The sequence below is a fragment of the Rhodnius prolixus genome, unplaced genomic scaffold (genome assembly GCF_049639745.1).
Source record: "Rhodnius prolixus isolate KJV_2025 unplaced genomic scaffold, Rpr scaffold_22, whole genome shotgun sequence".
Taxonomy (NCBI): domain Eukaryota; kingdom Metazoa; phylum Arthropoda; class Insecta; order Hemiptera; family Reduviidae; genus Rhodnius; species Rhodnius prolixus.
The window spans coordinates 1,391,225-1,513,120 of NW_027411617.1; the positions used below are offsets into that span (position 1 = coordinate 1,391,225).

General features: G+C 34.7%; 3 protein-coding genes across 12 annotated transcripts; 2 read left to right on the top strand and 1 right to left on the bottom strand.

Annotated features, from left to right (window-relative positions):
- Positions 1–18,818: 18,818 nt before the first annotated feature.
- nompC (no mechanoreceptor potential C) lies at positions 18,819–86,456 on the bottom strand. Its single transcript, XM_074134723.1, has 31 exons — positions 86,131–86,456; positions 80,411–80,586; positions 74,009–74,110; positions 64,736–64,837; positions 64,301–64,417; positions 44,325–44,525; positions 41,012–41,117; positions 40,658–40,854; positions 40,378–40,476; positions 40,167–40,260; positions 39,585–39,793; positions 38,716–38,811; positions 38,428–38,595; positions 37,516–37,779; positions 36,592–36,698; positions 35,919–36,165; positions 35,637–35,843; positions 34,955–35,099; positions 31,732–31,931; positions 31,460–31,657; positions 29,324–29,530; positions 29,109–29,240; positions 28,377–28,583; positions 26,840–27,081; positions 25,990–26,438; positions 24,707–24,796; positions 21,325–21,536; positions 21,040–21,175; positions 20,437–20,565; positions 20,050–20,346; positions 18,819–19,408 (listed from the first exon to the last, which is right to left on the bottom strand). Exons 1-30 carry the CDS (start codon positions 86,249–86,251, stop codon positions 20,135–20,137), a joined length of 5,172 nt encoding a protein of 1,723 aa, XP_073990824.1. The 5' UTR covers positions 86,252–86,456; the 3' UTR covers positions 18,819–19,408; positions 20,050–20,134.
- Acsf2 (Acyl-CoA synthetase family member 2) lies at positions 82,816–102,820 on the top strand. Of its 2 annotated transcripts, none has more exons than XM_074134735.1 (12): positions 82,816–82,915; positions 92,300–92,474; positions 93,646–93,774; positions 94,214–94,437; positions 98,097–98,208; positions 98,311–98,406; positions 99,075–99,223; positions 99,305–99,491; positions 99,957–100,064; positions 100,158–100,448; positions 101,565–101,675; positions 102,552–102,820. In XM_074134735.1, the coding sequence occupies exons 1-12, from the start codon at positions 82,908–82,910 to the stop codon at positions 102,678–102,680; spliced, it is 1,719 nt and encodes a 572-aa protein (XP_073990836.1). In that variant the 5' UTR covers positions 82,816–82,907; the 3' UTR covers positions 102,681–102,820. The 2 variants fall into 2 exon arrangements, with proteins under 2 accessions (XP_073990836.1, XP_073990835.1); XM_074134734.1 differs by lacking the exon at positions 82,816–82,915 and adding an exon at positions 90,652–90,813.
- Positions 102,821–104,229: 1,409 nt separating this feature from the next.
- LOC141457565 (E3 ubiquitin-protein ligase RNF14-like) lies at positions 104,230–120,040 on the top strand. 9 transcript variants are annotated; one of them, XM_074134726.1, is made up of 11 exons: positions 104,230–104,423; positions 108,452–108,615; positions 108,967–109,152; positions 109,704–109,834; positions 109,937–110,076; positions 110,684–111,128; positions 112,051–112,209; positions 113,083–113,311; positions 114,317–114,489; positions 114,701–114,969; positions 119,055–120,040. In XM_074134726.1, exons 3-11 carry the CDS (start codon positions 108,990–108,992, stop codon positions 119,161–119,163), a joined length of 1,818 nt encoding a protein of 605 aa, XP_073990827.1. In that variant the 5' UTR covers positions 104,230–104,423; positions 108,452–108,615; positions 108,967–108,989; the 3' UTR covers positions 119,164–120,040. The 9 variants fall into 9 exon arrangements, with proteins under 9 accessions (XP_073990827.1, XP_073990828.1, XP_073990826.1 ...); XM_074134727.1 differs by having other exon boundaries at positions 108,970–109,152; XM_074134728.1 differs by lacking the exon at positions 104,230–104,423 and adding an exon at positions 108,081–108,192.
- Positions 120,041–121,896: the final 1,856 nt, after the last annotated feature.

Consider the following 121,896-nt stretch of genomic DNA (forward strand, 5'->3'; position numbering starts at 1 on the left):
AAGGTTGACATTTAACCGTTCGGTTAGTAAAAATATGTACTGTTTAGCTTCGTGTGCAGATTGTGTCAGGAAGAAGAGGATACGGCCTCTCAATTTCTGTTTGATTGTTCTTTGAGGCCAAAGGAGATAGTAGCGCAAAAAGAACTGGTAGGGTAAGTCCTCAACCTCTTTAGAAGGGGAGGTTTCGTCTAGTAGATGCAAAGTGGAGCCTCTTGTGTCTGCGATGCCGTGGGGCGTAGGTCCCATACCGCTTTAGTAATTTTAATCTTAGCTTCGCACTGTTCCAAACTCTGCGCTATTTTGCTCAATTGATAGTAATATCTCTTCAAACATCATCACTAGCACTGATGCTAGTCTACTAGTCTACTACTCAAAAATCATTTTTTTTACTCAATAATAACTCAGTAATTAATAACTCAATGTCAGAAAATTTACTAGACTTAAGGAAAAAAGTACGAACATTAATAAAGAAGCAAATTTTAGTTTAATCAAGAATTGGGACCCCGAGAGGCTGCAGTGGTAATCTCAGGAGATAGGGAGTATCAGAAGAGATCCAGAAACTCTGGACAAACTTGTTAGCAGTGCTTTGGCGGAACTAATAAGAACTACAGGGGATGGTGCAACGCCCTCCTTAAATAAGTTAAAAGTAATTGGTAGAAAAAGAGATTACGGCGTAAAGTTTGCAGTCCAGGCTGGCGTGGTGCAGTGCAAAGGAAACTAGCGGAACTTCAGTCAATGCAGAGAAGCTTAAGGAGGAGCCGCAAGATACAGAAGGCGCCTCCAGCGTCAATTAGCTCACCCTGCCGCTCAAGTAACCGTCAATGGAAGTCACTGGTAACTGTCACTAAAGTGTCATAGTACGAATTTGTGATTGGTTATCGCTATTTGTTTCTGAAAGTGCAACATACAAAGTTTTGCCTATTTTTGCAGGCTGACTTTACGTCCAACTACCAAATTAGGTGTCGTGGACGGAGGCGACTAGCAAACATACTTTACTGTAAATTTCTCATATTAACCATTCAATAAAATCTAAGGTTTAGACCTCGGAATCGAACCCAGTATCTCAACAAGTCTTAGCTTTGCAGAGCTCGCTTCTAGCTGCTCGACTGCAGTGACGCCTTAGTGGAACTTACTGACTGATTCTTAACGCAATGAACTTGTTTGCTACAATAACAGGAAGTGTGGAGTTACAACTCCCAAAACCTACGAAATCAATATTCCGGAAGAAGCAGTTTTTAACTGAAGTGATAGTCCTAACACAGGTATGTGACGTCCACGTTCAGATGAACCAGTTTAACCGACATTTTAAAGGAGCACTTAATTCGCCTCTCAAATATACTCTTTCTTGGTTAAGAGATCTAAAAATAGAAATCTCCTTTGAGCACTCAAAATAGAAAATCAAGAAATTCCTTTTACGTAACTGAGAGCAAATAGTTTGAGAAACCATGGTCTCTACTTCATAGTTCGACATCTGAAGTAAGAAGTTTGGATTAGATGAAAGTTCTGGTCTCAATACTAGTTGCGGCAAAGTTGTGAGCTCAGCGCGGCTAAGGACGGCATTAATGAACAGGAAATAGTCCGAGAGTACACAACGCCTTCAAGGTTTACAGTTCAGGTGTGGGAGAGCGCGCTTTAACTTCCTCTCGCGTCCGCCTTTACACACACACACACACACACACGCACTATTAACTAACAATCATTAGCAGAGGAATAATAATTAACAACTTCACGTTGATGGGGGTTAAATCGTCTGAGAAAATGTTATTTCCCCGCTATCCTGCACCAGGCCAGTCGCCTTATTTTCCACGCTGCAATCCCACAACCCTCGGCACCATTCGCTGCTACAGCCACGATGAGCAGGTTCTTGGCCCACTTCCTAGTCGCCTTTCTAATGAGATTATAAATGCCGCAACTGGATTTACGGCAAATGTTTCAGTAACCTCTAACTACCATGCAAATCTAGCGGCTGCAAAGTCAGCCAGATACTGCTACAATATGTTACCTCTAATTGTCTCAAACAATTGTAAAGTTGAAAATGTTTGGAAATTCAGTAATGTTTTGGAAAAAGTGGGTGCAGAACTTTAGGAACTCTGAAAGCCATAATTAGTCGGCAAGTGTTTATTAAGGGCCGCACTGCCTCGTCCACCAATGTCCCTATGCAAGTCTATTCCTCTTCAGATCATTTACTTGTGTATTGAAGTTTTTGCACCACCGCTCCTTCTGCGTTCAAGACCAAGGACTGTGGTAATGACTTCGCTATTGATTTAAAATCCAACATCCTTCAGCAACATTCCTTGGTCTTATTGTATTTCCGTTTTAATTTATCCCATACGTTTCGGCTCACAATAGTTTAAAATGTTTTTATAGTGTGGTACACCAACCTACAGATATTTACAACCTGTATTTAATTACACAATAACTATTATACCTACTTATATTTTTATATTATTCAATATTATTGAAGCACTATAGTTCCATTAATTCCCATTTATTTTATTACTAGTATTGTTTGTTTATTTTCAGAGTTGTTAATTTTCATAATTCTTTCAGACTGAGCAGACTAAGTGGCACACTAAAAATCCAAGTACACAATTATGAAGATGGTAATATACAGTTGGTGAATTCTGAAGAAATAAACAGTAATTCAAGAGAACAACATTTAAGACAAGCATCTGATAGAGTGATTTATTAAATGTTATTTCTTATATTTAATTAATCATTCCTAGCACATGTTTCAAAACCCGAAGGCGCTAATTGCCTGCTACTCGAACACAGATAGATTAGAATAAGATGGTATCGCATCATGTAAAAACTAAAACTCCAGTGACAAAAATGTATAGTTTGCAGATTTCATCTAACAACTATTGCAATCCGATAGAAGAGGGTCTGTGGGCGTGGTCCGATAGCAGGGTCTGGGAGGGTCTGTGGGCGTGGTCGTCATGAAAGTTCCAGTTTCTGATTGGCCGATACAACCGCCTTTATTTTACACCTCTACCTCTGCATGGAGATTGGTTATTCATTCAACACTGATTATTTCATAGAAAAAAGAGCTTAGAATTTTTTTTACTAATTTTTCCCCCGTAGGTATTTCATAAATTATCGGATTAGGCAATAAAAATTTTATGAGAAAATATTTATTAAACCGTTATCATATTTATTGCTTTACCTTGTTTAATGCTAAAGGGGAGGGGAATTAATTAGATTTCTAGGATTTGAAGGGAAAAAGAAGGAAAAACCAAAATCTACTCAGGTGAAGGTCAGAAGAAGTAAGACCTCCATGTTGTGTTGTTAATGTGGCAGTTTGGGTATTATTAAATATATTGAAAGATTCGTATATTATGGGGGAGCACCCTCAAATCTTCAATAAAAAGAGTGGATTCTTTTACTTGACCTTGATCTTCTTACATCCTGTTCCTTCTCACAATCTTTACAGAAAATGTTTGGTTTGAGCTCCATTATGTGAAGTGTCTTAAAAAACTTCAAGTACCCAGGTTGATATCCAACCAGGAATATGAGGGATGTTTTCGTAAGTAACCTTATGTTTATGATACGCCGGAGATACCCGGCTTCATAATTGTAAAACTACAATTCAGGAAGTCGTTTGAGTGTTCACCTGAGTTGTTACTGTTTGTTGCAAAGAGTAGTGTTGCTAAATGCGAGAAATTCCTGATAGTATTTTATTTAGTGATTGTACACAACAGGGTTTATGCCTAGGGGAGATAGATTACAAGAACGGTGCTCTTTATAATCGCGCTAGAACTCTGTGGGTAAACGATCTCTGCAATAAATAAAATTTTCAAATAAAAGCAAATACTCTTTTAACTTCCAAGCGATATTGTTTCCAATTGTTCTTTTACTCTACACAGACGTCCTCTTGCTGTAGAACAATTCATCACATATAATATATTCGTTAATCTTACAGACGGACCGACAGCTGAACAAATCAACACCGCAAACTCCGGCCTGGTAACAATACTGGCCGATCTAGTGGACTGTCAGGTAACCACTCTGATTTATTTATGTATTTTATTCTAATAAAAACCCAAGTTTTATCTCCTACTTTGTGTTACATTGGTTCTGTAGTTGTACTTCACCTTATTTTACTTTCATTTTGAACACAGAGTATCGCTTTTAGCGATTGAAAGTTACTCTTAAAACTAAATGCTATCTTTTGATCAAAGTATATCGATGTTATCATCGATGTTTTCGATGTATTATATCGATGTTTACATGACGCCCGCATTAAAAGTTTTTCTGCTGAAAAAGTGTAAACAAGCGTTTTTCATCCCGCTTACTGCGATCTCGGCTGGTTTAAATATTCTCAATGTCGACCCAAGGACCGCAATCAACCCGTAATCAACAAGTTTTCGTTCTTCTTCTAGTCTGGGAGTTCCAAAAAGTACACAGTGAGTTGTAGTTCCTAAAAAGAAAATAATCTAAGGACAACACCTGGATTCAAACGCGGAATTTCCACGTGGCAATCCAATACGTTATCCACTTAAGCTAATCCCATTCCTAGAAATAATTATAATTATTATTATTATAATTTTCTTTTCTTTTTTTTGTTTTTGCTACAATGATTTTAGCTGGAGATAAATGTTTTGCGATCCATTATGTGTAAAATATATTAAAATAATTGTCTGTAGTAAAGGTGTAGTACGAGAATGGCTCATTGCTCACCTCGAAATTAAATCTGTGATTATCTTTTTGTATAAGTTTAATTTCACAATAGTCATGAACGACGAATCGTTCATAAATACAAACACAAATGTAATTGGTATGAATATGTAATTGTGACGGTCCCTTCATCTACTATTGCTTAAAAACATCACATTCAAATTTCATTATTTTCCATTTTAAAATACACATATTTCCATCTATTTCCCTGGGGATTTAGCTTTAGATTTATTAAAAAAATAACAGATTTTTTCAGAGTATTTAAAATTAAAATTAAGAATACTTTAACAAATTAATGATTTAGTTTAAACAATTCTATAGGTTAGGTTGCTAGTAAACAACCCAAGTGTTAGCCTCCATGCAACTAAACAAATTAAAATTAAGTTGAGAAATATCATCATCAAACTTTGTTTAACTTAAACATAAAATTTAATTTTAATATTACAATAATATGATGATAAAAAAAATAATAATAACACTTGTATTAAAATCAATTTAAAAGTACATAATATCGATTACTGATACAGAAATAACCAAACATAAATTCCAAAAAGCGTACCAGTACGGTAACCACTAAAGCTAATCATTACCTTCATTTAAAGTAATTATTTCATTTTAAAAATTATAATGTAACAATATTCTAGATTATTAGTTTTAATTTTATGCCAGTAAATCATTGGAATTCTTGAAGAAGTGGCACAACAATGGAACCGTTAAATTCTCTGTTCTATGTTAATTGGAGTTGTATTGTTCTGAAGAATATTGGGTTAAAACTTCTTAAGGCGAGATCTTCTTGGGTTCGATCCCAGGACTCTTCGATTGTATTTAATGCTTAATATGAGTATTAAAAATATGTTTGCTAGTCGCTTCCGTCCAAGACACTTAATTTGGACGTTAAGCCGACCAGAAAAATATAAAGTCCCTTATTTCACTTTACTAAATCTTCTTAAGGGATTCAGATCAAGTTGTTGCTGTCGATCTATTTATTATCTTGTAAACTTCAAAAATAAGAACTAACTTTAGAAATCTTCGTAAGTATTATTGGATGTCATACAGCAGAATCTGGGAGGCACTAATCGTTCAGAACGAAGGAGGATTTAATTATTGCAATTGGTTTCTTTTCCAAGAGAGAGCTTATTGTTGACAATTCATTGCGCAGCTCAGAGAAATTTTTTGTTTCTTTGGTGCCCCAAGTGTTTGTTGATAAGATTTCCAAAAGGGATTGACTCAAGATATGTTCTATCCAACACATTTAAATTACAGAGAGATCACAGAGATTCAGTGTTTTGCGCGTGAACTTTGGTAAACTATACTTTAATTAACTCTTCACTAAACACTGTTAATTGGCCGGCTAAACTCAGCATGTCAATAGCGCAGGTATGCTTGGAATAGTCCAGCGGCATACCCGGAGCTCGTTAAACAGAACGAGCAGGAGTTGATTGCTTTCTGTATCTACAAGCTAAATACGTGTTTTCCTATCCGTTTGGTGTGGCTCTTCGGACGGATTTCTAGTTAGTACAATAAATTAAATCATGTTCGAAAACTGACGTAGCAGGGTGTACTTTTGTCTGTACTCCTTTGCTTCATGCTAGTTTTTGGAGAGCAATTAAATAATCTTTTGGCACCTTGTTCGCTCCCTTGGCAGGTGTTTTATATTTCATGCCACTAAAGCTAGTCCTTTCCTTATGCCAGTAAATCATTGGAATTCTTGAAGAAGTGGCACAACAATGGAACCGTTAATAATGGAATAATACATTCAGTCATAGTTCCTAAAATTCTGAACTGGCTGTATTTCCGGAAAACTGAAGATGGAAGATCGAGAGTACTCACAGATTTGTTTTAAATTTTCCTCTGAAATAATTTCTTTTAAAGAAAAACGTTTAATTATGAAGATTTCCCAAGTTGTAATGACTAAATTATAAATTAAACCTTTTAAAACAAAGCCCTAGCAAAACTTGTAGAACAAGTTTCTGTTGAATGTAAAATGAAAAGGTGTTAAACAATGAATGCAGAGCAGCGCTTTTAATAGAACTGCATGAATGTAAGCATTGAATAAACTATTACCGGCCAGAGTTTGATCGACATTTGGTCGGCCGGGCCGGATACTCTGTTGGAGGAGGTCTGTGTTTCTTGATTCGGACTGAATTAATGGTAACACGATGTATTAGTGTAGCTGTTACTTCAGCCCCCGTGCTCGGACTTTTGGCCCGTGGCAAACCTCGCAACAAAACAATCACTAAATAATTCATTGAACTGCCAAGCGGGTGCCGCCTCCAAGAAGAGAATGCGCCCCACCAAATCCCTCCTAATACTTAGCACACTCTGCCCGCCCTTGAATAATTTAAATTCCAACAGCAGCAGCATTCTTTCACTTTCCCCGCTCACCCCTCCTCCATATAAATTAAACAATAGCTGAACGAAATGCTGCTAAGTGTTTCTCTGCCCCTTGTCTTTGTTTCTAAGAGTGTATACTCGCCATCTTTCTTTTAATCATCCTTCGGTTATTTTTTAAGTAGATTTCTCTGTCTGTTAAACAAACATAAAGGGTGCTTTTGTTCCATTCAACGGATTGGATTAATGTTAGGAATTAATGTCTCGTGTTGCTGGTTCTCAAACTGATAGATCACGATATTCTACAGCTGGATCAGGGCGTACTACAGTTTTGGCCCCTCCAACTTGCTCCTCGACACTCGACTTTATCATCGAGTTAAGCATACAGTAATGGAAGTATTAAGCGATTGGAGTTACGTGTGTTGCGAAGAGGTGTATGGCATTGACAGCGAGCGCTCAACAAGGTATGCTGATACATTTGTTGCGCTCAAAAAAAGATATGAGCACCAAGCCATCACCTTACACCTCCAAAAGAAGTTGATCTATGAGTAGTGAATTCCCTCCTACCAGGAAGTGAAGTACCGAGTGCAGCCTGCGCTATCTCTGGACCAACGGTCGTACTAAACAAAAGAATTTGCCTGATTACAATTTATTGTGATAATTATTCCAGATCAGTGTCAATTCTATTGATTGGTGTTTCAGCAACTCGATCAAGTTGAGCAGCTTCACCGACAGAGTGGGTTCTTCCTCCGGGCAAACTCAGTCATTTCTATGCCGGCCTTCTAGCTCTAGAAACGAAAAGGTTTACTTTTCGCTCCATACTGCAACTTTGAAATAGCTGCCACTGTGGCGGTTGCGGGCACCCTAGAAGTGTTTGGTGCGGATGATCCTCTGAATAAAACTGGGTAGTATTCCGGACTTGTGCTACTTCGCCCTGAAAAACAATGACTCAAGTTAAAGTGATGCTATATAACATATACTTTTCGCCTGCACTAAATAAGTGCCGATTTAATGATTTCGATGAGCCTCAATTTTGAAGCTGATTTGAAAGTGTAGAATGTAATTCGTAGTGGCGAAAAATGGCGCCTCAATAGGTGAAATTCAATAAAAAGATATTTACATTTGTTTAATATCTACCGTATAAAAAAGAAGCACGTGTTACAACGGCTTAATGTATCCAAATCCCAAGGAGGCTGTGGATAGCCGTCAGTGTTGATGGCAAGATATTGGAGGAATACGAAAAGTAATTCGTATCGACGCACCTGTGCCTCCTAACTCGATTGATAGCTAACGCTGCGACATTTCAATTTCTAAATCACATTTTGCTCGGCAAGTGCTGTTATTACATTTTACTACACCACGGACAGTCTGACTTGTCAAGAGACCAGGTGTAACTAGTTCCACATCGCTTCTAGCAAATTTAGATTTTATTATTATTACATCAGTTATATTAAGTGGGAGCGTGAACAACCTTATATTTTCAATGATGCAAAATATAGATGTACCATATTGATACATACTATACAAGAGTCAATATAAATTGTAATAATCATAAAAACTCGCTTTAAAATTAAATACCCATTACATGGAGGAACCTGTATAAAATATCCTGCTCACCTCCGTATTATATCAGCCATTAAATCTCCATTAGATCAGTGACTAGACGATAATTGTAGACTCCTTCTACACTCTCATGCACAGTCCAAATTTCAGAACATAATGTATTTCTTCACATATTTGATTAACCTAAATAATAACAAGGCAAATTTACAATTTTCTCAGTGACTTGAGTAAATAATTTTAAAGGAGGAGATTTCTAACGTAGTTTGAGAGAACAATTGCATGTAACAAACACATTACACTTGATTATAAACAAACAAAAAGGTTTCTTTAACCAAACTAATGCTACCAACTGAAACATAACTTTGGGTTCCCCTCTCCAATAGCAACAGAAAATGTAATTGGCTTGAAGGGCAGACGGTCAGATTCACTATCAATAAAGCTCTGGGCACTTTTGGTTTGGTTTGAACTTTCCACCTTAAACGATTATTTATACAATCTTGTCGTTGTACCTTTTCGTTGTTGTAGTTTGTTATCACCGCTTATTTCTGAGGAACGTTATTGTTGTTATAGAAAGCTGTTTGAGCTTTTAGATTAGGTTGCACAAACTGATGGTTTCCGCCAGGGAAGGGATAGGCCAATAATGTCCACTTTTTTCATACACCCCTCACCCCCTAAACAGATACCAAAATAGATCAAGAAGAATTGTCCAGTCGAAAAATGCCGTATGATGTAAACTTTTTGGTTACCAAAAGTTCTGCATTGTCACATTTCCGGTAGACATATTTAATTTCTGGTAATATTGTGCTAATGGTGGTAATATTATGGTCACAGTGGTACATTACACTGGAATGACACGTTAGAGTAAAGCCTCAATCCTTTCCACCTCAAAAAGTGCCTTATAAATTTTTCTTGTGAAGGTATTCAAGAAAACAGCAGATAATTCTAATATATTCACGCCTGTCAGGTGTTCACAGGTTTCCACTACGTTTTCTGACATAAAGTTGTCTTTGGAATAAATTTGAAAAGTGATGATGAGTTTGAAAAGCATTAAGCTGCTCTGGTGACGTAACACTTGGAGAGATTTTACAGCTTAATGCTGGATTTCACTTTCATTTTGGTAAGCCTGTATCGATCGATTATTGAGATGAACAGGTCAACATTTTGTCTAACGTTACTCCTTGTAGAAAAACAAAAGTGTTTTTTCAAAAAGAAAAGGGTGAAGGATAATATATTTTGCAACAATTAAAACAGTTGGAAGAAAACTAAACGATATAAAGAGGCAGTAGACTAGAGAAATGGTTTCTAGAAGAAGAAAAGAGAGATGGAGTATAAGGTACTTCTGGTACTTCTAAGAGGCCAATTAGCAACTCCATCCAGGAGGAAACGAAAGAGAACTTTAGGTAGCGCCGGAAATTGGTGTATGGATGATATGGTGTGTGAGTGTAGGTGACGGAGACCCAGAGTGCCGGCAGCAGGCACCTGAGAGAAAGGCTGCTCTGGTGGTAAGTGATTAAAACTTGTTCAAATCCCCGCCTCCAGTTGGCTGTAAGTGGAGGACGACTCCACAGTCTGCAGGCCTGCTCCGCTCTTGGTTCTCTTTACTTCATCTTAAGTTCGCACTAAATCTCGCTCTCCACTCTCCCAGGGCTCCGCTGACGGGCCCACGCTTGAGCACATAATTCTCTGACTCCATGCTGCCGTGAACCTTTTCTTACAAACATAACCTACACACTACTCGTACCAGTATGTGAACGCCATCTTTGCCGTAAATAACCTTAACAAAAAACTCAAGCGTAAAACAATTCCAGAGTTTCTCTTACTTCACAGTTCCCAAAATAAGTGACGAACCTTTTTCCCCTGTCCTGTAAGGAGGAACCTTCTCCGATGGCTTCCCGGCAGTTTGAAGCGATCACTATTAACATTGTCCTGCACCTATTTCCTCATCATCAAGTCATCCTACATGAATGGTTTTACCAAGCTCTTAAGGGACTTCCTTTTCTTTGAAATTCCCTGAGAAGTAGGAATTCAGCAGGGAAGTATTCTTAGACGTAATTTGTGCACAAGTTACACAGCTGATCTTCCTTTGCATTCTTGTACAGCAACGGCAACCTTTGCTAATAATACTGCTATCCTCTCTTCTTAGCCCGAACTTATCTCTGTCACTAGACTCTTCAACAACATCTTGATAGAAGAGTGGTGTTCAAAATGGAAGAAGTAGGTGAACGAACAGAAATGTATTCAAACCAATTACACACTCCGCCACTCCCTCTGTGCTGGTGTTAAATTAAACAGAACGTTGTTTCCTACTTCCGACAGAGTTTGCTATCTTGGGATACATACGGCAGACGACTAACTTGGCAATTCCCACACCAGACTGAAAAGAAGGGAAACCCAAAGTTTCGCTTCCTCCTTAACAAACGATTGAAACTTATTACTAAACGAACTTTGTACTAAACTTTGCTTTAACTATATGGATCTAAGGATTAGAGGTGGCGCTAAGCTTTTTAATCGTTACCAGATCCAATCCTTACCAAAATCTCTCGGAAAATCACAAAATGCTAGTTATTATGTTTCCAATAAAACCCTACATTTCCCTATCTACTGATACCACTGAAGTATCTCTTCAACGCTTCTCATGTCCTTTTTACTCTGATTTTCTTTTAATTCTACTTTTGAAAATAAATAAATAGATGAATTAAAAAAGCTTTTTTGAAAACTCGAAATATGAAAAGTAAATATAAAGTATTTATTAAATAATAAGGGAACTATTCAGAGATGGCATGTAGAAGGAATGCTAATTTCTATTAAATGTAATTTAGATATAATTTCTATTATATCTAAAAACTACTTCAAATTGTAAACAATCACAACTAATTACTATTTCAATATGGTGGAAAGTAAAACTAACCCTATGCAACATTAACATAACTAAACATAACAGTAGTTGCATAATTTAACAGTCATAACACTAATTTAACATGCCTAACGTTTACTAAACAATGAGCTGTAGTTTTCGATAGTTATAAACATAGATACTGCTTATTGTATTCTAGAAGCTGACGCTGTCGTCTTACATTAGTGTAAGATTTCGGCATTATTTGATTACAAAAAAACCAGTCAATGAGATGAAAAACATATAATACAGTCAAAGACGTTCTATAAAAAACTATTATCAGTTGTTTCATAGTTCATTTAATCATTATAAAGTTCATAACAATACTTTCGTTCTCTAAATTTTAGAAGCACAATTAAGTAATAAACACGAACTACTTAATTTATCTTTGCTAAAGTGAATATTTTGTTTTTTAATGAAGTATTGTATTATTGAAGTAATGTATCTACATAAAAAAAAATAATCAATTCACAGTGAACTCCCAAAAATTAATCAGTTCAACCTGTGAGATCAGGAATAGCGGGAAGCTGTGTTTCATAATCGATTTTTTGCCGAGGAAAATAGTGAATTAGTTTAAGATATAAGATAAGATTTTGGAACGTGGCTTTCCTGGCTCGCGGCGAGTAATTAGCGAGATTGCCTTGGGCTGGCCACCCGATTGAGAATGTGCCGGAAGTCATTAATATGTAAACCAGGTAACCAGCTCATTACCTCTCTAGATTTATGTAAGATTTGCAATGTTAGTAGACCTGCCCACCGCTCGCAGAGCCTCACTTGCTCTCCCATATTCATGAGAACAACAATATTTAAATGGAACGTTGTTATGTAAGCTGGTAACACTGTTTAACTTGTTATATATAACCCTCTACGAACAAATCCCAGCTGGTAGTAATACGGCCTTCTATATCGAGGACTTAGCTTGTGAATGGCGGCACCATTGCCTCCTAGACACCCCTGCTACAAGCTCCACTCCAATTTCCATCAAATTGACCATCCAATACAATTAAATTATAATTGGAAGGATGTACTACCCTGTTATTAATAGGCTGGTCCAGTATACACGTAGTTACATGCACAGATTAGGCTGTGTGCATGTTACACGGTATTGTATTACATGTTATTATTTCGAGTATATATCTCTAGTAATGTATATACATAAACCCATGAAATTATTATTACATATATCTAAGGGCTTGTATATAAGTATATTTTACGTTGAGCCTAGCGACTTACTTGCACTATTCCGTTATAGCACATAACTCAATGCCTCAAACACAAACTCATAACTGGCTTCTTAAGTATAAACAAAAACTCTACCACTTCTAGACGGGACAAGAAGGGGTAGTGAGTGGGAATAAATGAGATTATTGGAGCAAGGTAGTGTGCGTACTGGGGGAGTGTTGGCAGTCTATGCGGAAGTAAGAGAGTTTTCTGCTGCTATGCGGGTCTTTCAAGCCTCTGCCAAAGTGGGGGTTGGTGGTAAGTGGTACCCTGTATAAGACGCTGGACAACTGGTTGTATCACTGGTAGGTTTGGTAAGCAGGCCCGAAGAACTCTTGAGAGTCATTAAGGTAGGGCCCTGTAGGTCCAGAAGATTCTGAAGGACGCTGAGAATGTGACGCTTGAAGAGCCCTGCCGTTGCCATAGTGATCACGGATATCTCAGGCTCTAAAAACGTCACTTTAAAATAAAATTTATATTTATCTGTTTTAGGTTTTGATAAAAAACAGTATTAGCCCTTTATATTCTCTGTACCTTCTTCATTATACATCTGTTAGACTGAACTTTGGGTTGCCTGTGGGATCACTAAACGCAAGTAGCAATCCAGATCACTGCAGACCCTGGCTAATTCCACTTCTCTTTAAGGTTAACCAAACGGAATGTTGGAAACCTTGTAATCTTCTCCTGACACAGTCCGCACGAGCTCTGAGGAATCTCGTGTATGTCCCTTCCACCCTGAGCAAATGTTTTTCACTCCTAATAAAAAGGTTTAAAGAAAATTTAAGTCGTAAAGGTACTCATACAAATTTTCCGAAATTCAGAGATCAACCACGATCTATTGTTTATTTTCCCCTTTTTCCCGATTGTTGATAATGGAAAAATGATTTTGTTGTGATAGAAGTGCGTTAGAACAATAGGTTGGCCACACTGGTAATAGAGAGTTGATAGAAGTGGTTGGTTTGAGGTCTGCCCCGGGCAGGGTGTGGCTATAGTGAGATGAATGGAACGGAATTGGCAAGTAACCCTTAGGTACAGTCCTAGAACAATGGCTAACGTTTCTATAGTAGGGGCAGCAAGCTTGTAATGAATATGTCTAGCTGGTGGCGAGCAATAATCTGGCCCTGCTCCAAACTACCTTTAACTCAAAACCTGTATTTACTCACGGCCGTACCCCTGTAACAGGGAGCGTATACTAACAGTTCAACTCTATTGTCAATGATTATATTTTAGGAAATAAACACCCTTCCACCAGCGCTACAGTTGGTAGGACTGCTTAATGAAATATACACAAAGTTCGGCCAGCTTACAATAGGTAAAGCACTACTTAATTACTTAGTTCTGAACTTTGTTCAGCGCCATTACATGTAAACTACAGCGCACAATCACCGAGTAACGCCCCAACCCTGCCAGTCAAGTTTTATGCATACTTTACATAAATATGCGTGAGATCCTCTTCCGGATCCTCTTTTATTTTTCCGTTCTCTTTAATGGGAATTGTCTTTTTTCACTGTAAATAAATATTTTATATTCTGAGGTTTAATGGTAACCCGACCAGCTACTACAGAAATAGAAAAAAGTGGAAGAAGCTCAGCGGTAACCGTTTAAGGGGTTTAATATGCCGCTTCACCCAGAAATTTCTAAAATAAATTTTAAACCAAAATAAGGTTATTCACTTAACTTCATTTCCACAGCTGGTAAGAAGAAGTGTGCTTCTCTGATCAAAACACCCCTCTTTATAAGTTTCATTCTTCCCCCAACCCCGCTCCTTTGGCTTTCAATGTCGAGCTCCAACACTGTTCTACGCCGCATTGATACTGAGAGGTGGGAATCTTCTCCTTACTTCCTCTCTCTGTACCTAGGTCATGTGTGTTGAACGAGGGTGAAGACCAAAAAGTGCAAACCTAGTGATTTGCCTAAAGTACGTCATTTCAAAGCTCAAATGAAACCGCCCAGGGGACAGACTAAATGACTTTCGTCTAATTCCAAATTTTGTAGCAGAACATTTTGTGCTCAAATGTTTTACAAGTATTAGAACCTTACAATATACTAGGGGTTAATAATTATTATCTGTTAAACAAGTTTTGCAAAATTTACTTCAAACATAATACTTGCAGCCCTAAGGGTCTCTGAGATGAATTTCCTGGAGATTAATCAGTTAAATGCAGCATCCATCGTTCGTATGTCAATAATAAATATTAAAACGCAAACAGAAACCTCTTCCGATAACCTTTAATTTGATTGCTACTCTCTAGTTTTGCAACCTAATATATTTTACCAGTTGAATAAGGAAACAGTTTTTTTTATAAATATTTTCAGTATTTACATCTGTCTCTATATTTACATCCTTCTGTTTGTAAATGTTTGCATAAAATGAAAAATTTGTTGAATGAAATCCCGTACGAGGACCCCCGAGGTAAATAATAAAACCTTTATTCCAGCGAAATGCTTTTCCTGTTATTTTAGTTCATGTACCATCGGAGCGATTCATTTTAGTAAGGGGTATTTTAGCCGTAAGCTAAGAAACTGTAAATATGTGTTATGTACGATGAATCTAGCCGTGCTATTGGTAACACTGTTTTTTTTTTTCAGGTTTGGTGTATACCAACGTTTACTTCATCAAAATTACCTCCCTATTAATTCTTCATGACTCCATTTATTTACAATAATAGGTGCAACGATAGCTGAGTGGTTAGAGGCGCGGATCACAAGGCTAAGATCATCCCGGTTTGGTCCATGGATTTTTATTGAATGTGTTAAATTAGAAAGTTAATCTGTCTGCGACACCTGATCGGCAGGCCTGAAATATTAGGCAAAAACACTAATTACAAAATAGTATTTAAGCTACGTGAGTTCAGAAGAACACTTGAACTTCCACACTTGTACTTATAATAAGTAACTAAATTAGATTTTTGTCCAGTTTTAGCTTGCTACCAGATAGTGATGTTATGACGCGTCCAAAGTTTTAAAAAAATGGGTCATTAGAAATTGATCTGTATAAATACCATATCATCACTCACAACGTTTACTCTCGCTAAATTTGCAAATTGAGAATATCCTGTAATATTCAGCAATAAAATAGTGACCCTGAAGCTGTGACAATTAAATATTCACGAAGCCATTATATGAAAAATCTGTAGTGGATCGACCGGCAGTTCAGAAATAGTTCACATTAATTATTGAGGCCAAGTTGGAGAAACCAGGCTAGATAATTATCGCCTGCACCGATAACGGAACCATCATACATCAACCCTCAGAGCTGCCAACTGTCATCACTTGACAGCGCCACCCTTGCAGTTATTCATAACTGCACACAACATTAATCATTTTTTACTCCAGTTTTTTACCCGCCAAAAGAAAGTAAAGGTTTCCAATTTCGTATTTATACCGGAAATATACATTTTGGTCTCTCAGTAGGACATACAGGTTGTTGTTTTTTTTTGCCATTTAAGGAGGCGTCAATATGTGAGGTCATTGGCGGCGGGGGCTCTTTTCAATTCACTGCCAGGTTACAATCTCGTTACAATCAACACTGTTAATCACCGGGAAGTTAGCTGTAAGAAGCTCCTGGAAAGAGGAAGTCTGACGGCCAGCAGCTGGATTCGAACCCGAGAAGGATAAATAGTTTTTTTTTTACAAATTTGTCTCTTCTTTCTCTCACACTCGGTGAGTTTATTAATGCAATATTCCATAATTTCTGTAACGAGGCTTAAAACTATTCCAACCTATACAATAATTCACAAATGTAGAATAATAAGTGATTTCTGTCCCAACTTGATGAAAAGTAAATATAACACACTTGTGACTTATATTAAAACCATATTTCAAAAGTTGTGTGTGACAGAAACATAGTGGAAGTCAAATTCTCTAAATGAAATTGATAGATCAACCACCAATTAAAATCCTAACTTACAGAAACATTAAAAACAAATGTTCTTGTTTTGCTGGATTAAGATCAACGATATTGAAATCATGTCAAATTTCGGAAATCGATTTTGCTCCAGAAATATTCTTTTTGAGATCTCTGAGTTTTTAGAAAGTAGTGTGCGTTTGGACAAAATATCTCGAAAACGGAAAGTCGCAGGAAGTGGAAACTTCATTTCCGATTTGGTTCCACCTGAGGATCCGACTGCAACTTTCACATAAACACACAATCTGTCCATCAAACGTTTTAGTCAGAATGAGTCTAGATGCCCAAACTTACATGGAACGGTTAAAAGTTTAGGTTATGCACGATAAGTTTGTAAGCGTTCTAATTATGATTTTTTTCTAGAAAGTAATAACGTACTCTGAACAGCCAATCATTCTACGTGCATTCTTTGCAAATACCCAAATATTTTTAACAACAAATTTCCCTTTGGAAAATTAAGCCCTTTACAGGAGCTTGTTGCGCCCTCTTTAAAATCCGTCTGTGCATTTCAGTACATTGTCCAAGTTCTACAGAATGTGCAAATTTATTAACAACCGTATATGTTTCAGAAAATTGGAAGTTGGAAAGAAAAGTAAGCGTAATCACAACGAGAAAGAGAGAAAAATTCAAGTGAGTCATATTGCAGACAAATATCTTACAGCTTTAAAAGTATCTCAAGTGAAATCTCTAAAATTGAAAATCAGCATTCCTTATAAAAAGCCGCCAAAGAAAATAAAAATCTGAAGAAAAAAACACATTTGCTTTTTTTTTTTGGCGGTTCAAAAAAAAATTAAGAATTAGTTTCAAGTGCACAATTACAAGTTTTAGCGGGATAAAAGTTGGAACTGGATTAGTTCTCTGGAATGCATACAGAATGCATTACCTACTAGAGCGGCTCTCACAACCATTAGTTAACAAAACATCCGCTTGACTGGACAAATCATTGTGAAAATATCTAGCTGGCAGTGATCTATTACATTTACTTTTTTCTTTCTTCATTTCACTTTTACTCTAAGACAGCCAATGTACAATTTTAAAATTAAAGTTTCCTCAGCAATGTTGGTTTTGAAAAACGAAGAAAGCTCAAATTCTATATTTGGTTTAGGTACCAGCACAGAGCGTGACAAGCTTTCAGGCAAAATATCTGCCATCCATAAAAGTGACCTTTAGTTGAGAGCTTCCATCTTTCTTATTTTCGTCTCCACGTGGGAATCCAGTGTGCTAACCACAGAAATAATCTCTTCCCTGATAACTATTATTAATTTGATTTGATCAGTATTGTGGGGCGAACAATTAACAACCCTCTTCCTCCAGTGAACTAGTAGAGCTGCCTGACGATACTTCAATCTAAGGAGCACAATATTTTGGTTGACAGTTTATAGCTGTTAAAATACATGGCGAAGTCTCAGCACTAACCTGTCTCCTACTACAGAATTAGGTCACTAAACGAAGTAAGAACCCTTATTAGTTCAAAAAGGTGACACTAGAAATCAGGACATTACTTCACTCACCTTAGTACGAAATGTTGACAGTAGATGTCACATGCAGATTGATTTTTTTACGCAAATTCCACGATTATCTTCCATCATTTTAAGCAAACCTAGACCAACATCTTTATTGAGATAAGTTTCTTTTTACCATTACAATTCATCCATTGTATTTCAGCAATTCAAACAAAAATTAAAAAAAAATACCAAGCACACGCTTAGTCAACATTGCAATTAAATTTTTTATACCATATTTTTAGAGAACTAAAATTTTTCGTATTACTGTGGTGGTAGAGGTTCAACCCTAAACACGTTGTATGTTCTGCTCCACACTTAGCAGATCATTCTATCTCTTAATTTAGTTCCATTCCCAATAAATTAAAATTTATTCAATGGCTCCCAAATTATTTGGCTAGATTTCCTCAAAATGCGAGATAATCTTTCGCCTCGCGAGTTAACTCCTTCCTGGTAATCAACTGGACCACTTAGCCATCCCCTATTTAGGTCGACAATCCTCACGATCCCTTTACAATTTCTTTCCCCAATTTTTCTAAAAAAAGGTTTGTTTAAAATAAAAAAAAAAAGAAAAGAAATAATATGATTAAGTCCATTCACATAAATATGAAATACCTAATTTATCCAAATATCTCATATATTTTCTATATGCACATAATCTTACAACTTACAATAATTAAATGCCTTAAAACCTATTAATTTACACCAAATATTATAAAATATAAAGAAATTTATGAGGTATAATTTTTTTTTTTAGAAAATATTTAAATTTGTTTTTACTTTCTCGAGTTTCTGAGAGTAAAATTTAGCTTCTTTTTTTTAATAAAAATGTTTGGCATATTATTTTGGAAATATTTTGTCCAGATATCAGGAAATATTCGTACAAAACTATTACAATATTACTACTTTTATACAGTAACTATTTACATATTTAATAAAATATCAGTTTAGGTAACATTTTTTTTAAACAATTTCCTATTATAGATTCCAAAAAGAATTACTTTACTATTGATATGAGAGTAAGAAAAAGTTTTACTTGGAAGGCACCATGTAGAAATCAATACAAATGCGAGTATATAAAAAACGATGGCACAGATTGCATTGAATTTCTTCTTTTGTTACATCAAGTATTTACATCAAGCACTTTATTTTTATAAATATTGGTAAAAAGTTTATTTCAATAGTAAATATAAATATTCTGGTATAACTTTAAGTAGTTTTAGGACAATCTAGCACAATTATCCCACAAAATGGAACTGAAGGTACTAGTGGTAACCATAAATAAGTGTGAATCCTCTCTTCGCCGGTGAATTACTAAAACAGATAAAGAAGAACTGTTTAATAAGTGATTAATCGATTATTTCATTCTTTCAAAGTACATAAAGGACACAGTCAAATCATGTCAAAATTGTCAAAAGATTTGATAAGTTTATTGCTTTCTAGTGGCATAACTTAAATTTTGTCCCAAGGCGTACAATCAAATATTTTACAATATGTGCGATTAAGAAGTCTTCAACAGTTTTTAAAGATATTAAAACTTACTTATGCAATAATTTCATTGCTTAAGGGGAAAAAAAGAAATATGTGATGATATATCTTATAATCAATTCGATGTAGTTAAATTTATTTATAAAAGTTAATAAAACCGTTTAGCGTAATGCCAGTAATAATTACATGCCTTTGGGCAAAACTGAAGAGACGACAGTGGGTGAAGATGTTGAACTATAGTTATACAATTACAGGGATGGAGAGCTCAGCTCACTTTCTCGGCGCAAATAGAAAGTGATCCGGATCTCCTAGCAAGGGATTTTGCTTAATATTGTTCATTTAGGAATAACCAGTTACAGCTCATATTTTTCACTGATATTAATTCTTTTTAAACCATTTAATATTTTAGATTTTAATTTTTTAAAAAAAGATGTTTTAAAACCTATTACAAAAGTAAATTTATTAACCATTCTTAAGTAGAACATAATGTAAAATCCTTCATTTCCACGCAGATCTAAAATTGGCACAGCAATAACTTTACTATAGTTGGCCTCAATGAGCTGTGAGAGTGGTTTCGGACGATGAAATGGTGTTGGCTGTGTCCGCCACTATTGGCTCGTGCTGGTCGGATTGTTCGCCGATCAGGGCGCGATACTTCTTGGCGATACCTTCCCAGTCGGCTATGGTCTCTATCCGATTGGCATTGTTGAAGCTCACCTGCGATCCAAGCGGGCTCAGGTGGACCACAGACAGCGCTACCGATTCTAAACGTTAAAATAATAGACCATTTAAAAGATTCCTTCAAATCTCAAGCTAGGGGTGATCACGATTAAAATGAAAAACAAATCACTTACCTTTAGGAGCCACTTGCCCTTTTTTAACCTTGGCCAACCATTTGGCGCCCATTTTAGTTCTTGCGCTCACTCTCGATCGAGACTGCAGCCCCATCATCTGCACTAAACTTGGTCTTTTCCTTTGAGCCACTGAAATTTTAATTTTTATTAAATTTTGTTGCCATTAATTGAATTTTTACCAACAAAACTTGAGCAAGGTCCCAAAATTCTAAAATCTCATCTGTCCAATCGTCCCTTTAATGCAGAGATACATTAGGCTGCATCAATATTGAAGTTGACATTATAATTTTTCGTTTTTAGAGAAGCCCTTGGCTTGAATATCAGGATATTCTCCTGTATCCATATTCATTCAGATAACCAGGACTTAAACCACCTTAGATTTCAACAAATTTATATAGTATCAAAAACCGAACAATAGCCTCAAGAGCAGTGATTCGTCAGAGTATTGAGATAAACTCTAATTTATTCGCTATAAAGGAGACCGACTGTAATCCGATCAGTACTACTCTTCTCTTCCTCGCGAGGCCACAAGTCTTTTCTGGCTTGACAGTCATAAATATTCCAAACCACAAAGTAATAAATACCAGATATTAGCGGACTTACTCTTCTGTTTGCACAAATGTAAGAAATAAACCAGCCAAGTGGTGACCAAATTCAAAGGTGAAGGCGTGGTAGTTGTACGGTGCATATTTCTAATGAGCTTAGCTAGACCATATTTCCATTCAATGTCCGATTGAGCCTGCAAAGAAAGAACTAGTTTAATTTAAGCTAACGAGAACTTGTCTATTGGAGTTCTTCAGGCCTTTATTTTGGCATAATCTGACCTTGTCAAACGAGGATTTATTGAAAGGTGATTTTAGATGGCTTGCAGAACAAAGAATAAGGTACCTGAATCCTCTGATAAGTGTCGCTCATCATAGCAATCAGCAAGTTGATGAGTACAACTACTGAGACCAACATGTAGATTCCAAACACTACTTTGAACAGTATTATAGTCCATGGAGGTTGTAAAGGGGTTTTTATGCGCAGACTTTCCGGCGTTGTCTGGCCGAAGACGGCGAAGAACAACAGCTCCAGCGCTTCCAAAGGATTCATCCTCACTGTTTAAAGGAAAACCTATTAAATGTTTATTTCACAAAATTAAATAGTTACATTTGTTTCATCAAAAGAGACTCCCGAGTGTGAAGGAATTCTTAGATTTTCTCTTATCCCGCTAATCAGTGTATTGCATGATTTACCCATCTCTGTATTCAGTCTCATGGTTCCATAAATTGGATTAAATCGGGTAGGTTCGACAACCTACAGTCTCGCGATCTAGAGATCGCGATAAAGGTATGTTGCGGCCCCTTATACATTTCATTGCAATGCCTGGGACGCAAGATAAAGTGAATTTAATGTGAGTTTAATGAAGGATTTGATAAAAACATCCTCATTAATATAATTTCATGGAGAATATGACAATCCACTTGCTTGTGTTTTAGAATTCTCTTTGCTAAGTACAATTTAGCCTCCAAATTCCAGTTTTTCATAAAGATTCTTTATGGACCAGAAAACAGTATGACAAACTCTTCAACTTCGACACAGAAGACACAGAGCTTTCTGAAGCCTTCTGTCAGGATGGTGCCAAAGCGCTTGCATTAAGATGCCCGAATATGAACAGAATACGAGAATAAGAATAGGGAAGAGTGACAAAGCAGCAAGCAAACGTGGCGACCCAAATCTTGCTAAAGAACTTCTGCATAAAATCCTGCAATAGACTGTTATTGTCCTAGAGGAGGCTAAGGATAAGAGAAAGTCGTGTGAGTGTGCTCCTTAGACCAGATTCACTTTACACATTCTGAACATGTTACACAAAATACAAACACAGAAAATAATATTTACACAAAGTAAATTACAGGAAGCAAGTTTTATCAAACTACTGAAAGCAAGTTCTTAAATTTAGTCAATTTTTACAAAATTTATACAGTGTACAACTGGTGTGTGAACAACAATGTTTTTAATTAAGAAGCGTCCACGTGTAATGATTGATGACCGGGAGGTTTTCAGTGCTCTGCCAGCCTTGATACAGATTCTCCCTCACTGGAGAGTTAGCTACAGAGATGCCCAAGAACGGCAAGAAACATTAAACACAGGATCTCCGACTTGCAGCAATTTCACAGAGCAAGTGGCTCGGCTGCCACAGAGCCCATTCTTTTTTCCCCAGAAGCATTCAATGGAAATCGTTTTAACAAAAAAATATAGATGGATATCTTGAACTTTTTAACTGTTGAACACAATAAGTTTCCCACAAAATATTGTGGCAAGTGTTGCCAAGTTATTAATGTTTAGGAAATTCTTATAAGTTGCCGCAAGTTTTTGACTAAATTAGGAAGATTTTTGTTGGGTTAAAACCTTCAAAGAAATTTTATGCAAGTTTTAATGTTTGCCGATGCCAATACTGACGTTTAACTGCAAAGCTACTGATCAAAGTACAGATATAAAAGCAGCTCAAAAGATAACCTCAAACTAACAACATTATTTACCAAAACTTCTCGACTAGCTATTAGAATATATCGATTATAAAAAATAAAATAATAGTCTATAAAAAATACTTATATACAGAGTTATAATATACATTAATAAAATAAAAGGCACAATCAAAGACAGAACGTTTATCTACACAATAAGGCGCAACTTTTCACAGCGAGAGATTACATAAAAATTATAGTGATTACGTAAATAATTATTTATTTTTACACTTATAAAAAAAAAAACAAATGTATTCGAAAACAAAATATTTAAGCAATACTTGTACCAAACAACATTAAGTAACAACCAGGCGAATTTATTAATTGTCAACATTGATACAGCGTGTGACAAGATCCATAACTTTGTAATTAAACTGGGCTTTACCGGACGCTGCTGTTTCCTTTAAAATTTTTGGAAGATTGATTCCAAAATAAATATACATACATAAATGCAAAAAAAAAACTCTTTGTTTTGATTTTTGTAATTCTAAAATCAGTAAACCTACTATCAGGTCTCTTGTACCATCAATAATAAGGACAATACTTTCTTACAATAATTGCCAGTACCAAGATCATCAACCCTACTTTAAGGCAAGGTTTCGCAGAATATTGTTCAAATTGAAAATTAATTTATTTTAAAGTAAAGTAAAAATACTGAATTACAAATAAAAAGCATAATATTTTGCATACTGATATTTTATGTGATTCACTAAACATTATGTGTACTTGTAAAGCTCAAGTAATTCATTTAATGGAAGAAAAATTAAATCCTAATTATGAATAATAAAATCCTGATTAGATTCTGATAAGATTTCACTTTCCTCATTCGATTTTTCGAATTAAGGTAATTCTGAGTTGAAGGTTGTCGAATTAGTAACTATTTCAAGTAGTGATACAGTGTAATGAATCCCTTTTAACAATTCTCTCCAGTTGTCAGCTCATATCTAGTAGACCTTCTCATAACTAAGCGAAAGGTCCACGAGAATCCCATTGGACCAGAAGTGTCCTTCAACATTAGGAAATGATAACCCTATTACTTAAATCATAACTCTACTCCTTTTTGGTTTAGGATGGCGACTGGTTTAGACATCTTATTACTGATCTTTTAAATCATTAATCTCAAGTTAACTAAATCATTCATCTACTATTCCTATCGCTTCTAGTTCTGCTAAGTCCTCGAAACCTTTTCCAAGCGTAGAATGCGAAAAAACTCAGTTTATCACAGAGAGATTGGCCCACTCTCCTAGTTCCTAGGTTATTGACTCCAGTGCATAAAAAGAGTAAATTCTGTCTAGTAAGGACGGATTCTGGAATGGTAGACAATCTGTTCTTTTCATAAATTCTAATTCTATTGGTTTTTGGATTCAATGCCAGGGCTTCAATATTCAACAATATTTAGGCCGGCATATCCGGTATTTAACTTCTGCGCATTTCCAAGGCGTTGGCCATCCAATAGTCTTCCAAGCCAATACATCTTAGCACCTGAAAAAGTTAGCTCCCATAGGAAGTAAGTTTTCAAATATTCTTGGCTCAAGAATTAGTGTTTGATTTAAATATGATCATTAATAAAGATAGATCAGGCTGCAATACATTGATGGATTATTGAAGGTACCCTTACGAAATATTGTCATTATTAAAGACAGTGCAGAGCCTTTATGAGAAAAATAGATTTGAGAATGCTTAGAATTGTATTTTTGATAATAAAGTTTGGAATACTGGATGCAATACAGCGGCGTTCCGGGAAGCCTCAGAGAGTAACTTACTGCTGAGATTGTCTGGGCGAATGCAGCCACGCTTTTTAGAGTAGGCGCCACAAAAATGTACGGGCTCAGCCAACGACCCATTCACACTACCTACGTCATACATTCGCTTCAACTGATTTTTCATGTATTAATCACCAGTGTACATAAATATTTAAAGAGTTAATTTTATCTAGCTCTACGCTGAAAATCTGCAGTCAGATAATTTTTACCGATGATTTTTAATAACTGAGAGAACAGGTTTTAAATTTTAATAAAAAGGTCTACCATGTTTTACTTTATTTGCCTCGACCACACCTACATACAAACCGAATTTAAACATATTTGACTTATTCACAACTTTAATGCTGTTTTTTATACACATTCCTTTTATTTTTATTTATTTATTTTTTTTTTTTTTTAGATGTTCGCGGGAAATGTAGGTGCAGACAAGCCTTTTGAATTCAATAAAAGTGCACAATTTTATTCATAATCTAGCGAATCAAAGTTCTCCGTAATCATTGAAATCATCAATCTTTAAAAAACGCACTATCGTTAAAACCCGTCGTTTCCACAAACTACATTTTTAACAAATCACAAAAAGGGCAATCAATCAATAAAAGCTATGGAACATTAATGGAAGAAATAAAAATAGTTTGATTCCAAAATGGGACAAATGAGTTCTTATTTTGAGATCATCTATGAGTTGAAGTTTGTCATTAAATGTTTATAAAAAATAGAAAGAATAGTATTAAAGCATTTTTTTTTTAATTGGTTTCGATTTCTGGAAACCAAAGCCACAAGAAACACTACAATTACCTTTGGCTCAAAATTAATAATAGATATCCACCGAGGTAATGAAATCAAAAATGAAATTTCTCCTGTTCCGGGAAGCACCGAGCCTAATAACATTGACCACACAGTGTCGAATTACTCAGCTGTGGCTAACGTTCGTCAAGGAACAAATTGGCTCACACACAAATACATGCTCACCAATTGGTAAAACCTATTTTTTAGACTTGAGGAACTTCAAACCGGATATTTCCTGGGAAAACACATTTTTGAAAATTTACAATTGCAACACTTCCTGCTAATAGCGTGGTAACAGAAAGAAAAAGATCCAGCAGGAACTTTCAAAGTTGCTGTTCAATAAAAACGATCTTCAGAATTGTAGTGTTTCTTGTAGAGCCAGGGAATCCCTGAAATGTAACCAAACTTAAATAACTATTCAATTACAAATATTTGTAAATAAATCTTAACAATAAACTATTTCATTGACATGCAATGTTCATGCAACTTAGCCTTACCTTCGGTGAAGATTCCAGAATATGGTAAAGGCTTCACGCCTTTCCGTACTTCATCGGGCGTTTGATTCTTAAATGGTTGATTCATCGCCACAATTTGCATGGAAAATCCAAAAACAAATATACCCAAAACGGCCAAGAATCTGGCTAGATCTTTCATTAAATTGCCAATAATAATGGCCCACGGTCCAAACAGATAATGAAATGATAGGAAATCTAAGATTTGTACACAAGCCAGGAGAAATGACAGTCCAAACAGTTGATTCCTCAGGTAGAACAATGTTGGCCAATATGGTCGCTCTATGACCAGGCCAAGAACGTGCAGAGCTACTCCCGCGGCACCAAATAACAGAACAGCAAGCTTGATCCATCCTAGGCCAGACTTATCGGATGGGTTTGTTAGTTCTGTGAGTAGAAGACCCGACAGCCACACTAGTAACGCCCATTCATACCTGCAATAAGTAACCCTACTGTAATTTCATTGACTTTCTAAAGATCGAGAATTTTTTCCTTTGTCAGATTAAAATTGAAAGAACTCAAGGCCAGGGAAAAATCTTTAGCACATCGTTATGGCCCTCTGAAGCAGCAAACCATATCGGCGCTGAGCCTTTGTTGGTTTCAGATTTGGGCGATGCGCCTGATTCAACCAGCAGTTTGACCACATCAAAACAACCGGCTCTGGCTGCGTAATGTAGGGGAGTCCAACCATTCTGGTTATTATAAAAAGAAAAACACGATTGGTTCTAATTAAATTTTCCAGTATCTAATTTATACATTTGTTTTAATTCATCATAAATATTAATAGCTAAATATCTGTGGTTATACGAAATTCTAGTAAAGCTAATTCACTCACCAATACGGCAAAATTGTAGATCTTACTACCGGGTGTATGGGCGTGATGCCCGTCAAACAACAGAACATCATTAGTTGAATGTGTGACGTCAGATAGGACATGAACTTTATTATGGGGATTTTAAAGTACTTATGTCCAAGTGGCAGTGTGAAGTATACCCATACCGGTGGGCAGACGATGAAGGTGAAGAACAGAAGCATGGTCTTCCAGCCGGCCCACTGTAAGCTACCTTGCCATAGTTCCTGGAAATATATTAATTGAGAAATTAGTTGAGTTGAAGCAAAATTAGAGAAAAGACTTTCTGTAAAAGCGAGTTAAATTTTGAAGAACCAACCCGTCAAAAAGGTGATATTACTGACATATAATAATCATAACGGAAGTTCGTTCTATTAAATACTCTCCTAGAACTCGGCTTGACTACGATACCCTAAGGTAGGCACTAATGCAGTATTAGGTAGTCCCTGGCTCGCCAGGCCTTGAGTTCTTTCAATTTTAATCTGACAAAGACTAACATACGACTTTAGGATGCTTGCCATTGGACATGGAGGTGGTTAGGGCCGCGGTGAGATATGGTTTGCGAAGGGGCATAGAGGTGCGTGTCCCCATGTTAAGAGCCTTACGATTGTCGGTGGCTGATATAACCGAAGATTACCGGTTATGGTTTAGGGAAAGAATGTACGGCGAAGTGGAAGAGGAATTGAATCGGGAATGGAGGAATAGGTGGCGAGCGTCAACTAAGGGAAGAACAACCTTTAGTTTCGTCCCCGACGCTGCCGGAGGTAGGCGGCTGGTTTCCACTGAGATGCCATATGCAGTTGCACGATTGGTCACGGGACACGGTATGTTGCGCGCCAAAATGTTCGAAATGGGCTTAGCAACGGACCCATATTGCGCTTGTGGAGATCCAGAGACAGCGGAGCACATTATTATGGAATGTGATCTTTATAATGATTTGCGCTGTATTATGTGGCGGAGAGTGGGATTTCCGTTCTGCTTGGCTGGAGACGTTTTCCCCTTGTTACTGGAGAACGCGTCTGCGTATGTGGCTTTCCGCGAATTCGCGCAGGCGGCCTTTGAGAGGCGGATGACCTCGGTGGTTGGTAGATGAAGTAGATCTGGTTGGTTGGTTGAAGGGTGTTGTTGGGAGTTTGATTTGGTGCGTATTTTTCGAGTTTGTGTTGGGTGTGTGCGAGTGTGTGTGTGATTTTATTTGTTTTATTTATTTGTAATTGTGTGATTGTTGTTGATGATTTGTTATTGTTGTTGTTGTTGTTGTTGTGTTGTGTTGTGTTGTTGTTGTTGTTGAGATTCTCTGTGCCTGTTGGCTTTGTTGCTTTGTTGGCCGGGACTTGTGAGTGTTGAGAGCTCATTTTGTGGTGTATACGTGGGGCGGGTATGAGCTAGCGCTCGGGGACCGCCCCTTTAAAAAAAAAAAAAAAAAAAAAAAAAAAAAAAAAAAAAAAAAAAAACATACGACTTTAAATGTTTAAATATTTCTATCTATGAACGGAAATAAAAAAAAATTAGCAAGACAAACCTGAAGATATCTTTGAACTACTGTATGCGCAATAACTTCCTTTTGTTCGTTCTCTATGAGTACATCCAGGAACTCAATGTTTCTCCTGTCAGTGGCAGTAAGAATGCGACCGGCAGAGTCTGCACCTGCGGCCAGTGCCAACAGATCGGTGGCCATTCCTTCGCACATCTTTCCGGCTGCTATTAAATCTTTAGCTCGTTCTTTCTCCTAAAATATAAGCACGTTAGGTTGCAATTATTTAGTTTATGTTAAATCAAATAGATTGATTTTTTTTTTAGGAAATCAACAAACATTTTTGTAAATATTAGTAGCATGAATAAAATTTGATAATTTTAGAAAATGTGCGAAAATTCGCGTCATACTTTCAAGTTTCATATTTTAATTTTATGTTCATATTTTAATTTTAATACCTTCATATTTTTTATTTAGTTGCATTCCAGTTTTAGTTCTTAACAGTGAGAACAGAGTAGCATTTTGGTCGGTATGGGAATTATTTAAAGTTCGCCCAAAGTTGTAAACTACACATACTCGTATAACACAATTCACAGATACTATCTAACTGTAGTTATTTAATGTAATTCAGTTGTCAGCATCAGAGAAAGGTTTTTATGCTCTGGAATGCCCGCCGAGAAGCCAAGATCCCTGATGAAATGGCTGGTACACTTCCCATCCGGGCTACTTTACGTTGAGGCATTTAATTAAAAATGGTTACTTACAAACGGAGTGACTTACCTTATTGGACAGGTTGACGTAAATACTGGAAAGTTTAGCTGCCAAATCAACCGGCGCTGGAGAAACTAATATGAACTCTTGCATCGGCCGGTCATTATGTTTCTTGCTGCAGACCATCAAATTGTAGACAAACTGGTCGGAAATTAAAGGTGAGTTTGAATACAGTCTTTTAAAATTGAAATTAAGGTGAAATCCATAAATGCAAGCAATATTACCCTTCGATCTTCCATTAGCGTATAGCTGTCATGTTCTTTCGTCATCAGATATTCTAGCACATCGTTATGGCCCTCTGAAGCAGCAAACCATATCGGCGCTGAGCCTTTGTTGGTTTCAGATTTGGGCGATGCGCCTGATTCAACCAGCAGTTTGACCACATCAAAACAACCGGCTCTGGCTGCGTAATGTAGGGGAGTCCAACCATTCTGGTTATTATAAAAAGAAAAACACGATTGGTTCTAATTAAATTTTCCAGTATCTAATTTATACATTTGTTTTAAACTTTTAGCAGTTCATTTAATTCTCGTATATATTGAATATATTATAAAAATAATTTAATATTACATATTACATATTATATCAAAGAAGAAAAGTGAAGAGGAAAGTCTACCGCTCCTTCAGAACATATACTGAAAAGAGATTTCCGACAAAATACATGGATGTGATGTGAATATATTGAGAAAGTCGTACCTCTTCTTCAAAACAATCCCCCCCCCCCCCAAGGATATAATCCATTTAGACAAATTAATACATACACTGCTCCACAAAAAAAGTGGCGCACTTTAAAAATGCGTTATTTTTTTTTCTCTGTAACTTTTTTGTTCTACATTTTATTTTAGTTAGCAAATATAAGAAGTATAAAGTTACGGGAGGGCTAAAATAAAATAAAAAATGATCTAAAAGAAATAAAAACCTTTAATTTAACAAAAAAGTACTTCTCGGCAAAAAATGAGTTTAGAAAAAAAATGTATTTCTTCCGATTAAAAAAGGAGAAAAAGAATTTTAGTGACGTGTATTGCTCGGCTTACTGCATCCAATCTCCTCGGCATACTCCTTATTAAATTTCTCACGAAATGTGTTAATTCCTCCCATATCTCCACCAGAGCACCTCGCAACTCTTCTAAGCTCCTGGGAGGATTATTTCTCCATCTTAATCGCCTACCCAGCTCATCCCAAAGATGTTCAATTGGATTTAAATCCGGGCTGCGTGCTGGCCACCTCAAAACACGAATGCTAATGTCCTGTAGATATTGAACAACACAGGCGGCAGTGTGTGGTCGGGCATTATCTCGCATAAAAATAAAATTCTCCCCAATAAATGGTGCATAGGGTATCACATATAGCTGCAAAATTTCCCTCACATACAAATCTGCATTCAAGATTGCCCTGTTGAACACGTGGAGCTCAGTCTTAGCCTCCATAGAAATCCCAGCCATCACCAGCACTGAACCACCTCCGAATGGTAGTCTACCAGAAATATTGCACGGAGCGTAGCGCTCCCCAGGCCTTCGGTAAACTGGGTAAACCCATCAGGTGCATAGAGAGCAAAACGGGACTCGTCTGAAGTGAGAAAAATTCTCCAATCGTTCTCAGACCTGTTGCGGTGTTCCCTAGCGAACTCTAGACGGGTTCTCCGATGGTCTACGGTGAGCAATGGTCCCGTGGCTTGCTTCCTAGAGCGTAAATTCATTTCATCAAACCTTCTTCATACGGTTTCGGCACTGAGTGAAACTCCACGAACAGTAAGCAGTGTTTGAGCTGTTTCAGAAGCAGTTGATGTACGATTTCTTAGAGTGTGAATTCTGATAAATCGGTCATTAAGTGCTTCTGTGGCTCTTGCTCGACCCGAACCTTGTCTGCGAGTGCAGAGGCCTGTCTCCTGGTAACAATAGATGGCTCTACGGACGGTGGTCTCAGGCAACCCTAACGTTCGAGCTGCGTACCGCTGACTCCGTCTATCCTCAACTAATGCAATAATACGGGCCACTTGCTCTGCTGTAATTCAGAGTTTGCAATGCTTTCAGCTTGAAAAAAGTCGAAACGCAACTGTAGAGGTCAATAAATTTATTTACTGTTGAGGTAAATGTTCATGTTTACACAAAAAGACTGAAGGGGATTAAACGAGGAATTGCTTCTCTATTTATGTGAAACTTAGGACCTTGATTCGATTAATTGTTCCCTGACAGTTTATGAAAATAATTAAAACTAATAATCTTTGCCCAAAATGTGATAAAACAAAAAATAAACGCTTTTTTCAAAGTGCGCCACTTTTTTTGTGGAGCAGTTTATATAAGGTCTAAAGGTCAATGAAATGTAGTAATTTCCTGCAGAGTAGACGCACTTCACAAATTTACCTTATCTGTAGCATTTATTTCCGCCCCTTGGCCCAGCAGAACTTCAACCATCTGGTAGTGCCCATGAGTTGCAGCTATATGCAGTCCAGTTTTGCCATATCTATCTTGACTCTGCAGTAAGTCTGCTGCTCTGCTTAGCAGAAGACCTACCACGGCTATGTGTCCGCCGAAACAGGCCAGGTGTAGAGGATTGTAGCCCTAGAATAAGAATTAAATCTACTGTAACACATCAGCACCCATCTTAATCGATCAATTACCTGCACTCAACTTACATTCTCCGTAGTAGCTGTATCTACTTGGACTCCGGCAGAGTTCAACAACAATCTGACCACATTCTCATTGCCAGAGTAAGCTGCCAGATGTAGTGGTGTCATTCCTGATTCATTCCCTAGTTCTCCAACTAGACTGGCACCTTGTGGTGGATCTGATTTCACTACCGCGGGAACATTGGCCAACAATTCTCGAACTGTGTCTGTTAAACAGATTTAGAATCATTCGACTTAAAAAACAGTAACAAAATTCAGAACATTCCGCCATAGTTACTCAAAAAACCTTTTAACTCTAACTCTTCGTAAATTACCCCATGGAATCCAACAATATTCCAAAAACTAAGGACCTAGATTCTAAACTGCAGAACCTAAGGATAGGCTTCTCTACCAACACAAACTCAGTAATTATACTTTCCCAACTTAAAGATCCGATTAAAAAAGTTTGAACGCACTAAACCGAAATATCACTTGCGCATACTTTTTATGGAAATTTTACTCGAAGAATTGAACAACTTGAGCTAACATCCTTTCGCTAACTAACATTCCATCACTAACAACTATTCCTTCATTATTAGCGATCCTTCCCTTCAACTACAAACCTTGACCTTTTCAAACGTCTCTTATCAGAATTTCATCAACTTTAAAAGAAACAAAGCAATTACTATTTGTACTCTTAACACCACTTTCTGGACTTCAAAACTAAAATAAACTTCAACATTACTTATTTGAATTCGAACTTTCCCACATTTCTATCCATTCTTCTTTTAGATCTCACCGAATAATCTACTTGACTTTAAATAATCTGCCACTGTAATCTACTTCGTACAGTTATATTGTAATAATAATAATAATAATAATAAAAATAATAAAAATTAATAGGGTAGGGATTAGCTGTGCGGTTAGCGTACTGGATTCCCACGCGGAGGTCCCGGGTTCGAATCCAGCTGCTGACCTTTAGATTTTCTCTTCCTAGGAGCTTCTTACAGCTCACTGTTCGGTGATGGACAGTGTTGTCTATAACGAGAGAACACTGTCCGGAGGCCGGCAGTGCACTGAAAAAAGCTCCGGGCGCCAAGAACCTTAGATGTTGATGCGCCTTAAATCATTAAAAAAAAAAAAATAATAATAATAGTAATAATAATGATAATAATAATAATTTTTTTTTTTTCCGAGGGGGAAAAATGCCACAGGCACCTTCCAGATTAAGTCTGGGTGTGTGGGGCTCCACCCACTAAAAAAAACCCTCCTCTTCAGGCATAACGTCCACCCCGGAACCGCCATAAGCATTACTTCAGGGTGGTGCCTCATATTGAATTTCTACTATCTTAATTTATCTCATTGTCTAGACCGTAGTTCCTATTGACGGTCTAGCTCGTTCTTACTTTTTAGCACAGACCTAACGAAGTACGAAACTTCCTCCCATTGGTCTGGGCTAACCAGCATAGTTGCAGCTATATTATGCGGTGAAAGCGGACCAGTTCTTGCTAGCAGTTTCGCTCTTTCTTCCGCCCATCTTTTACATCCGAAGAACGTATGATGCGCATCATCATAGGCAGAATTCCCGAATATACAATTTTGCGTGGCCATTTTACCCATTTTGCCAAGATACGAGGAGAAGTATCCATGGCCGGTCAAAAACTGGGTTAGGTAGTAGTCTACCTCGCCGTGTCTTCTATCCACCCAAGCTGCAGGATCTCCGATGAGACTAGCTGTCCATTGACCCCGAGGGTCAGCCAACCATCGTTCGCGCCAAGCCCGTTTTACATACTCTCTTGCTTGCGCCTTAGCCACGCATTTCCCCAGGGCATCCTTCTGCTGGTAGATTAACCTTCTAGCCTGAGCGAGCAGATCTATAGGTGTCACTCCAGCCACCACTAAAACCGCCGGTTCAGACACCGCTCTATATGCACTAGCGATTCTAAGTGCACCCCTTTTTTGTACAACAACCAACCGCTTACGGTACTTTTCTTTGCTGAGTGCATCAGCCCAGATCTCGCTACCGTACAGCAAGATGGCATTGACAGTAGACGTCAGTAGGCGTCGTCTGCTAGCAATAGGTCCTCCAGTGTTCGCCATCAACCCGCTCAATGCGGAAGTGACTTTAGCGGCTTTCATTGCTGCATGTTTAAGCTGGGCACCAAACGTGAGCTTTGTGTCTAAACGTACACCAAGATACTTGACTTCGCTCTTCGTTTCCACGGCCAAGGCCCCTACCTGTACACGAACATTTGTGGGAATATGCCTTCTGGTTATCATTAAAACTTCAGTTTTTTCTGTAGCCAGCTCCAGTCCATGATCTTCTAGCCAGGAGTGGGTGCGCCTCATCACCTGATTCAATCTTAACTGCGCATCCTCCACATCTCTCGCAACAATAACGGCGGCAATGTCGTCCACATAGCCAACCAAGAAAGAATCCGGGGGCATTTCCATGCACAGAATCCCATTGTACATCACATTCCACAAATCAGGTCCCAATATAGAACCCTGGGCGGCACCACCTGTAATTTCCTTCCGCTGAGGTCCCTCTACCGTGTCATATCTCAGCTCTCTATTACTTAGGTAGCTATCGATCACCCGCAGCAAATAACCAGGTACACGGAAAACCCTGTCTAAGGCAAATAATAATAATAATAATAATAATAAGGGAAGGGATTAGCTATGAGGTTAGCATACTGGACTCCCACGCGGAGGTCCCGGGTTCGAATCCAGCAGCTGACCCTTAGATTTTCTCTTCCTAGGAGCTTCTTACAGCTCACTGTCCGGTGATGGACAGTGTTGTCTGTAACGAGAGAACACTGTCCGGAGGCCGGCAGTGCACTGGAAAAAGCTCCGGGCGCTAATGACCTCAGCTGTTGATGCGCCATAATAATAATACTTTATTTACAGAAACACAATGATAAATAAATAAAAAAATGAAAAAAACAACAGTATTAAACGGCATGGAAATATTCCGTCTGCCGGAGTAGGTTATGCATACAGTTATATTGTATTCGGTTCATTAATCACCAACCGTACCTAAACTTACTGAATATTGCATTTTAACAATAATTATTACTTAACTTACCTTTAAAAAATGTGTTTTCAATTATCTTTCCCTAATGTTTTCAAACTATCAATTCCCTAATTTATGTCTTGTGAAGGTTGCTTTTTTAAATACCTTTACCTTAAAGTGAATTAAACCTCTATACTGAAAGGGTTGGCCCTTACTAGAACAGAAATAAATTACCTGCTTGGCCGAAATAAGCCGCCACATGCAAAGCCGTGACTCCTAACTTTTTACTGGATATCCTGAGTGATTGAGAAGATTTCATCACCTCCAGTACGGCTCCGTGACCATTTTGCGCTGCCAGATGGACGGCAGTGAATCCAGCCTTTCGAACACAATGTATTAACTTTAGATAAACATCACTTAGGTATTTATTTAATCAATATACTTTTTTGGGGTTTTGAGAAAACAAATTGAACATATACGTACTGTCATACGACTTTTTCTAACCGCACTTAACTTTATTTAATTAAAACTTAGAATTTTAACAAAAAATTTAGTTTGCCTACAAACATTTATATTTTAATAAAATCACACTTTGACGAATATGTAACGCCAAAAAGGCGGAAACGCACTCTATTATTCCTTAAGAGAAAGCTCCAGTCCAAAGCTTTGGGTGTAATATCTGTTTCCAACCAAGTTTAAATGAAAACTCTAGGCAATGCCCAGAATATCATAGAGAAAAACCGTGAACATCCGTTGGACTGACATTCTTGCAATACGAAATTTCGGTTAGGCTTTTCATATCATAAATATTATAAATCAGGTGTTAGAAACAAACAATGTACTACATTGGCACTTTAGAGGAGAACTTATCAACAATTTTTAAGGAATGTTTGAGAAACTTTTAAGAATGTTTAACCTTGTTTTCATCCGTACAAGATGCGCCAGCTCTCACTAAAACTTTTACCACATCCGCATGCCCGCCTTCGGCAGCCAGTTGCAGTGGGGTTGCTTCTGTAATTTTGTTCCTGGCTGAAATAACACCAGCTCGGTCAAATTTCATCAGTTCTTCAATCACCCTGACCGAACCTTGCATTGCAGCGATGTGCGCACAAGTGTTGCCATCCTATGGAAATTAATTAAGAATAAATGATGCATGAAAGATGAAGTAGAAACACTTGAAACAGATTATAAAACTTACTTTTGTACAAGCCAATACTAGCGAATGCTGCTGTTGCAGAAACAGCTGGGCAACTTCAGGATAGTTGTTTTGTGCGGCCACGTGTATTGGTTTCTGGCCTTGATCGTCTGTAGCGTCTATCGATGCACCCAACTCTGACAGCAGTTTACACACTTCTAATTGTCCTTCAGCCGCGGCTAAATGCAACGGGGTCTGCTTTCTTAGCGTCAACACTTCTATCACAGCATTGTGGTCAGTCACAAGGAACCTGGATTATATATGAATTTTGAAATGGTTCAAATTAATTTTATGTAGTGATAATAAGGTGTACGGTTAAAGCCCTAACAGCAATGTATTCAGAAGTGAAGTAGAAAATTAAATTTAGCGATGTTAAAGAAGCGCTGTGATGAAGTAGCACAAGAGGTTTGGAGTCTTTCCAGAATAAAAGAGAAATCCCGATTCCATTTAGAACAGGTGGTTTCCAAAGAATGTAGAAAGGTTTGTAAAAGTAAGTTTATTGACAAAGACGTGAAGAAGAAGTCTCAACAAGAGTCTCAAGAACATCCAAACCTACTTTTCTGGAAGCATTTACAGTATGAGCTCCTAGTATTTTCAGTTTTATCTCTATGCATAAATCATTGGTAATTACTTTCTAATCAGCAAATTGCACAAATACCCTAAGCAGAGTACTCACTTGCAAAGGTTTGCAAAGCCTTTCATTGCAGCCAAATGAAGCGCCGTCCTGCCTACTCTTGATTTGCTGTTTATGAAGGCCTTATGAGTCAGCAGGGCATCGCACACCTGTTATAACAAAGTTAGTGGAACGGTAGATCATATCTATGAAGTTTAATTTTGAATGTGATTCTGAATAACACGCAAGTCAGTAGACAAAACAAGTTATTTCGCTGTAGATGTGAAATAACCAATTAGAAGTGGAAAATTTATTACACAACTTCAACCCGTTGTTTCAAGATGTTCTTGATACTTTTCGTTCGATGTTGAGAGTGAGAAATTGATTCAAAACAAGAAGACCCTTAACCCCACCGTTTCAAACTATATTTAGAACATCAGAGCTGCGAAACAGAAAAAGAGAGATCTGGGTTGTTACAACTATAAAAATAACAGTACCGAAATTGTGAAACATAATAAAAAATATAAATAAATGAATTTGAACAAAAATTAAAAACTTATGTTTCAAACATAGATTTTTAAATATACATAGATAACGGTGAACTTAACTTAAACGTAGTTCTAAAAAATATAATTTTACTTAATCATAATGTCTGAAGTAACAAGTCAATAATTTTCATTTTATAAATTTATTCCTCATCCATATTTAGTTTGTAATGACATTAGATAAAATCAATGTTTTTTTCTGCTTTTTATATCCAGATCTTTCATTGTTTGATTCTCAGATGAACTAAATATTGTTCGAATTGTTGGCGTACAGTTTTCTTTCTCTGAATCACTCACTAATTACCCTTAATTTCACCGAATAAAAATCATTTATGAAACTAATAACATTGTGTCTTAAGTTTGACAATCATTGTTAACATCAAATTGACTGTGTCTGAGGCGTTCAAAATCTAATTCTGATATCCATAAGATACACTCTTACCTCGAGATATCCTCTTTCAGCAGCCAGATGAAGAGCCGATCTACCTTCATTGTCGAACACATCTACCCTAGCATGATTGGATAGTAAATTGGAGACCATAATCATATGACCGTAATGACAAGCGATCAGCAACGGTGTCCATCCAATTGCTGTCTGTCGATTTAACGCCTTCTGTACATCTGTTGTGGACATAGCTGAGATCATTTCCGTTAATATATCATTGTTTCCTACCATTGCGCAGTAATGGAAGACTGATTCTAGGTTCTGCAATATAAATGTAATCAAATTTTACTGGCCAGAATATAGGAAACATTTTTATTATAAAATAAAGAGACGTGAAACCTTAATAAAATTAAAAGTTTAAAATATCAACGGGTTTTAAAATAGTATCATAGTTAAAACTGTCCGGTGGAACAGTTGTGTAAAGATTTCTTTTAAGGTATTTAACCTTCTTTGGTGAGGAGAAAAACGAGGTTTTAGTCAATGTAAACAAGCGTCAATCATACTGTAAATTATCAGACATTAAGCTTACCGTTTTATGGACTTAAATTCATCAAATGTTAAAACGCCCTGTCAAGCACTTAAAATTCTTAATCTTTTTAAACTCGATGTGGGCTTTTACTAATTTCTTTTAAAAATTTGTGAGAGCAGAAACTTCCATCTTCTACTGCCGATTGATTGGGTGGAGAGTCTTTAGAAGTAACAAGATAACGATGGAGGAGTCTAGGCTGTTTTAACATTAACATTAAGAAAAGATGTGTCATTCAATTTAAATTAAACTGGCCGCAATACAGCTTTGAAGAATATCCTAAAGCTGAAGCTCCTTCTTGTTGAAGACTTCCGTCCGCCATCTAATGAAAATAGAAAACTCAACTTGTGAACGAAATCAATTTTCAATTTAGAAATATTTACCTGTTTCGTAACGAGATCCATATTGGCACCACCGTCTATTAAGAGTTTAATAACTTCTTTATCTTCTAAAGGACGATCAGAAGGAACTTCAGTTTTGGCAATTTGTCCGGCGTAATGTAACGCTGTGGCCCCTTCTTCGGTCAATGAATTGACATACGCAGTAGAAACCTAGAGTTAAGTTACTAATCAGTATATTTTCTTAGAAAGAAAATAACTAACCATCTTTTTCTAAACAATTTCTTATTTAAAAGAAAGTATTTTTTTAAGAAAAAAAAAATGTATAATTACATCTTTTCCTCTGGTCTCTCTTACAAATGTTATTAGATGTCGCACCACGTTAGCGTTGCAACCGCGACTTGCTAAGTGCAGAGGAGTCTCTCCATTCTGTAAAGAGAGAAGTTGGTATTAAACAACCTCTTAAGGGAAGTGGGCTAACCATTTCTTCAAGGAACCTGCGCACACCTACTCTAACAAGATCACATTTACCCCGGCAGTCCCTACTACACTCATGTTGGGACTGAACATGTCATTGATGTATCCCACAATATTCGTTTAGTGTACAGGCAATCACCAGCTCTCAAGGGCCCATTCTCACTACTCAAGCACACATTGTACTTTTTCCTTGCCTACTTTTAATGGCAGCCACAACAGATTAATTAAGGTTGCAGTTGCTTTCGCTTTCAAGGTTAGGGTTGGCCACCAAGTTGGCCTAGTGGAAACCTAGTTCACTTTTAGAAGATTCCTGTCATAAAATATCACTCTGGAAGTTCTGCAAAAATACTCACGTTCCACAGCCATGGCTGTTTCAATAAGGACTTCTTCAAGTCCCTCAGTTTTCCAAATGATGAAGCATATTAATAGCAAGGTATTTTCCCCTATTAAAACATTTTTGGCTTTTGTAATCTAGGCCACATAGCACGAATGTTTTCACAGTTAATTCAGAAGACACTTGGAATATCGTATCGTCAGTAATGGATTCTTTTTTTGCAATATAATCAATTACAAATATCGTTTTACATTCCAGAAAACTCTGGAAATGGCCTTTCATACACTTGAAATTAAATTCTTCTTTGATGCGGAGCCAACGTATTCTTTTCATTGCTTTGACTGCTAAATCGTTTCTGGTGTGTAGAACAAGATCTCTAATAATTATTTACTTTTGATTTGTAGAGTGGATCTCCATTATCTTCTAAAAGTAGTAACAGAGTCGCTAAGTTCCCGTGTTTAGCAGCAACATGTACTGGTGTCTGGCCGTCCGATGTGCACAGATTGGGTCCAGCTCCAGATTTTAACAGCATCAGGGCACATCTGTCTCCATCTTTGACCCGGGCAGCAATGTGCAAAGGCGTCTCCAGTTGGATTCCGCCTGCAATTACAGAATTTCATTGTTACTAACTTATTTACCATGGTTTTAATAAGTGCATCTCTCTCTCTTATTGCATGAAAGATGCAACAAACATGCAATTTAAAAATTAGAAAAAACAAATTCATAAGATCAAGATGTTCTATCTCTGCTGGCCTCCACATAGTGTTCTTTTACACTTTACAAAATAAACTCTAATGAGCTCTTAGTATTAATGTTAGATAGAGAAAGCGTTCAAACAGTAATAACCAGTGATATTTGACAAGAATGCAGCTAGAGTGTACATAGTCGGACGTTTTGTTCCACTGCTCAGTCTATCACAAACCAGAAAAGATTGTTTGCTCCAAACTTATATATCATAATAACAACAGCGTACCCTTGACATGAACATCTGCACCATAACCCAAAAGGGTTTCCACCACGGCAGGTTTGGCCGATTCCACAGCTATATGCAGAGGGGTATAGTTGTCCTGATGAGCAGCATTAACATAAAATCAGGTTATCAAACTTATAACCTAAATTTTAGGAAATTGAAGAAATAAATATAAAATAATATGTTAAGTAGAACCGTTCAACATGCTACTTACACTTGTGGTGACATCCACTTGTTCTCCCTTCTGGAGTAGCGTGTTGATAATGCCAACATGTCCATATCTGGCAGCTGTATGAATACTTCTGGCTCCTCTCTACAAAAAAAAACTCAATTATAATTCTCGAGTGAAACAAAAATATTTTGCAAAGAAAATTATTTTATATTTGCCGGAAAAACGAGTAGTAGCACAGCAATGACCCTGCGGTAGGGCTTCAACTTAATATCAGCACAGACTGAAAGGGCTGGAGATTAGGAAGAAACTAAAAGTTCCCTACCTTGTTCGGCATGTGCAGGTAGACTCCTTTCTTGAACAGCATCATGGCACACTCAGCGTGACCATTCAACGAGGCTATGTGCATCAACGTGCTGCCATCTTTTGTTCTTTCAAAAATGGACGCTTTAAATTTATCAGCCAGCAGTTCTATGACAGTAGCGTGCCCATATTCAGCTGCCAAATGCATCGGCGTGCGATCTGTGTTTTCAGCAAAGATTTTCAGTAAAGAACTATTACCGCTTAAACACATAAACTAAATGACCAAGTACAATAGTAAAATGGGTTTTACTAAAGTTCAATTAACTCATCCTCTAACAAGAATGGTTTTACTAGAAAACTGATTAAAAATACCAACCTTGATTGTCAGTTATAGAAGCGTTCGCTCTCACACCGTAGAAATATTTTACCAACGTTTCATCACCTTCAGCTGAAGCAATATGAAGTGCTGTCTGACCTTCGCCCTGAGCCAAAGGAAAAACACAAGGTTAACAGTACAGAAAGTTAGATTTATTATGCTCAATAAATTATTTCTCCAAAAAGATTTCGGTGACATTATGATGATAATGGAATTATTGAACCCCATACAAAGAAATACTAAATAAACCATAGCACTAGGTTTTTACTTTTGTATGGGAAAGAAATGGCTAAAGTTAGGAAAGATAATTTGCTAAACTTTTCTTTCCTTTTACAAAGAGTTTTATGTTTCATGTAATGGTTCTCGAACAATTTTCTACATCCTACAGTTACGAAATTTATTTTTAGTTATTATATACCTATGTACAAACATTAAAACAGTAATAAATAGCTATGGTGTAATACAATTACTCGTATTTCACCAATTTAGAGAATCGCTAGAGTACATGACTGAGGATAAAGTAAAGTAAAGTAAAGTAATCGCCTATTTTTTCAGGCGGGGCTTAACGTCCAACTACCAATTAGGAGTCGTGGACGGAGGCGACTAGCAGACATACTTTACTGTAAATTTCTTTTATTAACCATTAAATAAAATCCAAGGCCTAAGACCGGGAATCGAACCCAGTACCACAATACATATCAGCTTCGCAGGTCTCGCCTCTAACCGCTCGGCTACATGACTCAGGATAATGAGGAGGGCCGGGGACACAGAGGCTTACAAATAAAACAAACCAGATTTTTTTTTTTTTAATTAGTTACAAAAACCATAATGCAGCTATTAAAAAATGCATCAAATCATCACAAAGATACATAATGTCTGACTGGAGAAGTCTGAACAGTCTTATCCAGTGAAGAAGTCCACCATAGTTTCTTACTCAGCTCAGAAAAAAAATCTCACCTTTTCAGATTTGAGAATTAAAGCTGAAAGTTTCGAAATAGGATCTGGTTTTAGCAGTAAATGGGCCCATAAAAAGGCGAAACCCTGTTTCATCTCCTTCACGATTGGAAGGGCATTATTCTTGCAAATATTTTTAAACTTTAAGATAATTTGACGCTGAAATTAGGGACGGAATAAACTTCCTCTAATGCTACAATCTCTCAAGGTACCCTTTGAGATCTTTAACTAAGGAAGAAAAATTTTATCAGAGAAAAGCATTCGAAAAATAAATTAAAAGTTTTTGTTGTTCATTATTTTTGGTGACTGATTCATAGTTTTAATAGGAAGAAAAAATAATTGCCATTTCAGTCGTGATACATTTATTCTGCCGAGCTTTCGACCTAGGGACTTAGGTCATCTTCAGGGCTGTGGAACATGTTTACAGATTGTTAACAATGATTCTATTAAAATGAATATGTATAATATAATGAAATTTAAAAAAATTATTTACCTAGTTTAGAAAGTAAAATTTTTACAATACAGGGTTGGTGTGTCTTCTGTCTTGTCTGTTCATAGACTTTAAAAATATTACTTTGTCAACTAGCCCTGAAGATGAACTAGTTCCTAGGTCGAAAGCTCGGAAAATAAATGTATCACGACTGAAATGGCAATTATTTTTTCATCCTATTAAAAGTTTTTAATTTATACTTGGAACCAAAGTGACAATTTAAAAAATATTATTTTTATTCACTTGTAACTGAGAATAGAGAACGATTAGAGGTAATGATTTCAATATTATAAAGGTTCCCTTGTCTCGGGTTACAACGAAGATTAAGTCACGCACTCTGGGGAAAATAGATATAAAATAGATCTCTCTAACAACGACCTTTAGTCGAATTGTGCAACTATTGGCCAACCTACAAAATTATACTTTGCTATTCGTTACATCCTATGAGCAAAAACTGAGAACTATGGGAGCTACAATAGGTCTTTTAAGTGGTAAAAGATAATGCAATGTAGCTCCTTCTAAATCGCATCTAGCGCTACGGTAGATTCGACCGTATGAAAGAGCCTGGGATTTCAATAACAAGGAGGTTTCCTGTAGGTAAGCTGGCTGGTCCCCTAATCTCTTCAGACATATTGATCTGTCAAAGAATCCTGGGAAGGGAATTTTGTAGTTTTACTCTTCAAATACACGGTTTTCATTTACAGGGTTGCCAGAATGATACAGTGGTCCACTAGGGATGCAAATTTCGAAATATCACAATTTTCAAACTTTAAACCCACTAACGATAAAAACCTACCAGGATGGAAATCAATTAACTGAAGCTAATATATGACGCTGGCGACTTATTAAATAACTCAAAAGAAATATTTATTTGTATAAGGAGATAATAGTGTTGATCTGCAATGCGCCTTACACACTTTGTGAAAGTCGCTTTTACCATCTGTCTTTCTGTATAATATATTGTAGTCTATGAATTATAGGGCAAGATCACGTCATTCTATTTGGGCCACACATGTTAGAAGGTTCACTTTTGAATGTTTTTATTGCTTGAAGATAAAGATAAGCATGCGCACTCTATGCTACAACCTTGAACGGTATTATTGTTTTACTTAGGATAAAATAAAATGTAATATAAGCACAATTCATAATAATAGGTGTAGTTTTATTTAATAACAAGTTACTCTGAGGGAGGGAATATGTCGTTGGCGATAATATTGAGTTAATTATTGTCGATGAAGCGATTATACAGAGGAAGTGGATTCGGTCGTTATTATTTTAGTTCAATAAAAGCACTTGTGGTGACATGTGACTCTAGCTCACTGCATAACTAATCAAAGAAGGTGAATATTATTTCAATGTTAGACAATGTTTTACTACATTTTTTTTAAGAGACTAATAAGTCGAAAAGAAGATTATCATCAAAGATTCGTAGCTTATCACCCCGGCAAAGAATGGGTGCTCCAATAAACTGGGCTAAACCAAGCCGTACCGATTAGCAGTCAGATTCTTCAAGTAGAATTCTGAAGGAGGAGCGAACCAAGATAATACTGTTAGAGAAACAGAGGGATTTGAATTATCACCTGAGGGTTCCTGTCTCTTGGTAGACACCAGATCCACGTGATCGGAGTGAAAACACCCAAAACCACAAATAAAACCAATACGTAAAATAAAACAAAAATAAAAAGTAAACAAATAGCTAAAAATAAAGTTCAGGATAATTTGAAAAGATCCTTCTTTAAGAAAGATTCCACTTCAGTTAGCTTGATTCTCAGTGGACCTTGAGCCAAGGATTGATGACAAGAAGGATTGGATGAACTTACAATTAAAAAAGTCAAGAAACAATTAAATAAATAAGAAAACCAAACTTACATTCTGTCCATCAATGGCGGCTCCATAGTCCACAAGAATGCGAACCATGTCAATATCGCGGCGCCTGACCGCCAAGTGAAGTGCCGTGTCTCCGTTATCAGTGGTTGCTTTCAGTTGGTCCACCGTGCTCTGCGACAGTAGCTCTCGACACATAGATTGGTTACCAGCTTCCACGGCCAACAGCAACGGTATCTTGCCTCTCTGAAATTCCGACAGAGATTTAGTCAGTTTTTCTTTCCATTTTTTCCCAAAAGGCGTCCCAGCTTTTAATCGATTTTTGAGTATGAAATCCGTCTGTACGGCCAGTGAACCCGAGCCGGACAGGTAAGTGTCACACCATACTTGGGTCGCTTGTATCGTACTGGAGGAACTCAACGTAGGCGATCCAGGTGGTGATGATCCCGTGGAAGTCATTGTCAACAGAGGTGAGTAAAGGTACTGATGAGTATTGTCAATATGATTGACGAATTGTGGTCCCATAACCACATCGCTCGGTCCGCCCAGCAAGGCGTCACAGATAGTACTAAAGGCGGCACTAAATGCTCCGTCTGCCCCGTGCCTTGAACTGACAGACTTTAGTTTCACATGCAATCTCCGATTGTGGAGGCACCTTTCCGTTGGTGCCAACACTAAAGCTATCTAGTCAGGTTCGTCCCCTTCTACCCAACACACTTCTGAACAAAAAAAAAATAAATGTCAATCTGTCGCTCTTTCTCTCTTCTACACAGTTTTGGTCTTTTAGAGCAGCATGAGCGACCCACATACTTCCTTCCTCCATTGCTATTTCCGCTTTGAATTCTTTTCAAATATCCTGGCATGTGTGGTTTACATCTGAGGTAAATCAATTAAAAACCAATCTGCTGCGAATATTCTCCCAACTTTCTTTTGCCGCGAATAATAAAAAGACAGGCGACTTTAAAAAGATGGCATGTTCAGCTGCTTCACTACAATAAAATGTCGCTATTGAAGGAAACATGAACATCAGTTCGACGGATACCCTTAGAAATAGTTTGAATCTAAAGAGTCAGGTCTAGCATAAGTTTAATCTAACTTCAAATATAACCCGATCAATCATCCCCGAAAATACATACATATATAAAACATACACATTGCACTACTTTTCGTCGCATTGTTCTAGAACTTTTTGCAGTTAGAAGGCACAATTACATTTAGAAACAACTGTAAACAAAAAGAAAAGGTGCAAATTTAAATTTATGAATTTATTATGTAATATAGGAAGAGTTGGGCAAAAATTTAATCAATTAAAAAACAATTGAATTAAACCGAAATTTAATTTTAATCATGATTAAAATTAAAAAATTTAATCGGCCAAAATTAGTTGATTAAAATTAAATTCACTTTTAATTTAATCGGAATTTAATCAATTAAAATTTTTAATCATAACTCAAAATTAAGATTAAAATTAAAATTAAATAATCATAATTTTAATTGATTGAATTAAATTCCAAATTTACTTTTAATCACTTTGGACGATTAAATTTTTTAATTTAATCAAAATATGAGAGATTAAATTTTTAAAACCAAACATTGCCAATGGTTAAACCAGAATCGGACCAATGCATCTTTATTCCGTCTAGCTGGTGCCTCTTCTCTATCAATATTATCACCTTTCCCAAACTTGGCACCTTCATTCTACCAGTCTGGTGTCTCATCTATACCATGTTGGTGACTCTCAAGACTTACATAGGACCACCTTACACTCACATTTAACCATGTTTACCACTCACTAGACTTAGATAGGACCACCTTACACTTACATTTAACCATGTTTACCACTCACTATACTTAGATAGGACCACCTTACACTCACATTTAACCATGTTGGCGACTCACTAGACTTAGATAGGACCACCTTACTTTCACATTTAACCATGTTTACCACTCACTAGACTTAGATAGGACCACCTTACACTCACATTTAACCATGTTTACCACTCACTATAGTTAAATAGGACCACCTTACTCTCACATTTAACCAAGTTTACCACTCACTATACTTAGATAGGACTACCTTACACTCACATTTAACCTAGTTAGCGACTCAATAGACTTATGAACAGGGTGACCAGAGTTATGTGTTCCACCCACTTTTTTTTAAACGGCGGGAAATTTCAAAAAATAGAAAACACGTATTTAATCAAATCTAGTTTTTTTCAGTAATTGACCCATTATTTAAACCCTAATTTCCCCAGATACAGTATCGTAAGTTTTTTTCAAATGGAACAAACCAGATCTAGGCAGGCTAGAGCTATTCGATATTCCGGATCTTCGATTGAAGCCAAGGGATTAAGGTTACTGTACACTTTATTTTTTAGATATCCCCTCTGAAAATAGTCTATTGGGGTTAAATCCGTAGTTCGAGGTCAAAATCGAGCTCTTCTTGAACCGGATGATAACTGGGGATGAAAATTAGATTACCTACGAAAACATCGTGAGGAAAAGGACATATTGTGAACCCGGAAAACCTAGCCCTTCCACCTGTAAACCTAATTTCACTCTGAATAAGAGAATGTTGTGTATATAGTGGGACATTCGAGGACCTACACATTATGAGCTTTTAAAACCGAACGAACAGCTAAATTCGGAGAAGTATTGTTAGCAAATGCATAATTTAAAGACAGCAGTCCAAGAAAAAACGCCGGCGATGTTCAATAGGAAGAACAACATACTGCATCATGATAATGCCATGCCAAATGCTGCTTTAAAGACTCGTCTAAAAATTGCAGAACAAGGCTGGAAAATTCTGTCGCATCCACCATATTCCCCGAACTTAGCACCCTCCGACTATCACTTGTTTTTGTCCTTACAAAATTTGTTGAAGGGCGGAACATTTAAAAATGAAGTAGATAACAAACAAGTACTGGTTCAATTTCTCGCATCAAAAAATAATACATTTTTCAAAAATGAAATACATAAATTGCGCCTACGCTGGCGAGATATCATTAATAATAATAGCAATTATATTATTTAATAAAGTTTAATTATAAAGTTTATTGGCAAGAAAAATTTGTATTTTGTTTTATTCCAAAAACGGACAGAACTTTCCGATAGACCGTATATAAGTCTAGTGAGTGGTAAACATGGTTAAATGTGAGAGTAAGGTGGTCCTATTTAACTATAGTGAATGGTAAACATGGTTAAATGTGAGTGTAAGGTGGTCCTATCTAAGTCTAGTGAGTGGCAAACATGGTTAAATGTGAATGTAAGGTGGTCCTATATACGTCTAGAGCAGTGGTTCTTACCTGGTGTTCCGCGCAACACTGGTGTTCCGCGAATATGGTCCAAGTGATCCGCTAAATTTCAATTTTAAATGTATTGAAATTTAGAAACTTAGGAAAGATACGAAAACAAAAATTTGTTCCTTTTTTTTTTAATTTGAATTTAATTTTAAGTTCTTGCTAAATACCGAATTTCAAATTATTTAATGTTAGTGTTCCACAAGAAAAATATATACATATAATTGTGTTCCGCGTCTATGAAAAGGTTAAGAACCACTGATGTAAAAGGTTGAAATTTTTTTGGGTCATGAAATTCTGTAAAATTATAGCCGTTCTACTCGTATATCTCCACTGTGAACCACGTATTGATATGGAATTTTTTTCTCTTATACACTTTGTTTTTCTCAATTATAAACTATAGTTATTTTGTGCACAGATCTATAAATATAGAAGATATAAAGGGTTGAAAATTTTTTGGGTCATGAAATTCTGTAAAATTATGGCCGTTCTATATCTCCCACCGTGAACCACGTATTCGTATGAAATTTTGTTCTCTTGTACACTTTGTTTTTCTCAATTATAAACTATAGTCATTTTGTGCACAAATCTAAAAAGGTAGAAAATACAAAGGGTTGAAAATTATTTGGGTCATGAAATTCTGTAAAATTATGGCCGTTCTATATCTCCCACCGTGAACCACGTATTCGTATGGAATTTTGTTCTCTTGTACACTTTGTTTTTCTCAATTATAAACTATAGTTATTTTGTGCACAGATCTATAAATATATAAGATATAAAGGGTTGAAAATTTTTTGGGTCATGAAATTCTGTCAAATTATGGCCGTTCTATATCTTCCACTGTGAACCACGTATTCGTATGAAATTTAGTTCTCTTGTATACTTTGTTTTTCTCAATTATAAACTATAGTTATTTTGTGCACAGATCTAAAAAGGTAGAAGATATAAAGGGTTGAAAAATTTTTGGGTCATGAAATTCTGTAAAATTATGGCCGTTCTATATCTCCCACCGTGAACTACGTATTCGTATGAAATTTAGTTCTCTTGTACACTTTGTTTTTCTCAATTATAAACTATAGTCATTTTGTGCACAGATCTAAAAAGGTAGAAAATACAAAGGGTTGAAAATTTTTTGGGTCATGAAATTCTGTAAAATTATGGCCGTTCTATATCTTCCACTGTGAAATACGTATTGATATGAAATTTAGTTCTTTTGTACACTTTGTTTTTCTCAATTATAAACTATAGTCATTTTGTGCACAGATCTAAATAGGTAGAAGATATAAAGGGTTGAAAATTTTTTGGGTCATGAAATTCTGTAAAATTATGGCCGTTCTATATCTTCCACAGTGAACCACGTATTGATATGGAATTTTGTTCTCTTATTAAAACTGTCCGGTAGGACAGTTGTATAAGGGTTGACCATCAAAAACTGCACGAAAAAGCGTAACGTTGAAAAACACCCAACTTTGACAATTTTTTTCTCTTTTTCTATAAAAGATAAAATTCCCAAATTTTCTTTAAATCTTACTCCAAACCCTCCTTCATAACTGTAATTTTTTTGCAACCACCCAGATCTAATAGGTTTCGAGAAAAAAGTTGCCGAAAATGAGCAAAAACCGCTTTTTCAAAAAATGTTCTTGTTCTTGTTCTTCTTCTTCTTCTTGTTGTTCTTGTTCTTGTTGTTACCTTTTTTGTAAACAACGTAGCGCCTAAACGCGTGAACCGATTTTCATGAATGAGGTGTCATTGGATTCGGAATTTTATGTAGATGTGCCTTTTGGGGGTCTCGATCCTGTACATCGAATGGGAGAGGAGTTAGCCCCCTTAATGTAAGGCCCCCTCCAAAATTATTATTACTAATTACTCTGTAAATCTTGGCCCGATTTTGATAAAATTTGGTAGGATGATAGGGTTAGGGCTCCCCTACGTAACATTAAAGCGGCGATCAGCTCTTACACTTGTTAAGGGGAAGTATAGCAATCGTTTCAAATTATCGACACGTGAACCGACCGAAGTGTCATTCGAATCGAAATTTTGTACAGATTTGCACTTTAAAAGTCTCGACGCCGTGCCTCATAAGGAGGGGAGTTCGCCCCACCCAAATAAGGCCCTTTCTAAAACTATTATTACCAATATTTCTATAACGCTTAGTACGATTTTGATAAAATTCAGCTCGAATAAGTGGTTAAAGCTCCTCTACGTTGCTGATGCTCTTGCACCTACTAAGAGGAAGTACTGCAATCGTTTAAATAATCAATGAGTGAACCGATTTAAATCAATGAATTGTCGTTCGATTAAAAAATCTTTGCCTTTTAGGGAGAAGTACTGCAATCGTAGTTTATTTTTCTTACTCCTCTTAAAAGGAAGTACTGAAATCGCAGTTTAATTTTGATATTCACGTACAAATACCTTCCTACGCTTTTTCAAAAACATTGTTATTGGGGATGGTTTGGGGGACCGCAACTATAATCATTCTTTAAAAAGATCTCTCCAGTGGTAGTTACGGTTCCGACTTAACACCTTATCAGGTTATAATTATAGAATTGCTTATTCCAAATTTTAAAAAAATCTGTAAAGCAGATATGTAACTTTGTAAAATAGACAAAAAGGAAAATCTATCCAAAAGGTACAAAAATCTCCTTAACAAAAACTTACAGTTTAAAATGTTAAGTATAAGGGTTGATTAAACGCCAAAAGGTACACAAATCAGCAAGTACCCAACATTTCATTAATACTTCATTAATATTTAAGTAATTCTACTGCATTAATTTTCATTAATAAGTTATTTTTTAGAATTTATTAGATGTCACAGACCCTTATGCTGGCCACTTCATTTATAATATTTTTTTGTTATAATTATGATAAATCACATAAATATGTACATGCATGTTAAAGTAGAAAAATACAAAGTTAGAGTCGGCTACTGTCTTGAATTCGTCTTACCGAAATATTCGTGAGCACAAATAACACACAGTTATAACAAGTAGATTATTCAACAACAATTATTGATTTCTCGATTGTAATTTAATTTAGTCCCCCTAATTTTACTTATAGTAAAATACTGGAATAATTAGCTGTCCTAAAAATATGCATATCTTATTTACTTTATATTACATATATACAACATTGTGGGATGAATACCTACATTGAGAATGTAATTGAAGAAAACTATGTTACTTGCGATAAAGCCAGATAATTATTATAAACGTTTGACTACTTCATAAAATAACAATTACTTTAATCGAAGAATGAACTTAAACCGACGATTTTTGAAAATCATTGATGTATGTTGGTGAAGTTTCTTTTAAAAGAAAGTTTTGAATTTTTTAGCTTCATAATTTTTTTTTATTTTTTGTAACGTTTTTCTTTTTAACCTGTAATTAATAGTTTCATTATTATAGATAACTAGATATTACAGTCAATCTACAGTGCTACTTGAACATATATTTTGTAGACGAAAATGGCCAGCATAAGGGTCTGTGACATCTAATAAATTCTAAAAAATAACTTATTAATGAAAATTAATGCAGTAGAATTACTTAAATATTAATGAAGTATTAATGAAATGTTGGGTACTTGCTGATTTGTGTACCTTTTGGCGTTTAATCAACCCTTATACTTAACATTTTAAACTGTAAGTTTTTGTTAAGGATACACTTCGTTTTTCTAAATTATAAACTATAGTTATTTTGTGCACAGATCTATAAATATGTAAGATATGAAGGGTTGAAAATTTTTTGGGTCATGAAATTCTGTAAAATTATGGCCGATCTATATCTTCCACTGTGAACCACGTATTCGTATGAAATTCAGTTCTCTTGTACACTTTGTTTTTCTAAATTATAAACTATAGTCATTTTGTGCACAGATCTATAAATATATAAGATATAAAGGGTTGAAAATTTTTTGGGTCATGAAATTCTGTCAAATTATGGCCGTTCTATATCTTCCACTGTGAACCACGTATTCGTATGAAATTTAGTTCTCTTCTATACTTTGTTTTTCTCAATTATAAACTATAGTTTTTTTGCGCCCAGATCAAAAAGGTAGAAGATATAAAGGGATGAAAAATTTTTGGGTCATGAAATTCTGTAAAATTATGGCCGTTCTATATCTCCCACCGTGAGCCACGTATTCGTATGAAATTTTGTTCTCTTGTACCCTTTGTTTTTCTCAATTATAAACTATAGTTATTTTGTGCACACATCTAAAAAGGTAGAATATATAAAGGGTTGAAAATTTTTTGGGTCATGAAATTCAGTAAAATTATGGCCGTTCTATATCTTCCACTGTGAACCACGTATTGATATAGAATTTTGTTCTCTTGTACACTTTGTTTTTCTCAATTATAAACTATAGTCATTTTGTGCACAGATCTAAAAAGGTAGAAGATATAAAGGGTTGAAAATTTTTTGGGTCATGAAATTCTGTAAAATTATGGCCGTTCTATATCTTCCACTGTGAACCACGTATTGATATGGAATTTTGTTCTCTTATACACTTCGTTTTTCTAAATTATAAACTATAGTTATTTTGTGCACAGATCTATAAATATATAAGATATAAAGGGTTGAAAATTTTTTGGGTCATGAAATTCTGTAAAATTATGGCCGTTCTATATCTTCCACTGTGAACCACGTATTGATATGGAATTTTGTTCTCTTATACACTTCGTTTTTCTAAATTATAAACTATAGTTATTTTGTGCACAGATCTATAAATATATAAGATATAAGGGGTTGAAAATTTTTTGGGTCATGAAATTCTGTAAAATTATGGCCGTTCTATATCTTCCACTGTGAACCACGTATTCGTATGAAATTTAGTTCTCTTGTATACTTTGTTTTTCTCAATTATAAACTATAGTTATTTTGTGCACAGATCTAAAAAGGTAGAAGATATAATGGGTTGAAAAATTTTTGAGTCATGAACTTCTGTAAAATTATGGCCGTTCTATATCTCCCACCGTGAACCACGTATTCGTATGGAATTTTGTTCTCTTTTACACTTCGTTTTTCTAAATTATAAACTATAGTTATTTTGTGCACAGATCTATAAATATATAAGATATAAAGGGTTGAAAATTTTTTTGGTCATGAAATTCTGTAAAATTATGGCCGTTCTATATCTCCCACCTTGAACCACGTATTCGTATGGAATTTTGTTCTCTTATACACTTCGTTTTTTTAAATTATAAACTACAGTTATTTTGTGCACAGATCTATAAATATATAAGATATAAAGGAAAATTTTTTGGGTCATGAAATTCTGTCAAATTATGGCCGTTCTATATCTTCCACTGTGAACCACGTATTGATATGGAATTTAGTTCTCTTGTATACTTTGTTTTTCTCAATTATAAACTATAGTTATTTTGTGCACAGATCTAAAAAGGTAGAAGATATAAAGGGTTGAAAAATTTTTGGGTCATGAAATTCTGTAAAATTATGGCCGTTCTATATCTTCCACTGTGAACCACGTATTCGTATGTAATTTAGTTCTCTTGTACACTTTGTTTTTCTCAATTATAAACTATAGTCATTTTGTGCACAGATATAAAAAGGTAGAAGATATAAAGGGTTGAAAATTTTTTGGGTCATGAAATTCTGTAAAATTATGGACGTTCTATATCTTCCACAGTGAATCACGTATTGATATGGAATTTTGTTCTCTTGTACACTTTGTTCTTCTCAATTATAAACTATAGTCATTTTGTGCACAGATCTAAAAAGGTAGATGATATAAAGGGTTGAAAAGTTTTTGGGTCATGAAATTCTGTAACATTATGGCTGTTCTATATCTCCCACCGTGAACCACGTATTCGTATGAAATTTAGTTCTCTTGTACACTTTGTGTTTCACAATTATAAACTATAGTCATTTTGTGCAGAGATCTAAAAAGGTAGAAGATATAAAGGGTTGAAAATTTTTTGGGTCATGAAATGCTGTAAAATTATGGCCGTTCTATATCTTCCACTGTGAACCACGTATTGATATGGAATTTTGTTCTCTTGTACCCTTTGTTTTTCTCAATTATAAACTATAGTTATTTTGTGCACACATCTAAAAAGGTAGAAGATATAAAGGGTTGAAAAATTTTTGGGTCATGAAATTCTGTAAAATTATGACCGTTCTATATCTCCCACTGTGAACCACGTATTCGTATGAAATTTTTTTCACTTGTACACTTTGTTTATCTCAATTATAAACTATAGTTATTTTGTGCACAGATCTAAAAAGGTAGAAGATATAAAGGGTTGAAAACTTTTTGGGTCATGAAATTCTGTAAAATTATGGCCGTTCTATATCTTCCACTGTGAACCACGTATTGATATGAAATTTTGTTCTTTTGTACACTTTGTTTTTGTCAATTATAAACTATAGTAATTTTGTGCACAGATCTAAATAGGTAGAAGATATAAAGGGTTGAAAAATTTTTGGGTCATGAAATTCTGTAAAATTATGACCGTTCTATATCTCCCACTGTGAACCACGTATTCGTATGAAATTTTTTTCACTTGTACACTTTGTTTATCTCAATTATAAACTATAGTTATTTTGTGCACAGATCTAAAAAGGTAGAAGATATAAAGGGTTGAAAATTTTTTGGGTCATGAAATTCTGTAAAATTATGGCCGTTCTATATCTTCCACTGTGAACCACGTATTGATATGAAATTTTGTTCTTTTGTACACTTTGTTTTTCTCAATTATAAACTATAGTAATTTTGTGCACAGATCTAAATAGGTAGAAGATATAAAGGGTTGAAAATTTTTTGGGTCATGAAATTCTGTAAAATTATGGCCGTTCTATATCTTCCACAGTGAACCACGTATTGATATGGAATTTTGTTCTCTTATACACTTCGTTTTTCTAAATTATAAACTATAGTTATTTTGTGCACAAATCTATAAATATGTAAGATATGAAGGGTTGAAAATTTTTTGGGTCATGAAATTCTGTAAAATTATGGCCGTTCTATACCTTCCACTGTAAACCACGTATTCGTATGAAATTTAGTTCTCTTGTACAGTTTGTTTTTCTAAATTATAAACTATAGTTAATTTGTGCACAGATCTATAAATATATAAGATATAAAGGGTTGAAAATTTTTTGGGTCATGAAATTCTGTCAAATTATGGCCGTTCTATATCTTCCACTGTGAACCACGTATTCGTATGAAATTTAGTTCTCTTGTATACTTTGTTTTTCTCGATTATAAACTATAGTTATTTTGTGCCCAGATCTAAAAAAGTAAAAGATATAAAGGGTTGAAAATTTTTTGGGTCATGAAATTCTGTAAAATTATGGCCGTTCTATATCTTCCACTGTGAACCACGTATTGATATAGAATTTTGTTCTCTTGTACACTTTGTTTTTCTCAATTATAAACTATAGTCATTTTGTGCACAGATCTAAAATGGTAGAAGATATAAAGGAAAATTTTTTGGGTCATGAAATTCTGTAACATTATGGCCGTTCTATATCTCCCACCGTGAACCACGTATTCGTATAAAATTTTTTTCTCTTGTACACTTTGTTTTTCTCAATTATATACTATAGTTATTTCGTGCACAGATCAAAAAAGGTAGAAGATATAAAGGGTTGAAAAATTTTTGGGTCATGAAATTCTGTAACATTATGGCCGTTCTATATCTCCCACCGTGAACCACGTATTCGTATGGAATTTTGTTCTCTTGTACACTTTGTTTTCCTCAATTATAAACTATAGTCATTTTGTGCACAGATCTAAAAAGGTAGATGATATAAAGGGTTGAAAGTTTTTGGGTCATGAAATTCTGTAACATTATGGCCGTTCTATATCTCCCACTGTGAACCACGTATTCGTATGAAATTTAGTTCTCTTGTATACTTTGTTTTTCTCAATTATAAACTATAGTTATTTTGTGCACAGATCTAAAAAGGTAGAAGATATAAAGGGTTGAAAAATTTTTGGGTCATGAAATTCCGTAAAATTATGGCCGTTCTATATCTCCCACCGTGAACTACGTATTCGTATGAAATTTAGTACTCTTGTACACTTTGTTTTTCTCAATTATAAATTATAGTCATTTTGTGCACAGATCTAAAAAGGTAGAAGATATAAAGGGTTGAAAATTTTTTGGGTCATGAAATTCTGTAAAATTAAGGCCGTTCTATATCTTCCACAGTGAATCACGTATTGATATGGAATTTTGTTCTCTTGTACACTTTGTTTTTCTCAATTATAAACTATAGTCATTTTGTGCACAGATCTAAAAAGGTAGATGATATAAAGGGTTGAAAAGTTTTTGGGTCATGAAATTCTGTAACATTATGGCTGTTCTATATCTCCCACCGTGAACCACGTATTCGTATGAAATTTTGTTCTCTTGTACACTTTGTTTTTCTCAATTATAAACTATAGTTATTTTGTGCACAGATCTAAAAAGGTAGATGATATAAAAGGTTGAAAATTTTTTGGGTCATGAAATTCTGTAAAATTATGGCCGTTCTATATCTCCCACCGTGAACCACGTATTCGTATGGAATTTTGTTCTCTTGTACACTTTGTTTTTCTCAATTATAAACTATAGTTATTTTGTGCACAGATCTAAAAAGGTAGAAGATATAAAGGGTTAAAAAATTTTTGGGTCATGAAATTCTGTAAAATTATGGCCGTTCTATATCTTCCACAGTGAACCACGTATTCGTATGAAATTTAGTTCTCTTATACACTTCGTTTTTCTAAATTATAAACTATAGTTATTTTGTGCACAGATCTATAAATATGTAAGATATGAAGGGTTGAAAATTTTTTGGGTCATGAAATTCTGTAAAATTATGGCCGCTCTATACCTTCCACTGTAAACCACGTATTCGTATGAAATTTAGTTCTCTTGTACACTTTGTTTTTCTAAATTATAAACTATAGTTAATTTGTGCACAGATCTATAAATATATAAGATATAAAGGGTTGAAAATTTTTTGGGTCATGAAATTCTGTCAAATTATGGCTGTTCTATATCTCCCACTGTGAACCACGTATTCTTATGAAATTTTGTTCTCTTGTACACTTTGTTTTTCTCAATTATAAACTATAGTTATTTTGTGCACAGATCTAAAAAGGTAGAAGATATAAAGGGTTGAAAATTGTTTGGGTCATGAAATTCTGTAAAATTATGGCCGTTCTATATCTCCCACTGTGAACCACGTATTCGTATGCAATTTTGTTCTCTTATACACTTTATTTTTCTCAATTATAAACTATAGTTATTTTGTGCACAGATCTAAAAAAGTAGAAGATATAAAAGGTTGAAAATTTTTTGGGTCATGAAATTCTGTAAAATTATGGCCGTTCTATATCTCCCACCGTGAACCACGTATTGGTATGAAATTTTGTTCTCTTGTACACTTTGTTTTCCTCAATTATATACTATAGTTATTTCGTGCACAGATCTAAAAAGGTAGAAGATATAAAGGGTTGAAAAATTTTTGGGTCATGAAATTCTGTAACATTATGGCCGTTCTATATCTCCCACCGTGAACCACGTATTGATATGGAATTTTGTTCTCTTGTACACTTTGTTTTTCTCAATTATAAACTATAGTCATTTTGAGCACAGATCTAAAAAGGTAGATGATATAAAGGGTTGAAAAGTTTTTAAGTCATGAAATTCTGTAACATTATGGCTGTTCTATATCTCCCACCGTGAACCACGTATTCGTATGAAATTTTGTTCTCTTGTACACTTTGTTTTTCTCAATTATAAACTATAGTTATTTTGTGCACAGATCTAAAAAGGTAGATGATATAAAGGGTTGAAAATTTTTTGGGTCATGAAATTCTGTAAAATTATGGCCGTTCTATATCTTCCACAGTGAATCACGTATTGATATGGAATTTTGTTCTCTTGTACACTTTGTTTTTCTCAATTATAAACTATAGTCATTTTGTGCACAGATCTAAAAAGGTAGATGATATAAAGGGTTGAAAAGTTTTTGGTTCATGAAATTCTGTAACATTATGGCTGTTCTATATCTCCCACCGTGAACCACGTATTCGTATGAAATTTTGTTCTCTTGTACACTTTGTTTTTCTCAATTATAAACTATAGTTATTTTGTGCACAGATCTAAAAAGGTAGAAGATATAAAGGGTTGAAAAATTTTTGGGTCATGAAATTCTGTAAAATTATGGCCGTTCTATATCTTCCACTGTGAACCACGTATTGATATGGAATTTTGTTCTCTTGTACACTTTGTTTTTCTCAATTATAAACTATAGTCATTTTGTGCACAGATCTAAAAAGGTAGATGATATAAAGGGTTGAAAAGTTTTTGGGTCATGAAATTCTGTAACATTATGGCCGTTCTATATCTCCCACCGTGAACCACGTATTCGTATGAAATTTTGTTCTCTTGTACACTTTGTTTTTCTCAATTGTAAACTATAGTCATTTTGTGCACAGATCTAAAAAGGTAGATGATATAAAGGGTTGAAAAGTTTTTGGGTCATGAAATTCTGTAACATTATGGCCGTTCTATATCTCCCACCGTGAACCACGTATTCGTATGAAATTTTTTTCTCTTGTACACTTTGTTTTTCTCAATTATATACTATAGTTATTTCGTGCACAGATCTAAAAAGGTAGAAGATATAAAGGGTTGAAAAATTTTTGGGTCATGAAATTCTGTAACATTATGGCCGTTCTATATCTCCCACCGTGAACCACGTATTCGTATGGAATTTTGTTCTCTTGTACACTTTGTTTTTCTCAATTATAAACTATAGTCATTTTGTGCACAGATCTAAAAAGGTAGATGATATAAAGTGTTGAAAAGTTTTTGGGTCATGAAATTCTGTAACATTATGGCCGTTCTATATCTCCCACCGTGAACCACGTATTCGTATGAAATTTTTTTCTCTTGTACACTTTGTTTTTCTCAATTATATACTATAGTTATTTCGTGCACAGTTCTAAAAAGGTAGAAGATATAAAGGGTTGAAAAATTTTTGGGTCATGAAATTCTGTAAAATTATGGCCGTTCTATATCTCCCACCGTGAACCACGTATTCGTATGGAATTTTGTTCTCTTGTACACTTTGTTTTTCTCAATTATAAACTATAGTTATTTTGTGCACAGATCTAAAAAGGTAGAAGATATAAAGGGTTGAAAAATTTTTGGGTCATGAAATTCTGTAAAATTATGACCGTTCTATATCTCCCACTGTGAACCACGTATTCTTATGAAATTTTGTTCTCTTGTACACTTTGTTTTTCTCAATTATAAACTATAGTTATTTTGTGCACAGATCTAAAAAGGTAGAAGATATAAAGGGTTGAAAATTGTTTGGGTCATGAAATTCTGTAAAATTATGGCCGTTCTATATCTCCCACTGTGAACCACGTATTCGTATGCAATTTTGTTCTCTTATACACTTTATTTTTCTCAATTATAAACTATAGTTATTTTGTGCACAGATCTAAAAAAGTAGAAGATATAAAAGGTTGAAAATTTTTTGGGTCATGAAATTCTTAAAATTATGGCCGTTCTATATCTCCCACCGTGAACCACGTATTGGTATGAAATTTTGTTCTCTTATACACTTTATTTAATGTTAGTGTTCCGCGAGAGAAATATATATATATATACATATAATTCTGTTCCGCGTCTATGAAAAGGTTAAGATCCACTGGTCTAGAGACTCGTGAAGAAGTCCAAGTCTACAAAAATTAACCGAAAAGTATTTACTGAAGACGCTCAGAAAAAGCGCCTCGCCAAAACGTGGTTCGAACCGTTGGTTGAAAAGCCATAAAAGTGGATGATTAAATTAGTTTGATTAACGATTGAAATTGAACTAATTCGGTGATTTAAATTAAAGTTCAATTTAATTCTCAGATTTAATCATAATTTTTTTAGTTTGATTAAATTAGTTTGATTAACGATTAAATCTGAAATTCAATTGATTAAATAATTGTCATATGATTAAAATTACGATTAAATTCCCCGATTAAATTCTGATTAAAATTAAAAATAAATTTAATCAATTGAAAAATTTAATCAATTAAATTTAGAATTTAATTTTTTTTTTTAATCAGTGCCTTACTCTGAATATAGGTATTACCCGTCTGAGAAATTAGAAGTTTGCTGTTTGAAAGTTTCTATTCTGTTATTTATAAATTTATTATTATTATTTGTTTTTTACTGCAATATAGATCCGTCATGAATTGTTGCGGATTTTTCTATTATTAAAATGTCTATAAGAAGAATACAACAAAGATGAGTAATATAATTTCTATAAAATTAACTCTTTCGTGCACAATGATTTACTGTAAGCAAATAGTGTGTAATGCTCGTTGTTTATATAATATCAAATCAACTTGAACACCTTTCCAATAACTTCGGCTCACTAAGTATTCTATTTAGATATCCAAGCTGCTGACAGTCACGCAATCTCAGGAAAATTCCATAAATGTTCCGTTTACATAGGTAAAGTGGAAAAGTTTGGTAAGCCTAACTCTGTTTACAATTTTAGGAAGAAAATTCTCATCAAAACTAACTTAGTTCAGGAAGAACTGGTATATCGCGGTTTCAAATTTAAAGATTCTTTCTATTTTCTATAGTATAATGTTTATTTTTTTATTTACTTAGAAAGCCTGTTATTGTGTGCGTTGTGAGCAGGTTCTGTTATCGCAAAAACGAGGAAATGTAGAAAGTTCAACTTTAAATTCCGATTGGAGATCCATAATGCAGCTCATAAAGGTTTTGGCTAAAACTTTACAAGGTAAGTAAATTTTGCGAACATATTCTTTAAATATAATCACTGGAAATCTCAGAGTATATATTTTGGGGGAAATAATGATAATAATGACCCTTTTCCGATCCACGGAATCGTCCACAAAGAGTTTCTACCTCAAGGTCAAACGGTCAATCAACACTTTTACCGAGAGGTTCTTGAAAAACTTCGAAAAAGGGTCATTCGTGTGAGACCAAACATTAAGAACAAGTGGGTGTTGCATCACGATAATGCTCCTTGTCACACAGCAATTTCAATAAACCAGAGTTTTTGGCCAGTAAAAACATTCCTGTGGCTCCTCAGCCTCCTTATTCGCCTGACTTGAGTCCTTGTGACTTTTTTTCTTCCCGAAGTTGAAAAATCACCTCAAGGGAACTCATTTTGGGACAGTCGAAAACATTCAAACGGCTGTAACCGACCAGGTGAAGGCTATTCCAGTATCGGAGTTCGAGCACTGCTATGAGAAGTGGAAGAAACATCTGAAGCGCTGTGTGGCTTCAGAAGGAAGTTATTTTGAAGGTGACAATATAGAATTGAAACTCTTTTTGAATAAAAAAAAATTAAAAAATCAGTCTCATTACTTAATTTACAACCTCCTACTTCCCAATTATTTTCTCAAAACATCAAAAAATAGTACATTTCTATGCCAATAATACACTCTGTGACTTGAAAAATCGATCACTTATCGATCTGTCACTTATCTTTTCTAATAGTGCGTTTCATGTTACTGGTGACGTCAAGTCCAGTATGGTCCTTGGATTATGGAAAAACCCTGGACCCCTAATTGTCCCAAACATTCTCTTTTGAAGAGTCACTGTTCTAGGTTTAGATAACCGTTCCTTATCTAGCTCATTATGGACCTTTGGCCTCACCATTCCCATTACCATTCCGTTCTGAGTTGCCAAATAACAAACTTACTCTACTTTTTTTTCACTGATTTTTAATTCATTTGAAAAGTGAAAAGTAAATCGCTGGCAAGGAACTAGAAAAATAGTAGAGAATCCAACCTTACTTTAGCCCAAGTCTCATTAACATCGTTTAATTAATACATTATTGTAAACAAGAAGTGGTAGAGATGGCGTGTTTCAGTTTAAGTTTCCAACTTTCATTTACATGAACAGTGCATACTTGTTATTAATTTAGGGGAGCTAAGTGTGATGTTCTGAGGGGAGGCTTAGTCGAATGAGCCAATCAAGGCTACGCGAGGACAAATACACCATTTCCGTGTTAGTCGACTTTTGTCATATAATTGTGTAAATATGATAGTTTAGAGACGAGCGCGCCACCGTGCGGACAACACGGGTGAGCCGAGGCAATAGTCAGATGTGCGGTACCACGTGGTGTCTGTCTCCGGCAGCGAGATCCACCTTCTGTCTGCCCCCAGCCCTTTTCCCCTTGTTCCGCTACCTTCCAACCTGTGCATGCTCCACTGCCACCCCATTACAAGCCTCTGAGTACTGCTCCAATAAAACTGCACTCTGCCCTAATTCAACCTCTCCTAACTCCCAGTTTGGAGCAAACACTTCCCTAAAAGCGTGGAAAACAAATATACACTAACTCAACAATCTTCTAGTTAAAGTCAAGGTTTGCATTCTTCCTTGAGAAACCTATTCTTTGTAATTATTACAAAAACAGTGACTCTGAAACTGTTCATTATGCTGAAATGGTTTCTGTAGATGGAGAATTTTTTTCGAAAAAGTGCTTCCAAGCAATGGGGAGGAGCTTACAAGTAAAGAAGCGGACAGAATAAGGAAAAATCTTTTATATTTTGAAAAAAAGTAAAAAGTTCTTATTTTAATATTATTCATTTTTGAGCTAAGAGTGTTCACACCCAATGGAACAGGCCATTTTCTAAAATCCATCTTCAGGCTCAAGGGATATTTGAACGGACTTTTCGATGGACGCTGCATCCATTCTTCTTTTCAGGAAGAAGGGGATAGTGAAAATCCTCAAGGAGTTTAGAATCGAACACAACAGATTGCTAAAAATCAACAATTTTTTTTTAGCTTTCTGAATTTCGCTAAATAAGATAAGTCGTCTCGATTTCTATTATTTAAAAGTATAAGAAAAAATTAATATAATAAATATAATGAGTAAATAACAATATCGAAGCCTTCATAAATTTATTATTTAGCAATAAGCAGAAATTCAAATCTTCTAAACATGCTACTGAGGTGTTAATTGTACACTAGCGCTACGTGCTGTGGATGAAACTGAATACAGTCGTTGCCTAGTGTTCCCACAGATAGCGCTGATGTTCCTCAGCTCTATTACTTAACAGGTGGTCTTTTTCGCACACAATTTATTGCAGCAGGCCGGGTTTTCCTATAGGCTAACTAGGCTTCAGCCTAGGGCCTCAAGATCAAGAGGGGCCGATATTCAAATTGTTAGCAAAATTAAAATTACACTATTCTAAAAACATAACATATTCCTTCGAACATACCTTCGATTATAAAAATAGTACTTGTTTAAAATATTTCCTAACATTTTCTCAAATATTTCAGTGAGATCAGAAGTAAATTTTTAAAGTGCAATTTGTAACCTTTGACTTCCTTATTTTAAGGCAATCTAATGTAAAGATTGACTACTGGTCCATCTAAAAGAGTTTTCAATGAATTAAACAACTAGATAAATTAACACTGCTCGTGAACACGTTTTCTTGTAAAACAAACGTAATTTCTCGTACGAAGATAAAAGGAATCCTGGAAAATGATATACCGTTTGAAAGCCCAATAAACAAGGAAACTTTTATAAAAAGTGCCAGCATCTAGGTCTGATAATGATCACATAAGGGCCTAATGTGTTTTCTTAAAAATCTCGATTACTTTTTTTTCCAATATTCGGAGGAAGATTGAGGCTGTTTGGAGATAACTTATGCTTCGAAATGGTTTCAATTTTTAGGAAATTTATCTGTCTTTCTAACCGTGTCATCAGAATTGAATTCGGACTAAAACTTTCTGAGTAATAACATTTTTATTGCAAAAAAGTAATGTTTTTAGAAAAAATAAAATAAAGTGACGTCACTCAAGAACAGTGGAAAATATGAAGTTAGCCAATACGTCATTGAACTTCACTTCAGATATACTACACACAGTAGGCCTATGGACAATACTTACTGGACCACCCTGTATATCACAGTAGTGATGTATTTTGTTATCTCTCATGTAACTTACAACTTAAAAATGGGAGGTGAAAGGACCTCATAAGTGGAATAGCCTAGGGCCTCTTTTCATCTAAATCCGGCCCTGGATTTGAGGTTCTCTGTAAGCGTCAAAAAATGTTTTTAGCTATGAGGGTTTTCTGTACCGTTTTTAAGGTTTAAATTTCTAAAATTTTGATTTGCGGCGAACATACGTATTTAGATTGATACACGTACAAACCAATTTTAAAATAAACTTTGCCTAGCTCAAGTGACTTCTCAACGGATATTATCGGTGAAAAGTAGAACGAATAGTCTGCGAGAATACAATACCTCTTCTTTTACCTCAGCTGGAGGAAGTATAAAAATTAACAGGTCACAATCGACCGGTTAGAATATTGTGACGTCTGGTTCGCCTTTCAAGGGGAAGTCAAATGATCTGGAAGTCGGATTGCAATGACCTGAGACAGGAATAATCTAATTTCAACCAGGTGAGATGAGGTTCCCTTACTTAATTGTGTCGAGCGTTATCGAATCCCTTGACCTACACCATGACGCAGTCTGTGAGTGCACTTAATAATACATAATTGTCAATAAGTACTTTTCTCATCAAAAAGTTGGACATGTGACCTGACAGTTAAAATACGTAGGCTCCGGCAGGAAGGAAAGGAGGTTGAGGTAAGAGAAATTGGTGAATGAACATTGGAGGACCTTAAAGTGCGTGTCTGCATCACACGCCTGCTCAGAACGGCATTCTCTTCTAGAAAAATCTAGCCAGATTTAAGAGAACCAACTAACCGCATCTTTGCTGGTTCTGATGTCCCTTCCGGCTGTACCCAGCAAGGCTCGTAGTATGCTGGTTGCAGTTCCTGTTTGCCGACTCGCCACCAGATGCACTGCTGTCTGCTGCTTCGCCTGCCAATGGAGAATTTCGTAGCTTAAACTTAGAATAATTTTAATAGTATGTTTGTTAAATGTTTTATGAAATTATGTGTATTATTTTAATTAAAAAAAAAAAAAAACTCCCTAATAGGTGAATATAAACACTGCGATATCAAGTAAACAGACTAGGATTGGTTAATTAACCATAAAAATAGATTTCCACAACTCCTTATCACAATTCTATCACTCAGGAGTGACCGCGCAGTCTATCTTATTAGATCGACCAAGTCAGACTTCTTAAGATCCATCTGTGACTTGAAAAATTAACTGATATAGTTATTCCTTACTTACCCCTCCAGGTGCGTAGACGTCCACACCTTTCTTGGCGAGTAATAACTTGACCACATCCTCTCGGGAGTACATGGCCGCAATGTGCAGAGCATTGTAGTTGTCCTGCAACCGAATATTCACAATTATTAATTTACACATAAAAAAAAAGGTATTAAGACTCTAAAAGAAATCAAAGCAAGCTGAAAGTTTTATATTTTGATCAGGGAATCCACCTGTAACTAAGAAGGAATCGAAATTCAATAACCTGCAGTACCATTTCACAAATAGATTTTAGATTACAAATAGATAGAAGTTTTTGGAATTTTTTAGAACATCCTTGGAATCGATTTTCTTTAAAGTTTGGCATTCTGTTTAAATAAAATCTAAAACTTTTATTTCAAACCTTTTTCGACAAAATTAATGTAGTGGACATAAATTATTTAAATTCTTATCAAAGAGATAAGTTATCACTTAAAATATGTACAGCCATTATGTAAGCAGGACAATGTACGATGTTATCTGCACTGTCTAGCGGAGTATTGTAAAGTCAATACACAGTTCTAGCCCACAAGGAGACTCTTTTAAACTTTCTTTTTCTTTCTTTCTTTTTTTTAATTCAAGACGATATATTCTGAGTTAATTGCACTTGGAGCATTTTCAATGCAGGACGGTCTCAGTCACTGTTCGCTCATGTTCAGAGAGCTGCGAGAAGTCCTGGGAAAAGAAAATCCAAGTGCAGGCGAATAAATTGGGTTGGTCTTGCACTTTGTTCATTAAGAACTTCCGTGATCATCTGGATGTCTCCGAGGATTCTGACCTATCTGCAAAGAGAGTTTATGCAGACTGGCGCCGAGTCAGATTTACAAGAAAACATTTCAACCAAGGCTATGTAAATTTTCTTGAACTCATTATTACGTCTCCCTGAACACCCATTGGGTGCTAATTTATAGCAACTTGACTTCAGCAGTAAAATAACAGTTATCAACAGCTTCCTGACCAAGCCACACTTGTCGTACATATTCTCTTCTCCCTGTGCTTTCTGTAAATATTAGTGGCAGTCACTTGGTCTGTGTTGCCTGGATAAATTCTTCCCAACCAAGGCCATTTTATGGACGCCTATTGGTCTGAATAGGAGCTTGTTAAGTAAGCCTGGTATCCTCTATGGAGTTGTTCTTCCATTTTTCCGCCAACTCCTGTTTAAAATCACTAAGAGTATGTGGTACTTCGAATTCTTGACCTTAAAGATTCAAGGCTGTATGAAATTAAGATTTCCAGGTTTTCTTAGACAGGAAGGACTCAAGCGCAGGATGCCAGATTGCCCAACGCAATCCACGTGCAATCTTGTGAGCACGCTCATGGTGGTGATTTCTGTGGGCAGACATTCATGTCCACATATATCGATCTAGTTACCATAGCTACAATACCGGAACTACCACTTTATTGAATGGTTTCTTCATTTGTTTTGAGAAATTTTGTATAATCGGCCTTGAATAATTTTGCGTTTATGAAATCATTAACTACCAAAACGCAATCACTAGAGAAGAAAGTAAAACTGTGAGAACCTGTCACAAGGACGTAAACAAACATCTACGTAACTTGGTTATATTCAATGGAAAATAATTAAACGATTTTATCTTACCACAGCTGACGTCAGCAAATTTTCTTGGTGCTATTTTGGACGGAAAACCTGGCAAAAAACTCGGTAAACAAGTGAATCATTCAATGAAATGGCACTTCCGCTCATCAAATTAAGAATCAAATTTTATAGCCATACTGGATTTATGTTAGTACGAGATTGATAATAGTAATGAGTCCGAACATCCTTAAATTTCAACGCTCAGCCCTACCGTCATCCAGAACTTTTGAAGAAACAACATCCTGGAAATTGCTCTAAATAAAAATTGCAGAGCTATTTGTGTGCAAAGAGCAAACGAACCTTTAAAGACGTGTTCCGGAAAATTCAAGGAAGTGCCAAAGAAAGTTAAATCCTTGCCGCCATTTGCGACCTCCCCAACTGATATTGTGAAACTGGAAGTTGTGAGCGATCTATTAGGTACACACCCAACCGAGAATTATAACCATTCAGCCTCTCTAGGGCGATCCTAGGGGACCGGCGATTAAGGAGCCTCCCACCAGTATCAGGACCCATCCTCCAAATGCTACTGAGAAAGGATATATTCCGCTACAAAAACCGGTTGCAACCCAGGATCTTTAGCCCTAAGAAGAGGTAGGGAGATCACATCCTGGTGCCAAAAAAAAAAAGTACGCTTATATCACAGAAGTTTACAGGGTTTTCGGGGAAGTACAAAAGGTCCTACCTATGTTAGTTGGGAAAGAAGGACTGGTTTTCCGGAAGTCAAACTTTCTTATCATGGCGATTATGTCGAAACTCTGGTGCTTAAAACCAGATAAAACCGTTATGATCGCCCAAACTGAGCCTGTACGAGGAACCCCGTGTTAAAACTTGATGTTTCTACAACTTGAGGATCTTTGATAATGTTTCTGATTCTGAAACTTCTTGTCGATGTTAAAAGGCTTCGCCTCTGTGACCATTGTAATACATTAACCTACATCTTCTATAAGATTCAGACCGATTGTTACTGTTTATAGAAACGAAACATGTCAATTAAAAGTGATAAATTTGGAAAGAAATATTGGAGGGGATGTTGGAGACAGAAGGCATTGAACTCTTGTTTCTGTTTGATGACCTAGATGGCCGGCTCAGGTTTATAGATCGCGCTGTCTACCTAGGTGCCTCCTGCCAGCCAATCTGCATCTCTCATTTGAATAAATCAAGAAATGAATCACATTTCAACTCATTTCCATTGTAAATATCGGTTCTCTGGTGCCATAAATGGCTGACCAACTCACTAATTGATGGGTAATTTTGTTTACATTCTACTATTAGGCCAATGTTTTAGCTTTAATAATAGTTTGTAAAGAAATTTTGGTTAGGTTTCTTTAATTTAATTCATTCAGTAAACATTAACTGTTTACATGATCAGTTTGTTGATTATTAAGTTGATGCTGTAATTATATTACTTAATACTGACTATTTTAAATTCACTTTTCAGTATCTAACATCTTTACTCGAGTTTTCACCAGTGAATTGAATATATATACATATAATGGGTGAATTTCATTTTGTTTTTGTGCTGAATATAAGTTGATAGATTACTGTGGCAAATGAATCCCAGATTGTTAGCGATGGAATAAACAGCAAAACAAAAACAGTAAGAGTCATTCAAGTAGAATAACGGGCATAAAATCAGTTTAAAGAGGACGTACTGAGCTCGCACAATGATGCATCTTGGCAGAGGAAAGAATTGCGTGATGTCATGCAAGAATAAGTTTAAATAAGAAAATGATATCGTGGGTGGAGGGGAGATGATGAGGGTCTGAATTGAATGAAACCTCCTGCGAGCGGGGGACGGCCTCTATGTAATGTTTGCAGGGGGGCACCGCTAAAATGCAATGAAGTAGAACAAACAAACAAAAAACGTGGAACAAAGTTGCTTTAAAATGTTTGCCGTCTAAAAAAAACGATGTTCAGTAAGTTCAGTAGAAGCCAGAGAATGTGGTACAAACCACCAACTACTTATCTAGAAGTTACAGCGACCAACTAATACAAATAAAAGCGCATACACTATATCCCTCAATTCTATTGATCGAGTAGTTTTTATTTGTGATAATTCACGTAATCCACCGCACCGTGACTCATACATTCTTGGAATGATTAGGCCAAGATTTAATCTTGATTGCAGGATACGCCAACAGTGGCTTTTCTCCACATCATACAACCTCTCTTCCATACAAACATTAGACCAACTAATGCACTTCTTAATAGTGTTAGTTAATAGATCATAGGCCGGAATCCAGTAGTTGTCTTCTAAAAAAAATAGTCATCCGCGACCATGTTTGAATACCAAGACTGCCACCTATGTTGGACGCCAATCCAACTGGTAGCTTTGCGCTACAAAAAAAAAAGTACCAAGATTCGAAAAATAAGTAGAGTTTTTGCAAAAAAAATTATTGCAAGGTCTGGCAGTACCCCGGAGAAAAGATTCAAATAACCAGAACCATTCCAGTTAGTTTCGAGAGAAAGTACAATCAATTTTCAAAATGGTGTATAGTAAAGTTTCCGCAGTTAAATTTTATTTCGTTAATTTTATTCATCGTACCCGCACATTTTTTTGTTCTATTTTGGACATGTTTCAACAACTTTAGGCTTAATTCATCATATGATTTAGAAAAATCAACAAGACGTCCAATCCATTCAATTACAATAAATGGCTCTGTGACTTTGGGAGACAGGGCTGGAGCAACAGCAACTTCTAGAGGTAGAAACTGCCGTAGTTTCCGTCACAAAACCAGCAACTCCATTGAGGCATCCCCCATCATGAAATAAAAAAATTAAATAAATGAGAAAATCATCCCTATTCATAGAAATTCATTAGAAGTTTTAGCGCACCAGCTGGAGAGTCAACTCGGATTTCGTCCTCCACCTCAAATAACCAAGCTAAGCTACTGATCGCTAGCTTTTTATGTCCAGGATAAGAGGATAAAACAAATTAATTTTTAGCCATTCCAATTTAACCCCAAGCCTTCTTAATCAGTACCTGAATGTAAGAGCCAAATCGAGTAACATTGGCTGTGCGCTGTCCTAGCATTAATCACATTACTACTCTTTGACTAAGAGAAGAGCAAACAAATGCAATAAAGCTGGTATTAACCATGCAAAGCCTTTGCTAAAGTGTAAAGCTTGGTCAATTAATTTAGGGCCTTAGCTTTATATTGCATTAAACTGATCGCCATTCCTAAATTGCAATTACTCGGTAAACACATTAGCTGGATGGCCAGATGCCATGATTCACGCTAGAAAGGAGCGAAAAAAGAAACGGAAGGAAATTGCATGAAGAATTATGTCTATCGAAGAGCGGAAATTAAAATAACCTTCATCGTTTTATTCTTCATTACAGCATATCCCAGTTAGTAACTACCGTGGCTGGTCGCTCGCAATGTGTATCAATCGTGTTAGGCTAATAGCAGATTATTTGTTCTACCAACATGGCCTATATTGAGAACAGTAGAGCAAGTTTCTTCTGTCAGTAGTTCGTAAGTCATGTCTAATAATGTTCCACAAAGTAATATCGATGAGGTTATATTTAAATCAATCAAGTTATTATCTTCAGAATAGAGTTCGCAATGTATGTAGGTTAAACCCCAAAAATGGAAGAGCTCAGTTCTTGATTGTTCATGATTGTGATCTGTCTATTAGCAGTTCTTCTAATTAAATTTATTATAAAATACGGGTGCAGCGCTGGACCATATCGTTGAATAAACACGTTTTTTTTCAGTTTTTGACTGGTTTTAGATTTTTAACTATTATCAAAGATTGATTAAGCAATTTTGTGGGTAGAGAATTGGTCTTCCTGACTGTCAGAAAGTGAAGAGTAAGACAGAAACATGATGGACAATCAATTTTTCTAAATCATATGATGAATCAAGCTCTAAAGTTGTTGAAACATGTCCAAAATAGTAAAAAAAATATGCGGGTACGATGAATAAAATCAATGAAATCAATTTAAGTGCGGAAACCTCACTATAGACCATTTTGAAAATTGAGATTTTTTACTTTTTCTCGAAACTAACTGGAATGGTTCTAGGTATTTGAATCTTTTCTCCGGGGTACTGCCAGACCTTGCAATAATTTTTTTGGACAAAAAAATGTATTTTTGTATGGGGCAAACTCCCCTTCTTAAGTGGCACAGAGACTTAAGTGCAAATCTGCACAAAATTCCGAATCGAATGACACCTCATTCATGAAAATCGGTTAGCGCGTTTAGGCGCTACGTTGTTTACAACAAAGGTAACAACAACAAGAAAAACAACAATTTCTGAAAAATGCCGTTTTTGCTCATTTTCGGCAACTTTTTTCTCGAAATCTATTTTATCTATGTTTTGCGAAAAAAAAATACAGTTATAAAGGGGGATTTTCCCTATATTTTAAAGAAAATTTGAGAATTTTATCTTTTAAAGAAAAAGAGAAAAAAATTATCAAAGTTGGGTGTTTTTCAACGTTTCGCTTTTTCGTGCACTTTTTGACGATCAACTCTTTACAACTGTCCTACCGGACAGTTTTAATTATCGTCTCTACTACCAAACATTCCATTATCTAATCTGCAAATACTGAACTAGTTTATTAAATTTTAAATAATCTGCAACGTAAAATATATCGGAGATCAGAGAGATAATTATTATAGTGTATTTTCTTTTGTTGCTCTTAATTGCCCTAATTCTAGAGCATGATGTTTATTTCTCTCTCACACTTTCCTCCAAGTGTTCTGACCCATCCTAAAATAATTTCCACTGTGAAAAAACTAAAACAAACCACAAAGAAGAGGCGGTAGTTAAGTATATCGCCTGACTTGTCCTCAGAGTGATGTACAACTACTGGAGCTGTCTGCTCTAACTACCAATCTAGGAAATTGTTCTGCCAGCTGCAAAGTAAAAAAGAAATTAAGTTAAGGAAAGTCTCCAGTGGCAGGAAAAAAAAAAGAAAAAGGAGCAGAAGATAGTATATTTCTTTGGTGGCTTCATCGGCTCCCCTCAGATTGTTGGGCTGCCCATAAATTTACAAGGTTCTCAGCCCTGGACACGAAAGGTTAAATCAACATAAAATGAATTGGAAATACTTTCTGCTGGGAACCAGTTTCATTATTGGTTTTAAGAGCACTATAATTATGTTGGCAATAAAAAATTTATTACTTTTAATGTATCTTTTTTAGCTATTCAAAAGAATAAAACTTAAGTGACACGAACGATGAAGTATGAACTTAATCCTTACGGTTAGAATTAGAAACTGGGTCACTTTGGTGCTTAACGGTGATCCATAAGGGATTATGAAGTCGCATATTTTTTACTGACGTCCCTTTGCTTGCTACCCAGCCGCCAAAAATCCCTGAGTATAGTCTAATGAAACTACGAAACATTTTATAGAGATTATTTTTAGAACCAGATTTCTTATCTTGGGGAAGGTGCAGTTGCATTAAAATAAAAGGAGGCCACTGCTCCAAGAACTTCCTGGAAACGATTTTTCCTTAAATAATGATGACAGAAAATCTGTGTTGCAATCAGATACCCTAAGTGCATTTCAGATGGAAATCATAAATTTGGCATGATCGCGATACTTATTAAGCGTAAGGTTTAAAACAATAGCGACTAACGAGTACAGCCTAAAGAAAAATGAGCGTATAAAGGAAATTCGGTCTTGGTCAAGAGTTGAACGTTGTGTTAATATTACGACATAATAAATAGCTGACACGGCATGTCCTTGGCAATCGAACTGTGAAAAGAATTAAGGTAAAGCGCACCACCGTTAAGTGTGTGCAGGAGAGTTGTTGGCTGTGGTTGGAAAGCGCGATTATTGCCGGGGTCTAGTGGGTCAGTGGAGTAAACTAGGTCTGCTCTGATAGCCGGGCGTGATAAGCAAGTGGGTGTTTGTCGGCCATGTGAGCAAGTGGCGGTGGCGTGCACGCCTTCAAAACGCTCTCCTTTGAATCACTGCACCTTCACATAACCTTACCTTCAGTAACCTCCACTTCTGTTTTCAAGCTTACAGAACTTAAGTTCTCTATAGCTCAAATTTTAGGCTGAATCATAATTTTGAAAAAAAATCTAGAGTAGTTGGGCAGGAAATCCTAGGTAGGTATTATTTTCGAGAGAATTTAAAAAAGTGAACAGTCCATGGAGTAAAGACGTACTTCCAGTTCAAGAATCTTTTTCTTGCATGGACATAATAATAATAATAATTGTGTTTTATTGAACAAAAATAACATATTTACAATACGAACAAATTTACAAACACTTTAGGCATGGACTCCAGAGTCCGTCCGCCAAGTTGACCAAGTTGTCTAGTGCAAAAATAAAAGATTATAAATAAAGATGTTTACTTCTTTTTCTTTCTCTTTTCTTCAAATAAATTTACAGAATATAAATATAATAAACTAAAATTGTACTTCTAAACCTTAGACTTCCATACTTGCCGCTACTTATATACAAAACAAATAAGAACGAAAATATATTTTTAAAATAAAAATTAAAACTGAGTTGTTATTTTAAAAGAAAAGAAATGAAATTATAATACATACTTTCATTAAACTAAAAATTAAACTCATTTATCAGAAAACTTCTGTATTCCCAGGCGTACTCGGTGTACTTATATAAATTTTCCCATCCATAATCACCATTCAGATATTTTATGACTTCATCAACACTTATGAATTTATTACCTAACCACCTCACCCTGAACTCCTGCAAAATTAGACGAAGTCCTAAAAAGTGTACCAAATTTTCTGTTGCATTTAAATTACACAATGCGCATTTATGTGCTCTCTCTTCTCTACTGATGTTATAATTTAAGTATGTTGACATCATCCGAACACTGTTTACATCATTGATATAATGATTTTCAAGAAAATTAGTATCTAAACGTTTATACAGAGTATGAAATCTCGACTGATTAGCGTTGCACATTAATTTTTGTTTAAATTCTAGATTTACTCGTTCTAAAAAGTTTTCAAATGAATCTAGATTATTACTATTTATATTATAATTAAACATTGACAGTCCGTATTGATTACATAACTCTTGACAATTCTTATACCAATATATTTTCTTATTAATTATTTCTTGAGCTATTATTCTTGGGAAACGGTGCTGCGGCATTGCCATAACTTTCTTTATGTAGTTGTAATGCAGTCTCAAGGTGTAGTTGAAGAGGGGTAGTGCATTTGTTTCGGAATATACAAGAATTTACATTGTATATTCTTGCACGGACATCTAAAAACTCATTTAACCTTCCTTAACTGTACACTAGACAGCACTAGCGCAGTAATTACATAAAAAACGGGACTTAGTAGAGACCTAGCCATTTCCCTCTGACATGTTCACCACGAATTTCCAGGAAAAGAGATGTGAGTCCAGACCAAAAAAGGCTAAATGACATTTAATATCTGGAAAAAGAGGATCCTCCTTATGAAATATGCGCCGGTGAAAGTGAATGATAACTTATGACCAGTTATTAAGCCCAAAAACCTGAGTTAACTCACTGAAACTTTAAAAAATAGTTCAAATTAAAGTGATACAACTTAGTAGTCCGAAAACTTGACTTGGAGTTCCAAATCGTTTCGCTCATTAACGATATCTCTAAGATTCTTTCTAGTGATTTTACGGTTCATCAAGCTAGTGACAACTAGGGAAGATTTATACAATCTAGAATTTAAGCGAACTTACGTTATTCCTAGCGGTGACGTCACATCCCAGATCGACCAGTCTATCGATGTACGTGGTTCTGTTTTCCTTCACTGCAAACATCAACGGGGTCATACCGGTCGCCTGAAAAATAAAACTTATTCTGAACAAATTTGCAAACTAAGTACAAGAAATCAAATGTTTTTTTACGCAAAATGATCGTATTATTTTATCGTTAAAGAATAATCGCCAAAAATCAATTATAAGCCTAATTCCAGGGTTACTCCAGCCTCCAGTCATTATACAGTAAAAAACTCGCATTATTCAACGAAGAACCAAGATAATAGAAGTCAAAATTTTGAGCCAGTTAATGAATTCGCAAGTTAACCATCTTCTATTCATAAAGTATAGCTATAGCATCGCTGACGTTGCTTTTCCACACACCGTAGAGATACATACTGTCTACATCTGAGTAAATTTTGCCACCGATCAGAACTCTACGAGTCTGGAAGTCAAAATTTTGAGCCGGATAAAGATACCGAAAGTTTACATTTTGATTAGGTTAAAATCTCGTAATTTTAACAATCCTCTATATCCTAAACTATTTTAACTTTAATGTTGCTTTTCTCCTCACAAATAGAGATAATAATACCTGAGTCTGAACAATTAGATTTAGTCATGATATAGATAGTTTTCTTCTCCTTTATCAGTATGGCAATCCTCTTTGCAACTTCTACCAATTTCAATGTAACTTAATATCTGCAATATTATTTAGGTAGATAATGTTGCAAATAGTTCTATTAAAATAATTATAGCCAGATTAAGATAGCCTCTGTCTTAAGGAACCACCACTGAGTATATTCGTAGAGTGTCGTGGTGTATCTACACTAGAATGTGCCACCTGTGCGTGTGACACAGATGGTTTACCGGCGCCGCCAACAGACTACATTAGCATAACCACCTTTCTTGGGGGCAGCAATTCAGCGAGTAAGACTGCCCTATTTCCCTGTTCACCTAAAACTACACCACTTTTCGCTGACCCTATTTTTATATTTTTCATTCAAACTGAACTGGGTGGGAAGCCCCCCCCCTTGTGAAAAATAGTTTTCCAAAAATAAATGAATAAGCTTTCTTTATTACTATACACTATTATTTATCGTAGTTCTATTTTAAAATGTATGAAATACGCTAGGGCTGCCATGAACACTCTCACATTAAAAACTCTAGCTGATCTATCCATCCTCTAGAATCTTCCTTAATTTGCACGAAGCTACCTTGCCGCGATGGGTATTATAGTTTATAGCCTGGGATACTTGCTAAATTTGGATCGTGTGGTTGACACGACCTCTGGTAGGCCATGAATACGTTAAAGTTAAAATCTAATAACTGTAGAGATTGGGCTCCACCCTACCTTGCTGGGCAAGGTGCCGTATGTGGAAGCCCGAAGGAACCGCGTGCCAACCCAGCTCGAGTAGCTAAAAGAAGAGAGAAGATTAAAATGATGAGGGGCGCTAATGACCTCAGCAGTCGATGCGCCGAAAAAAAAAAAAACTGCAGAGATTGGAATAATTTCTAAAACCAGCGTTGCAATGAATCTCCCTGTCTGCCCCTTAGAGTTTAGTCGCCGTCCATGAGAAGCCAGAGGTTTTACCTACTAGCCCTACATGACAGAAAGGTTATTTGCCTTGAGGGTCCTCCGGTACTTCAGACGGCTTCCGCTGAGATCCCTGTGCATCGTTCAGCACGACTCGCTGCGTAACACCTGGAATTGGAGCTGTTTATGCTGTTAGGCTGGGATACCCAAGAGACGCCTAGATCCGTGAATTGGGCTAGTTCACTTCCTCACATGGAGTTTCCTGAGGGATCATACTCTCGAAAGGAAAGTGAAATGGAAATGTAATCAACGAAACGAAGTCTTGCGGTGGTCTGATTCACTTCTCGGAATAACCACTACTTACTACTACGCTAGCCACGAAACGTCATAATCAGATATGAATACTGAAATGAATCTCTACATCTCCAATATTAGATTGTGAAAATGAAGTTAAGAATAAACTTCTCTATCCAGAATTAGAACTTATGTTTTTTTTTAGCTAAAGAATAATCGATGAATTGAGCTTGGCATAAAACTGGTTTATGGTAAGCATATTCACGATAGTAAGTAAGGTCAATTACATTAGCCTTCAAAATTGGCGAACGTTGCATGGCAGCCCTGCAGCATGGAACCAGCACCAAGCGAGCGATTTCAGTCGACCTCGTAACTTTTTACAAACTTTTAGCCCTTCCACTTATTTACTTAAACTAGTTTTACAAAGTGCCCTTTTTTTCGTACTTTTGTAACTGTTAAACACTAACTATTTAAACGTGAAATTAATTTATAATTATTCACACTGCTGGAACTGAGGCGAATTCCAGGAAAGGAATAATTTTTCTGTCAAAGCAACCAACTCAAGATTAGAAGATCTATCATTGTTTATGCCTGATTACCACTAAAAATAAAAGATGCTTTGGTTAATTAGTAATGAATTTAACAATCTATTGAGTGATTTCTTGAGCTTAAAAATGATAACTGAAGCGAAATATGGGTACTTTGCACAACAGTGGTAGGAACACTTTAACCACTAGTGAACTTACTTCAATTAATAATCTATAATAATGGGTCACTTTTACGATTGCAGGAAAAAAAAATTAAACACACATATTGTTTGCTGCGAAACAGAAATAACAAAAGTAGGCAATTATACTAAATAATCTACAGAATCATTCTTTTCACACAGTTTTGAAATCGTAAAAAAATTATTACATTAATATGGCAGATTTTTTTTTTCTCACCTTTAAATAAAAACAAGTGTGCACGTTTACAACCCAAGACATTAACACCAATTAATATGTTTACTGATTGCATTCAGTCTTTACTGCATGCACAATGCACGGCAACACGCAACCAACCAATCAAACTGAAGCGCCTGTGAATTTCATGGGTTGTTTTTTTTGCAGTTAAAGGTCAAGTGGATGCTCTCATAAAATAGTTTTAGATCATGAGCAACCAATCGAAAGGAAGAATCTTCCTTGTTTGCTTAAAACTTTGTACAAACATTCTATTTTTTCTAATCATAAAACTAAAAGGGCGGAATCAAAGAAACTTGTTTCAGAGTTTAAATCTAAATTGATCTCTAGTCGCTCTTTATTGGCTAGAACTTGGATCCGAATGATTCTATCCTAAACTTTGATAATAGTTATTTAAAGATAATCCAAAATCTGATCGCTCAGTCTTGTTTTCCATCTAGTTCCTACCAACACGAATGGAAATGATTCTAGAACATTCATGTAGAAATGGATGTTCGGTAACCGCTCTATCCAGATAGAATTGGTAAAGCAGAAGGGGAAGAAGTGCCAAAATGAACCACCTTCTCAACATTGGTTTCAAAATTTCAAAAGTGCCGACACAAGCTTGCAAAGAAAGTCAGGCTTTCGATGAGATTCTTAAACAATGCCAAGAGAAGTCTGATCAGCTTTCATTTTAGGCTTCAAGAACCTTTACACTCAATTTTTCAAATTCGCTGATCAAGCTGTTGGAAGTGTCGACGAGGTCACAGAAAGCCCGAGAGACTGGTCGATGGCAAGTGTTAAACAGAGGGTTGTTCGATAACGACCAGGTATGTTCCTCTCTTTGTCTTAAAACCTTCCTCCAGTCGGCTGCTCTTTACGCATTGCCTTTATTTAACAGTATCACGCATACAAACCGACGCACGGAATATGCTGTAACAATACTTTGAATTTACAAATAAACCATTTAATGCTGGGTTAAACATGAGATAAAACTGCGCCACTACTCTCTTTTTTACTCACCCTCTCTCTCTCTCAAACACGTACACATTTCTCTCGTCAATGTTTACACACATCTTAATCGATCATATTGCAGAAATAAAAATTGTACGTGAATATTCCAATCACAATTTTTTTTTACTGCAATTATTTCAATTTTAATTTACATTTCTTCTATCTATTTCTTTACAGAGGCGAAGGAGTACTGGCTTGCGATGAGGTTGTGAGGCTCTGGGACATGAAGAGCAAATAAAGCATCTATTAAGTAGATATCCTTTGAGAGTGTCGGTAGGTAGCCCATCACGTAGCATCACCACGTAGCTCTCCACCAAGTCATGTAGTACAAACGTTAACAGAAACAAAATAAAAAAAAGAAGTTAAATTGTCTTACGATTTGCTGTTAATAAGAGAGAGCTTAAAGATAAAGTTGGACCCTCATCAACAACAAGACAAAGTCAGGTTGCGAAACCCTTTGTAACAACACTCCATAAACATTTGTGTATTATATTCAACGTCACTTACTCAATCTCTCTCTGTGTTTATGATGAGCTACAGTTTATTAGAGGGAATACTAAGCCCAAATAATAGCATAGTTCAACTAACTCTGCAGCGATAACAGATATTAGCGAATCCCCTTGTCAAACTCCACCTCGTCACATAATCATTTTTTCATCCATTTTCACGAGTTTTCCATCAATTGTTTTTTCGGCCATTTCTAATTCAAGTTGAACCCTTTGCCCTATCTCATATTGTAATAAAGGCAGTCTTTTTACATATCGATCTCTAAACAAAGACAATTAAATGAATCAACTGAATATTATGACAGAGAATGTTAAAACTATTTTAACAATGATTGAAAATGGAAAACTATAACTATTTTAAGAGTTCGTTTTGGAGAAATATGGCCAAGATAATGAGCGCCGTAAGAACGACGAGCTTGCACGATATAAGATAATCAGCCATCAGTTATTGGCATGCTTGGTCATTAGATCAAGGGAACAGACTCGGTGAGTGAAGGCAGATTGGCTGTGATTTGACCTTTCTTGCTAAACACATCTACTTCTCAACGTATTTATATAGCAAATCATTTTCTGTATAATCCAGATAATAGAATCTATTCGCAAATCTATTTGAACCTAGTAATCTATCTAGTAATGCGAGGTGGGTTATACATACTAATTACGAATAGCAGTGGGCTGTGTAATAAAGTTTAATGATTGGTTAATGCCTCAAAAGTTCATGGTTCAGAAAATAAATTAAAATAAAGACTTGGCTGCAAACATTACACACAATAAAGTTTTCTTATAAAACCCAACAAATGTTGAAGAAATTACACTGTATCAAGAAGACGGGAACTAGAATGTATTCTGCTGATAGAAAAATCTTATATTGCTTCATTAAATATTAAAACTTAGATTAATCAATTTGCTAATGGCGGATATCAATTGGCTTAAGACAAAAAACCAATGCCAACAAACACATACAAAAAAAAAATGGAAAATATTTCGTTCCCTTGACACTCCACGTTGGGCTAACAAATAATATGACTTTCATGTGTGTACCAGAAAACTTAACAATTAAAGTACTTCATCATACTTTCACAACTTATTTATCTGAATAAGGTTTTCCTTTTTAGAATTATGTTGAAAACAATAGAAGACGATATAAGAATTGGCGTTACCAAGATTAGACCTCGAATGTACGAAATTCTATAAAACAATAAGGTCAATTATCTAATTAAAATATATAATATATTCTGCCTTTTATAATTGGTGTAATAAAATAAAAATAAATACACAATACTTACGTACTATTTCAAGCGAGCATTTCGTCGAACTGCCGATCAGATGTCGAGGACGAGGGCGAAAAGTCAACATATTAACTTAATTATCTCATTCACCATATTAAATATAACCTTAGGCCAGTGGTTCTTAACCTTTTCAACGACATGGAACACAATTATGTACATATGTATATATTTTTCTCGCGGAACACTAACATTAAATAATTTGAAATTCGGTATTTAGCAAGAACTTAAAATTAATGAATAATAAAAAATCTAATATAATTTTCAAAAAAGATATATGTGTATTAATTAAAATTAAAAAGGATAAATTATTACATAGTTTTAAAAAATAAATTCTGAAAATGAAATTAATCAAATAATGAACATAAAAGTACGTTGCTTCAAATAACAAAAAAAAAAAAATCATTGAAATGAACGATTTTGCCCATCATTAATTCACTTCCACTGGAAAAATGCTGTAAAAGACTATGACTTAAAAAGATAGGCCGCCAGCTTTGGTAGCAGAAAATTCAAATTTAAAAAAAAAAAAGAACGATTTTTTGTTTTCGTATCTTTCCTAAGTTTCTAAATTTCAATACATTTAAAATTGAAATTTCGCGGAAAACTTGGACCATATTTGCGGAACACCGGTTAAGAACCACTGCCTTAGGCCAACACCGGGAATCAAACCCAGAACCACATTGAATCTATGCTGAATAATGGCTGCTTTAGATGCATAATGTTACCATATAAAGAGGACCTGCCATTTCCTCTGACTAGCATTAGTAAAAGGAAATACAGAACTGGATATAACTGAAATAACATAGATTTACCGGATCAGCGATTCCAGCAAGTGGTGTCGGATTGGCATCCTCGCCTCCTGCAGCCACCGCCTTCTCCAAAGTCTTGAGCACTTGGTCGAACGGCGGCCATTCTCCTTTCTGGCACAATTGCAAAATCCTCTGCGCTCCATCTCTGGCACCCGCTGAACCAGGCTTACCATTTTCTCCTGAAATTAAGAGAATTATCTTTCAGATTTCAGTTAACTTAGTTATTTCTCTGAAAGAGAAAGTGTCCTCTCCTAGTTCTTAAAGGATTAATGGTAGCCCTGCGACTGGTGCCCCAGCCTTAAATTAAAGCCCACCAATACACGCTATATGTAAGGGACTGTAAAGGTAGTTGGTAGAACTATTTGGGTTTGGGCACAAGTACTACACTAGTTCGTTATCATCATTTCATTATAATGTGCAAAAATTAGTAATGACAGTGCTGTTCTTTTAGTTGTTGGTCAACGAATACAATGGACACATTGTGGCCCATGTTCGGTCTTTATTGGGAATAACCCCAGCCTAGAGTACAATAGATCACAACAAATAATGTAACTGTATGTAATTGTTTAAATATTCTTTGACCTTTCGGACAATTTTAAAACCATCTTTGAAAAGAACTGCTAGAATATCTTCATCTAGTATCTTCCACAGTCAAAGTACTTACGGCCCAGTTATGGGACGCTTCAATAATATGAGATAAGTATGCTGAAACGTGAGCTTTGCACCGCTCCAAACAGTCAAAATGTTTTATGGTCTTCAAATGTATATACACATAGCTAGCTGATTTGTTCTGAGCAGACTGAAAATATTGAAACTAATGTTTGCTTATTTTGTTAAAACATAACTGGTAAAACTTTGAATGTAAAGATCACTAGTTAGGAATAAAATAAACTGTAATATAACTGTTGAAGAGGCCATTGGTCTGAAAATTGGTGTTTCTTCGGGTGAAATTATGAGATGAAACATTTAATTCAACTTTATCGACCCCTTATCTTCCAAACAAATTTACTGTTATTGTTAGAAAACTAATGCAACCACACTGGAGGTTATACTGTTAAGGAAGTGTGAACATTAGTGGTAGGGCGCTACGCCCTTCTCCTGCAAATTGATAGCTTGCAAATTTATGCAAATATGCTGAGATTGAAGTCACGATTCTTTCTTTCTTCTTAAATTGTATTTACGTACAATGTCGTTCTATTTTCAGAAAGAGAAACGTTACGTACAACTAGAAATGGTGCCAAACTTTGTATCGATTCTCTTTTAAAAGTAAAAACTGTTCCTTAACCGACGTAACAAAAAATAATCTTTTGCAAAGCTTTCTTCTGAAAGAAACTTCTGTTTTTGGGACTTATAACCATGGTAACATCGCATATTTATGTAAAAGGAGAATGTCCAGTACCAATTTTAAAATATTAGACTACACAAAACTTGAATTAAGCACTTGAATGAATGAATATCATCAAGGAAATAATTAAATGTCAAATGCAGTTTGTATAACAGCACACACAGTATAAATTTCGAAATAATAAGCAAAACTATTCATGATTAGTCAGTGAATCTGTGGTCTGTAATTATTTAAGACACATTGGTGACACTTGTTTTAAAATTAGTTTTAATGTAACTAAATGTAAGCTCCAAAAAAAAGTACTGTAAATCCAAATCTACTGATCGACTTAATGCAAGGTGAAGGTTATTGCAAGAGCTAGAGATTGATAACTCTGTTTTAAGACTAAATTGCCAATTGTCTGTTTGTCTGAGCTTGGTCAGCAATAGTCAATCCCAGAACATCGTGGAAAGTTCCAATACGATATTTGGGGATTCAGTAATAAACTTGCTAACTTTTGAACAAAATCAGCGAAATAAAAGTGCCACTTTGATGAATCCTTTTACAGTTTTCGAGTTTTGCTTTAAATTTCATTTTTCCTCACGTTAATTTAAACATATTAACTCTTATTTGTAACTTTTTTCCAGGAGGATGATTGAGACAGATCTGGATGAGGTGAGGTTTCCTCCAGGGTCTCACTTAAGTGCAATGTAGGGACTCTTATCTGTATAATTGCAACACAAGTCAAATATTGAAGTAACATCATCCCCAATTTGATGAAACTCGATTGAGCGGAAAAATTTATTTGTGTGGATTGCAGTTAGAGATACTTGTGCATAACACATTTATTTCATTACAAATATGACATGATGAGAGAATACAGTGTTGCAGTCTGTGAATGATGCTACACAAAAGCGATTTACATGTTATTAGATACTTTTGGGGTTATGAGCAGGGTCCTTGAAATTATTACCAAGAAATCTCATTTATATTTCTGATTTTTTGTTTTATTGAAATAATTATAATAATGTTTAAATTTCTCTACAACAATGTACTGCTACTCGTGTGATCATTTCCCACCAATTTTTTCCCTGTAATCTTTTGTTTATAAAAGCTTGCGGCACGCATTGTTTACTGACAGTTTTAGTGGAAATACTGGAACTACTTGGAGCATACATGGCAAGGTGAGATTCCAAGTTTTTTATTTATTTATCTTACTCTCTCTTGGTAGCTAATTTCAATATTTCAATTTTATAGTATGGAAAATAACCATGGTAACATCGCATATTTATGTAAAAGGAGAATGTCCATTAGCAATTTTAAAATATTAGACTACCCAAAACTTGAATTAAGCACGAATAAAAATTGATCCAGCGATTTTTGTTAAACGCTTTGTTATCAAATAATTATTTTAAACATAAACCCAAGGTTGTCTAAATGTTTATTCAAAAATTTTTATCCAGGAAAGTTTGATTAAGGGGCCTTCTTAGAGAGAAGTGGTGGGAAGCTTCCCTCCATGGTATTATTTATCTGCTTTTATTTTAGATAATTAGGTGCTAAATGTCAGTTGGAAGTAGATTCCGCAAACATATTACAACCTTCGGATTTTTCATTTTACTGATAATTTTCGTCATAAAAGTGTTTTATAATGTAGATAATGTTTTGAGCACTAAAAATTGTCTGAGCTTTGGAAGTTGTAAAAAAATAAATAACATTCTTTTGAAGATGTAAGGCGCAGGCCTTTCTTGACTTTGCAAGCTCCCAGATTAAACAGGCCCACATTATTCAAAAAACAAAATGTGAAGAAATAAACACGTCATTAGCTTAGGACTAGCATTTTAAGATTGAGTTACCAACCGTTTTAAGGGGTTAAGGTTAATCATGTGTATATACAATACGTAATGTGAATAAAGATTTTTACCTAGCTCGTGTTCATTATTATTTATGAAGGTAAGTTAATATGAAATAGTAAGTTTATTTGTCCATGGTGACCGTAAATTTAACGCGGTCGTAAGAGATCGTGGGAAGTAGGTCTTCCACCACCCACCGCCCGGTCGGTTCATGTGCGCTCTCGTTTGTCCTGAAAATATTCCAACAATCGAATCCGTCGCTTAACTTGTCTAACCCTGGTTACCCACCCCCCAGCTTTAGGGAACGACAGACCTATCTGGCCAGATAGAAGAAGGAAACAGATTTGTTCAGGTGAGGGGGAACCTTGCATGTTGGTAACGTCTTCTTGCCCTACACCTCTCTCACCCGTTCGAATAAAAACTACCTCAACGCTTCTTCATCTTTTACTTTCCTGAACAACTAAAAATTACCCTTAACTTTGTCTAGAAATATTATAGCATAAACTAGTAAGGCTGACTTTAAAAATATGAGTTCACCATCATGAGGTTTGCCAGCCAGTAACTCCTTATTTATTTCTAATTACACCAGCAAAACTAAAAAGCCATTTTGACTGAAGTCAGAACTAACTAATTAAATACAAAACAAAATGGTGTGAAACTTTCAACTTTTTCTTACTTCAATTCTTTGAGTTCTTTCTTCAAACTCCATCTGTCTCATTCTCATTTCTAGTCAAAATTTTAAAGTTTGTAACTGTATTAAGCTAAAAGGTAACCTTGCTGGAAAGTCTATCCAAATTCCTTCACGAAAACTAATTTCCCTAATAAAATAATTAAAAGGAAAAGACATTAATCTCTGTGGATGTGTGATGTAATGATCTTGAAAGCCAAGGAACCAGATTCAAGGAAGTGAAAACTATCGATTTAATCAATATAATAGTACGTAGTAGTTAGTATGTACTGAGTAAAGTACTATACTAATACTCGATTCCCAAGAATCCAAGAAACAGAACTGTAGAATACAGGAAAATTACACTTTAGGGTAAAATCTTCCCATCTCCTAGAAATATCTTTGAACGAATTTTTCTGAGAGACGTTTCTAATAAAATCTACAAATTAGAGCAATTAGTGCGGCAAGCTTGAAGTTAAAAAGCCCTAAATCAAAAAAGCCATTTTCAAGAAAATCATAAGTTGAAAATCCATTATACTGCTATTTCCAGTTGGAAGATTTGGCGAGTTAACTTTCTGCCCTGAGGCTACTCTAATCTAAAAATAAACTTCCTGTGATTTTTTTCGTTTTTGAACTCAAACTGCATTGGACACATTTTCACTGCATTGACAATACGTCATTAAATAACAATTAAATATTAGGTAATAATAAAGGAAATTAGAAGAGGTAGAAAGTGTTGAGGAAGTTAAAGGGCTGTATGACACTTCTGCCTGTTCTGATCTAGCGGAAGTGTGCGAGGAAACAGCCCTAATCTGCCAACCAATCAGCTGAACAATTGCTGGAGTGAGATATTGGATATTTTGAAATATCATTCCCTCAGGGATCTAAAAAACTGATATTTTCTTAGCAAAAATTCGATTCTGAAAATTTGAGATGATTCTAATACTCTATTTAATTGCAGAAACAGGATGTGAAAATGAAAAACAGGTTACTTCACTCATTCCCCCCCCCCCCAAAAATGAACTGACTTGGGATAAATGAGCGTCAAAAGTGACATTCCAATTTGAAATATTCTCTACGCTAATATTAAAGTGACAGTCGTTGATTTTTTGGAATATATTGACTTCCGGTTAGAAAACCAGAATGGAGTAACTGTTTGGCGCCTTCTAGCAAAACAAAGTGTTGATTGTAGCTGAATGAGTGACGCTGGCACCATTACCGTACGGTCTTCCAGCTTTTTTATTATTTTTCGAAACACCTTAACTTGGCACTTAACTAAATTCCATTTTTCTAACTAATATTATACTGGGGATGAAGCATAAATTGGTTGTAATGGCATAAATCGTGGAGTACTGAAAACTGCTGAGGGAAATTCTCACTTCTCATCCCACAGTTCCTTCAAAGTTGGAATTTTCCAACTCATTCAATGCTTATTGATGTTATAAGCTTCATACATTGCAGGAAAATGGCAAGTTACATGGAAACCGTCCTAAATCGTCCTAAAAGGGGGAAATGACCGTTCGGAAAAGTATGAAATCATTTTAAGAAAATCACAAAAAATCATTTAAAATCAATTCAGTGAAGCGGTTTTACCGTGGGTTGTTTTTGACCAAAACCCTTAGTTTGACTTTGGTTCTCTGGAGGTACATATCAAAATCGACCTAATTGCGATATTCTGCTTTTGACTTATGTTGACCAAGAACAGTTAATTTCAAAGAACGACCACCTTACAAAAACTACTTTTTTTGCCCAGAAAATGTGAAAATTTAAAACAAAACATCTGCATTGTAGCAAACAATTTTCTTTTACGAGGGACGAGAAAAGCTTTACAATGGACTCTGCAGAATACCCAGTTCTATTCTGTGATAGTGTATCAACTGACCATCCTTCTTGTCCACAGCTTCATCCTTGGAGGCGGTGCTTGCAGTGGACGCTTTGTCGTCAGTACCTCCTGCAGGAACTTTTCCGGCACTTTTCTTCCGACCGTTTGTCGAGCTGCTCATACCCGATTTGTTAAAAAAGTAGTTAATTCGCTTCTAATCTTTACATCTTTTATAATATTTTCTTTTCTACGGAAACACACGCGCACCCTTATGCTTCAAAGATTTACATGACAAAGGGATTTTCCCGGAAAAACTATTTTCTTCTTGATATGTTTATCTCAGAGAAATTCTTATGCAAAGCGTTTCCATCGACCACACTAGTAGACCGAGTAAAGAAAACTGACCGTCTTTCAGTGTAACCAGAACGGTGGTGTTCTATGAGCGGCCCCCACCACTTTTCTGCCTCCAAACTCTGCCGCCTCCAAGCTCCCGCCATACTGCCGTCCGCAGTGGCCGCAGTCACCCTCCACACACAGCGCTCAGTGTTTAGCTGCTGGAAGGTTGGTTCTTCCAACTGCATTCTTACACCTGTAAGGAACTTAATTACTTAATTCTTAAATAGCTAATTATTTTTTATGGCACTTGGAAGCATTATTATCATCACGAGTTTTCAATATTTAAGCTCTCAGCACCCTAAGCTTATTGTAAATCAGCTTTGCAACTTTGTGTTTTTAAAAAATATAACTCTGAATCCTATTCTGTGAAATCACACATCCGGTCATGCAATTTCCTTCAAAGTGGGAAATCAAGCATGCTTTTCACGACCCTGAAGGGATTAAGCTACGCCTTATGTTTCGAACATGCAGTACTCTTCTTAGCGCGCCCAAATTCATTTCCATGAATCTGTTTCATATAAAATGGAGCCTTTGGTCTGAAAAGCAAAGCAATCGCTCACTTTTCAGGTGGGGATTATTGTCCAACTACCAGATATCGTGGACGGGGCGGAAGCACATACTTTATTTCATTTTTCGACTAACAAATGAAAAGTAGTTACGCGTAGGATTCGAACTGGTGATCTCCCTACTAAAAAATCAGCGTTTTCATAACCATTACACCAAACACCATACACAATTGATGTGCATGTGCAATAAGTTTGTTTGAGGAAATAGTTCTCATTTACGTCAAAATCGCAAAACACTTTTGCCTCTGGGTCATTCCATGTCAAATCAACACAAAAAAAGACCATTTTTGACCTCACCATCTCGGATTTTCTTGAAATTTGGCACATGTGTACTATTGGTATAGACTTGGAAAAATATGAAATTTTACTGTGATAAGTCAACTGGTTTATGAGTTACAGGGCTGTAAAGTTGCCAAAAATGGGCTGAAAAACAGGGAACCCAGTGTTTTTGAATTACTGTAGAAGCTTTCCTAATTGAGCTACAGGCTTGGGATTGGTGTCATTTTATAGCATATATAATGCCCTTTCCTGTGATATGCGACACCATATGGGTTAGGATAAATAAAGTTTGTTAAATTTAAATTTAAAATTTAAATTTTAAATTTTTTAAAAAGTACATATTTTAAAATTTTAAAATTAATTCCATGAATAGCTAGTAGTGTTATGAATCACTGGGCAAAATATTAATTTGGGACGACAATGGCTTCATTGTTAAAAAAATTTAAGACTAAAGCTCCAATCCGATTAATTCAACTCTGAATTCATGTTAATACAATAATGCTAATAATAATTCCACTAATAAGTCCAAAGTAAAACATACTGTTAAGTAATAGGATCTCTTTAATATTTTAAGCTTGAAAAGGCGTCATTTGTTTGTCATGCATCACTTTCTAGTAGGACATATGTAAGTTCTTCCAGTCAGAGTCACAGGATCAATTTTTATCAAAACATCCACTACTGAGACCCAAAGAATATCGGCATTTCTTGGATGCGAGATGATTTAGAGGGTCCAGCTGGATGAAGAAAAGTTACTTTTACTTCATCAAGTTCTTCATTTTTCTCTAAAACATATCCAAGCCAAGCCACCAGTTTCTTTATAGACTACACTGATATACAACCTGATATGGCGGCTAATTTTAGATTATCAGGGAATTTTGAAACTTCCATTTCGCAAGCTTCTGAGTTCATAGAAAAGTTTTTAACCAATATTTTGGATTTACTTCTGGGAATGAAAGCATGGTATTGCTGTGTTCCTTTACTAGCCAATGCTTGAGCAAACCGATTTTTTAAAAAACACTCAGATTCAACATAGTCTTCCTGGGTTGAATATGCAAAGTCTATGTTGGTGATGTTTTCTACTGCCCACTCAAAAAGTTGTAGTGAAGTTTGAATTTGATTTTCATAGGGTCGTTGCAAACTGGCACGAGCTGCCAGACTCTTTACCGAACCCCCTACTCCATCACAAGGCCCTTTGCCGACTTAAACCAACTTAAAGAGGCTGTTATCTCACCCAAAGAAGAATGTTCTTGAACAAAGATATTGAATTGAATTATTTTTGTATAATTTGATTAACTGCATAATTTCATTAAAATAATATATTATAATTAATATGAATAATTACTGTAATCATAATTATTAATTCTAAAAATGATTTGAAAATCAATATTTTAAATCTTAATAATTATTAATTATGATTCATTGATTCATTATTACTATTTTCAATTTATTTATTACTTTAATTTTATTAAAATATATTTTCCATGAAAAGAAGCTTTAGTCTTAATTTTTTTTAACAATGAAGCCATTGTCGTCCCAAATTAATATTTTGCCCAGTGATTCATAACACTACTAGCTATTTATAGAATTAATTTTAAAATTTTAAAATATGTACTTTTTAAAAAATTTAAAATATAAATTTTAAATTTAAATTTAACAAACTTTATTTATCCTAACCCATATGGTGTCGCATATCACAGAAAAGGGCATTATATATGCTATAAAATGACACCAATCCTAAGTCTGTAGCTCAATTAGGAAAGCTTCTACAGGAATTCAAAAACACGGGGTTCCCTGTTTTTCAGCCCATTTTTGGCAACTTTACAGCCATGTAACTCATAAACCAGTTGACATATCACAGTAAAATTTCATATTTTTCCAAGTCTATACCAATAGTACACATTTGCCAAATTTCAAGAAAATCCGAGATGGTGAGGTTCAGACCCCGTGTTGATTTGACATGGAATGACCCCTCTGTAGAATGCACTTCCGGTTCAACTGGAAATCCCTCATTGATTTCAGTTAAAATTTTAATAGCGGAAGTGACCACGTAATTTACTGAATATCAGTGGCCTTTCTGCAACTTTTTTTTTAATCAGATATTCTGTTAGTAGATCCTCTAAGACTGAGGCCATACGCTGAAAACTCTTTTTGTGAACAGATGATCTCAAACAAGTACTTAAAATCAAAAATTCGATGGTAATACTTCTTGATTCTAGGAGAAAGAGAAGGTAATGAGTAGAAGAGAGGTGGAGGATTGAAGAAGCGATCAAGACAGGTCGAGGTCGAAGGAGGGTGCGCATGTCTGTGGGTGTTATCCCGCCGGTGGGAGGTCAATTGTCCGCCTCGCGCCTTCCTGTGTCTGTCGTTCATGTCACTTCTTCTCGTCAGCAGTTGACCACAATCACCCACTCACATATTTCTTCCTTAAGTTTAGAAACTCCGACCCAAGATCCGCAAGCACTGATTGTACAGTAGTTAGTTCTTGTACTTAATAGGTGCCGGAATCTTATACTGATCGGAAAGAATAATAATGAGTTTGGCAGCATCGCCTCGCTGGATTCCAGGAAATAAGACTGAAGGAATTTCTAAAAGTTATTAGCTCCCAAAGGTTTGTGCCTCCATTACTGTGCTAATATTCAGCTAACTTCAGTGCCCAGTATGGATCCAACCACAAGTCCATAGAGATTATTGTCTGCCCTATCCGGACTTCTGACCAGCATTTTTTTTGACTACGGACAACCCATCAATCTCACCCAAATGTTCATAATGAAGCTGACCACACTTCAAATATGTGTTTGGACACATTTCTTTAGAGTGTCAGAATTAGTGTCATGTGGCCGTCTAGTGAGGACTGGGTAATTAAGAGCCTGCCTGGCTCTAGAGAAGCGGCTTATTTTGTGTCAGGAAAGTAGTTTGCCATTTCTCTTGGTGATTGGAGAAATGTCTTCCAGTCGGAGGTCTACACTCTTCTTTATTGTGTTGCGGATGAGCGAGTTCTGAACACAGCTTCTATAGGGGATTGAATTCGTAAGCATAGCCAGGAATTTAAATTATTTTTAAGAGAAAATTAAAGAAAAAATGTAGTATGCAAATTCGCACGACTCTTTCACTGTTTAGTGTAGCAAGAGAAAGTGAAAAGACGACTTCCAATTTCACAATATCCTGTTTATTTTTTATCACAGAAAAAAACGTGTCTTTGTGGGCTAATAAACAGGTGATTGTGTACAACAGTTTGTCAAGGACATGTGTCACAAAAGATCTACGATGTGCGCGAGATCTAGCGAACACTATCAGAATTATTAATTATTAACTACAGCTTGACTCAGCTAAAAAGATGTGCCCCACTCTCGGCCGCTTATCTAAGGATGTCACCCACAATGTCCAAGGAACAGTTATGGTCAGTGTGTAGCCAGTAACAGTTCGGTGTCAAGTTCGTGTTCAAGATGAGGCTGTTTAAATTCATACGACTTGGGACCGTTACTAAGATATATCGCCAGATCAGGTAAAATCTATCTGTTTTTATTGTTACCACTTTGTTACTTCCGCAGGATATTCTAATATCTTTGGGTTTTCACAAGTGTGAAAAAGTGTTTTTATAAAACATTTCTTACTCTAGGATTCATCCAAAAACTCAGAAGCAAAAAAAAATTACAAATTTGATATTTCGTTTGGGTGCCAACAGTTGACCGACTGAACGACAAGTTTTTGTTCAAAACCAGTGAATCGGAAGTGTCCTTGTATTAAATAGATCGGACAGTTATTTTTGCTGTTTCCTCTCTAAACGATGTTCTACAAACTTCTCTCACACTAGTGGTTGATCTCTGTTCACAAGTTCACTTGAAATATATTTTTTACAAATTTCTTTCCAAGGCCTTTATTTTTCCTGGTGGAAATTCAAAACTGGAAAATTTGACCGGAAAGCAACTCCAAGTGAAATTACTTTCTCTTACCCCAGTTTTCGTAATTACATTTCCTCTGTAATAAAGTGGTGCTGTTAGAGACTGCGAGACCGTCTTAGCTCGCTTAAATATAAGTATACCCTGAAGAAATCTGCTGTTCAAAACAATGAAACTGACCTTATATACGTTATGTCAAAAATTTCTAAAAATTTGCGGAAAAGCCATCTTAAAAAAGTGATTTGACAAAAAACAAAAACACCAGATTAACGGTGAAACTCAAAATAAAAAAAATGACGATCGTAATGCTTCCTCTTAATATGTGGTAAGGAGACAGAGAGACAAAACTATTTTCCTAGATGAATTAATAAAGTTATATTTAGAAATTGAAGACAATGGACCTTGAATATGGTTTAAACAATATCAACTACAATAGTTAATTTGCATGCACACGCAATAATGTATACATTACGCATGGTTTTTGCATGCCCTCTAAGAAGTTTTTTTTTTAAAGATATTGTGATGAATAAGGTCACTGACTGAATCAATATTTTATTATATTTATTCCCTGAACATTGAAACTCTAAAACTTGTTGGCGAAAAATCACATTCTAATGGGTGTAGGGGCCCTGCTGGTGAGCCAACTTTCACCAAATTTGGAAACTCAATCTCACATTTGGTTCCTGTTAATACAGTACACGTGGCAAGACACTGCAATAATCAGTAATGGCACGTTAGAGGCATATCTGTCCACTCTCTCCCAAAACTGCCCTTAATTGAATTTCCCTGGAAATTTTGGAAAATGTAATAGACCTACAGCTCTTTTCCGGAAAATCTTTAATAACTGAAAAATAGATTCAGTTAAGTATTACTTCCGATTTTGACTAAAACTTTATTGGGTCATCCTGAACTAAAAATCAACTTTGATCTTTCTGTGATTTATCGCTATTGAGACTCAATAACTCAATAATTGAGTTTGGGTCCCCACCGCAACAGTGAGTACCCACACACTCGCGCACAACCTTGGGAGAGAAAAAGAGAGATGAATTTTTTTTTTTTTAACATTAAAAAAGTTTGATTAATTGTTAATAGCAATGGACCATCTAGTGGTGGCTTGTCGTACTACAACAACCCTGGGCAGGAACCGCTTCGTGCGATCACCGTCGGCCAGCTAGTAGACCATGCAGCCTACACCTGGCCGGAGAGAAGAGCTTTGGTCTCAATGCATGAAAATATTACCGTAACTTATGCTGAACTACGACAACAGGTAATTTATAAAAAAAGATTTTTGCAAAATTTAATTATCGTAGGATGAAACGCATTATTATTAAAGTAGTTATCACACTGGAAATGATTTTTTAAAAAAACTGAAACCGAGACTACGAATAGAGTAGGCTACCGTTCGAGAATTTAGTAGCCAGCTTTCAGCCCTTTAAGTGGGATTTGATTCATAGTTACTACATTATAGTAATTTGAAATTATTTCAACAGTAAATCTTATCCAGTACCTATCTTACGTTTTGTGAATTTAAAAAGAAATGGAATTGCTCAAAACGGTTCGAGGAATTCAAGTATGGTAATAACATATTTTCAGGGTTCAGGACACTAGTACTGTGTTCTTTCATAAGGATATTATAGAAAAGCTCTCTGTTTATGCAGTCCAATGACTGGAGGAAAAATTGGTTTTGTATGTTAGCATGACAGCATAACAGTTTAGGTCTTTTTTTCTAATTTCAAAAAGAAATTTTACTTTGTCAAGCGACTTTTTGTCCCCTTCTAGTAACGCTAGAAGAGAACCGTTTGTTCTGTATGTCCACAGAAGTATTCATCGAACATAAAATATACAGAGTACAAAAAGAAATATAAAATAATCATTTATAATAAAACATAAGACAATATAAAATAATATATACTGAATGCAACGTGTCCAGTTACATATTGTTTTATAATGTAATCAGATTCGTAGTGCAGTGCTTGCAATCTACTTCTCACACAAGGAAAGTATTTTCTTGTGACAGCAGATTTTAGGCTGTTGCTCCCCATAACTGTTCCCACAAATTTGGAGTATTTTCCGCGTAGTACTTCCTTTAGGTAAGAAGTAAGGAATTTTGTTATATACTACAGGTAGATTATCAACCAAAACAGCACTCTTAGAGTTGATATCCACCAATTCGTTGCCAAGCGACTAAAAATGTTTGTTAAAACTGAATTATTTTGTGCCGTCATATTGCTGGAGTTCCATAATAATCCCCATTCCTTGAAGTGTCAGTTCAGTGACTTGCTAATAAAAATCTTCCCTACAAAAACCTTCGTTTTAATTTTGAAAATGTTCTGGTTTTCTACTCCATATCGTTATAAACTATAATTATTGCTTTATAAATTATGCTTGCATTGCAGTGGTGACAAATATACTGACTCAGACGAATATTGTGATACCAGGCTAACAGGCTGGCTGCCAGTCTCCTTGCACTTGGCCTGAGACCCGGAGATCGGCTGGCGATTTTAGGACCTAACAGTGTGCACTGGTGTGTCACCATGTTGGCAGCAGCCAAGGCTGGGCTGGTCCTCGTGAGTATCTCAAATACTTACCTTCATAATAATCTCAGGTTGTTTACAAGAACTTTATGAAATCCCCAAACAATTTTACTTGGACTTAAATGGACCTTTTAATCAGAGTTGACGTTTTCTCTGCTTAATTTTTTTCAATATCACACTGATCTGAAAGTGAATTTTCAAATTATTCATTATTAACTACGTTTATATTTATTTTTTAATGATTTGACAAAAATTAATTGAATTTATATTTTCATTTATTAGTATATTTTGCTTACAATGTCCATATTAATATTATAAGTATTGTATAATACACCTGAAGTATTTCAGTTTAAAATGAAGGGTAAATATGTTGACCAAAATGAAGATTAACTCTTGCCAAATCAGAAAAACATCTCATTTATTTACAAACTTTTACCATAATTGCTAACAGACGGGTTATATTTTTGTGTAGGTAACATTAAATCCGGCTTACAGAACCACCGAACTGAAGTACAGCCTCAATGAAGTTGGAGTCAAAGCAATCATCACAGATGAAACGTTCAAATCACAAAACTACTATGACATGTTGATGGAAATTGATCCTGAATTGCTTACTCAACCATCGGGCTGTAAGGTTAAGTCCAGGATAGTGCCAGAATTGGAACGTATTGTTGTGAAGACGGACAAAATGTTGAGGTAAGTAGATGATCGACACTCCATGTTCTTAAAGATTAAATTAGAAACTCCTTAACAAAAACTTACCAGTTTAAAAAGTTAAGTATAAGGGTCGATAAACGCTAAAAGGTACACAAGATTAACGCTGTCCGGTAGGACAGTTGTATGAGGGTTAATCGTCAAACAGTACACGAAAAAGCGTAACGTTGAAAAACAACCAACCTTGACCATTTTTTCCCTTTTTTTAAAAAAGCTAAATTTCTTATATTTCCTTTAAAGTATAGGGCAAACCCTCCATTATATAATCCGTCGAGTAAGAAACGAGATATTTAGAGTTAAATTTTGGTTTCGTTTGAAACAGTGAAATGTTTAACTTCAATTACCTCGAAAACTACTCGATGGATTTTGCTTATAATTTATCTGTGTATGGAGACAACTTTTGTCTATAATTATATAAAATTTCGTAAAATTCTGTCTTTTAGGAAACGAGATATTTAGAGTTGAATTTTTGTTTCGTTTGAAATAGTGAAATGTTTAACTTCAATTACCTCGAAAACTACTCGATAGATTTTGCTTATAATTTATCTGTGTATGGAGACAATTCATCGAGTAGGAAACGAGATATTTAGAGTTAAATTTTGGTTTCGTTTGAAACAGTGAAATGTTTAACTTCAATTACCTCGAAAACTACTCGATAGATTTTGCATATATTTTACCTCTATATGGAGACAACTTTTGTCTATAATTGTATAAAATTTCGTAAAAATCTGTCAAGTAGGAAACGAGATATTTAGAGTTAAATTTTTGTTTCGTTTGAAACAGTGAAATGTTTAACGTCAATTACCTCGAAAACTACTCGATAGATTTTGCTTCTATTTTATCTGTGTATGGAGAGAACTTTTGTCTATAATTGTATAAAATTTCGTAACAATTCATCGAGTAGGAAACGAGATATTTAGAGTTAAATTTTGGTTTCGTTTGAAACAGTTAAATCTTTAACTTCAATTACCTCGTAAACAACTCGATAGATTTTGCTTATAATTTATCTGTGTATGGAGACAACTTTAGTCTATAATTGTATAAAATTTCGTAACAATTCATCGAGTAGGAAACGAGATATTTAGAGTTAAATTTTGGTTTCGTTTGAAACAGTTAAATCTTTAACTTCAATTGCCTCGTAAACAACTCGATAGATTTTGCTTATAATTTATCTGTGTATGGAGACAAATTTTGTCTATAATTGTATAAAATTTCGTAACAATTCATCGAGTAGGAAACGAGATATTTAGAGTTAAATTTTGGTTTCGTTTAAAACAGTGAAATGTTTAACTTCAATTACCTCGAAAACTACTCGATAGATTTTGCTTATATTTTACCTCTATATGGAGACAACTTTTGTCTATAATTGTATAAAATTTCGTAACAATTCGTCGAGTAGGAAACGAGATATTTAGAGTTAAATTTTGGTTTCTTTTGAAACAGTTAAATCATTAACTTCAATTACCTCGAAAACTACTCGATAGATTTTGTTTATATTTTACCTCTGAATGGAGACAACTATTGTCTATAATTGTATAAAATTTCGTAACAATTCGTCGAGTAGGAAACGAGATATTTAGAGTTAAATTTTGGTTTCGTTTGAAACAGTGATATCTTTAACGTCAATTACCTCGAAAACTACTCGATAGATTTTGCTTATAATTTATCTGTGTATGGAGACAACTTTAGTCTATAATTGTATAAAATTTCGTAACAATTCATCGAGTAGGAAACGAGATATTTAGAGTTAAATTTTGGTTTCGTTTGAAACAGTTAAATCTTTAACTTCAATTGCCTCGTAAACAACTCGATAGATTTTGCTTATAATTTATCTGTGTATGGAGACAAATTTTGTCTATAATTGTATAAAATTTCGTAACAATTCATCGAGTAGGAAACGAGATATTTAGAGTTAAATTTTGGTTTCGTTTAAAACAGTGATATGTTTAACTTCAATTACCTCGAAAACTACTCGATAGATTTTGCTTATATTTTACCTCTATATGGAGACAACTTTTGTCTATAATTGTATAAAATTTCGTAACAATTCGTCGAGTAGGAAACGATATATTTAGAGTTAAATTTTGGTTTCTTTTGAAACAGTTAAATCATTAACTTCAATTACCTCGAAAACTACTCGATAGATTTTGTTTATATTTTACCTCTGAATGGAGACAACTATTGTCTATAATTGTATAAAATTTCGTAACAATTCGTCGAGTAGGAAACGAGATATTTAGAGTTAAATTTTGGTTTCGTTTGAAACAGTGATATCTTTAACGTCAATTACCTCGAAAACTACTCGATAGATTTTGCTTATATTTTATCTGTGTATGGAGACAACTTTAGTCTATAATTGTATAAAATTTCGTAAAAATCTGTCAAGTAGGAAACGAGATATGTAGAGTTAAATTTTGGTTTCGTTTGAAACAGTGAAATGTTTAACTTCAATTACCTCGTAAACAACTCGATAGATTTTGCTTATAATTTATCTGGGTATGGAGACAACTTTTGTCTATAATTGTATAAAATTTCGTAACAATTCGTCGAGTAGGAAACGAGATATTTAGAATTAAATTTTTGTTTCTTTTGAAACAGTGAAATGTTTAGCGTCAATTACCTCGAAAACTACTCGATAGATTTTGCTTATATTTTATCTGTGTATGGAGACAACTTTAGTCTATAATTGTATAAAATTTCGTAAAAATCTGTCAAGTAGGAAACGAGATATGTAGAGTTAAATTTTGGTTTCGTTTGAAACAGTGAAATGTTTAACTTCAATTACCTCGTAAACAACTCGATAGATTTTGCTTATAATTTATCTGGGTATGGAGACAACTTTTGTCTATAATTGTATAAAATTTCGTAACAATTCGTCGAGTAGGAAACGAGATATTTAGAATTAAATTTTTGTTTCTTTTGAAACAGTGAAATGTTTAGCGTCAATTACCTCGAAAACTACTCGATAGATTTTGCTTATATTTTATCTGTGTATGGAGAGAACTTTTGTCTATAATTGTATAAAATTTCGTAACAATTCGTCGAGTAGGAAACGAGATATTTAGAGTTAAATTTTTGTTTCTTTTGAAACTGTGAAATGTTTAACTTCAATTACCTCGAAAACTACTCGATAGATTTTGCTTATAATTTATCTGTGTACGTAGATAACTTTGTTTATACCAAAGCCCAACCAAAGAATTACAACTTTTCTATGGTAGGTCTTCTCCCAGATTTCGACCTACAATTAGACAACAATATAATTATATAAAATTTCGTAAAACTCTGTCGAGTAGGAAACGAGATATTTAGAGTTAAAGTTTGGTTTCGTTTGAAACAGTGAAATCTTTAACTTCAATTATCGCATGAACAACTCGATACATTTTGCTTATATTTTATATGTATATGGAGACAACTTTTGTCTATAATTGTATAAAATTTCGTAAAAATATGTCTCGATGTAAAATCGAGAGGTCATCGTTTTACGGCAATCTTAGTGACTATCATTAATTGTAGGTCTAAATCTGGGTGAAGAACTACCATAGAAAAGTTGTAGTTCTTTGGTTGGGCTTTGGTATAAACAAATGCTACAGAATCCGTCTGGTATTTTCCTTGTGATTCGCAATTCATTTTGTTTTTTCCAGTGGAGCTTACAGATTCATTGATGTGGTTGAAATGGCGGACAATGAAAATCATCTTTACGACGTTAGTCGCAGCATACAGCCTGATGATCCAGTGTCCATTCAGTATTCGTCGGTAACTATACACTTACTTCTATTCTACTTGATTGCATGATAACTTTATTTGGATCCATTGTTAATCTTAAGATTCATTTTAAAAAAATTATTTTTGCTACAGGGTACCACAGGTTTTCCAAAAGCGGCTACTTTAACTCATTTCGGTATTATTAACAATGGACATTTTGCTGGGAAAAGATGTGATTATTCCATGATGGTAAAGTATATTAACTTATTTGATTGATCCTGCATGTTTACTTAGCTATGTAAAACCAACATATTACTGACTGCTCTCAGCTTATTAAATAAACCGTATCTTGTAGCTCAATAAACTTATGGAAAATTCAATCATGACTTTTTAAAGTATCGAACTTTTTTTTTAATAGAATAGCGGCTACAATTGTAGGTTAACTAAAACTTTTTACCACTGATGAACACTCCAGGAATGAATTAGCGATTTCCAGCGGTGTTATCTTGAATAAAGCTTATTGTAGGGTCCTCTAATAAATGGAAGCGTTTTCTTGTACTTAATGAAAATGTTAAGTTAGAACTTGGTTTTAAAGTTACTCTGCCTTATACAACGCTCAGATAAAATTTTAAAAACTGCTTGTTGGTTTTAAAACGGATATTTCTGCTGGAAACTAAAATCGAAAATCTTCAATACTCCCACTTATGAGGGTAAGGAGGTTATATAACGATAGAGAATTGATTTTAATTCATTTAATTATCATGTAAATTGATTTAACTCATAATTTTATTATATGAAATTGCTGGAACTTAAATAAACCTTTCACATCCATATTCTTTTAATTTTATTTCTCATTTATTGAGCATAAATACTAGTGAGATAGGTTCTTTTATGAAAGTTTCACATTCTGTTTACAGCATCACACACTTTGTGTCCAAGTTCCACTATTCCATATATTTGGCTGCGTGCTGGGAGTAATCACTGGCATTGACTATGGCGTCACAATGGTCTTTCCTGGACCGTCATTCAAGGCAGAAACTTCTTTGGCCGCTATCAAAAAAGAAGAGTATGTACAGATAAGCAAAATTTGTTACAGGATAATTTTCAGAATAGTTTGTATTAATAATAAACTATTTTTTTAAAATAGATTCACTGCCATTTATGGAACTCCTACAATGTATACCGATTTACTGGCCGCCATTAAAAGTACGGAATACAACGCTGAACTACAGAAAGGTCTAAATAAATTCAAGATAATTGTGTCTGGAGGCGCTGTTTGCTCGCCCAAACTCTTCACTGATATGGCAGAAACATTTCATTGTACTAATGTTCAAGTGAGTGCTTCATTTCTGTCGTAATGTTGCCAAATCTGTGCAACCAGCAATTTTTCTTAGGGACAGGAGATATCTTTAGATGTAAATACTTTGTTTTCTTTTTTAAAATTTTCATTTCATTTTGGGATACATCACAATCAATTTTCGGTGATATTGTTTAACACATAACTTAAGAAACCTGATCTCTTTAAGCCATCATGCTTATTATAAACAATGATATTGACAGTATTAATTAGGTTCATGAAAGGCAATTATTTCAGGGCGCCAATGAGCATTGTAGCTTATGCGCCAGTCCCACAAAAAAAAAAAAAAAAATTACTTTAAACTTATGCCTTTCAGAGAATATCGAACAGCTGGAAGATAGAATTAGAAGTTAGAGCTAGTTGAATAAACAAACATTTAAAAATGATTTTGGCACCAGAGAAAGATGTGCAAATGTTTGAAACTCAGATTTTCTCATTTCAGTCATTTTATGGAATGTCTGAGACCAGTCCAATTATGTTTACTAACACTTCTGAAGATACATTCGAACAGAGAACTTCCACCGTTGGTAGAGTGGCGGAACATTCAGAGGTATGAATTTTTTTAAGATATGTTGTACAAAAAATCTATTATTTAAGAGTCTGCCAAAAAAAAAAGTAGCTACATTTGTTCTTTTCCCAACAGGTAAAAATTGTAGATTCTAATGGAAAGATGGTACCGTTCGGTACGCCCGGTGAAGCTTGGTTCAGAGGATACGCTACAATGTTGAAGTATTGGGGAGATGAGGAGAAAACTCGAGAAATAATGACTCCTTGCAAGTGGCTGAAGTCTGGAGACGTGATGGTGCTGAGCGCGGATGGTTATGGGAAGATAGTTGGCCGGATAAAGGACATCGTGATCAGAGGAGGCGAGAATATATTCCCTTCTGAGGTTGAACATTTTCTCCACCTTCATCCGGATATCACAGAAGTTTATGTTTGTATATTTGTATGAATCTAATGTTTGAAATAAGAATATTAATTGCACTTTATGAAGGCAGTTGAAGTTTGTGACAAATTTTCAACGGATGTTTGTACGAAACAAATCTAGTATGGACACAATTTATTCTTACAGCAATCAAACTTTCTTTAAACTTAGAATCCGCACGAAAAAAAAAATTAGTTAATCTCAATATTATTCATGTTTACTAAGGCACAAGAATTTTGTATTGGAACTATGACGTCACAGCTCCTCTAGAACCCCACACACATCAATAAATTAGTAAACTAACTTTCAGTCCAAACTGTTGGTCCTAGTTTCTTCCCAAGCTCAATTAAAAACCCTTTGGCAGTAGCCAAAAAGCTGTTTTCTGTATAATACACATTAGCTGGGCTAGTATTCTTACCACTATTTAGAGAGAAATAATTCCAGTGATGAAAACAGGTCATACGGAAATAATAATTTAGAGGGAACTCTTCCACCATCTTCGCTGGAACGACCCCTTAAATAGATTTTCCTGGAAAATAGTTTCATATAAAAGTTATATCTCTCTAATATAAGCCACGGTAGTAGGCAATTTAAAGAAAATGAAGCTTTTTTGAGAACTCACAAACAACAAATTATCTACTCAAAAAAAAAACTGATAATTTAACCTTTGACGATTATTTCGTAATTGTAAACAGTCTTGAAAATGGTTAGCAGTTTGGCACTTGCTTCGCCAAAATTAGCAGTAGCGAATAAAATGGAGCGTTCTCATTAGTTCATTAACTACACTGCCTAGATAAGAGCAACAAAGTATCGCTGAATCTTAAAATTTTCTGTGCTGCAGTCTCCTTATGTAAATCAAGTTGCACTCAGAGCTATGAATTCTGCGAAAACTCAGATGTTATTTCGTGTAAGTCAGCCTATTGCGGTTGATAGTCCAGTTTGGCTGTAGGTTATAGTGCGTCCTTAGTATTTTGTAGAATTTGGATTTTAGTTCTTTTAATCTGGGATACACTTTAGAGCACTATATAATGTATTAATTTTAAGAGCAAAAGTTTAGGTAGTTTCAAAACTAATTTTTTAACGAAAATAATCATTAAATTTCAAAATCTTCACCGATGTTTGCAGGTATACGGAGTAAGTGATGAACGGATGGGAGAAGAGGTATGTGCCAGCATCAAACTATCTCCAGGATCATCAATTTCTGCTGACGATGTCAAGAACTATTGCAAAGGAAAGGTAAATTCTTTCACCTGGAGAAATTTCATGCTTTACTTTTGTAATTTCGTTTAATCTGGGCTTTCAGTAGAGATAAATTAACTCTTTTTGCATAAAATCGTGATGTATCTAGTGCAGTACCACATATAAAGAACAATGATTAGTAATCAAGGTTCAAGCCCCCAGTTAATAATGTATAGTCGTACAGATTTTTATCTTTTTTTGAGGATATTTCCAGAATGCACAAAATAGCATTGGGAAATTACAACATGAAAAATATCCCCAGATTCCTAAGCATATTCATGCAACTAAAACGCTGAGGATTGATTGAAAGATAGAAAGTTTCAAAACTAACTGTTTAATTCATACACACCACAACTCTCCCCGATGTGTCAAAAATGTTACTGAATTTTTATCTAGTATTTGTAACATTTTTGCAGTATTTGCAGTAATTTTACTGGAAGTCCTGTCGAATCACCTCATGAAGAATGAATCAGAACTTGACAGCTCTTCTCTGTTATTGCCAATCCGCTGTAATACGCCGTTAAATGGTGTATGACGAAAACTACTATTTCCCAAACCCCTTAAAATACATCATTCAGTTAGTGATTAAGCCATCTAAAAGAAACCACTCTGAAAAACAGAGTTAACACCAGGAAATTCCTAGCTTTGATCAAAATATTTTCTTCGAAAAATAACTCGGAATTTAAGCAACATGTTTAATTGTTTCAATATTAATGGGACCTTCACTTCTCACAATAATTCCTCAAGAAAGAATATACAAAAAATTCCTCATTGAGATGATTTTTACCTTGATAGTTTAAATATTACGTCATTACACGCTTGTTTTCACTAAAAACTTGCTTATTCTCTAACAACTTTTTTTTCTCTTTACAGATTGCCCATTTTAAAATTCCCACTTTCATAAAGTTTGTCGATGATTTTCCAAAGACAGCCAGTGGAAAAGTTCAAAAGCATGTACTCCGATCCATGATGGAAAAGGATCTGAAGAATAATCGATCATGAAACATGGTGAAGATCAATTGAGTTTGAGTTTTGTTTGTTTTTTAAATAAAAATTCATTTTTTATTATAATTACCATTTACAAGCTAATGTCCAGATAATATATTAAATAAAAATAGCAGAAGCTTCTCAATTGACCGGGATTATTTCTCTTATTTGACCAATCTCACCTGGTATTCTGCTAGGAATCATAATTGCTTCTTTCTTGAAAACAGTTTGCAGCTGATAACTACACTTAGTTTTTCCATTGATATCTCCTTTCCTGACTGATTGCCAATGGGCAACCTGACCTGATCTCACTTTCCAAATCTCAAGAATGATATAAATAATGCTTTATTGTAAACTATTACGACAATTAGAGGTAGAATAAATATTTTATGACAATATACTGTGGTCTGTCTGACAAGGTTGACAAGTAATAATTATTGAATACAATAAAAATTGTATACAAAGAAATTAACAAATGATACTTTTGAAGATAATTTTTGAAAACATGAAATGATTTTATAATCATTATTATACACATGGAGGTAATGCATCACAACAAAAGTCCCTATCCTCCTCAAAGGAAATAGCTACATCATTTCACATAGATTTAGAAACAGATTATTTTCACAAATTAGGCAAGTTAAAAGAAGAAATTTTTATCTATCCCAGAAATACCCTATATCCTCATTTTTTCCTTATTTGTATCGGAGTCATCTTATTTGGATATAAACACTAGATAGTTCTCAATCAAGCAAGACAGACCTACTTACCTTAGCTATTGAGGTTGTCATTTCATTAGTTAGATTTTACACCAATAGGACAGAGGCACAGCAATTCGAAACATGAAGAAAATATAAAGCTCCCAAATTTATCAACTTCTAACTCCTTCAAAATTAGAGGGTAATTTGTGCTGTAATTGTCCATGTTTTCGCAGAGATTACTCAAATAGGAAAGGAGGTACAGCAATTCATAATACGAAGGAAATATAAATCTCTCAAATTTTGTCATCTTACAACTCCTTTAATAATGCAACTAGAAAGCTGGGTTTTTGCACAATTGTTAAGGTAAATGATTACTATAATTGTCCATGTATTCATAGAGATTATTCTAATAGGACAGCAATTAGAAATATGAAGGAAATGAAAAGTTCCCAAAATTTATCACCTTTCACAGAGGTTACACCAATGAGGCAGGGAGATAAAACAATTCGAAATAAGAAGGAAATGAAGAATTACCTTATCATCTTTATCAATACTGAAATGGTCGAAAAATTAATTATAATATAATCTAGTAAGAAAATAATTTGAATATGGCGCCTTAGTTGTGCGTGACTCCGCTATGCACAACCAAGATTGGCTTTCACATTGCGCCAGCTATTCACATGTTGCTGGCATTCTTTCTACTATTTTTTTTTTTTTTGCTTATCCATTTTGGTCTAAAATCATTTAATGAGTTTCTTTTATAAAATATACATTTATATATATCCTGTATCGTTTGAGGGCCAAAACTTCACTAAACTTGCTTAACAGCTGACGAGATGCAAACCTTCAGCTTCGTGGTTATAATGGGGATAGGTCATCCCTATTACATGATGTCTTTGAGTAAGTAACGGAATTGAAGTGTTCAAGCTTAACTTTAAAGTAATAAAGCCAGAAAAATAGTCAGGCACTGATTGTAAATAATTTATATCTTTTTAAATTGCATTTCTTATTATGGCCGTAACCGCGAATGTATTCAGCCAAAGTAGATTGCTTTGAGGTAAGTGATTACAGCATTTTTAAAAAATTATATTCTACACAGCGGTAAAAGCATTCAGTTTTTCAGACCGATTTATAGTTTACGGGAGATTATTCGTTAAAACTAAATGATATTTTACTGTTAGTTTCACTTTTATATTTATCCAAGTAAATTTAAAAGGTTAGCTTTTTCATTTAATAAAAAAAGTATTAGTCAGTAACTTAGTTGCTTGATTGTATGTATTTCAATGCTTTTCTACATTTAAAATTCGAATTTCAAATTAATTCCACAAAAAACGTGCCATAGCATAACAAATGAATCAAAATACAGTTTGAAGCACCGGACTTATGAGCCTCTTTATTTTGAAGTAGAGTAAATAAGAAAACTCAGGTAAATTTAATCTTAGAAGGGCGTATACAACATGAAGTCCGTTCTTTTTATATACAATGACTCCCATAAATATTGGGACACCTTTTACAAAATGATTTAAAAGGAAAATGAAAACAACATACAAAAGTTTGGGATTTTTTTTTTAATAACATTAGCAACATCTGTAGAAATTGTAAATAAGTATAACTCAATGAAATTCCAAAATGTTAGGTAGCAATTTTTGGAAAAGTGTGAAATAATGCTCTCTAAAATATTGGGACACCAGAAGTGCTAATGTTTAATATTAAAATCTCATACTATTTAATAATTGGTTGGTAATAATTTAATAATTGCTTTTTGACTTACAATAGCCCTCAAACGATCAGGCATAGGTGAAACAAGTTTTTGGTTAATTCAGGTGGTGTTTTTTTCCTATTCTTCCAGGAAAAATTGTTTTAATTCATTTTTGTTAGATATTATTCGTTTACTTAAAGCACTAGCTAAATATTGCCATAAATCTTAATGGGATTAAGATCTGGTGACTGCGGAGAGGTTTGGAATACTTTTGGGCAATTGTATAACAGTCACTGACGTATCACCCAAGCCGTAGGTTTGGGGTCGTTGTCTTGGTAGAATTTAAAAGACCCTAAAATACCCAATTTTTTAGCACTTTTTTTTCAAATTATTTTTTAATATATTACTATAAACCATTTTCTGCATCATTCCATCAACAAACACTAATTCTCTAAATCCTGATGCGGACATCCAGCCCCAAACCATAACTGACTCACCTCCGCCCGGTGGTGGAGCTTTAAAACCCTTTAAAGTTGGCTGTAAATTCTTCTTTTCGAGTTCAGCATTCGCTTTCCTCCTGACCATAACCCTTCCATCTGACTGGAAAACATTAAATTTTGATTCATCGCTAGAGTATAACATTCCAAAAGTCACTATTTACATTAAAATATTTTTCGGCAAATTCCACTCTATTAATACGATTTATCTTACTGACAAAAGGATTCTTCCAGCCTACACTACCATGATAGTCGAGTTTTCTTAGCACTCTCCGAATAGTTTCTGCTCCTTTTTTGCACTCTGAACATGTCAAAAATTTCACATTGAAGTTTTGGAGCACTAAGTCGGTGATCTTTATTAATTCTTTTAATATATAACGCTGCTCTCTGCTGCTCTCTCTCAGAGAGCAGTCGAGGACGGCCTTTTTGTGGGGTTGAAACAATTCTTTTTTCTTTTTCGTAACGCTGAATGATGTTCCACACTGTAGATGTTTTGGGTCCGATCAGTTTTTCTGCCCCTCTCACACTTTTTTTTGTCTTTGTGCAAAGAAATTATAATATTTCTTTGTTCAATCGTTGTATTTGTATTTTTGCGCAACATTTTACACCTGGCTTGATTTATATAAACTAATTTAACTATTAATTTCATATTGAATATATGTTTAAGGTAAATATTTACAAATTGTATAAATATTCGGGCATAACCTTGGACAAACTATAAATTATAATAGTGTCCCAATACTTATGAGAGGTAGAATTTGCTCTTATTATTATATATATATTTTTTTTAATCTACCAAAACATTTTTATGTACTTATTTAAATAGTTTTTATTTAAGTAATAGTAATTATAAAATGAAATGAATTTATAAAAATTTGAATAAATGAGTGCCACTTTTAATTATTGTCAATTTTTAACTTCAGTGTGTACTGTCCCAATATTAATGGGAGTCACTGTATGTTTCATTTCATGTCTAGAAAAACTAGTTTTTGCAAAAAGAGGTCTCACTTGTTTAACTCTAATTCTGTTTTAGATTGAAATTCTAAACGTTTAGTACATGTTGTTGGCTTAAAATTAATGCTAAGAATTTCGATATTAACCCGTTGCCGCTATAGCCGTCCGAATTTTGTTGATATGTAGGCAAACGACGTCTATAGCCGTCGTGCACATTTTAATTAATAAAAAAAGTACAGCGTTAGTACGAAGTGTACTAACGCATACACTTGTTAATTATTGAATTAGTAAAGCAAATGCTGTATAGTCGTCACGACGGTCATAGCCGTCATTTGCTCTGGAAAGAGAAAAAATGACATGATGAGCAAATGACGGTTATAGCCGTCGAGAGGTTTTTTGGAAAAACCGTGGCCAAATGTGATAATTTTTACTTCCAAACATACAACTTACACTTGATTCCATCTGGCAGTCATAAACAATTGAGAAAAAAAAAAGTGTGTTTCTGAGCAAGATCATCAAATTAAAAGTGTGCGGCAACGGGTTAATAGCTATAAAATCCTGAATCCAGAATTGCACAATATCTCGCTAACTTTCCCTTTGAATCATTAAAATAATTTTAATGCATACTTAGTTCCAAAATAGTTTAAATTTTCCCCAATTTTCTCGATAACTGCTTCAGTTGATAGCTTTTCAAGTGATCATATAAAGCACTGTAACTTCTTATTTAATTTTTTTTTTCCAGAGAAATGAATTTTATTGCGGAGCTGGAAGAATAACATAATCTTCCCTCTCAATCGCCATTTTTACGGCATTAACTCTTAAGTAATATTAGCAAGCATTCAATATATTGAATAAAAATACCGAGTATGAAAAAAATATCCCATGAGTTGATGTTAGAATACTTGTATGAAATATTTTAGCAGTCGTGAACCACCTGTCTACTCTCGTAAAGATCTGTGGCTTTTGCTTGAAATTATTTTTATGGCAATAGGTCATATTTTCCCTCAAAACTTTTTTAAAGATAAATTTAATAATAGCTAACTAATATTTGGTAAAATTTCATTGTTCGAATATGAATACATTCAAAATAACAAGATTATTCAGACCTAGAAGAAATTCGAATCAAGAAGAGAGTTCACCCCATACTTTTTCCGATTTTCTTTTCCAAGTTAATTCAGCTTGTTCTTGGCATATTGCAAACATAACGTACATTGAAAATGTGTAGGGTCCGCAGTGCTGGATATCATCGTTGATTTTTATCCGCCATTGCACTCAATCTGTATTTTATTGTATATTGAAAGTATGCATTTAACTCTTCTGCATCCACTAATAAATCTAATCTCTAAAGATGATAAAATTCTGAACCGGTACGAAATGAGGAAAACATATGCCATGGTGAACAGAGTCAACGATAAGTTTATTTTTTTTATAACATACAATGTGGAATTTATCCGTGTATTAGACTTTAATCTTTTCCATTTATAAGTTTTGAGTAAACAATTTATAATAATAATGAATGTTATCTAAACGGAGATTACTTTACAGTACAAGTTAAGTATGTTAAGTGATATGTTTTAATATTAACTATATATACCTCTTTCTTAAATGCAATATTGTTTTTAAATTTTTGAAGCATTCGTAATTAAGTTCAAATGATCGAAAGTTTTAAAACATAGGTATTTCTCATCTGAGATGCAGTCTTTTTTCTTAAATTCTTCAGATTCTGATTTTTTTTTTTTAATAATGTTTAATATTTTTACCGTTGATTTTCGTTCACACAAAGTTTCTAACAAAATAATTTCCGTTAACATTTAAATTCTCAATGTGAGTTAGTCTCATAAAAACCGTAAAAAAACTAATATTTCATTAGATACAAAAAAAAGAAGAAGTAAAATTCAAGTCAATTGATGTTTCTAATTATAATTAATATTACAGGAATGACCTAGTTATCAGAAAACAGAAGATTTCAAAGAAAAGTCCTAAATGTGATAAGATTATTTCGCCAAATTCATAGATGAGAAATTTTTTTTGCTAAAATAGTATAAATAATTCTGTTTTAATCAATCTCAGATTCATGAACATAAAATAAAAACAATTCGGTAAGGTTTAAAAAATTTTTTGAAATTAGCAAGTCATGATTTTAGTGAAATTAGTTTTGATAATCTTTGCAATTTATTATAATAATTATTCCATACAATGTAAATAAACTAAAGTTAAGAGATGCGTCACACGAGGAAAAAATTGCTTCTAGCTCGGAGGTTGCAATTTATTGTTTAAACATTTTTACTAAAAATTTATTGTTTAATGCATTTGTTTGGTATTTAATGTTTAGAATTATTTGTCAACATTCTTTCCCTCCTTTTAGCCACACGTGAAAAGTGAATTATTATCTGCTGACCTGATTACATTTTCAACAGTAAAATTTTAACTAATTAGTTATTTATTTTCAGCAGAAATACAATAATTGTAGAAAATGAGTGACGAAGAAAACCAGCTTGATGAAATCTGTGTGCTGCAGAGTATATACACTGATGAGGAGTTCCTCAGCGAGAAGTGTGCCGAACAGAATGCTGGACAATTCATTGCGTACATTAAGGTGCCTGAAGCATTCTACATCACTTACAAGAATTTCAAAGGTTTCATTATGATTTCTTATTTTTCATTATAACTTCTTATATCTTCCAAGAAGCTCCTGATGAAGGACACCCTTCCGTACCTTTATATCGTAGAGCCCAAGCTTTTGTTGGTGGCCGTAGTCGAACATCTTCCCTTTTACAAGACCTGCAACATTGCGAAACCGCTCTTCCTCCACTTTTGTGTAGAGATTTTTTCAAAAACTGTATCAGCGATTTTTTTTTTAACTTTGCACCCAAAAGGGTGGAACTCTTCTTTCTTAAGTGTCATTTTGGCGAAATGTATTATTTAAGTCCTGACGAGGAGGATCTATCTGTTGTTAAAATTCCGAATTGGAAGAAAATTTCTCAATCCGAAGTAACCGACTCACTACAAAGATCTGTTAGAATCGTAGGAAAAGAAAAATCTAGTACCAGCGTGGCTCGAACAGCTGAGCTGCTGCCTTATCTTGCTTTGGGATTATTTTCTGTAAAAGTTTATTGTTTCCATGATAGCGCCGGAGAAACACCCAAATAGCTATACACCATTATTTTATTTTGTACAATTGTTTCAGATGGTAACAGAATAAAAGTGCCGATTTCATATCTCCCTCCAGTTATATTAAAATTCCAACTGCCTTGCGATTATCCTTCTAAAAGGATGCCTGATTATCAAATTTCCTGCATGTGGCTTCCTGTAAGAAAGGTATGCTGTTCACTTTCATTAAAAATTGCTTAATCAAAGTTTTTTATATTTTATTAGTATTTTTAACTTCACTCGTTTAAATGTATGCCTGCATTTTTGTAGTTAAATCTTTTATGCAAACGTTTGGATGAATTGTGGGCTGAAAATAGTGGAACAGTGATCCTATATACTTGGACACAATTTTTGAAAGAAGAATCTTTGGAGTATCTTGAAATTCATCAATCATTGGATCTAACTAGAAGGTAAGCCTACAAGTAGTAGTGGAAACAATACTGAGAAGTTGACAACCAACTTTTTCAACACTTTTGGCGTACCCGTGGATGTTCCAGCTTAACTGACATCCAGTCACACGAATCCAGTGTACTTGTCTTGAATTAGGTGCCCTGGAAGGAGGGTTCTGGCGATATAAATCTCTCAAATCAACCATCAAATAAGAAATTATTAAGAGCCTAGACCGTTACTTTATCGCTGTAACATAAGGCCTGGGCTATTGGTGGCGGCATTTGATTCGTTGTCAAGGGAAGAGAAATGAAATGCATTGAGCGTCAAGAACTTCACTTTCATACTCAAAAAGTGGTCATCACGTTAGTTTAACAAGAACCTAAGGTGATAGTTCGACATTTAAATATAAAAACCATATGCCTTGTAAGTAGAATTAGAAAGCAATTCGAAGGAGTGTATTTGTGGTTCTACAATTTCAGAGAATTCTACGGATTTAATCATCATATAATGTAGCTAAGTAACTAATTTGGATTTTGCCTTTAACTCTTGGCACAGTAAGAGAAAGTGTAGTTGAATTAGGCCATCTTCCATTCTTAACTAAAGTATTTAATTTATTTATGTTTGCAGGTACCTTGGAGAAATAAGAAGATTAGGCTCAAGAAATCATTTTAGACAAAATGGAGATACTATAGTTACTAATAAAAGTGAATGTACAAACATCCAAAAAGTAGAATCACCCACAAACTTGGCGAATGAAACATCATTATCCGTGAACAATTCTAGAAATAATGAAACTCGTACAGAAGGATTTGGAAATAGATCGGATAGTATGGAAAATGTTCCACCATCGCCAGCCGACATGTCGACGAGAAAACGGTTTTACCATCAGCGAAGGCCAGCATTTTCTCGATTCTCACAAGAACGTTCCTACCAACCGTTAATCAAAGATCCTAGGATTGTGTTCCAATCTTTACCATCAATGTACACTCATCAGTATATTGTTGCCTTCAATGAAGAACGTATTAAAATACAATTTCAAAAAAATATTTATTTATGCGAAATTTGTTTCCAGGTAATTTTAAAAAACTGAACATTTTTGTTAAAGAAATTTTAGAACAGTTATACGCAGATTCGTTCAATTTTTTCCGTCTTAGTAAATAAATTTTGTCAGAAGTGGGTACTGAATTAAACCCTACGTATTCTCCTCTGTTGATTGAGTTGTTGCTGCAAGTTTTACGGTCTGTTATTCTACTCGGGTCAGAGCAGGTGTTCTGCAATCGTGCAGATTTTCCATTTAGAGGTCCCCTGAGTATGAAAAGGTTTTTTGCAAATTGGACCGTTTCAGACATACCTTCTGAAGGATGCATCCAGAATAACTCAATAAAAGAAAAGTACATTCAAGAATACCACCAGAAAATGCCTCAAGGTCAAAATAGGTAAATCCTATTTGGTTCAAAATAGGCTAACTTTACTGAACCGGTTTTTCAGTTTTTCAAAATTTTCTCGAAAACAGCTTCTACCAATTTTTTGTGAAACTCGGATTATTAAATGTATGTAAGTAGATCTAAAAGTTTTTCTCAGAAAATTCGAATAAGAGTGCTTCTGTTAAATGGGTTAAATTCCCTCTAAAGGACCGTGTTTCTGTAAAATCTGTTCTCTTAAGGATGTCACTAAATTTTAGGGAATGAAAAAATGGCTCGACCGGAAGTATCCATTTACTCAGCAGATTATTCATGTTGACCCAAATTTTCTGAGTTTGTTCAAAATTTATGAGTCAAAACTTGGAAAATTGTAAAAATAAATATAGTGCCAAAGAACAGCAAGTGCTTAGTTTTAAGCTTGTCAGTGCTGAAGAATGTTTTTTGGGGCTCAAAAGTTGGGGATTTTACGCAGAACGCTCACTTATAGGAATGCATAAAAACCCTTCTCCGCACCCTAAAGTTCAATATGGCTCCCAGAATTCACAAAGTAATGTAAATCTCTGTGCTTTGCAGGATAAGATGGGTGAGAAGTGTGTACAATTTCAACCCTGTGATCACGTTTACTGTAAAGACTGTGTAAAGGAATACTTTGAGACTCGAATTAAAGACGGTATGGTGCAGACCATGCCTTGCCCTTATGATAAATGTGATTCTGAAGCCAATCAAAGTCAGGTAAGTACCTTTTTTTTATTGTAACTTTTGTTGGTTAAGGAATTACCATAAACTCGGAACATTTCTATTGTTTCATTTGGAAAATCAGGTACGGTGATAGTGTTGAATCTTCCCAGTAAATGATTAAAATTACACGATTTGTGGGCTCCCAATCATAAAATATAGATTTTAGAAGATGACCTGTGGCACACATCTCATAATGGAAAGCCTGTATTACGTTTTTGATACCGCTTGTAACCTTCCTACCGCAACTAACCGGCATAATCCTTGAAAGGCGATTTTCTGTTAACTTGATTGTTGATTGCGTACACGTGTATCCTCCTGTACCTTTAATTCCAGAAATTTCCTCCAGAAAATACACTTTAGGGCTATGATAGTGGAGTAGTGGGGTAAGCCTTGTATCCAACTGTGCAAGATTGGTGAGAATTTATAAATTTTGCAAGATTTTTGAACTTGAAGGAAATGGCTACATTATTTTTTTCTCCTAATCGGCTTTTTAGAACTGTTACCTCGCGGCCCGAGAGCAAGAATGTAAATACTGTATCTAAATTGTTTTATTATTTTATACAAATAAAATTTTTAATATTGTAAGGAGAATCAATAGAATTAGTGTAATGGAGCGTTACCTCTGGGTAACTTAATCACTCTGATGAGTTGTTGTGGACATTGTATATTATCTTTGTTGCTTACGTCGCCTATATCTAAATAATCGTTTAATATGTAATTGTTCTTAAGTTTATATATTGGCTCAAATATATTCGTACAGCTGAAGTTATAGATTTTAGGCTTGGAGGATGCGCATGCCCTGCTTCAGCAAAGCCATACTTTGTAATAGTAAAAGAAATTAAAGTAAAAATAGTTATGTAATTTCAGATAAAGGAAGTGATTGGACCAAACCTTTACGATAAGTATGACGATTTACTCCTGAACGCTACGCTTAACAAAATGGAAGATATTACTTACTGCCCTCGACAGAGTTGTGGCATTCCTGTGATGAGAGAAGTGGACGACAAAATGGCTGTGTGCTCTTCATGTAGATTTGTGTTTTGTATATTCTGTAAAATGACTTATCATGGCGTTGAACCTTGTAAACTTAAATCAGGTATATATGTGTGTTTTTTTTTCAGTTATTATTACTTCATAACATAATTTCAGAATCAATATAATTTTCTGAAAAATGATTCAATTAAGTTTAAAAAAAAAGGCGTTTATGCAAATAATCGTAAAACTCGTTACTTCCAGCACCTTTGAAAACCATCATCTCTAGGTTTCTTAATATGTGAATGATACTTAAGAAAAGCTTCACTTTTCTTCATGGCCATGTTTCTATGCCTTCCTAAACTTTCGCCTTCTGGCCCAGCTTCTCTAGCATAATGCGTTGTCTACAAGAAAGATTAAAATCTGTTGTGAACTCACTACTTAAATTTTCTCCAAATTCTAAAATAAAACAGTTTAAATTTTAAAGCATAATTATGTTTTATTATTATTTTCTAAAATAATTAAAGCATCTTTATTCTTTAAAATGATTTAAGTTTAAAAAAATTATTTATTCATATATGTATTTTTTCTTTCCGTAAACTCCATGTCATTCCATGAAAAATTCAATACAGACAAACATCTAGTTTCTTAATCAGTGCATTAAATAGAAATAAAATTAGTAAAAGAATTTTCCTAGCCGAATTATTCAATAAAAGTTATAGACGACCATTTGTATATTATATAATGCTGTACGAAGTTAAAAGTTAGTCTTAGAAGCCATTTTCGGAAAATCTCAGTAGGAAGATACTACCGGCTTTGGAATTTTCTTCAAACTCAGAATTTCAGCGTGCATGTAACATAATAACAAGTATAAGGTTGTAAGGTTATACAAGTTATAACCTTTCTTTATAATGTACGTGTCTATAGGGCGTATATTTTACCAAAATTGTGTTTTAGACGAAAGCACATCCTTGAGATTTGTTTAAATATTAAATTAGTTTATTTAAGAATTAAAAATCTTTCTTCCATCGATATCACTTTCTTATTATTCTTTCTTAAGTAGTAATACTTACTGCAAAGTACAAATTCATTAAATTTATTATTTGTATTTTATCTTTATACCTCTCAGAGGAAAAACGGCAGATTGTGGAAGAATATGAACAAGGAGATAATGAGACAAAATTTAGATTAGAGAAACGGTATGGCAAGAAACAATTGCAAGCAATGGTGCAAGTACACAAATCTGAAAGCTGGATATCAACCAATAGTAAAGCTTGCCCAAGTTGTGGCGCCAATATCGAGGTGAGTAGATAGTCAATTTTAATGGTAAATAAAATTATGAACAATAACAAGCAAATAAATAGAGCAAAAGTTAAAAAATTGTAAGTCACAGTGGATTCATATATACACTCACACATATGAACTTACATTAACTCAGACATGTAGCTATACATATATGTGTATATTTAACGAGTACTAATTTTACAAATCGTTTATTTAATATTCTTATCAGAAATCAGATGGCTGTAACAAGATGATCTGCTGGCAATGCAAAGAATTTTTCTGTTGGCTGTGCCGTAAAACTTTGGATCAAAACGCTCCATATCAACATTATCTTGATCCAGCTTCCAAATGCAATAATCAACTATTCTATGGCACGGAGCTGGACGAGGAAGAACCACCACCAGAACTGTTGGCAGCGCTCGTCGAAGAAGATCTTTTGGAGATTCTAGAGGAAGGCGACGAATTCATTCATGGATTCGCGCATCCATTTATACCGAGGTATTTCTTATTTATGAATTAAGTTCCCTGTTGCCCTAATTTTTATTTTCTATTCAGAGAATGTTGAATAAAATTAGTGCTTGCATGCTGCAGTAAACTGTGAACTGAGTATTTTTCAAAATTAGTGCACCATATGAATTTTCTTTTATATTATTTTTGAAGATTCAAGTATTTTTTTGTGTTAAATGTGTTTTTAGAGTAGTTCTTAAATTTGTTTGATGTGTGGTGACATATTTAATTACCCTTATTCAAATAATTCAATTCTAATCTAATTAAGATTCGTTTATTTCATAATAGAATAATTCTACATTTTTAATTTGCTATACTTAGAGATGTAATTAAATAGTTCAGAATTTTCATTTAATCATGTAATTATTGCTATAATTAAATTACAAAAAATAATTCTTTTCTACAAAAAACTCCCATTTTGTCGTTTCTTTAAATATCTAATTCTAAATTGATTTGTTTTGTTTTTTAGTCTCAATTTTTAAATTTGATTTTTTCAAAAATTACTTTGATAAATACATTTTTAATATTATCTAATCTAATTTCCAAAAAAATTATATTTGTATTGTATTTAGTTTTCTTTTTGAGGAGCTTTTTATGCAATTAGTTCAGAAAGCATCTTTTTATTATTTTTTCATAATTTTTATTATTAAATAAAGAAAGACTAGTTATACTTTTAAACCTAATAAGACAGACATAACCTTCTCTAAAATAAATTAAATACACTGATATATTTACAAATGTTTGCGCTTTGCCTGTATATTTTGATGGAGTTTAAAAACATAGAGAAGTTACTCCAGCTAATTCCATTCAACCTATCTTTGCCCCAGATATCCACTTCATTGTTATGTAATATTTTGGCAATGGTCTCTTTCAATTATTACAAAAATAATGATTAGTTCAAATAAATCATTATTGAATTTCTTGAGATCCTTTGAACTTTACCACAAGGATCTTTGGTTTCTGTACGTTGAAGTCCAGGAAATTCTGATCACTAATAGATTTCTATTATTATTTAGGTTTAATTAATTTATTTAGTTCAACAAAGTAAAGATTACATTATAGTGCCACGAAAGGTTCATTTAAGAAAGAATTGAATACAACTTTAGCCTTGCTTGAAAGATTTAACCCGCGAAAAAATGATATCTGGATCGCAAAAAAAAATGTAGACTAAAGGAGTGAATTCTAGACTAAGTTAGCAGGGCAAGGAAGTAGTTCAAACTCGAGTACATTAAATTTTGAGGCAGTCTTAACACTGAGTGTTCTTGCTGCTGAGAAGAATTTCTTTTCTGATGACCAAGTAGTACGATTAGAATAGCCCGTCTCCATGCTGTTTTGATGAATAGAGTTCAGTTGAGTTGCAGAGCAGGTTTATGGTACTCTAAAAAACGGAAGACTTTTGTTACACTATTTATTAAAAGAATTATTTGTAGGCATTAGGTGATATCTATGAAAACGTGTCTTATAAAAGTAATTTGGGGGCAAAAAAAGATAAAAATATGGAAATTGAATTAATAAAGGCAAATCTGAATAAACGATTGAATATTAAAATAAGTTTGAATAACGAATAATTTCCGAAATAGAAAATGATTATGATACAAAGTGAATAAAGTTGAATGAGGGTTGTACATAAAATCATCACGTATTTATTTGAATGCATTATTTGTATACGAAATGTAAGAATAATAATAATATATTTTGAGTAATTTTTTTTTCTGCAACAGCCCATTAAACTGAAACTTAAATAACATGGAAGGTATAAAAACCAACATAAAAGGCGCGATGATTCTAAAGCATAGTTTTCCGGTTTAGAATTTTCTTTTCTTTTCAAACGCCAAAGATCGATGACAAACTGAAACAGATGTTCAAAAACAAGCATGCTGGTGGATTAAATATATGTTCTTTGTACAGCTTTGCGGAGACTAACAGGGTAGTCCAAACGTAAATGTAGGCATATTTGTTTTGCTTCATGCCAGTATATAAAGACTCGGAAGAAAAGATGGCGGTAGTAGGTAATTTAGGACCCGCGAACTGATGCACTTTTAGCCACAATCAATTACTTAATAACATCTAGATGATAGTACTGTATTTTTAAGTCGAAACAGTTCAGCTACAACTTCAAGGTCCAAAATTTTTTCTTGCATCAGCATAATATTTGCAAATGTGTTGTCAGTTTGAACAAATATCATTTATTTCAAACAAAAACTAGATATTGAACTAATTAGAGAATAAATAGTATGTTAGTTCAATGCGCATCTGTCATAAAGTAATAGAGAAATTGTTTAATTTCTCTCGTGTATAATTAAAACTGTCACTTTAATCACAAGTTTTGAATTCAGTCATTATGTGGTTGCAGAACAAAAATGTATTTATTTATTTTATAGAAAAGTATGCTGATAATTGTCTGTAAATTTGGAAATCTATTTGTAATAATGAAAATAAATATTGTGATACCAAATTTAATCAAATAATAATAATAATAATAAACTATTATTTATATTTTTTGGCCAATCAAGTATTATTTTGTAACATGAATTTTATCTATTGTTAACATTAATGGGAATAATCATGTAGCCTGTGAGATTATTATACCTGAATCTATATATATATATAAAACAAAACATTACTATAAATAATAATGCAGAATTTTAATAGTATGTAATTTATTTATAGACTTCCTCTTCCGAATAAAGAAGTCCTTAATGTCCACTATTTTAACTTCCACTTCTCCTTTAGTTACCGTAAGAATTTTGAGGAAATCTTAAAAAAAAATTCATATTTTTTCTGCTGAAAAGTGGCAACAGATGGGGATGGATAGCTTCTCAGAAATTAGTACTCGGAGACTTCGCTTTACAAGTCTATGCCTTTACTAAAATACAAAATTCTTAGTAGATGCACCAGAAAGTGTCAAGTTTACAGATCAAATACCGATCCATTTGAAATTTAGGTCTGAACTTCAGGATTTTGGAAAGCAATTGGAACAAAACAATTAAGTGGGCACAATTTTTTACTAATTCTTACTTTTCGTAAAAAGAAAGTATCGTAATCGTTTATATTTTTGATTTTGAGCAATCATGAGAAATACCTGGAAAAGTAGATTTTACGATAGGTCTGTGTATGGTTAGCATTACTCCATAATCGCCGAAATTGATTTTTTCCGAGTGGTGCTGACTCGGCCCCCATTAATAAGTTTTTGGAACTTTAAAGAATTGATTTTGCTATTGTGGTCGATCTTTTGTAAGCGGCTTCAATATTTTTATTTATTAATTTTTTTAACTTCGTGTATCCTCATTACACACATGAAGAGCTGAAAGCTTCTCCTAGAAGTTGTTCCTTAATGCAGTTTTGCTTGAGAGGTGGAGTTCAAGTGGGGTATATTGATGGCTTTATGTAAAGGTGGTTAAATCTATGGGATTTATGTTTAGGCAATGCTGGGATATCTAGGATTCCAAAAGCAGTAGTCCATATGTAACGGTCTTGTCAGGTCTAGACTTAAGTACGACTCAGTTATTTGGAATTCGTACACAGCTGGCGAAATTCAGCCAGCTGAAAGTAAAGAAAGCTGCACAAGAAGTTTGTCCGCTAGTAAGTTGGCTAACTAGAAGCGAATTTTATTGAATATATTTGTATTTTTAGCATTTTTCTTCTGAATGGTACGTTTTAAGTGAACACATTTAATTTTGAAGTAAATACTATTCAGTATAAATCGCCAATTAAAAAATAAAAATAAAAAATTAATAACCTAACTGGTTATATAACTGGAGGATGTCGGGCTCTGTTTAAAGAACTATTTTTGACACGAGAACTAAATAGAGATGATTGCTTAGTCGCCAGTTTAGCAAATCAGTTATAAAAAAAGTAACTAAATAAAATAAATTTTTTATAACAGACAAAGCAGATCCATCCTGAAAATTTACTCTTCACTTCCGAAAATTATCTCTACCCAATTGTTAGTCTTACTTTTAATGATGTTTCCAAATTTTTGTTAGAGAACGATAATTTTCTTGAATATAAGTAAGAACACCTATTGGATTGTTGATATAGTAAAGACTGAAGTTTTGTTTTCTTTGATTGTCTAGGGTACGGTGGCGAGTGAGGGAACAAGGAGACAGGATATTGGTGGAGGAGATGCAAGAAGATGAAGAGGACGAGAACCTAGATCCGAACAATATAGTAGTCCTACTATGAGTTTATTTCCTCGAGAAAAGCTTCAAAGGAAAGCTTGTCAATTTAATAGTTTTGTTTTTAAATTATTGTTAAATTTGAGAAAAGAGCTTTTTTTCGATTTTGTTTTAAACATTCCTGCGTTGCAAGTAATTTATTTAATAAATCGATAAACTAATTACTGATGTTATATTTCACATTAAAAATGCGCTAACTATATATTTAATTAATTTAGTAATGTTCATTTTAATTACTTTTTGTTTTATTCAAATGTTAAAGTTTGTTCCTTTATTATTTGAAATTTGGATTTGTTTAAGTTGGACAGAGCTGCTTTATTTATTTTTGACTACTTACTTCCTGGCTCAGAAAATCTGGCTTAGTTACAGCAGCTCTCCAAGTAACCCTGCCAATGAAATCAATTATTTGTTGATTATGTATTGGTGCATTTCAAACCTTGCAGTTTGATAATTCTAGGCAGTCAAGAACCAATCCTAAGCGTTATTTGGAACAAACTTACAAAGAAATTGTGTCACAAGCTGTTCATAGTTAAATCTTTTCATTTTTTATTTTCTAGTTTTGTACAATGAAAGCAGTTAAGAGTTCGATTAATTTCACGACAACTTTAGAAATCTCTTTTGATTTGTTTGTGTTTCTAGTCTTAGGTTTGTTGTTCCTTCATTGATTCCTTTATATATTAAACAAAAATTTATTATTTCTAATATGAATTTTGAAAGCATTTGAAATTTTAAAAAAATCCAAAAAAAAGAAGAAGAAAACAACAGAATGTGTGATAATAACAGTGTTATTTCTGTCGCAAGAGGTGAATTTTTGTAAAACCAGAAATTCGTTTATAAGATAAGAAATCTACTTCGAGCTGTTGTAAATAAATTGAGTTATTGCAGTTTGGTTTGATTTCTATGTAAATTTAGAAGACATTGAAACCTATGTCCACAGACTTATCGTGCAATCCCTGCATATTTGAAGGTTATCAAATGTGTTGTTGGACTTGGTTGAGAAACAAAAAGAAACCCACAACTCCCGAATCTTTCAGGAAGTTTAATAGGAAATTTCCACGTCAGTTTCAAAAACAGTTTTTCCTTTGACTGGAATTTGCCAGAAGATTAGGAAATAAAACTTGGTGAGTCCGCTATCCAGAGATGAACTTCAGAAGATTTTGCTGTCCGTCCAACAATCGAGAGTCATTCCCGGCTCATTCTACAGTAACGAGGAGTAAGTATAGTAACGACGATATTCATGATTATTTCTAGATGTTTCTTAAACATGACAAAAAACTTGATCATCCACTTGAGATAGTAACTTGAATGAGAAAATCCCATTTAGGTGTCTAAATATGTAATTAGCTAATTAAGTGCTAAAATAAGGAACACCTACTATATTGTTGTATAATAGACCGGTCTCATTTTGCGGCATTAGCTAGTCTACCCATTCTGAATAGATTTGCGAAATTAATAAAACAAAACAGAAAGATTAGATGTAGCACTACCTGCCAATCAGGCCGCTGTTTAGACTGAAAAAGTAAAAGCTGAGACTAAGCTGTTTGTTTTAATTCTAGATCAGATTACATATGACAGAAACTCGCAAGTATGTAATTATTGTGCCCTACATATATGTTATTCATATGAATGTACACTTTAAGCTCAGTTTAAGGAGAAGAAGATAGATGTAGTAGCAATAGCTTGGAATATTGATTAGTTTAGTAGAATTATCTAAATAATTTGACGTAATTACACGTTGAGCATTTTCGCCTGGCGTTCGACATTCAAGTAATAATTTTATTATGCAAATTTTCCGCCTTAATTTGATAACATTGTACATGCAAAATTTAAATATTATTTCTCACTAAACATAAAAGTAATATGATCATTATTTCTGCATAAAATTACTTACTGAATAATGAAATTCTGTGTACGAATTTTTTACTAACTGTTAGTTGACGAAAATGTAAAATAAAAGGATTTTGTAGGGTAGCAAGACGCCTTAGAACACCTAAACCAGTTTACATTTCAACTAAATTACCTGAATGGATTTTCCATAGTAGTTAAAAAGAAATGGCATCTCCTTTACAATCAATTATTTTTCTTCAAACGTAGAATAAGTGTTCTTAATATGTTCGTCACAGCTCCAAAAAATAAGGAGTAATAAAATAAGTTGTAATCCGGGCTTAAGCTGAGGCAATATCTCGGAAAACTGTGTTTACCACAATATTGTTCAAACGAGAAGCAATTTGATACGTTTATGTAGGTTTTTGATGGGTCACCCCAGACTAAGTATGGGCGCATGTAAACGGTTCGCCGTTGTAGGTTTAGCGAAAAGAAGAAGAAACTGCAATACCCCACGAAGTCCAAGTTTATCAAAGAGACAAGGATGGAAATGTCCAACTAGTCCAGATATCCGGGTCGCGGTGATTTTGGTCTCCCTACTGAAGTCCATTTTTTAGATTGTTAGTTAAGGAAATGTAGGATTTACTAGGCATGGAATGTGTCTACAAAAGTATTCTCAGCTTAGAAATAGAGCTTATTTAACAAAGAGAAGCTCAATGTCTCTTAAAGCAGTCATTTAAAGTTTATTCGATTTCTCTAGAAACAAATCTGTTTCTATGTTTAACATCATTCTTATATAATTTTGGTTTAGTAAAAATTCCATTGTGAAAGGCAAGGTAGATAAAAAGCATCACATGAAAACAGAATTTTGTAACTAATCCGATCTGGAGACATGCGGTAACTACATAGCGCACAG

Coding starts and splice junctions, on each gene's coding strand:
- nompC (XM_074134723.1), bottom strand. CDS start 86,251: ATGAGCAGCTCGACAAACGGTCGGAAGAAAAGTGCCGGAAAAGTTCCT. Junction 38,596..38,715: donor GAGAGACCAGAGGAAAAGAT/GTAATTATACAT, acceptor ACTTAACTCTAG/GTTTCTACTGCGTATGTCAA. Junction 29,241..29,323: donor CGCTAATGGAAGATCGAAGG/GTAATATTGCTT, acceptor ATTTCCGACCAG/TTTGTCTACAATTTGATGGT.
- Acsf2 (XM_074134734.1), top strand. CDS start 90,755: ATGAGGCTGTTTAAATTCATACGACTTGGGACCGTTACTAAGATATAT. Junction 94,438..98,096: donor AAGACGGACAAAATGTTGAG/GTAAGTAGATGA, acceptor TGTTTTTTCCAG/TGGAGCTTACAGATTCATTG. Junction 100,065..100,157: donor GAGTGGCGGAACATTCAGAG/GTATGAATTTTT, acceptor TTTTCCCAACAG/GTAAAAATTGTAGATTCTAA.
- LOC141457565 (XM_074134726.1), top strand. CDS start 108,990: ATGAGTGACGAAGAAAACCAGCTTGATGAAATCTGTGTGCTGCAGAGT. Junction 112,210..113,082: donor CTGAAGCCAATCAAAGTCAG/GTAAGTACCTTT, acceptor ATGTAATTTCAG/ATAAAGGAAGTGATTGGACC. Junction 113,312..114,316: donor ACCTTGTAAACTTAAATCAG/GTATATATGTGT, acceptor TATACCTCTCAG/AGGAAAAACGGCAGATTGTG.